The sequence below is a fragment of the Rutidosis leptorrhynchoides genome, chromosome 10, assembly GCF_046630445.1.
Source record: "Rutidosis leptorrhynchoides isolate AG116_Rl617_1_P2 chromosome 10, CSIRO_AGI_Rlap_v1, whole genome shotgun sequence".
NCBI classification, from domain to species: Eukaryota; Viridiplantae; Streptophyta; class Magnoliopsida; order Asterales; family Asteraceae; genus Rutidosis; species Rutidosis leptorrhynchoides.
In genome coordinates this window covers 347,622,381-347,766,559 of record NC_092342.1, presented here as the reverse complement: position 1 = coordinate 347,766,559, position 144,179 = coordinate 347,622,381, and the positions used below count along the sequence as shown (strand labels likewise).

Genomic DNA, 144,179 nt, shown 5'->3' with positions numbered 1-144,179 from the left:
TGCTTTGTACAAAGTTTATTGCATTCAAAATAAAACTGCGTTGTGTAATAAATAATTGGACTGTGATGTCAACCTGTAAATTAAAGACTTATGTATTTCGGGGTTTTGCTTATACCTAAGCACTCGCCCACATGTTTATAACTTTCTATGTTTAGAAAGTCACTTATTTTAATGAATGCAATATTTTATCAAAACGTATCATATAGAGGTCAAAACCTCACTGTGGAATCAATGATTAACGTGCCGCGTCAATAGCGATTTTGACGGGTCGTTACAGTTGGTATCCGAGCTTGAGGTCATAGGGAACCAGAAATTACATTAGTGTGTTTAACTGGTAATTGTTAGGATGCATTAGTGAGTCTGGACTATGACCATATTTGTTTTTACTGATTTTTGCTTATCATTTGGTCAAAAACATTATATGTAATATATTTATATGCTAACGTAATTGTTGTTTCAATTATGTGATAGATGACTTCTTCTAATCCTATCATTTTGTACGACTCGGAATCGGACACTGAATCTATTCTATCCACAACTGAAAAGGGCGTTCAAATACCTATTAAAGAAGAAATTGTGTTAGCAGGGGAATCTCAACTCCCGGTAAACCCAGAGGAGGTTCCAGCTCCACCCAGCTTTAGTTTTCCGGAGCCACAGTATCGTTGGCATGGACCCATGATCCCTGGAGTAAAAGAGGATCGTCCATTTTTAAACAAATATGGACATTGGTCCAGATATACCGCCGACGGGCGGGTTGTGCCGATTACGCCTGGCAGATTTCGGTTCATGACCACCGGTACATATTCTTGCAGTTCGTCGTCATATTCTCCTACACATGACTCAGACAGTTCGTCATCAGACGAGATCAGTAAGGAGGAGGATTTCGCTAATGAAATAAAAGAGATCACTAAGGAGAAATTCCAACTTGCAATAGATAATAAAAACAACCACAATAATAAAATGTCCTTAGTTATTAAAAAAGAACAGGACCATTCGATCCGTAACCACCCTTATTGTATAAAACCCACTGAGGTAACGGGTACCTCAAAACCCCAACTAAAAATAAAATACACTGCCAGAATGTCTGTCGGACCATGTGCACACAAACAATTGGCAGAGAGAACCAAATGGGAAGAAGTTTCTGATAGTTCTGAATGAACGACCTCGCAACCATAAATCTTCCATGCGCTATTTTATTGCTTATGTGTGCTACTCTATCTTGTTATGTAAAATAAGCATATGTAAAATATCAGTATTGTATGGTATTGTATTATTTTGGTTTATTAATAATAAATGCATGGAATGATTATTTGTATTATTACTACTTCTTATTATTATTATTACATAATAATGTAGTAACTCGCTATAATTTTTCATAGTGGAATATTATTAGGATTTTAGTAGTTAATTCCTTGTACTAGCTATTATGTATAAACTTAACGGGTAGGTAATACCCTAGAAATAATTATAAAATGCTAATAAGAAGAAAAAGCTTTTATAATAATCGGTTCATATTATTAATATGCTACGATTAACTATTGACAACTCATTTTACCTATAATATTCTATATGATTAAATTATATCTGTTGTGTTTATTGAAGAAACATGTCTCAAATGTCGGATGCTGAGTTTGAGCAACTAGTCGAGAAACGTGTGAATGAAAGAATTGCTGCAGCCGAGGCAGTAAAAGCAACAGCCGAAGCAGCAGCCAAAGCAGCAGCCGTAAACACAAACTCACGAAACGGATGCTCATACAAAACTTTTCAAGGATGCAAACCACAGACGTTTAGTGGAATCGAGGGACCAGTAGGTCTAACCCGATGGTTTGAAAAGATGGAGTCCGTTTTCAAAATCAGTAATTGTGCGAACGGAGACAAGTCAAAGTATGCTTCGTGCACGTTGCAAGATAGTGCACTTACTTGGTGGAACAATTATGCTAAAGCAGAAGGAATAGATACGGCATATGATATCTCTTGGGAAGAACTGAAAAAGATGCTAATCGAGGAGTACTGTCCTCGAAACGAGATCAGAAAAATGGAATCTGAGTTACGTAATCTGAAGGTTATCGGCGCGAATCTCAATAACTATGAAAAGCGTTTCATGGAACTAGCCTTGTTGTGTCCCGAATTAGTGCCAAACGAGAAGCGAAAGATAGAAATGTATATTGACGGTTTATCGATCAATATCAAAGGAAATGTTACATCGTCCAAACCAAATACGATGCAGGAAGCCATGACAATGGCACACCAACTCATGGACCAGATCACAGAGAGTTCGATTAAGGCACCAATTACCGAAGTCAAGACAACTGAAGGAAAGAGGAAATGGGAAGACTATAAGGGCAAAAGTACTCACCTGAAGAAACAAGAAACTTTTAAAGGTAAACAAGATGGGGCAACTGCAAGTCCAAACTATAAGGGACCTCATCCGTTCTACAAAAGGTGTTACACACATCATGCAGGCTATTGCCAAGTGGTCTGTGATAAGTGCAACAAGAAAGGACATGTGGCGAAAGATTGTTATGCCACCGTTTCTGAAGTAAAGACAAAATCGACCGATGTCAAGAAATGTTATGGATGCGGGAAGTCTGGTCACTTTATAAATCAATGCCCTGATAAGGAGAAGAACAAAGAACCCGCACGTGGGAGGGCATTTAATGTTAGTGCCAGTAAAGCACGTGAGGATCCTAATCTTGTCACGGGTACGTTTACCGTTAATAATCAACTAGCTTCTATTATATTTGATACGGGTGCTGATAGAAGTTATATGTGTAAAGACTTTAGTTTTAAACTAAAATGTGCATCATTACCTCTAGACGATAAATATACTATTGAATTAGCTAATGGTAAACTGATAAAAGCCGATAAAATTTGCCATGGTTGCGAAATGAATCTCGCTGGTGAAACCTTCAAAATTGATTTGATACCCGTAGAATTAGGAAGTTTTGATGTAATCGTTGGCATGGACTGGATGTCCAAAACAAGAGCGGAAGTTGTTTGCGCTGAGAAAGCAATCCGCATCCCTCGTAAGGATGAAACGTCATTAATGATTTATGGGGAGAAGAACAACTCAAAACTGAACTTTATCAGCTGCATGAAGGCCCAGAAACTTATAAGAAAAGGTTGTTATGCTATTCTGGCACACGTAAAGAAGATCGATACTGAAGAAAGAAGCATTGATGACATGCCAGTTGTAAGAGAATATCCCGGAGTATTTCCAAAAGAATTACCGGGGCTACCTCCACTCAGATGTGTAGAATTTCAGATTGATCTCATACCAGGAGCTGCACCTGTAGCCCGATCTCCATATAGACTTGCACCTTCAGAAATGCAAGAATTACAAGACCAGTTGCAAGAATTATCGGACCGTGGATTTATTCGTCCTAGTTTTTCACCTTGGGGTGCTCCTATTCTGTTCGTCAAGAAGAAGGATGGATCTATGAGAATGTGCATAGATTACAGAGAATTAAACAAATTAACGATCAAGAATCGGTACCCATTACCGAGGATTGATGATTTGTTTGATCAATTGCAAGGATCAAGTGTTTATTCTAAGATTGATCTACGCTCCGGATATCATCAACTGAGAGTGAAGGAAGAAGATGTTCCTAAAACCGCGTTCAGAACCCGTTACGGTCACTATGAGTTTCTAGTCATGCCTTTTGGATTAACTAATGCTCCAGCAGTATTCATGGATCTAATGAATCGCATCTGTAGACCGTATTTAGACAAATTTGTCATTGTTTTTATCGACGACATATTGATTTACTCGAAGAACAAGGAAGAACATGAGCAACACTTAAGACTGGTACTAGAGATACTCAAGAAAGAAGAATTGTACGCAAAATTTTCGAAGTGTGATTTCTGGTTACAAGAAGTACAATTTTTGGGCCATGTTGTCAGTAAACATGGAATTAAAGTTGACCCCGCCAAGATCGAAGCCATTAGTAAATGGGAAACCCCGAAGACTCCAACACAAATTCGCCAATTCTTAGGTCTTGCTGGTTACTACCGAAGATTCATTCAAGATTTCTCTAGAATCGCCAAACCCTTAACTGCATTGACTCAAAAGGGAAAGAAGTATGATTGGTCCACAGAACAGGAATCCTCATTCCAGTTATTAAAGAAGAAGTTAACGTCTGCACCCATTTTGTCATTACCGGAAGGAAATGATGATTTCGTGATCTATTGTGATGCTTCACGCCAAGGTTTAGGATGTGTATTAATGCAACGCACAAAAGTCATCTCATATGCCTCACGACAACTAAAAATTCATGAAAAGAACTATACGACGCACGATTTAGAACTTGGAGCAGTAGTTTTTGCACTCAAAATATGGAGACACTATCTATATGGCACCAAGTGTACAGTGTACACCGACCATAAGAGTCTTCAGCATATTTTTGATCAAAAACAACTCAATATGAGGCAACGTCGCTGGGTAGAGTTGTTAAACGATTACGATTGTGAAATCCGTTACCACCCCGGAAAGGCTAATGTTGTAGCTGATGCCCTAAGTCGAAAAGAAAGAGTAAAACCTCTTAGGGTCCGAGCTTTGAATATTACAATTCGTACTGATCTCACAAAGCAAATTCAAGCAGCACAGTTAGAGGCTTTAAAAGAAGAAAACGGAAAAGGCGAAATAAGCAAAGGGTTAGAAAAACAACTTGAAGAAAAAGCCGATGGAACCCTGTATTTTGCTGGTAGGATATGGGTACCAAAACATGGTAACCTAAGGCAACTAGTACTGGATGAAGCACACAAAACGAGGTACTCAATTCACCCAGGAAACGGAAAAATGTACCACGATCTCAAGAAGTTTTATTGGTGGCCTAATATGAAAACAGAAATTGCTACTTATGTAAGCAAATGTTTAACGTGTGCAAAGGTCAAAGCTGAGCACCAAAAGCCGTCAGGATTACTGCAACAACCAGAAATTCCGCAGTGGAAATGGGAAAGAATAACCATGGATTTCATTACGAAATTGCCAAGGACTGCAAGTAGTCATGATACTATTTGGGTGATAGTTGATCGTCTAACTAAATCAGCTCACTTTCTACCAATAAAGGAGACAGACAGTATGGAGAAATTAGCACGCCTATATTTGAAGGAAGTAGTTTCCAGGCATGGTGTACCCATCTCTATCATATCTGATCGCGACACCCGATTCACATCACGTTTCTGGCAGTCATTACAAAAAGCATTGGGAACTCGATTAGATATGAGCACCGCTTATCACCCACAGACAGATGGTCAAAGTGAAAGAACAATACAAACATTGGAAGACATGTTACGGGCATGCGTGATTGACTTTGGAACCAGTTGGGATCGACACTTACCGTTGGCAGAATTTTCATACAATAACAGCTATCATACGAGCATCAACGCAGCGCCATTTGAAGCACTTTACGGTAGAAAGTGCAGATCTCCTATATGTTGGAGTGAAGTAGGAGAAAGACAACTTACTGGACCAGAAATTATTCATGAAACCACCGAAAAGATCATTCAAATACAACAGCGATTGAAAACGGCCATGAGTCGCCAAAAGAGTTATGCTGATGTAAGAAGAAAACCGCTAGAATTTCAAGTGGGCGACAAAGTCATGTTGAAAGTGTCACCCTGGAAAGGCGTTGTACGATTCGGTAAACGAGGAAAGCTAAGTCCTAGGTACGTAGGACCCTTTGAAATCACCGAAAGAATTGGAACAGTTGCTTATCGATTAAAGCTACCGCAAGAACTTAGTAGTGTTCACAACACATTTCACGTGTCAAATTTGAAGAAATGTTTAGCTGAAGAGGATGTCGTAATTCCTCTTGATGAAATACGAATCAATGATAAACTCCATTTTATCGAAGAACCTGTTGAAATCATGGACCGTGAGGTCAAACAATTAAAACAAAGCAAAATACCGATAGTTAGGGTTCGTTGGAACGCAAGACGAGGACCCGAGTTTACTTGGGAACGTGAAGATCAAATGAAGCAAAAGTATCCACATTTGTTCACTGATATCGCTCATGAAACAGGTACTACTCAAAATTTCGGGACGAAATTTTCTTTAACGGGGAGGTACTGTGATGACCCGAAAATTTTTGACTTATTTAAACCAATTCTCTATACGATTTATTATTTTAACACGTTAAACAAAGTCTGTTAGATTGAGTCTCAAAATTTTAGAACTGTTACATATATACAATTACCTTTGACTACTTTCGACGATTCATGAACAATTATATGTATGTATATATATATGTACAAGTAAAAACGACTTTCCTACAGTAAAAATTACTTTGCTACAGTAAAACACAATTTGCTACAGTAAAACACTATTTGCTACAGTGAAACCGTATTTTGCTACAGTGCTACAGTGAAAACGAGTTTGCTACAGTGATTTGCTACAGTAAAACACTATTTGCTACAGTAAACACTATTTGCTACAGTAAAACACTATTTGCTACAGTAAACACTATTTGATGTCGACGAACTAGCAAACAGAAACAGAAAAGGCGGCCATGCGATCGCATGGCAAAAACACTGAAAACTCATGCGATCGCATGAGCTACAGTAAATCGAAAAGTACTATAAAAGGTCAGTTTTGCTCGACGAAATATTTCATAAAAATTTATGTACGTAAATTTTATAATTATAATTATAATTATAATTTTAATTTTAAGTTTAATAATAATAAATTATATTCGAGGGTATTTTTAATTCGGGTTTCAAACCGTTTTAAAATAAGGAAATATTGGGTATTGTTCGGGGTATTGTTCTTGAATCCAAGACCAACCATACAGTCGTCTACCATCACTACGTCTACGCAATTTGCCTACAATATTGAATCGCAATATTGAACTGTGAGTTATAGATCCCTTTTTAAATACTTTAAATATTTTTGGGCTAAGAATACATGCAATTTATTTTAAACGCAATAAGACACAAGTACATACAAAATTCTACACTGAGTTAAACCGAAAATCCCTTAGCTTTGGTAACTAGTAGCTGCCAGTACATAGGATATGGACTGGTGGGCGCGAATAATTGTATATGGATCCATAGGGCTTGACATCCCCGTCCGAGCTAGAGCGCTAGCCTTTTAACGGACGTATGTTATTTGAGTTTAAGACACGTTGGTTTGCGTGTATTAAAACGAATGGGGTAATTATCACTATAGCGTTAAGTTTAGTTACCAGGGTGCTCTGTTACGTAGAATCTATTGATAAACTTTTGATGAAACCTTGTGGTCTATCTTTATATATGTTTATGACTCGAGCAATTAAACCTATAACTCACCAACATTCGTGTTGACTTTTTAGCATGTTTTATTCTCAGGTCCTTAGAATGCTTCCGCTGTGATGTGCTTGTTGCCTGCATGGAGTCTCTCATGCTTTGTACAAAGTTTATTGCATTCAAAATAAAACTGCGTTGTGTAATAAATAATTGGACTGTGATGTCAACCTGTAAATTAAAGACTTATGTATTTCGGGGTTTTGCTTATACCTAAGCACTCGCCCACATGTTTATAACTTTCTATGTTTAGAAAGTCACTTATTTTAATGAATGCAATATTTTATCAAAACGTATCATATAGAGGTCAAAACCTCACTGTGGAATCAATGATTAACGTGCCGCGTCAATAGCGATTTTGACGGGTCGTTACACGCAAGTGTATGTAAAAGTAGTTGAGCACTTGGTAACCATACTTAACATTTAAATCATCGCAGCATATGTAGTGACCCGAACTTTTCCATGTTTATATATATTAATTGAGATTGATATTTACATGATTAAATGTTTCCAACATGTTAAGCAATCAAACTTGTTAAGACTTGATTAATTGAAATAGGTTTCATATAGACAATTGACCACCCAAGTTGACCGGTGATTCACGAACGTTAAAACTTGTAAAAAAACTATATGATGACATATATATGGTTATATATATAGTTAACATGATATTATGATAAGTAAACATATCATTAATTATATTAACAATGAACTACATATGTAAAAACAAGACTACTAACTTAATGATTTTGAAACGAGACATATATGTAACGTTTATCGTTGTAACGACATTTAATGTATATATATCATATTAAGAGATATTCGTACATCATAATATCATGATAATATAATAATTTAAAATCTCTTTTGATATTATAAACATTGGGTTAACAACATTTAACAAGATCGTTAACCTAAAGGTTTCAAAACAACACTTACATGTAACGACTAACGATGACTTAACGACTCAGTTAAAATGTATATACATGTAGTGTTTTAATATGTATTTATACACTTTTGAAAGACTTCAATACACTTATCAAAATACTTCTACTTAACAAAAATGCTTACAATTACATTCTCGTTCAGTTTCATCAACAATTCTACTCGTATGCACCCGTATTCGTACTCGTACAATACACAGCTTTTAGATGTATGTACTATTGGTATATACACTCCAATGATCAGCTCTTAGCAGCCCATGTGAGTCACCTAACACATGTGGGAACCATCATTTGGCAACTAGCATGAAATATCTCATAAGATTACAAAAATATGAGTAATCATTCATGACTTATTTACATGAAAACAAAATTACATATCCTTTATATCTAATCCATACACCAACGACCAAAAACACCTACAAACACTTTCATTCTTCAATTTTCTTCATCTAATTGAACTCTCTCAAGTTCTATCTTCAAGTTCTAAGTGTTCTTCATAAATTCCAAAAGTTCTAGTTTCATAAAATCAAGAATACTTTCAAGTTTGCTAGCTCACTTCCAATCTTGTAAGGTGATCATCCAACCTCAAGAAATCTTTGTTTCTTACAGTAGGTTATCATTCTAATACAAGGTAATAATCATATTCAAACTTTGGTTCAATTTCTATAACTATAACAATCTTATTTCAAGTGATGATCTTACTTGAACTTGTTTTCGTGTCATGATCTTGCTTCAAGAACTTTGAGCCATCCAAGGATCCATTGAAGCTAGATCCATTTTTATCTTTTCCAGTAGGTTCATCCAAGGAACTTAAGGTAGTAATGATGTTCATAACATCATTCGATTCATACATATAAAGCTATCTTATTCGAAGGTTTAAACTTGTAATCACTAGAACATAGTTTAGTTAATTCTAAACTTGTTCGCAAACAAAAGTTAATCCTTCTAACTTGACTTTTAAAATCAACTAAACACATGTTCTATATCTATATGATATGCTAACTTAATGATTTAAAACCTGGAAACACGAAAAACACCGTAAAACCGGATTTACGCCGTCGTAGTAACACCGCGGGCTGTTTTGGGTTAGTTAATTAAAAACTATGATAAACTTTGATTTAAAAGTTGTTATTCTGAGAAAATGATTTTTATTATGAACATGAAACTATATCCAAAAATTATGGTTAAACTCAAAGTGGAAGTATGTTTTCTAAAATGGTCATCTAGACGTCGTTCTTTCGACTGAAATGACTACCTTTACAAAAACGACTTGTAACTTATTTTTCCGACTAGAAACCTATACTTTTTTTGTTTAGATTCATAAAATAGAGTTCAATATGAAACCATAGCAATTTGATTCACTCAAAACGGATTTAAAATGAAGAAGTTATGGGTAAAACAAGATTGGATAATTTTTCTCATTTTAGCTACGTGAAAATTGGTAACAAATCTATTCCAACCATAACTTAATCAACTTGTATTATATATTATGTAATCTTGAGATACCATAGACACGTATACAATGTTTCGACCTATCATGTCGACACATCTATATATATTTCGGAACAACCATAGACACTCTATATGTGAATGTTGGAGTTAGCTATACAGGGTTGAGGTTGATTCCAAAATATATATAGTTTGAGTTGTGATCAATACTGAGATACGTATACACTGGGTCGTGGATTGATTCAAGATAATATTTATCGATTTATTTCTGTACATCTAACTGTGGACAACTAGTTGTAGGTTACTAACGAGGACAGCTGACTTAATAAACTTAAAACATCAAAATATATTAAAAGTGTTGTAAATATATTTTGAACATACTTTGATATATATGTATATATTGTTATAGGTTCGTGAATCAACCAGTGGCCAAGTCTTACTTCCCGACGAAGTAAAAATCTGTGAAGGTGAGTTATAGTCCCACTTTTAAAATCTAATATTTTTGGGATGAGAATACATGCAGGTTTTATAAATGATTTACAAAATAGACACAAGTACGTGAAACTACATTCTATGGTTGAATTATCGAAATCGAATATGCCCCTTTTTATTAAGTCTGGTAATCTAAGAATTAGGGAACAGACACCCTAATTGACGCGAATCCTAAAGATAGATCTATTGGGCCTAACAAACCCCATCCAAAGTACCGGATGCTTTAGTACTTCGAAATTTATATCATATCCGAAGGGTGTCCCGGAATGATGGGGATATTCTTATATATGCATCTTGTTATTGTCGGTTACCAGGTGTTCACCATATGAATGATTTTTATCTCTATGTATGGGATGTGTATTGAAATATGAAATCTTGTGGTCTATTGTTACGATTTGATATATATAGGTTAAACCTATAACTCACCAACATTTTTGTTGACGTTTTAAGCATGTTTATTCTCAGGTGATTATTAAGAGCTTCCGCTGTCGCATACTTAAATAAGGACAAGATTTGGAGTCCATGCTTGTATGATATTGTGTAAAAACTGCATTCAAGAAACTTATTTTGTTGTAACATATTTGTATTGTAAACCATTATGTAATGGTCGTGTGTAAACAGGATATTTTAGATTATCATTATTTGATAATCTACGTAAAGCTTTTTAAACCTTTATTGATGAAATAAAGGTTATGGTTTGTTTAAAAATGAATGCAGTCTTTGAAAAACGTCTCATATAGAGGTCAAAACCTCGCAACGAAATCAATTAATATGGAACGTTTTTAATCAATAAGAACGGGACATTTCAGTTGGTATCCGAGCGTTGGTCTTAGAGAACCAGAAAATTTGCATTAGTGTGTCTTATCGAGTTTGTTAGGATGCATTAGTGAGTCTGGACTTCGACCGTGTTTTCTTTAAAAATGATTGCTTAACATTTTTGTTGGAAACTATATATTTTTAACATATGAATATTATGTGATATATTAATCTCTTAACGTGTTTGATATTATGTGATAGATGTCTACCTCTAGAACAAGTCCCATTGACTCACCTAATAATAATGAAGAGTCAAATGTAAATTGGAATGATTTGTGGACTGATTCACAAGTTCCCGAAGAGGAACCGGAAGAAGAGTCGGAACCGGAAGAAGAATCGGAACCGGAAGAAGAATCGGAACCGGATGAAGAAATAGAACCGGTGGGGGAAATAATAAAACGGTTAAGTAAAAGAAAATCCTCAACCAACCGACCAAAGTTAATTATGGTCAATGGTGTTTCCGCCAAGGAAGCAAAATATTGGGAGGATTACCAATTCTCCGATGAATCGGATTCCGACGAGAATTCCGATGATGTTATAGAAATTACCCCAACTGAATTTAAAAAGGCAAAAGAAAATAATAAGGGAAAGGGCATAAAAATAGAGAAATCTAATTCCAACCCCGATGAACTTTATATGTATCGTCAACCCCCGAAGTCCTTAAGTTGTAACAATGACCCGGGAACCTCTAAACCACCAGGTTTTTCTAAACCAATGTGGACAACGACGGCTCGTATTAGGGGAACATCATATATCCCTAGAAACTTGGCAAAACGAACCAAAACCGAAGAAGAAGAAACGAGCGAGTCGGAATAAGATAGTTGTATTCGTGTGGTGTAATATATGGAATATAGTGTTCTTATGCTTTATGATATATGTAAAAATTGCTTGTATTAATAAGTATTTTTTTTATGAATCTAACTCTTGTCTATTTTACAGTTTAAAAACACAAAATGGATAGACAACCCAATATTTTAAGAGATCTACCCGGAGACATGATTGATGAAATCTTGTCTAGAGTCGGCCAGAATTCTTCGGCACAACTATTTAAGGCGAGATCAGTTTGTAAGACATTCGAAGAACGTTCCAAGAATGTCTTGGTTTATAAGAGACTTTCGTTTGAAAGATGGGGGATATCACATTGGGAAACCCATAAGTTACGATGTGTTTACTTTGACGCATATATTGCGGGGAACCCAAATGCTATTTTACGCAACGGGTTAAGAAATTATTTTGACTCAATATATCCGAATATTGGACTTCGTGATTTAGAAAAAGCGGCTAACATGCAACATAAAGAAGCATGTTATGCTTACGGATTAGTAATGTTCGCTTCTCACCAAAGTGAGAACAAGAACATCGGGCTACAACTATTAAACAAAACGTTTCCACAAGTGACGGAGTCGGTAATTGGGGTAAGAAATGAGGTGTTTAGATTATTACGGGACTGTTGGACATTACGTAACCCTCGTCCCTTTGATGACGTTACAACACGCTGTCTTATCAACGGCCATAACGGTTATGTTGCACAAGACCAAGGATGGGAAGTAGTCCTAGTAAAACCAGAATGCATGACTTGTTTCTGGACGTATGAATTACGTGTCTTTATTGCCTTTGCTGAACGACTTGTGTACTAGCTAGAATTGTCTTCACAACTATCTTGTATCAAAGTTATTGTGTGCTATATTTCATGCTTTATGTAAAATAAGCTGTATTGTAAGTTTGTAAATTATTGTATAAAAGTTTGAACGCGAAATATTATTATAATCAGTTTTTCATATAGAATTGTAGTAGTTGAATTGTATATTAGCTACTAAGTATGAACTTAACGGGTAGGTACTACCCGAATTTAAACTTATAAAACGCTAATATGAAGAAAAAGCTTTTATAAATGAGTTCATATTATGCTACGAAATACTATTAACTACTCTTAATATTCTGTATGATTAACTTGTTCCATTTAACTATTTTGAAGGAAATGGCACCGACTACTCGACACACCGTGAATATGAATGAAGAGGAATTCCGTACTTTTCTAGCTTCAAACATAGCCGCAGTACAGGCTGCGCTACATACCAACAATAACCTTGGATCTAGCAGTACAGGAAATCGTGTAGGATGCACCTACAAAGAATTCACTGCCTGCAAACCTTTGGAATTTGATGGAACCGAAGGACCGATCGGATTGAAACGGTGGACCGAGAAGGTTGAATCGGTGTTTGCCATAAGTAAGTGTACTGAAGAGGACAAAGTGAAGTACGCTACGCATACCTTCACAGGTTCTGCGTTAACATGGTGGAATACCTATCTAGAGCAAGTGGGACAAGATGATGCGTACGCACTACCGTGGTCAGCATTCAAGCACTTGATGAACGAGAAGTACCGTCCCAGAACCGAGGTCAATAAGCTCAAGACAGAACTTAGAGGGTTACGAACCCAAGGATTTGATATTACCACGTACGAAAGACGATTCACAGAATTGTGCCTATTGTGTCCGGGAGCATTCGAAGATGAGGAAGAGAAGATCGACGCGTTTGTGAAAGGATTACCGGAAAGAATCCAAGAAGATATAAGTTCACACGAGCCCGCCTCCATACAACAGGCATGTAGAATGGCTCACAAACTAGTGAACCAGATTGAAGAAAGAATTAAAGAACAGACTGCTGAAGAGGCCAATGTGAAGCAAGTCAAAAGAAAGTGGGAGGAAAACGGTGATAAGAATCACCAATACAACAACAACAGCAATTACAACAACAATCGCAATAATTATCCCAACAATCGCAACATCAATCGCAACTACAACAAACGGCCCAACAACAACAACAACAACAACAACAACAGCAACTACAACAATCATCCCAACAACAATAATAACCGCAACAACAACAACAATCAGAAGCAACTATGTCAAAGGTGTGAAAAGAATCACTCGGGGTTCTGCACCAAATTTTGCAACAAGTGTAAAAGAAATGGTCATAGCGCGGCGAAGTGTGAGGTCTACGGACCAGGGGTTAATAGAACGAAAGGAACAAATGGTGTCGGAACGAGTAATGGCGGAGCAAGTAGTGTCGGAGCAAGTTATGCCAATGTAGTTTGTTATAAATGTGGAAAACCAGGCCACATTATTAGAAATTGCCCGAACCAGGAGAACACGAATGGACAAGGCCGTGGAAGAGTTTTCAATATTAATGCGGTAGAGGCACAGGAAGACCCGGAGCTTGTTACGGGTACGTTTCTTATTGACAATAAATCTGCTTACGTTTTATTTGATTCGGGTGCGGATAGAAGCTATATGAGTAGAGATTTTTGTGCTAAATTAAGTTGTCCATTGACGCCTTTGGATAGTAAATTTTTACTCGAATTAGCAAATGGTAAATTAATTTCAGCAGATAATATATGTCGGAATCGAGAAATTAAACTGGTTAGTGAAACATTTAAGATTGATTTGATACCAGTAGAGTTAGGGAGTTTTGATGTGATAATCGGTATGGACTGGTTGAAAGAAGTGAAAGCGGAGATCGTTTGTTACAAAAATGCAATTCGCATTATACGAGAAAAAGGAAAACCCTTAATGGTGTACGGAGAAAAGGGCAACACGAAGCTACATCTTATTAGTAATTTGAAGGCACAAAAACTAATAAGAAAAGGTTGCTATGCTGTTCTAGCACACGTCGAGAAAGTACAAACTGAAGAAAAGAGCATCAATGATGTTCCCATTGCAAAAGAATTTCCCGATGTATTTCCGAAAGAATTACCGGGATTACCCCCACATCGATCCGTTGAATTTCAAATAGATCTTGTACCAGGAGCTGCACCAATAGCTCGTGCTCCTTACAGACTCGCACCCAGCGAGATGAAAGAACTCCAAAGCCAATTACAAGAACTTTTAGAGCGTGGTTTCATTCGACCAAGCACATCACCGTGGGGAGCTCCTGTTTTGTTTGTCAAGAAGAAAGATGGTACATTCAGGTTGTGTATCGACTACCGAGAGTTGAACAAACTTACCATCAAGAACCGCTACCCACTACCGAGAATCGACGACTTATTTGATCAACTACAAGGCTCGTCTGTTTATTCAAAGATTGACTTACGTTCCGGGTATCATCAAATGCGGGTGAAAGAAGATGATATTCCAAAGACTGCTTTCAGAACACGTTACGGTCATTACGAGTTTATGGTCATGCCGTTTGGTTTAACTAATGCACCAGCTGTGTTCATGGACCTTATGAACCGAGTGTGTGGACCATACCTTGACAAGTTTGTCATTGTTTTCATTGATGACATACTTATTTACTCAAAGAATGACCAAGAACACGGTGAACATTTGAGAAAGGTGTTAGAAGTATTGAGGAAGGAAGAATTGTACGCTAAGTTTTCAAAGTGTGCATTTTGGTTGGAAGAAGTTCAATTCCTCGGTCACATAGTGAACAAAGAAGGTATTAAGGTGGATCCGGCAAAGATAGAAACTGTTGAAAAGTGGGAAACCCCGAAAACTCCGAAACATATACGCCAGTTTTTAGGACTAGCTGGTTACTACAGAAGGTTCATCCAAGACTTTTCCAGAATAGCAAAACCCTTGACTGCATTAACGCATAAAGGGAAGAAATTTGAATGGAATGATGAACAAGAGAAAGCGTTTCAGTTATTGAAGAAAAAGCTAACTACGGCACCTATATTGTCATTGCCTGAAGGGAATGATGATTTTGTGATTTATTGTGACGCATCAAAGCAAGGTCTCGGTTGTGTATTAATGCAACGAACGAAGGTGATTGCTTATGCGTCTAGACAATTGAAGATTCACGAACAAAATTATACGACGCATGATTTGGAATTAGGCGCGGTTGTTTTTGCATTAAAGACTTGGAGGCACTACTTATATGGGGTCAAAAGTATTATATATACCGACCACAAAAGTCTTCAACACATATTTAATCAGAAACAACTGAATATGAGGCAGCGTAGGTGGATTGAATTATTGAATGATTACGATTTTGAGATTCGTTACCACCCGGGGAAGGCAAATGTGGTAGCCGATGCCTTGAGCAGGAAGGATAGAGAACCCATTCGAGTAAAATCTATGAATATAATGATTCATAATAACATTACTACTCAAATAAAGGAGGCGCAACAAAGAGTTTTAAAAGAGGGAAATTTAAAGGATGAAATACCCAAAGGATCGGAGAAGCATCTTAATATTCGGGAAGACGGAACCCGGTATAGGGCTGAAAGGATTTGGGTACCAAAATTTGGAGATATGAGAGAAATGGTACTTAGAGAAGCTCATAAAACCAGATACTCAATACATCCTGGAACGGGGAAGATGTACAAGGATCTCAAGAAACATTTTTGGTGGCCGGGTATGAAAGCCGATGTTGCTAAATACGTAGGAGAATGTTTGACGTGTTCTAAGGTCAAAGCTGAGCATCAGAAACCATCAGGTCTACTTCAACAACCCGAAATCCCGAAATGGAAATGGGAAAACATTACCATGGATTTCATCACTAAATTGCCAAGGACTGCAAGTGGTTTTGATACTATTTGGGTAATAGTTGATCGTCTCACCAAATCAGCACACTTCCTACCAATAAGAGAAGATGACAAGATGGAGAAGTTAGCACGACTGTATTTGAAGGAAGTCGTCTCCAGACATGGAATACCAATCTCTATTATCTCTGATAGGGATGGCAGATTTATTTCAAGATTCTGGCAGACATTACAGCAAGCATTAGGAACTCGTCTAGACATGAGTACTGCCTATCATCCACAAACTGATGGGCAGAGCAAAAGGACGATACAAACGCTTGAAGACATGCTACGAGCATGTGTTATTGATTTCGGAAACAGTTGGGATCGACATCTACCGTTAGCAGAATTTTCCTACAACAACAGCTACCATTCAAGCATTGAGATGGCGCCGTTTGAAGCACTTTATGGTAGAAAGTGCAGGTCTCCGATTTGTTGGAGTGAGGTGGGGGATAGACAGATTACGGGTCCGGAGATTATACAAGAAACTACCGAGAAGATCATCCAAATTCAACAACGGTTGAAAACCGCCCAAAGTCGACAAAAGAGCTACGCTGACATTAAAAGAAAAGATATAGAATTTGAAATTGGAGAGATGGCCATGCTTAAAGTTTCACCTTGGAAAGGCGTTGTTCGATTTGGTAAACGAGGGAAATTAAATCCAAGGTATATTGGACCATTCAAGATTATTGATCGTGTCGGACCAGTAGCTTACCAACTTGAGTTACCTCAACAACTCGCGGCTGTACATAACACTTTCCACGTCTCGAATTTGAAGAAATGTTTTGCTAAAGAAGATCTCACTATTCCGTTAGATGAAATCCAAATCAACGAAAAACTCCAATTCATCGAAGAACCCGTCGAAATAATGGATCGTGAGGTTAAAAGACTTAAGCAAAACAAGATACCAATTGTTAAGGTTTGATGGAATGCTCGTAGAGGACCCGAGTTCACCTGGGAGCGTGAAGATCAGATGAAGAAGAAATACCCGCATCTATTTCCAGAAGATTCGTCAACACCTTCAACAGCTTAAAATTTCGGGACGAAATTTATTTAACGGGTAGGTACTGTAGTGACCCGAACTTTTCCATGTTTATATATATTAATTGAGATTGATATTTACATGATTAAATGTTTCCAACATGTTAAGCAATCAAACTTGTTAAGACTTGATTAATTGAAATAGGTTTCATATAGACAATTGACCACCCAAGTTGACCGGTGATTCACGAACGTTAAAACTTGTAAAAAAACTATATGATGACATATATATGGTTATATATATAGTTAACATGATATTATGATAAGTAAACATATCATTAATTATATTAACAATGAACTACATATGTAAAAACAAGACTACTAACTTAATGATTTTGAAACGAGACATATATGTAACGTTTATCGTTGTAACGACATTTAATGTATATATATCATATTAAGAGATATTCGTACATCATAATATCATGATAATATAATAATTTAAAATCTCTTTTGATATTATAAACATTGGGTTAACAACATTTAACAAGATCGTTAACCTAAAGGTTTCAAAACAACACTTACATGTAACGACTAACGATGACTTAACGACTCAGTTAAAATGTATATACATGTAGTGTTTTAATATGTATTTATACACTTTTGAAAGACTTCAATACACTTATCAAAATACTTCTACTTAACAAAAATGCTTACAATTACATTCTCGTTCAGTTTCATCAACAATTCTACTCGTATGCACCCGTATTCGTACTCGTACAATACACAGCTTTTAGATGTATGTACTATTGGTATATACACTCCAATGATCAGCTCTTAGCAGCCCATGTGAGTCACCTAACACATGTGGGAACCATCATTTGGCAACTAGCATGAAATATCTCATAAGATTACAAAAATATGAGTAATCATTCATGACTTATTTACATGAAAACAAAATTACATATCCTTTATATCTAATCCATACACCAACGACCAAAAACACCTACAAACACTTTCATTCTTCAATTTTCTTCATCTAATTGAACTCTCTCAAGTTCTATCTTCAAGTTCTAAGTGTTCTTCATAAATTCCAAAAGTTCTAGTTTCATAAAATCAAGAATACTTTCAAGTTTGCTAGCTCACTTCCAATCTTGTAAGGTGATCATCCAACCTCAAGAAATCTTTGTTTCTTACAGTAGGTTATCATTCTAATACAAGGTAATAATCATATTCAAACTTTGGTTCAATTTCTATAACTATAACAATCTTATTTCAAGTGATGATCTTACTTGAACTTGTTTTCGTGTCATGATCTTGCTTCAAGAACTTTGAGCCATCCAAGGATCCATTGAAGCTAGATCCATTTTTCTCTTTTCCAGTAGGTTCATCCAAGGAACTTAAGGTAGTAATGATGTTCATAACATCATTCGATTCATACATATAAAGCTATCTTATTCGAAGGTTTAAACTTGTAATCACTAGAACATAGTTTAGTTAATTCTAAACTTGTTCGCAAACAAAAGTTAATCCTTCTAACTTGACTTTTAAAATCAACTAAACACATGTTCTATATCTATATGATATGCTAACTTAATGATTTAAAACCTGGAAACACGAAAAACACCGTAAAACCGGATTTACGCCGTCGTAGTAACACCGCGGGCTGTTTTGGGTTAGTTAATTAAAAACTATGATAAACTTTGATTTAAAAGTTGTTATTCTGAGAAAATGATTTTTATTATGAACATGAAACTATATCCAAAAATTATGGTTAAACTCAAAGTGGAAGTATGTTTTCTAAAATGGTCATCTAGACGTCGTTCTTTCGACTGAAATGACTACCTTTACAAAAACGACTTGTAACTTATTTTTCCGACTAGAAACCTATACTTTTTTTGTTTAGATTCATAAAATAGAGTTCAATATGAAACCATAGCAATTTGATTCACTCAAAACGGATTTAAAATGAAGAAGTTATGGGTAAAACAAGATTGGATAATTTTTCTCATTTTAGCTACGTGAAAATTGGTAACAAATCTATTCCAACCATAACTTAATCAACTTGTATTATATATTATGTAATCTTGAGATACCATAGACACGTATACAATGTTTCGACCTATCATGTCGACACATCTATATATATTTCGGAACAACCATAGACACTCTATATGTGAATGTTGGAGTTAGCTATACAGGGTTGAGGTTGATTCCAAAATATATATAGTTTGAGTTGTGATCAATACTGAGATACGTATACACTGGGTCGTGGATTGATTCAAGATAATATTTATCGATTTATTTCTGTACATCTAACTGTGGACAACTAGTTGTAGGTTACTAACGAGGACAGCTGACTTAATAAACTTAAAACATCAAAATATATTAAAAGTGTTGTAAATATATTTTGAACATACTTTGATATATATGTATATATTGTTATAGGTTCGTGAATCAACCAGTGGCCAAGTCTTACTTCCCGACGAAGTAAAAATCTGTGAAGGTGAGTTATAGTCCCACTTTTAAAATCTAATATTTTTGGGATGAGAATACATGCAGGTTTTATAAATGATTTACAAAATAGACACAAGTACGTGAAACTACATTCTATGGTTGAATTATCGAAATCGAATATGCCCCTTTTTATTAAGTCTGGTAATCTAAGAATTAGGGAACAGACACCCTAATTGACGCGAATCCTAAAGATAGATCTATTGGGCCTAACAAACCCCATCCAAAGTACCGGATGCTTTAGTACTTCGAAATTTATATCATATCCGAAGGGTGTCCCGGAATGATGGGGATATTCTTATATATGCATCTTGTTATTGTCGGTTACCAGGTGTTCACCATATGAATGATTTTTATCTCTATGTATGGGATGTGTATTGAAATATGAAATCTTGTGGTCTATTGTTACGATTTGATATATATAGGTTAAACCTATAACTCACCAACATTTTTGTTGACGTTTTAAGCATGTTTATTCTCAGGTGATTATTAAGAGCTTCCGCTGTCGCATACTTAAATAAGGACAAGATTTGGAGTCCATGCTTGTATGATATTGTGTAAAAACTGCATTCAAGAAACTTATTTTGTTGTAACATATTTGTATTGTAAACCATTATGTAATGGTCGTGTGTAAACAGGATATTTTAGATTATCATTATTTGATAATCTACGTAAAGCTTTTTAAACCTTTATTGATGAAATAAAGGTTATGGTTTGTTTAAAAATGAATGCAGTCTTTGAAAAACGTCTCATATAGAGGTCAAAACCTCGCAACGAAATCAATTAATATGGAACGTTTTTAATCAATAAGAACGGGACATTTCAGCATATCCTTAAATAATCGCTACACCGTACCAAATGTAGTATACAGAAACGAAGTACTGTGCAACCGTTGAAAACTGGTCGTCCAGCCCGGTTGGGGTTGTCAGGCCTGATAGATCTATCAACAGGATTCGCGTTTACATTTCTCATGTAAATAATAGCCACCAAGTATGAAGAAATATGCCATGGTACAACTCAACATAGAATTTATTTTGATCACTTGTGTCCATAACGTAAATCATAAAATGCATGTATTCTCATCCCAAAATATTTAGAGTTTAAAAAGGGACTATATACTCACCATACTGTATTTTGTAGTAAAAATACATATAACATCATTGAACACGTTTAAGGTTGGCCTCGGATTCACGAACCTATATCCAGTATGTATGTTAACACATGTAATAATATTCAAACAAGTTTATTTATTAATATTAATATAATTGTTATCTTAATAATTCATATGCTTTTAATAAATAGATTAATTATAACTATTTTATATATTTCAAATAAATAGTTAATATTTTCATATTGGATTCTTATTAGAGTATTTTTATTAAAATATATATAATGTATTAAAATTTTTATAAATAATTATATAATATGTAACTTAAATAATAACATTTTATTTTTTAAAATGACACAATAGTATGTAATATAATAAATATATTTTTATATAAATATAATTCATTTGTTAAAATAATAGTTATACTAATAATAAATTAGTGATAGTAATAATGATAATTAGATTTAATTATGTTAATAATACTAATAATAATAATCATTCTAATACTTCAAAATTCAAAATAAATAATAATAATAATAACAATAATGCTAATTGTAATAATATTAATAATAATAATAATAAAACTTTTGGTGTTAATAACTACCTCTTAAAGCCTTTAAAAATAACGCGCCCGAGTCGGGACTCGAACCCATGACCACTCGCATACCCGCTAACACTCTTAACCATGGCTCTGTCGCCTGTTTATCTGTTTTATATCCTCTCCATTTACTTTTAACCCAAATATAAACTCACCTCAACATCATAATATTATCATCATCTATATCGTCATTAATCATAAACCATAATCATCATCGTCTAATCATGCATCATTATCCTAAACATAATCACTTACATCGTGATTCAAGCACCATTACCACCTTAAATTATCATGAACAAACCATCATGAAGTTCACGTATTTCTCACTATCATTCTCGCTAGCATTAGTCTAACATCAAAACATCAACCAGACCTTGGCCCATTAACCTAAACCCATTGGTCCACTAATAGTTTTACCAGCCCAATCAAATATGATGGATCTCGGCTCACACTAAAAATCAGTTTAAGAAGCCTATTTAATCCTTTACAAGGTTTATGGTTTTAAGGGAATTACATTCGATGGTGTGCAAGGAATTTAGAATCCAAGGATAACAGTTCCAGTCGGTCCCTCCACTCCCTTTTCTTCGAGTATAATGCCCTACCATCAATCAATCTAATTATCTTTAATCATGCCTCCTTACCTCATTTATATTAACAATTCGTACAGCACAAATCAGCTGTAGCAATTCCCTTCATTCTTCATTCTTTATTTTCTCAAGAACCGTAAAGGTCTTGCAGCTGTAGCACAGTAACGTGTTATGGGTTTTATCGAGGCTTGGTTTGCGGTTCAAAATAGAAAGGACGTACAGTAAGAAGGAACTGCAACAATGGTGGGTGTTCGAACAAGAAACAGGAAACGAGCATGAAGAAGAAAGAAAAGAAAGAAAGAAAAAAAAGAATAATGATAGTGTGGTGGTCTTGGGGTGGTTTGTGATGATGGTGTACAATTTTAAACAACAACAGAAACAACCTAAGCTCTAGTGAATTGAAGAGAGTGGTGTGTGGTTTTAATGGTGTTTGTACTCGCCCAAAAGGAGAAAGAAACTGAAACTCGATGATGATGGTTCATGACCTTGAGAGAGAGGTGAGAAGATGAGAGAGAGAGGTGGTTTGGTTGTGGTTTACGGCTGTAGGAAACAGAAACGTGAATCAGCAACAAACTATTAACATCACAAGTTATTTGGCTTTGGTTTTGTATAAGGTTGTTTGTTTTGGTCATTGAAACAATAAGGTAGATATAGGGAGTAGGTTTTGTGTTGTGGTGTACTCGAATGTTTTAAGGAATAACACAAAAATGGTACTAGAAACGGAGGTGTGATCATTGGTTTGCAGGATAATTGTATAAGTCTTGTTTTTCATTCAAAGTACAATACGAGCAAAGAGGGTAGTAACATCGAAACAAGCATCAGTAGGTGATTGGAATTGGTGATGGGTTCATAGAGAGGAAGGATAATCGATTGATAGTTATTTATATTGATAATTGATTCAGACAAATGTTCACGGGTATACAGGAAAGGAATAGAGATATAGATATCAATTTTGTATGTATATCTAAGTTATATTATTTAATTTAATATTAGTAATTAATAATTGATTAATATAAAATAATAATACTAATAATATTAATACTAATAATATTGTTAACAATGATAATATTTATAGCAATATCAAATAATAACCATAATTTTTATTGACGTTACAAATAATAAAATACTAATACTGATAATAATAAATGTAAGATTAATTTTAATACTGAATTACAATTAATTATAATACTAATAACTTATTTGTTTGTTATTATTTTTTTTTTAATTCTAAATGATTAAAGTATACCTCATTAATTCAAAATATTATAAATACATTTATATTCATATTTATATTCATATTTATATTTATATACATATATATAATTATCTGTTCGTGAATCGTTGGGAATGGTCAAATGGTAATTGATTAACTAAATTTCAAATTTTCTAGACTCAACATTACAGATTTTGCTTATCGTGTCGGAAACATATAAAGATTAACGTTTAAATTTGGTCGGAAATTTTCGGGTCATTACATCCTCCCCCTCTAAAAAGGAACTTGACCTCAAGTTCTCGAGGTTGTCATCTTCCAAGTAGGGCATTAAATCACCAACATTAAATGTGCTAGATACAGCAGTATCACCAGGTAGCTCGACCTTGTAAGCATTATCACTAACTTTTCCCAACACCTTAAATGGACCCTCAGCTCTTGGCATCAGCTTGTTCTTTCTTTTTGCTGGGAATCTTTCCTTCCTTAGATGAATCCAAACAAGATCACCAGGAATAAAAGTGGGCTGCTTTCTATGTTGGTTAGCTTTAGCCTTGTATTGCTGGTTGGTCTTCTCAATTTTGGCCTTCACCTGCTCGTACAGCCTTTTCATTTCTTTTGCCTTTGCTACTGCCTCAACACTTGCCTTAGGCTCAATTGCAAAGGGGACCAGATCAATGGATGTGAGTGGATTTACACCATAGCAGATTTCAAAGGGTGATTTTCCAGTGGAGTAATTAGGTGCTCTATTGAAAGCAAATTCAGCTTGAGCAAGCTTCAAATCCCACTCCTTCAAACTTTTCTTCACAAGTGCTCTCAGCAGCATTCCCACAGTTCTATTGGTAACTTCAGTTTGACCATCAGTTTGGGGATGGTGAGAAGTGCTGAATAAAAGCTTTGTTCCAAGCAGCTTCCATAATGTCTTCCAAAAATAGCTTAAGAACTTTGTATCTCGATCAGACACAATGGTTTTGGGAACTCCATGAAGACGAACAATTTTTTTGAAGAATAAAGTAGCAACAATAGTAGCATCATTGGTTTTGTTGCAGGCTATGAAATGAGCCATCTTTGAAAACCTGTCAACAACAACCATAATAGAATCTTTGCCTCGCTGGGTCCTTGGCAATGCAACAATGAAATCCATGCTCAAATCTTCCCATGGCTGGTTGGGAACAGGAAGAGGAGTATACAAACCCTTGTGAAATGCTGACTTAGCTTGAAAGCATGTAGCACAGCGATTAATCACAGCTCTGACATCTTTATCCATACATGGCCAGTAGAAGTGTTCACTTGAGATATCCAATGTCTTGTTAATCCCAAAATGACCAGCTAAACCACCTCCATGTGCTTCTCTAATCAGCAACTCCCTGATTGAATTTTTTGGGATGCACAATCTGCTGCCCTTGAATAGAAAACCATCTTGCTCAACATAATATCTTTTGGACTCAGCAGGAGAACAGTTCAAAATAGGAGCAAAGTCTGTATCAGCTTCAAATAACTCATTAACAAATGAAAATCCAAGAACTCTAGCTTCCAGAATTGACAACAAAGAATATCTTCTTGAAAGAGCATCAGCAACGATATTAGAAGTACCAGTCTTGTGTTTAGACACAAAGGAGTACATCTGTAAGAATTCAACCCATTTTGCATGCCTTGGATTTAGTTTGTGCTGACCATTAATGTACTTCAAAGCTTCATGATCAGAAAAGAGAACAAACTGCCTTGGCTTCAAATAATGAGACCAGTGATCAACGGCTCGAATGATGGCATAAAATTCTTTATCATAGGTGCTATAATTTTGCTTGGACCCACTTAGCTTTTCACTGAAATAAGCTACTGGCCGTTTTCCTTGCACCAGCACCGCTCCAATGCCAACACCACTTGCATCACATTCAAGTTCAAACAGCATATCAAAATTAGGTAAAGCAAGTATAGGTGCTGAACTTAGCTTCTCTTTCAATGATTCAAATACTGATTGTGCAAAGCTGGACCATTCAAATACCCCTTTCTTCAAACAATCAGTAATTGGAGCAACAATTGTGGAGAAGTCTTTGATAAATCTTCTATAAAATGAAGCTAAACCATGAAAACTTCTGACTTCAGTGATGGAAGAAGGACTAGGCCACGATCTGATTGCTTCCACTTTAGATGGATCCATTGAAATGCCTTCTTCAGAAACCGCATATCCAAGAAACACTACTTTGCTGACAAAAAAATCACACTTCTCCAGCTTTGCATATAATTGATACTGCCTTAACAGCTCAAATACTTTCCTCAAATGATCCAAGTGTTCTTCTTTAGTTTTTGAGTACACTAGAATGTCATCAAAGTAAACAACCACAAACTGACCAATAAGTGGCCTGAGCACTTCATTCATAAGTCTCATGAAGGTGCTGGGTGCATTAGACAATCCAAAAGGCATAATCAACCACTCGAATAAACCACCTTTGATCTTGAAAGCTGTCTTCCATTCATCTCCTTCTTTCATTCGAATCTGATGATACCCACTTCTTAGATCAACTTTGGAGAACACACAAGAACCATGCAGCTCATCTAGCATATCATCTAATCTAGGTATAAGATACCGATATTTTATGGTGATGTTGTTAATAGCTCTGCTATCTACACACATTCTCATGGAACCATATTTCTTTGGAACCAGCAAAGTTGGTACTGAACAAGGACTCATGCTGGTTCTAACATACCCCTTGGCAACCAGCTCATTAACTTGCTTTTCTAATTCTTTTGCTTCATGAGGGGAACATCGATAAGCTGCTTTATTAGGAAGAACATATCCAGGTACAAGATCAATTTGATGTTCAATACCCCTGATTGGTGGTAAACCAGTAGGTAACTCAGTAGGAAACACATCAGCAAATTCGGATAACAATGGCTTTACCCTAGCTGGTATTTCATCATGCTGGTTCAACTCATCACTTTCAACAATCAACAATAAATAAGCACCAGTACCACCCTTTAACTCAGTATCAACTTCAGCTTGAGTCATAAATAGAGTTTTATCATTCTTAACAGTAGGGTCAGCTTTAGGTATTTCACTAGGCTTTAAAGAAGTGAGGGTGATCTTCTTTCCATTCACATACAGCGAGTAAGTATTTTGATGTCCATTATGATAGACATACTTATCAAATAACCAAGGTCTACCAAGCAGCAAATGACAAGCCTCCATAGGAATAACATCACAAGTGATCTCATCTTGATAAACAGTACCAACAGAAAATGGAACAGTAACTTGGCGAGTAACCTTTACCTCACTGCCTTGGTTAAGCCATTGAAGTTTGTATGGATGAGGATGCTTCTTTGTAACCAGCTCAAGCTTTTCCACCATGTGAGCAGATGCCGCGTTTGCACAGCTGCCTCCATCAACAATAAGGCTGTACACTTTGCCCTTGACTGTGCACCTTGAATGAAAGAGGTTTTCTCGCTGGCTCTTATCTTCAATAGTCTCAGCTGAGTGCATTACTCTTCGAACCACTAAAAACTCTCCAATATCAGCAGCAAAAAATTCTTCACTATCAGACCCATCATATGCTGGTTCAGTTTCAAAACCCCCTTCCAAATCTTCAATCTCCTTTAGTGTAAGAGCACGCTGGTTAGGACATTGAGCTTGAAAATGCCCAAATCCATGGCACTTGAAGCATTTCCTTCTATCATATTTAGGACCAGCTACAACCTGTTCTTTGCCTTTAGATACTTTGGATGCTGCTTCGTTATGCCTAGGCGGCATAGATGATTGACCCTTCATAGGCAGCACAGCTGGCTTGGAATAAGACTTAAAATTAATTTTCTTCTTTGCTTGTTTCTCTACTTGAATAGCCAGCTTGCAAGCACTCTCAAAAGTCCATAGAGGCTGCATTTCAACTTGATCAGCAATAGAAGCATTTAAGCCTCCAACGAATCTTGCTATAGTGTGTTCTTCAGCTTCTTTAACATTTGTACGAATCTTGAGCTGCTCAAACTCTCTGATGTAATCAACAACATTCATGTTGCCTTGCTTGAGTGTATTCATCTGGATATACAGCTCTTGCTTGTAAGCTTGAGGAACAAACCTCTTTTGCATACACTCTTTTAACTTGGACCAGGTTTTGATTGTTTTCTTCCCTTCATATTGCCTTTCTTTTTTTAGATTATCATACCACGTTGAAGCATACTTCTTCAATCTGATTACAGCAACTTTAAAGGCCTTTTTATCATCATAGCCTTTAACCTCCATAATTCTATCCATGGCCTGAACCCATTCAAAGTAATCTTCAGGATTAAAGGACCCTTCAAAATCAGCTGGATCTATCTTGAAATCTTTCAAATCATCAGCTTTTTTCCTATGCCTTCTTCTTCTTTGTGAAGAAGCATGAGATCCATCAGTAGATCCATGACTACCATCCTCAGATTCAGTACTAGAAGACACAAAAGTTGTATCTCCATTTTCAGATCTAATTCTATTTCTTCTTGGAACACCATCTTTCAACAAGTTAACCATTCTTTCCATCTGATGTTGTAGAGCTTCAATAGCTCTATCTCTTCTAAGATTATGAGCTTCTTCAAGAGTCATATTCCTTGGAATATCAGCCATTTCAAATATCAGATCTGAAATAAACCTTCAGCAACAAATAGAAACCCAGATCTGAAATAAAGCTCAACAGCTCTAAAACAGAGTATGAACTGAAACATTACTAAAAAAAATGATAAGAAAGCTTCGATTGAACAACCTAAGCTCTGATACCACTTTGATGCGTGATTATGACTTTAAAAACGTAATTTAGAACAAGCTTTCTTCACCCAACAGATCTGAACACGAAACCCCCAATTTGTAACAGTAACAGCCCCAAAAACAGAGTATAAAACTCTAAAATAAGAACACAAGGATAGAAGAATCTAAACCCCAAATTGATAAAGATACCACCACAATTAGAGATCTAGAAACACTCCAAATCTTCAACTACAGCTGATAAAGATTCCACCACAACTATAATATCAGATATGAAGATTTGGATTTCACCACAATGTTTGATAAAGTAACACCACAAACACTGATAAAGAAACCACTCTTAGCCACCGGAATCAAAGATTCGTAAAGACACAGAGATTTTGTAAATAGATAAGCTCTATCAAACTTTTCATTCAATCATCAACCAAATTTTACAATTACAAGAGCTCTCTATTTATAGTAGAAGCTTAACAGCTATTTTCTAAATAAAACAAAAACATAAAAAGGAAATGGAGACAAAAAAGGACAAACAAATACAAATTAGCCAATAAGAATAAAGGACACAATCTGCAAAAAGCCTGCCATTTGTTAGTGCTCCTTCCCATGATAAAAGCATCCAATGATAAATGGGAATCTTCCTTGGACAGCTAACATTCTTCTAGAATAGCCACACACGTGTTAAGCACATGACCTGACCGGTTTATTGAAAAACATAAGTAAACTTTGAATTGTATCAGCAAGTTGGCCCTTTAGAAAGAAAATAGCGTCGCCTGCTAGTTGAACTAAGTTTCGTGTGCTGGTTGAACTTAAAATTCGTCAGCTGGTTGAACTAGCTGGCTCGTCTGAGTATAACTTTGCTGGTTCGATTTGCTGGTTACCCGGCTGAGTGAATTAAAGCTTTACTGGCTGAACTAAGCTCATTTGCTGGTCCAGCTAGCTGGTTCTTATTAATTGCTGGCTTGCCTTCAACTATCAAAAACTTTATTCATCAAAACATAACTACTTCAGTTTAAGGACTTAAGTAGGGTCACCCCCGAGCTTCTTGAACCAGCTCCAAAAACACTTAGATGATACGAAATAGATGGCAACACGACCATTGCTTGGCCTGATTCGGGTGTAACATCTTTTGAGCTCGTGCTGGCTGTGTTGCTGGTTACATTGCCCAGCTCACCCGCATCATCATGTGAGCTGAAACGATAAACAAGCAACTGCCGACCATGCCAAATGGTGCCAATACATACATTGCCTTTCAAAATAAGCCATACCACCATTTCCGTTGCCATGATTCTTCCGATTCCATCAATAAAAAAATATTATGAAAACCCTTTTTTTGACTTTGCCAAAAGTATATATAAAATTCTTGTTGTTGTTTTGGTTATTATTAATTCATCATCATGTATGGTCACAAAGTTTTTATAAGATAATATGAATCAATTTAATCCATTTCAACTTGTGTTAATGACTTCTTACATATTCATTGGTTACCTAAATGTATTTGATCCAAAATTGACAGGGTTATTAAACCTCACACTCAAATACCATATATGGATATATTATCTTTTTTTCCCGGCAAAGATGAAACCATAATATTACAATTCCTTCATCAAAACAATGAAGGCAACAATTACAAAGATGGTCAAATGGCTTGTACATAAAGATATTGAAAATTAAGCCGAGAGACATAAAAAATCGGGAATATTATCCTAAACATAATATTGATGAGAAAGACATAATTTGAAAAACGAAGCCCACAAAAACACTTTGAGCTTAATTGTTGAACTATAGATGATGGAAGCTTCGTACCGGGTCTCAAATATCGTTTAGAACGATCATGGGATTGGCAGCTTCTCTATCCGATACCGTTTCCTCTGTTATTCAATTTATGTTCAGCCCAAATGGCTACTATTGATTTCTTCAGGTGGCATGTCCAATTATCCGAAGATCAGAGGGGTTGGAATTTGAAATTATTTGGGCCTTTAACTGCTACTAACCATTCTAATGTTATCGAACTGCTTAGGGTCCTTGATCCTTGGCAACTTTATGTTGGAGGCGACGATATTACGTGATTGCCCTCTAATACTGGCTCTTTTAAAGTAACCGAGGCAATGAAGAATCGATATTAGTGAGCGTCACTTGCCACTTTTCAGGTGTGGAAGAATCTTGCAAGTTATGTTCCATAATCGGATGCTGCTTTTGAAAAATTTCCTTGGCGTATTTGTAGAGTTCGACGTCAAGACTGAAAAATTCCTTGGAAGAATCAAGACTGCTTTCAACTCTCCGAGAGAACAAATCTTCCCTCATCCAAGGGACGAGATATTTCCAAGGCCAAATCTCGAGTGTACTTACACAGCCAGTTTTTGACCGAACCCGATTCGACATTATTATAACTGAATTCATATTGGGATGCACTAAAAACCGGTTGATAGAATATCTGCAATACTCAAAATCAAATGTGCTAGAAGATGGACAAACTAAGGTAAGAAGAATCAGCAACAGAGCAAGTCTCATAGCATGGCCCATCCTTAACAAAGTAGCGAACCAATAACGATTTGACCAATGATCTAAAAGCGTGAAACACTCCTCCCGGCAAATAGATAAAAGACCACCGGACCTCCCGTGTGAACTAACTTGAACGTGGTTGAACACTTACTTTTTCCAAATGGAATTCAAAATAGGTTATGTTACTTTTTTAACCATAGTTTCTTGAATGGCCAAAAATAGAACTTGAAAATGATTGACAAGTGCACCCGCCATATGACCTTTATTTATGTTCCCTAGGCCGCGGGTGTTCCATGAGGCTAATCTCATGCCTTTGATAGTGATTTTGGCACCTCTTCCTCTACCAATTTGCTCATAACACAACTAAAATTAATAATTTCTTGCTTAAAGGATTCATTGAACTCGTCTACATCATTCTTTAATGACCTTTTTTTTGGTATGTATTTCACTTATGGTATCAAACATAGGGGATTTGTCATTTTTTTCGTTATCAGAGGGTTTGTTTTTGGAATTGTTGTCAACTGATAAGGTAGCACTCTTAATTAATTCTCCCCTCTTACGAATATCACTACATGCCTTGATACATTTTTCATCACAACATGACTTAGTATTGTGAAGTTTGTCAGTTGACTGCTTTTTCACATGTTGGCCAGAAGACAAAGTGTTTTTATTGGAAGCAGACAAAGGAGGGAAATTGGCTTCTCCTAAGTCAACTATGTTATTTTGGGCACAAGTTTGAAATTCCAATTCAACAGCATCATTAACAAGGTCTATTGTATCCAAATTAGGCAAAGATTCTAATTTATTTTTGGAAGCAACAAACATGTTTTTAGAGTCTGCCATACCTGACTGTTTCTCCATTGATGCAATTTCAGAGGTACTTTTTGTATCTTTTCCGGAAATGGATGAGGGAGAATTGAGACCCAAATTTTTTACACCCAATGAACCATTAATAGGATCTGTAACAGTGATTTCACCCTCTTCAATACTGGCGTCGGAACTACACCGGTTAACCGGAATGGATGATTCCGGCTGTGGTTCCGAACACTGTACATCAACGTTTAACTCGTCCTCATTGTTTACAGATGACTGGAACCTGGATTTTGCAATACCTTGTATGACCAAATTATGTTCTTCGATATCCAAGTCGGAGATACATTCTAACTCCTTTGATTCTGTTAGTTCTTGAACCCACACTTTGCGAGCTTCTATGGGAGAAACATTGACAAAGACATATCGATTAATAGGAGCTGGGTCGTTGATTTCAGCCAACACCACTAACGATTCTGCATTTTTTAGTCGTAATGAATTCGAATCAACATGAATAACCTGACCGTCACACTCGCCAACGATTAAGTTCGCTGAATCAATTGAAGAACACTCATATGGACAACCTTTAATATCTAATCGAATGAATCTTGAGAATTTAAGGTAACGTCTCACCATCGGTTCCACTAAAAGGAATTCTAGATTACTCAAGGTTGGTCCCATTGTCATCTTCTTCAGGCCGTCTTCGTCATAGCATTCAACAATATAAGCATAAGGGCCGCAAGTAGAAACAGGTCTTACAGCTATTTCTCGACTTCTTAACCAATTAAACAACTTTTCAGCATGAATAGGTTGTTTATCAACGACGAGGGCGGCGTATTTCATACGTGCTTTGATATCTTGTTCCACTGTTAGCATGATCTTTGAATCTGCATACCCAGGGTTTGTTTCTTCCTTATTATTCTTGAATTCACCAATAATCAATTCAGACTTTGCGTAACCGACTGTCAAGATCTTGCCAAAAAATCTTGCATTGTTCATCTCTGTTATTGCTTTGCACGCTGAGTCCGAATCGAAATATTTAAGAAACAGGTAAAGTCTGCCCTGTTTCCAACCAAACCCTTTAATTGGACCAAAACCCTTAAAAGCATGATTGATTGAAGCTAAACTTGTGTTTTTTGAAACGCCTCCTATAAATATAGTGGATTTTTTCGCAATCAATGGGGATTTGTTTCTTTTTTGTGTTTCTGAGGGGTTTATGTTTTTTGAGAGTTTGTTTTGTGGATTTTTGATTGATTGGAATTGAATTAGGGTAAGAGGGTTTGAATGGTTGATTGGGAAACGAAGCCATATGGTTGATATGGATATATTATCTAGTGTGTTGTAATGTCAATACTCACTTGTAGAGTTATAGAGTTATTGATCTAAAACACTCAAAAGCTATCATGTTCTTTTAGTAATGTTTTTGTTTCTTATTTTTGAATTTACATTTAAAGAATTAACAAGAAGTCAATAAAACTTGCCTAACCAGTGTTTATTCTTTAAAAGAATCAATTAGCATTTCAAAATGCTCTTATAATTCGTAGAAACTTACACGTACATATGTACATATATTTATCAAAAAGTATTTAAATTGACCTTTTAAAAGATAAACATAAAAGTCAGTGAAACCGAGTAAACCGATATGAAATTATGAATCAGCCATCCGAAAGTTTCATCAAGATAATTACGACATTACTACAAATATATAAAATCAAAGCCATTAATTTAGTATTAAGTATTAATTAATATAAGATAAATATAATATGTAATGTTTAAATTATTAATTTTAATTGTTATTAAAATTAATAATTATAGTACATTAATTTAATGTTAATATAATTTTAATAACTATATTATATATTATATATTATATATATAAAATTTGTTTTTCAAAAAATAAAATTATTTATTACTTATAAATAAATATAGATATGAATATGAATATAAATATAATTATAAAATATAAATAAACTGTTTATAATATTAATTTAATCAAAAAGCAAAAACCACATGTGGGCCATTCCATCTTTCTTTGTACAACCTGGTTTGCATTCAAACCACTCCCCCATGTGGAAAAAACCACCAAATCCACTTTTTTCATTAAGATTCTTTCATTTTATTCTTGCACATTATCTTGTATCCAATCATTTCCCACTGTCATCATTCCATTCCGCCGGAAAACCTCACTTTCCGGTCACTTTTTTACTCACATTAACGCGTGTAAGTATCCACAGATTACAATTACAATCAAGAAACTTGAGTAAATCTATAAATCCCGAATCTTGTTTTGATAAATCTTGATTATGTCTTCTCCACCGCCGGTGACATCTCCGGCACCCACAACACCAGTTACCCCACCACCAGCTGGCACCACTTCACCACCACCCGCCGCCGCGGCAGCCCCACCACCCACCACCCCTTCTTCTCCCCCTCCGGCAGCTTCTTCACCACCAGCCCCTATTTCACCTACAGCTTCTCCGCCACCGCCTGACACTCCATCTCCGGCAATCTCACCGCCTGCGCCACCTACATCCGCCGCCCCACCTCCGTCCACCACATCTCCACCGTCTCCACCGGCGCCACCCACTTCAAGAAATAGTCCACCGTCTCCTCAGGGAAGATCTCCGCCATCTCCGCCGGCGCCTAGGGGCGGTTCCACCAGCCCTCCGACGACATCGTCGTCGGATAATAATAGTTCTTCCTGGATTTCAACTGGTGTTGTAGTTGGGATTGCAATTGGTGGGGTTTTGATACTTGTTGTATTTACCATATTGTTTCTTTGTTGTAAAAAGAAGAGAAAGAGAAGTGCAGCCCCTGCTGGTTACTATGTTCCACCACCACCTAAAGGTCGGAACTTTATTCATAAATTTATGTTCTTGAATATATAAATTATATTCTAATATTGTATATACATTTTTTTTTAATTTCTTGAAATATTGCTCATACCCATATCGTTAATTTTATTGTAGTTGTCTAATTTTAATATATGAAGTGTCATCAGTATACAGTATTTTATGTATCCATGTTTTCATATCAGGGTCATCTTTTTCCAAGATCTTGTTTATACATAGATCAAAATTTCAGATAAAGTTGTGTAATTTCATTCTTATAACAAGTTTAATATACCGAAATTTGAAGAATTTGGTATTGGGTGTATGCAGTTGATTCTTATGGAGGTCCACCTCAACAATGGCAACAAAATGCACCACCACCTACTGATCATCTTGTAACAATACCCCCAATGACAGCTAGACCACCACATTCACCTGTCCATGTTCCAGCTCAGCCTCCACAACCACCGGCATTTATAAGCAGCAGTGGTGGTTCTGGGTCGAATTATTCGGGCGGGTCGACTCCACTTCCTCCACCGTCTCCTGGTATGTCACTAGGGTTTTCGAAGAGCACGTTCACTTACGAGGAATTATCAATGGCCACAGATGGATTTTCAGAAGCTAATCTTCTGGGGCAAGGCGGGTTTGGGTATGTGCATAGAGGTGTGCTTCCGAATGGTAAAGAAGTGGCGGTTAAGCAGTTGAAAATAGGTAGTGGACAGGGTGAACGTGAATTTCAGGCTGAAGTTGAAATAATTAGTCGCGTTCATCATAAACATCTTGTGTCTTTGGTTGGATATTGCATGACCGGAGCTCAAAGATTGCTTGTTTATGAGTTTGTTCCAAATAACACAATGGAGTTCCACTTACATGGTAAGTTTCTCATAGTTGAAATAATGGATTATAAATTAGTATTAAATACTAAGGTTGGAGTATATTTGGTGTTTTGTCGATTTTCGATGATTATCTTTTGTGATTGATCAAGGATTTTCGACCAGAGTAGTAGAGCACGCACTAATGCTTTTATAGTTTTTACACTACCAATCGTTACCAAACTCATTTCATCATAATCTATTGGGTGTAACCAAAGATGGCAATTTCTATCCATTTATGACTGTTTATACGGGTTGTGGTGCTTGTCAAAATTGTCAAATGATTTTTTATAGCTAAAAGGGGAACGTGGCAAATGGGGTGTACGAGTTAAACGGGTCGACGGCATAAGTGTCTATTTTATGTGAATACAATACAACCTCCTAATTGTTTTATATGTTTGTAAAAGATAGATTAGTATTGTAAAATATTGTTTTGTACTCATAGTTAATTCCTTGTTTATTATCTAAAAGTGGAAAATGGTGTTGGGTGCAAATTCAAGATGTGTTAAAAAAACCTGTTTCAACTCGATCATGTTTTGACCCGTTACTCGATACACCCAACCCAACCCACCCACCCATCTTGCAAATTGCATTCTTAGTCGTAACCATGATGAATTGACAGTTTGACACCCAAGATTCGGGTACATTATACTTACATTTTTTTTATCTGAATCACAACTGTAATTTGGTTGGATATTTAACAGTCAAATTATATGATAATTTCAGGAAAGAATCGCCCTGTAATGGAATTCCCTTCAAGATTGCGAATTGCACTTGGAGCTGCGAAAGGACTAGCTTATCTCCATGAGGACTGTAAGTTTATTCATATTCAAATGTAAAAGACAATTTTATGGCCATATATTAGTCCTTAAACGTACTTTTTGTTGGCAGGCCATCCTAAGATTATTCATCGTGACATTAAAGCTGCTAATATTCTTCTTGATTTCAATTTTGAAGCAAAGGTAACCTATTATTATTATTGTTATCATCCTTATAGTTTTATTCACACAATTTTAAAATGTGGTTGCCTCTTTAAAATTGCATTTACGTCTCATTCTTGCAGGTTGCCGATTTTGGGCTTGCCAAAATTACTTCTGATGTTGCTACCCACGTTTCAACCCGAGTGATGGGAACTTTTGGGTAAACATAAATTTCTGAGTTCCATATTGTAGTTGCAGTTTTGACCCATTTACTTATGAATGGGTCGTTTCGGGTTACCTTTTATCTCTCAAAATGTTTTTGTTAATTTGTTAAATGCTTAAAACCTTCTAAATCACTTTCAAATAAGTCATTGTTTGATAACGTTTTTGACTTTAATTTGACGTGTATAGGTACCTAGCTCCAGAGTATGCTGCCTCTGGAAAACTGACAGATAAATCTGATGTTTTCTCCTTCGGGGTCATGCTTTTGGAACTGATCACCGGACGCAGACCCGTTGATTCAGCTCAGACGTTTATGGACGATAGTTTAGTAGATTGGGTAAGTTCACTTTCCTACAAACCTTTTTTCATTCAAAAACTTTCAACTTCTTCCCCGGGATTTTGTGGATTCTGTCCTAGCCTATGGAGAAAGTTAGACAACAATCCATCAAATTACAATTGCAAAACGTGTATAAAAATCACAAAATATCTTTTCGGGTTGTATGCAAAGCACAAGCTACACTGATTTATTTGACTGGTATTTTCAGCTATAACGCGTTTGATTGTTTGTTTGAAATTTGTGGATATTGCTAAGAATGGTATTTATCCACAACTCGAACCAGATTCATTGGTTGGTTATATGCGAACATAAGTATACAGACCTATCAAGATATTCAGACATTGTAGACTTAGTGAGCATGATCTGGAAGAAAAGCTTTTAACTTTTTTGGGGAACACATGGTTTTGTGTATGCTTTCAATGCTATATGTAGTTGGCAAAATGGGTCGAAACATATTCCGATCAAAACATGCAATTCTTGTGGCATATTGGATTAAAAATGCTAACTTTTTGTTGGGAACATATGATTTGTATTGCTGTTGTTGGCAAAAAGGGTTGAAAAGTCAAAACATGTAATTTTAGTGCATATTTTTAGTTTAAAAAGACTAACTTTTTATTGGGGAACATGTGATTTTGTATTGCTGTAGTTGGCAAAAAGGGTTTAAACGAGTTCAGGTATGGGTAACTTTTGTGGGCTTTATGTCTTAACATCATACAAATCTACAGGCAAGGCCTTTGCTGACCCGTGCAATCGATGATGGAAACTTCGACGCTATAGCCGATTCACGTCTACACAAAGAATACAACCACAACGAAATGGCCCGTATGGTTTCTTGTGCCGCGGCCTGTGTTCGTCACTCAGCCCGTCGCAGGCCCAGGATGAGCCAGGTGGTTCGAGCATTGGAAGGAGACGTCTCACTCTCTGACCTAAATGAAGGGATCCGACCTGGACACAGCTCAGCATTCGGGTCCCACGGAAGCTCAGACTATGACACAATGCAGTACAATGATGACATGGTTAAGTTCAGGAAAATGGCTTTAGGAGGTACACAAGAGTATGCGGGTAGTGAATATAGCCGACCCACGAGTGAATACGGGTTGTATCCATCCGGATCCAGTGATGCAGGGGGAGATACTCGTGAAATGGAAATGGGTAAGTATAAAAGAGACGGGCCGAGTTATAGTGAAGGATTTTGATGGTTAAAGCAGATGGTGTATAAATATATTCTTGCTAATTCTTGACTATATTATTATTATATTCTTTGTATATTACAGTGAAGTTTTGTGACATGGGGCATCTTTTGCTGAACTTTTTTTAACTAGTTGATTTGTTGCGAGTTTGATTGTATTTAATTATACTGTGATATTTATTGTTTTATTTTCTATTTATATTTATACAACAGAAATTATGGTATTTGAAGATTTGTAGGAGGGTTTTTACAACGAAAAGTGTATAATTATAATAATGAGTTTCTTGACACTTATAATTATAATGAGTTTCCTGATTTCCTCTTTCTCGACCTAGAACGACTTTTCGTCCTCTCGTTCCATTAAGGCTATTCGGGTTTCTAAAGTGCAAGACAAACTCCTTAAGCCGATTACTAAGGACAAGAAGGCTTGTCAAGGTGGAGCGCTTCCGTAACTACATGGATAACTTGTTTGGAGGGGGCGTATGTAGGTGCAAGCTCGTAGAGTTACGAGACACCACGAGTCTGAAATTTTTTATTAGAAATCACTTTTCAAATTGTATGAGATATCGTTAAATATAATTATATGATCTTATATATTCTTAATCACTATACTCTTCAAATTGTATATGATAATACTATTTGTATCTATCAAACCTCATATATTTTTAGATTTTTTTCGGGTAACAAATAACAACCACTAGGGAGCATTCAAATATAACTTGTAGTAAAAAAAAAATTCGATGCCGCTTTAAGTTTTGTTTTTAAAATTGCCACTGGTCAGGTTTATAGACGGGTTTGTTTGTTTCGTTCTTTCTCCTTTCAGTATATATTTATTTATGGTGTGTTTTTTTGTGTTTGTTTAGATTCTCTCGTGCTTTTTCTTTATGTTTTGTTAGTTGGTATTTGGTTTGCGCTTTTATTGTTTCGGTTTAGACTATGTTTTTTGCAACAATTTTAGCGTGATAACTCAAATCTTTGATAAATTACATGATGCATCGGTGTACGATCAAGCCTTAAAATTAGTACTCCGTATCATACATACCGAATCTTATAATAGAAGTAGTAAATTTTTTTGATAAAATAAATAATCCGTCGGGGTATGAATAAAACGAGATCAAGAATCATCGTTCCGTCAAAATCTTTCCTTTTTACTGATTATCAGTTTGCGTGCGGCCTACGACGTAGCCCCGAACCACAGTAAACTTAAATAAATTACTGAGTACACCCTTTTGCAAGAAACCATTTGCGCCCACCGTCATTATAAATAAACAAGATCTTCATATACAAAACCCCCAAAACAAGATCAAGTCAATTAAACTCCATACAACCTTTTACAAGAAAAAAATGTCTTCTGTTTTTTCACAAATTGCCCGTGCTCCTGAAGATCCTATCTTAGGGGTATCTATCATCTTTTTTTTTTTTTTTTTTTTTTTTTTTGGTGATCAAAGGGTTTTACAGTCTAATGATTAATTACACAAACCCAATTTTTCTTGTTAATAATTTATGTTTTTGGGATTTAATCCATTAATCTGAGTGATCAAGTTAGCATTTGTGATTTAGTGTTCTTTTAGTGATCAAAGTTGAAATGTTTACCTATTAATTTTAGTGCTCATCTATTACGGAGTATATTAAGATTTTATGTTTATTTATTAATCAAGATGGAATTTTTACACAAGCCCAGTCTTTGGTTTTTCAATCTTTGTGAATATTATAATAGTAATTTCATCACTTAACATGAGATTTAGTACACTGATCAATTGTTTAATCTATATTGAGATTTAGTGTATCTGTCATGATCAAGTAATAATTTTGTCACTAATTGAAACTAAGCCAGATTTAGTGGATAATGTTTTCATACCCAATTTTTTCTTATAGTGATCATGTTGATATTTTGACACAAACCCCTATTTTGGGTTTTGATATTTGTCTATATGATGATATCATGATAGTAATATGCTAATAAAATTATATATTTTTAATGTTTAAGATTTAAAGTTAGGTATTTAGGGGTTTATTAAGGTCTATGCAAGATCATGAATGAAACTGACTTGATGATAAGTGCCTCTGGTTTTTGTTTTCTTGTGTGAAATACTCAAGTTTTTGTCTTGTTATGATGAAACAAAAAACAGGTTACTGTTGCTTATAACAAAGATTCGGACCCATCAAAGTTAAATTTGGGTGTAGGTGCTTATCGAACTGAGGTAAATTTTATGGCTATTTTGTTAACCATTATAACTAAGGGCTGTCATTATTATTATTTAATATTTGAATAATTCGTTAAAAATGCTTGTTGCCATTGATAGGAAGGAAAACCTCTGGTTCTCAATGTTGTTAGACAAGCAGAACAAAAGCTCGTTAATGACCCGTTAAGTATCTTGTGCTTATAACCCAAGTTTAGTACATATTTATTTATTGATCTTCAATGTTCAATCTTTATTTATTACTTTTACGTGTATTAGGTCTCGTGTTAAGGAGTATCTTCCCATTGTTGGACTTGCAGATTTTAATAAGTGTAGTGCCAAGCTCATTTTTGGTGCTGATAGGTAACTATCTTCAAAACATAGTACTTCATGTTACTAAAACTATTTTTTAAGTTTAAATACACCATTTAAGCTAATAATCTTTTATCTGTTTATTTATTTATTTTATTTTTGCGTCGACAAATAGCCCTGCGATTCAAGAGAATCGAGTCGTTACAGTGCAGTGCTTGTCTGGTACTGGCTCACTGAGGGTTGGTGGAGAGTTTCTTGCAAAGCATTATTTTGAAGTAAGAAAATGAAATCTTTAATCACATTTTTCCTCAATAATAACGTAGATCTTAATATATAATTTGTTGGTTGATCTGATTAATCGCTTTTTTAAATTGATCAGAAAACAGTATACATTCCGTCCCCGACATGGGGAAACCATACAAAAATCTTTACTTTAGCAGGATTGACAGTGAAGACATACCGTTACTATGACCCTGCAACACGTGGGCTTGACTTCCAAGGTAATGGGTCAAAAAGAAAAAAGGTATATGGGTTGGGTTACAGGTCAAAACATATTAATTATACATGGGTCGGGGTGACTTAAACGCTTCTTTTCCGTTTAATTTTGTAATGTTTCGTAATGAATCAATATGTTGATTATAATTTGAACGGTTAGGAGGTATTATACATATAAATTTTTACTTTGGTTGACTTTTAACCTGTTCAACCATCATGACTGGCTTCTATTTAGCTTCATACGTTTCTTTCTTTTTTTCTTCTTAATTTACTCGTATCTCATGTTGTATGGATTATACTATAAATAAATAGTTTGACAGTTCCACTTATAAGTTACAATAGTGACTTGTGAGTTCATGTTTTTAATATAGATTAGAATTAGATTAGATATTAGAAATCTTGTTTAAGCATTGTACATCAAAGTATATTCAACTCCTAAACGAATAATTTAGGGTTTTTCAAGATATAACATCTAATTCTAATGCTAAAACGTAAATATTTATACAATCAGGCCTTTTGGAAGATTTGGGTAATGCACCATCAGGAGCGATAGTTCTTCTTCACGCATGTGCTCACAACCCGACAGGTGTTGATCCAACCATTGAGCAATGGGAGGAGATCAGAAAGTTAATGAGATCAAAAGGGTTGTTACCCTTTTTTGACAGTGCGTATCAGGTAAAAATCTGAATCTTTTGATTTTTTACCCTAAATAATCAGGACTCCGTATGTTGTGAAGCAGTAAAAGGTTAATAATTTTGTTTGTTGGTTTTAGGGTTTTGCCAGTGGGAGCCTAGATGCAGATGCACAGTCTGTTCGTATGTTTGTTGCTGATGGTGGTGAATGCTTTGCAGCTCAGAGTTATGCTAAAAATATGGGACTTTATGCTGAACGTGTTGGAGCCCTTAGCATTGTGAGTCTCAATTAATTTTTCGTTAAACCAATCATTGCAATTCGACTTATTAAATATGATTAATATTACTATCTATATTACAAAATTATAATCATAATCAATTTAAACAATACACTTAAATGATGTTCGATTCAACAGGTTTGCAAAGAAGCTGATGTTGCAAGCAGGGTAGAGAGCCAACTTAAACTCGTAATTAGGCCAATGTATTCGAATCCACCTCTTCATGGTGCATCCATCGTGGCAACTATACTTAAGGACAGGTGTTTTATCTCTTTAAATTTGTAAAAAAAATTGCTAAATATTTTATTATAATTTTTTTGTAACTCGTTAAAACTCTGTGTATTTCTATATAGTAACTTATACAATGAGTGGACTCTTGAGCTGAAAGCAATGGCTGATCGCATTATCAGTATGCGCAAACAGTTATTGGAGGCCCTACAAGCAAAAGGTGAGTTTCGTATCTTTTGTTAATTATATTATATTTATATTTATATCATTTTAGTTTAGTACTCTGTCCTGTTATGTTGCTAAATTTGGTGCGGTTTAAATGGATGCAGGAACACCTGGTGATTGGACCCACATTATTAAGCAGATCGGAATGTTCACGTTTACAGGACTGAATGCTGAACAAGTTGCTTTTATGACTAAAGAATATCATATCTACATGACTTCTGATGGGTAAGCATACATACATGACATAATAAATGAATAAGCTTGCATCATTCTTAAGGGTGGCAAAACAGGCTGTTCGGGCAGGCTGAGTCAAAACGAGGAATGGGTCAGTTGAGGTTGGTTGACCCTGAACACTGTTTATCCAAAACTTGTACATTTTTTACAAACGAGTGTTTAGCCTGTTGCATGTCATTTGTTTCACTCCAGTTCCTTGGGTTGGGTTTTTGTGAGTTCAGTCCTTTGACCCAGATTTGCATTTGACTCCCAGTCTTTCATCCATTATGACATGACCAAAGTAGTGACTGGGACCAAATAAATTGATGTACTTAGTGCATTGAAAATTTGTGCCTAGGGCTAAGATGATTTTTAGAGGTTTAGATAAGGCATATATGAAATTTATCTTCCTTTTTATACCCTTCTGCCTTATTAGAGAAAATTATGAACAAACTGACCCTTTTAATTAGTAAATGAGTCAAATATTGACCCTTCTAATCCTTCATTTTGTTTACTTAAAAAGTTCTGTTTCATCATTTATGCAGGAGAATCAGCATGGCTGGTCTCAGTTCGAAGACCATTCCTCATCTTGCGAATGCTATGCATGCTGCTGTTACCCGCATGGCGTAAACCAACTACTTCATATTTCTTGTTCGGCACCGTATTTTGCTTTCTTTAAAACGGCATGTTTAACGCCTATTGTGGAGCTTAGTTCACACTTCACATTACATAAATGAGCTCACTTGGTTTGCTTAAAACTTTATATGATTCACTATTGTTGTTTTTACAATGATCCATTAGTAAGAATGGGTGCATATTTACACTGCTAACTCTAGTTTAAATCTAGACTAATGACGCGTTGTTGGGCTTCTTAGTTTATAAGCCTCTAACTTTTCCATATATGAATTCTTTGTTCTTGCCAATATCTTTGCTGATTTGCTCTGATACTTTTCGGTTTCGGTGTCATCTGATTTAGGCGTAGCGTTGCTGTTTGTGGTTGAACCTTCTTGTTCGACACTCCACCCCATAAAATCTGATAATGTCATCGATGTAGGTGATTCTGAAGGAGGTTGACCTTGATTTTGACCCAATGTTTGACCATTAGATTCATTCGAGGGTCCTCGGGATGCTTTTAATGATGGATCTTGTGCCACATTATCTGCGTAGAGTACATCCTCAATGCGGTTCATCACCGCACTTGCTAAACTCTCCAACACTCGTGAATAGCTCTCCAAGATTGCGTGACCAACATCCTGCAAGTTTAGCCTTTTTAGTTTAGGTGGCAAATTGGGTGGGTCTGATAAGTTGGATAATGGTCAAGGAAGTCTTGTTGGAACACTTGATTCTTTTTTTTCTTTACATGTTGGAATTTTATAACTAAGGGTTGTCGTTAAGGTGCAAAAAAGACTTGTACTTTCTAATAATCGTCATGTGAGTCAACACTAACCATTTTATACCACACAATTATGCACCTTAACGACAGTCCTAAGGTTGTCGTTAGAAAGATCAATTTATAAGTTTTTAGGTAAAAAGATTCACTTTAGGAACATTTGACCCATTGACCTGCTTGGACCATTTTTCCTCTTATGCCTTCGATAGCTTATTTTCCATTTTACCAAATTTTTGACCCGTTTGAGAAGAATGCAACCATTTATAAGTAAATGGGTCGAAAAGGCCACAGTGACTTTTACTAGCTGAACATACTTTATTGTACTCTATTTTGCTGATTTCGAGTGATGATTGAGGAAGTCCCGGGAATCGCTGTTTCAACAGGAGTAATATTGTTTCGGCTCTCTCTTCAAACAGCTCTCGTTTCTCTAAACTTATCGATGTACTCCAAGAAGATTTCGAGTCCTTTTGATGCATCTTCCTTTTCCATATAACTATAGAAGCTTCAATCTTGTTTTTAAGATCAAGAACATTCAACTCCGATGAAAGATCCATGGTTGATAGAAACTGCCCTGGGTCAAAAAACTCGACTGTAATATTCTTGTAGATCGCATCTCCAAGACTTTCTCTACCGTTCTGTCAATTTTAACAAATTTTAACATTGACCCGTTTACAAAAATGGGTTGAAATTGCTACCTAACAACGTTACCTTAGGAAGAGTATCAATATAGTTCTCGGGTATCTCCATTTCTGCAAGTATCTCTGCGTTGATGGCCATGGAAGCTTTTAAAACTTGGTTAACGCAATCTTTTTGATATTGCATCCATTTTCTTGATTCTTCAGAAAGACCTTCGGGTGGAACTTTGACTGTTGGTAGCCACCATTTATCCATTCTTTGAACTCCTTTTTCGGATTCATCTGCATCTTTAGATACATACCAGAACTGATTTTGATTTCTGAAATTGTCTAGGCAACCCTGCATCATCATTATATTTATATTGTTATCCTCTTAATCTCAACTATATAATAAAGATGTAATCTTTTTCATAAAAAAAAAAAAAAAAAAAAAATGATATGGGAATTGAAGCGTTACAATGAGCATCGCATCTAACTTCTTTAGAGCAGGGATGTTCATCCTGAGATCACCTCTTTGTTTCGTCATCATAACCTGTGTGCAGTTTTAAGGTTATCGTGTGTGGTAATCATGCTATAAATCTTAATAAAACTTTCATTATAGTATGAAGTTAGGTTATGCTTATGTTGCTTCAAGTTCTCATATCTATATATTCATATCACAAGTTGTAATTGTTAAAAAAAAAAATGACTTCTTTAAATATAAATAAGTTAAGTATGTAGTATTTTGCTTAATTCAGAAAATCATCCAAACATTATAAATAGATTATTGCTAGTTCGAACGACAGTATGACAATAATCTAGATAATCAGTTTCAGAGTGTAAACAAGATAGATAAAACTTTAAAAAACTCGTACCTCCATATTTGCTCCGTCTTTAGATGTTTGTTGAGAAGGGACAAATTCGACGATATAATCAGTCACGGATAGAAGCCAACCAACTTCTCTTCTCCATCTCTTTTTTCTATCTTCCGCCATTGGAGCAAGTTTATGTTGTTCTCCAAATGCAGAAGCTGCAAATATAAAAGAAAAACCATAATAGACGAACACAAATCGATATGTATGCAAACTTTTTAAGACAAAAGGAAGATTATAATTATAATTAGGATTAGGATTAAAATTTACCTGCAAGATTTGTAATGGCATTGGATAAAGCCAAAGCTGATGAAACCCCTTTTCCACCACCTGACATATCTTCTCCCAAAAGAAGTTTAGCAAACCTTTCTTTCATTTGTTCCATTTCTATACACACAAACAAATATTTGTTTAAAATTAGGAGCATTGAAACATGAATATGATGAAAAACATACCGGCACGTTTTCTTTTTGCCTTTGAAACCGGATCGTTGCCATCTATTATAGCTTCTTGTTCATCTGTTGATGTCATCTTTATAAATGTTGAATGATTCTTATGGTTTCTGCATTTGCAACATAAAAATGTAGGAAACTATTATATGAGGAAAAAAAGTTTAGAATCAATGAAAGAGGAAAATAAATAAGATAAGAAAAGAGTCAACTTTCTTACACCCAATTGAGAGGTTAAAAGAATTTGGTTGACAATTAATAATAATTTTATGAGAAATTTGGTTGAAAACTTTCTCTTGTTTCTGTTTCCATTGTTGTTGGTGCCTATGACCCTTAGAACGTGGGGTGCATGTTTTTTTTCTTCTATATATTGAGCAGAATCTTAAACTAGCGGGGCGAAAAAAGTTCCATATATAAATCTAAAGGGGTTTAAAATGTACACCAAAAATTCTTGAACCGTTGATTGAAGAAGTTTTCGTTACTTTTTTTTTTTTCCGTAAGAAAGGATTACATTTTTAATTGAAAGTGATAACTACTGGAAGAAGTTATTTAAGGGTGTGTTTGGGTGACGAGCTTGTTGGAGCTTATGAGAGCTTATAGGAGCTTGAGCTTATGATTTTAATAAGCTCCAAGTCATAAGCTTCGTTTGGTAGAGAAAAAAAGTAGAACTTATGAAAATCATAAGCTCTGAAAAAATAAGCTACTTTTAGTAGCTTATGAAAAAAAGTAGAGCTTATGAACAGGAAAATAAGCTCCAGCTAATTTACCAAACACTTATAAAAAATAATAAACTCCAGCTACCAGCTTAAAAAATAAGCTCCAGCTCCAGCTCTATATCATAAGCTCCAGCTCCAACTACAAGCTTCAGCTCCAGCTACTTTTATCCAAACACACCCTAAATAAATATGTACTCCGTAATATAAACTTACATACCCGATGCCTCGAGTATATGTAAGTATTGTGTTTAAAACTAGTGAAATGACTCGTAGAACCACATGTTAGTTTAAACGAAACAGTTTAATGATATGTTTTAACTATTAAAAGTCATTTAGTTTAATGAACCGTGAAACCAAGTATTCCGACTAAGAAACTTGTCCTTTTTTTTACAAACATATTGATATACTTAATTTGGTCAGAATAAATAAACTACATTTATTCTCACATCAATTTCTTTCAATTTTCATCACAATAACTATTTCCCTTGTTATAAAAGCCTATATTACAACCTTTTAGTGAGACATATATTTCGCATACATATGTAACTTAATTAATTTCGTAAAGAGAACTCATATTTGAATAATAATAATAATATAATAATTATAATTATAATTATAACTATAGGTATAATTATAATAACAAAGCTTTCTTTAAAATGAGTATTTATATTTTAATAATAATTATTAGTAATAATAATAAATGATTTTGAATTTTTTTTAAAAATTAAAATACAATTATTATATGAAAGTTGTACAATATGCTTCAAAGTTTGTAAATGTGTTCATGGGGTGTTTTGTAAAACATTGTACAATTTGTTTTAAAGTTTGTACATATGATTATGTGGATGTTTTATTATAAGATTGTACATAATACTTCAAATATTGTACATATGATTATGAGGGTGTTTTATCATAAGGTTATACATAATGTTTCATATATTATACAATTAACATGTTAATATTTTTATTACATACAATTAATTATTTTAATGACATTATAATGGGAGCTTAGTTTTTTTTAATTATTTATAAAAAAAAAAATTAAGCTTAAATAATTCTTATTTATGAAATTATCATTTTAGATATTTATATGATACTATAGATAGCTATCTTCATTATATTTGTTTCATCTAACAAAATAAGTATATGCTTGTATTCTAATCAATCATCAATCATCAATCATATACTTCGTATAAAATTACACTATTTGTCTTTAGAATTGAATAAGTTTAGCTTGTGTCGGATAAAGGCTAAACGGATCTATAATCTTAGTTGGGGATTTTAAATGCAATAAAAATTAAAAATTAAAATACTTGTGGGTGTAAAAGGTACAACCATTATTCGAATATAGACATATACTCGTATTCCGGTATTTGTTAAAATGGTTTGGTAAACCAAATGCATGTGGGGCCCGTAACGAGTCAAAACATAGATTTGGAACCAAATGGTCTTCAGCCTGGTGGTAGTGAGGTGTTCTTATGACCATGAGGAAGTCGTCCAAAAATACGGAGAATACATACATAGACTTGGAAAGGAAGTCGTCGGTGATATGGGGCCTTTTATTTACTACTAGGATGACAAAAAGACTCGTACCCGATGGGGAAACCCGAAACCCGACATTTTTAGGCCTGGTTCGCGCCGGGTATGTGGGTCCGCAGGCCGGGTATGGGGATGGTTTTAAAAATTTATCCGGGTTTGAGTTCGGGTATGGTTTTAGATACAAACCCGGTTACCCGGCCCGTATACCCGATATATGACCGAAATCCGTATACCCGACCCTTTTATACATCTCTAACTACATATAAATCTATAAACATATGTCCTATGTGTGATCCAACTCATGATTTAGTGGCCACTTAGGAGAGAGGTATGTCTCACATAAAACCTATACATATACAAGATTTGTTCCTATTTTTTTTTACCTCACAAATTACCTATACATATAGATAGATACACCAAGTCCCCATCACATGTGGCCCAAGTTTTTGAAATCAGATTTAAATTTGAATTTTTAATCCCCTTCCCAAGACTAACTTTTTATGACACTCATGTGATCAATAAGCATCTTTTAGACCTAAAATTTGGAATTTGAAATGAACTGATTCGTAAATAATTCTTTCTCCGTAAATGATTCATAATTCTCTTTACAAAAATTATAGGCGGTAACCGTAACATCACCACCATCACCGCTAACCATCGTCTCTCAATCTTTTGCAGAATCTAGATAGCAGGTACCTTTTAATATTTCATTCATCAAATTTTTATTTTTATTTTTGTTGTTTGGTACATGAGGTATGTATTTCTTCAATTACATGATTATCTGTGTATATCACGCAGCTATCCTCAACATCCAAAAATCTCTCTCCAAGAACCAGTGAAATCGTCAATATCATCTGATTCAACATAAATGTAAGTTTCAATTTAGTTATAATTTTCGATTTTAAATCGAATCGTCATAGATACATAGATTTTTACTTTCATTAATCACGCTATTTAGGTTATGGTTTTTTTATTTCCGGTTTAAACACATTTAATTTGATTTTCCACTTTATTTGGATCCTTGGTTTCCTAATGTACAGAATAATTACTATTTCGCGTTCGTATCAATTGGTGGCATTCTAGGGTTTCTGAAAACCTCTTATGCAATCCAGGAAGAACCAAACAAAAATTAGGGTTTCATATCTGCTGTTGCTGTGGTGATTTTGGTGACCTCTGGCGGTTTTGTTCCCTGATTTCAAAGTAACAGAAGTTAGGGTTTCGCTAGCAGTGTTTTGCGATGTCGAATCTGACATAACGATCAGGTATTGCTTATAAACCTTCACAAAAAATAGGGTTTTCAACGATTGTCGCAATTATGTCACTGATTTCTCTCTTTTTGGGTTTGAATATATAATCTGCTGCGATTACAAGCTTACTCTTAGGATGTTGCAAGTTTAATCATACATGGTAGGTTTAAGCTCTTAGGTTTGAACAAGATAATATGACATGTGAATTGAAATTTGTACCTTAATTGTTGTTGGAGTGTCGTGTTTTCATTTTATTGAACAACATGGGCTCGGCTATATCTGTAATGTTTTTATTGTAGTGATGGAAAGAAGTGGGAGACTTGGATTGCATTTACATGATCTGGAATTTGGTTAATGATTTAATGATCTGTTGTATTTCTAGGTATCATGCAAACATGATGCTAAGTTTCTATGCTCCAGGTGAGTTTGGTTATGTATGAAGGATTTTGTGACGACCCGGAAATTTCTGACCAAATTTAAACCTAACCTTTATATGTTTCCGACACGATAAGCAGAATTTGTAATGTTGAATCTCAAAAAGTTTGGAACTACATTCATGTAATCAATTACCCTTTGACCGTGTTCGACGATTCACGAACAATTATGTGTATATAGATATGTATATATAATATATAATATTAACTGAAAACATTAACAAAGTATTAGATATATGATACTTTACATGAACGTATTTGTTTCGATATATTTATCGACAGAATTAAGAGATAATATCAAATGATTGAATTATCAGATACATTATGATATGATTACGGGCCAATGTTATGAGGTCCACTGTGATTTAAGAAATCTATTCTTTTTGACAATATTCGGAAAATGGTAAAGTGATCTATAAGTAAGAACGTGGAGTGTAAATAACTTAGATGTTGGATATCGACAAGTTAAGTAACTCGACATTTTTCATTAAGATGATTTCATACGTTTATTAAACCTTTAGACTTTATCTCATGCTTCACCAACAGACTGTAATTTAAAAACTTGAAACCTATTATGAATATATATAATTCTACTTTTCTAAAATATTTTATGATATAACGATTTAAATTAATATTAAATATATTTATACGCGTATTATACGTACATAGTTTTATACTTTTACTATACTTTAACTTTACCTTTACTTTACTTTTACTTTACTTTAACTTTAATAATTCACTTTAATAATTCACTTTAATAATTCATACTTTAATAATTCACTTTAATAATTCATACTTTAATAATTCAAAAATCTATTATAAATAGAATTCAATAGGTTTCATTATTTCATAGAAACTTGAAAATATATTTCTCTAAACTCTCTCAATCGAATTACATATATATATTTACTTAGTATTATTTCAAGATATTATTAGTATACATAGAATACTACGACGGAGTTATATTCAGACGATTTCAAAATAAGTTTTCAAACGGGATAGAGCTAAGGAAATTATGGGTTATAGCTATGGAGGTTATGGGTATTGTTCGAGGGTATTGCTCGTGAGGTCAACCTAACGTTTATCATTTTCATTGTGTCTACGTACTTTCCTGCAATATTGAATCACAATATTGATACGTGAGCATTCATATCTTATCTTTTATATATTAATAGTGTATCCCTAACTAGTGCTCGAGTATATATGATTATGCATGTTTGTATGCTTAGTTTCGTCGTTAAATAGTTTATGATAAATCACGAATTTGATATATATGCTACTGAGATAAGGTATATGATATGCATGTCGTTGAAAAGCTAAAGAAAAATTAATAACTTTTCATTTAGAAATCATGTGGGTTCGATGAACGGATTAAAAGATATGGTCAACTGAATTATTATTAATTTTAATATTATTATTAAAACGATTATTATAATTGTTATCAGTTGATGTTATTACTAAAATTATCTTTATTACTAAAAATTAATATTTTTATTGAAACTATCATTTTATTATTTTTATCATTATTATTATTATCAATATTATTTTATCAAATAAATATGCGTACAAAGATATTTTTACCACACGTAATATAATTACATTAATAATACATACCACTATATTTTTATGATATTAAGTGAATTTTATAAATTTTATTACTTGAGATATATAAAAGTATATTTTTATCATATATGAATTTAAATATAAATTTTTATTTATTAATAAATGACTTGTATTATTTAGTATAATAAGATCTGATAAATATATTTAAATATATAAAACGACTATATATAAGTTATATAATAAACATGTATAGATTTTGGAAGTCATTTTGGGTCAAGTTGACTTTTGCATGTCGGTCTCGAGCATTAGGATTGTGATACACTACGACTTGACCTAAATTGTTAGACTGATATTGACCAACATATAAATATATATACTTAATATAGGTTCGTGAATCCGAGACAAACCCTGCACTTGTTCAGTGCCGTCATATACATAATTGCTACGAAATACAGTATTATGAGTTTCATTACTCCCTTTATATATATATTTTTGGGCTGAGAATACATGCACTGTTTTATAACTGTTTTACGAAATGGACACAAGTACTAAAAACATATTCTACGTTGAGTTGTACCATTTTGCATATTTTTCCCTAATAGCTTGGTAACTACCATTTACATGCGGTATTGTAAACGCGAATCCTGTTGATAGATCTATCGGGCCTGACAACCCCAACCGGACTGGACGACCAGTATTCAACGGTTGCACAGTACTTCGTTTCAGTGACTACACTTGGTACAGTGTAGTGAGATTTCATAATAAAGGGAATATGCGACGTTGATTAAATGTTAAGTATGGTTACCAAGTGCTCAACCACTTAGAATATTTTTATTAAAACGTTTATGTATATGAAATCTTGTGGTCTATTACTATTACGGAAATGATTGATTATGATAAACTAATGAACTCACCAACCTTTTGGTTGACACTTTAAAGCATGTTTATTCTCAGGTATTAAAGAAATCTTCCGCTGTGCATTAGCTCATTTTAAGGATATTACTTGGAGTCATTCATGACATATTTTGAAAGACGTTGCATTCGAGTCGTTGAGTTCATCAAGATTAATATTAAGTCAATTATAGTTGGATGTAATATGAAATGGTATGCATGCCGTCAATTTTAGATGTAAAGAGAGTTTATCTTTTAAAAACGAATGCAATGTTTGTAAAACGTATCATATAGAGGTCAAATACCTCGCGATATAATCAACTATTGTGAATCGTTTATAATGTATATGAACGGGTCCTTTCAGTTGGTATTAGAGCGGTGGTCTTAGCGAACCAGGTCTTGCATTAGTGTGTCTAACTGATAGTTGTTAAGATGCATTAGTGAGTCTGGACTTCGACCGTGTCTGTATGTCAAAAAGTTTGCTTATCAATTCTAGTCGGAAATCATCTACTTATCATCCTTAGGAAATTACCTGCTTATCATCTTAAGTCTAGACGCGTTTTCCTGCATTTATTGCATAATAGTGTATAGATAGATTCTTATCTTAGCACATCTATTACTGTGAACTTTGACTGACATCTTTTCAAAGATTCTCCGTAATTTACGGAATTTTGGTATTATATATACATATGCAAATTATGTAATTGAAGAATACCAAATCTAAATTCTACAATCTATTTCATACCAAAAATTCTTTCCCTGATCCTACGAGATGGATCCCTCAACCAGTTCGAATTCCTCAGATTCCGACAGCTATTCCGATATGGATATCTACCTGAGCTCCGAAAGTAGCATCACCGGAATGGATCAACCAATTTCCCATCATCTATTTTGGATGAATTGGGGATGAGTCCGTAGTCAACTCAACCATTGGAGACAAAAAGAAGGTGATCCCTTCCATCCACCACATTGCCCTCTTGGCGATGAACCTGAAGCACTTACCGGCGAACCTGTTCGAGACACCATTTTCTCACTCATTGCTAGAGTATCTCGTCATGATTATATACTATCCCATATTGCGAATCTTATTCATCTGCTCATTCCAATCGCCAATCATCCCGGTGTACTAGCAGAAATTAACGAAATTCGCGCCCGAGTAGTGGCTTTGGAACACATGGTGCAAGGATTACAAACACCATCAGTAGCACCAGCAGCATAACCAATACCGCCAGTAACATCCACATCGCAAGCCTCAATACCACAAGCTTCAGCAGCATCACCAGCAGTTACCGGCAGTATCATCAGCATCAACAATATCGTCAGCACCACCATCACCTTCAGTACTGTCAGCATCATCAGCACTAGCAGCACCTATAACATCACAAGTTCCGTCAGTTCAAGAATCGCCGTGAACGTCATCATTGATCAACAACGAGTATTTTGTATCAACGAGTTATGAATTATTAACTCATTCTTCTGAAGAAATTATATATATATATATATATATATATATATATATATATATATATATATATATATATATATATATATATATATATATATATATATATATATATATATATATATATATATATATATTGATGTCGTAGCGTGGGGGTACGAAATGCGAGATGTATATGAAATAGTATTAATTTAAATACGAAATACGACAAAATATTACACAAAATATGACAAGTTTTAATTATTTATTTACAAATGAGATATACCTAAACCTTTCTACAACACTATAGGCAGTGTACCTAATCGTAGAGTAGTATACTTTTTAGTAAGTCCGGTTCGTTCCACAGGGAGACGGTTACACTATATTTTTATATAATTACATTTGTACAAAAATATATAAATATATAAATATATATATATATATAATAATATATAAAAGGGGGGTTTACCGTTTAATGACCGGTTTGTCAATTTTATATTTTAAGCGAAGCGTAAAGTAAATTTAATTAACAAAATAAAATAAATAACAAAAAATATAAATGACGAATAATTAAAGGTGCGATGAAATATAAAATAAAATAATTATGCTTATTTAAACTTCCGTAATCATGATGTTTGATGTGTTGATTTTAGTTTTATGCACATGGGTTAATTGTCATTTGTCCTGGATTATTTAATATGTCCGTCAGGTTTTTGTCCATAACAGTCCATCAGTCATAAATATAAAGTGCGAGTGTCCTCGTCAAATTATCCTTATACCCGAAGTCAAATATTCCAACTAATTGGGGACTTAAACTGTAACAAGGTTTTAATACTTTGTTTAATAATTACACCAGGTTATCGACTGCGTGTAACCCAAGGTTTTAATACTTTGTTATCAATTATGCCAAGTGTCCTTGTACATAATTTCACCCCTGTTTTAATAATTCTAGTGACTATTAATCCATTCCCGTGTCCGGTTAAATGAACTATTATTCGTACATATAAATTCCCCGCCCATCGTGTCCGATCGAGTGTATATGGTTATTTATAGGGACGTCCAATTGTAAATCTTTATATTAAAATTAACAAACTATCATTTAGTTAAACAAATATAAAGCCCATTAATAGCCGATAGTCTAATTTCCACAAGTGTCGTTCTTTTGTCCAAACCCCAATTATGGTACAAAGCCCAATTACCCCGTCTTTAATATTTAGTCCAACATCATGATTACTTTGGCTCAAATAAGCATAATAATAACTTAAGTACGAGACATTAATTTAAAAAGGAGAACATAACTTACATTGAGTATTTATCGCGTAGTGTTACACGGACAGAATTTCGACTTCAAAAACCCGTAAAATAACCTTTACATAACCCGTACTAACTAATATAAAACTACCCTATACTATATATATATATATATATATATATATATATATTATATATATATTTATTTATTATTTATTACAGAGTATTATTATTATTATTTTATATTTTTAAACTCGGCAGAATGCATTTCTGATTTTTGCAGCTTCGCGAGTCGTGGAGTTTTAAGCCTGCAAACTCCGCGAGTCGTGGAGTTTGAAAATCCAGCTCACATAATTTTGGAACCTTGCTTGTCGACATATTTTATATATAAATATAAAATATAAATAATTAATATAATTATTTATATATTATATTATATTCTTGTGCATAGTAGACTTGTAATTTTTGGTCCATTGCGTCGGGCGTTGATAGTTGGCTCGGGTACCGGTTCCGGATTTTCGAACGTCCTTGCGTACAATTTAATATCTTGTACTTTGCGTTTTGTAACTTGTACTTTTGTCATTTTTAGACATTTTTCATCAATAAATTGAACCTTTTGAATTGTATCTTGTACATTTGAGCTTTTTGGACGTTTGTGTCTTCAAATCTTCGTTTTCGCCTTTTGTCTTCGCACTTATTTATTTAAACAATTACAATGAAAATATAATACAATTACATATGAAAACCTATTATTTAGGAGGGATATTGCTATGAAATATATGTTCCTTTTTAGCCTTATCAAATATCCCCACACTTAAACGTTGCTTGTCCTCAAGCAATACATAACTCGAAATAAAATCACACTTCACTCGAATCATTTTTTATTCTTACACTTTGTACATCAGTGATTTTGATATAGCGATATAAACAATGATAGTAACGATGGTTAAAGGTGGGTGTGTCATCCACAGTTGCCTCGGGTTTAGGTCAACGACACTTGTAATCAAATAGCCGATTTACTTTCGGTTTCCAAAGCAAAGTGCACATTTGAAAGGCGGTTTACAGTCCCACATGACTATGAAAATGTAGATCCTTAAGGAAATTGGATCTTTATGAAAACATTTGATCTTTTTGAAAATTTAATCTAGCTTTTACCCTAGATAAGTTTTCCGGAATAACCCTTCACCGGTGTTGCAAAATATTTTTGTGGGTTTTGTGGGTTTCAGATTTGAAAATTTTAGCTCAAAACTTATGGTTTTGTGTCACCCACTTGCTATCCTTGTATTAGGAAAGCAACACATCCAGTTTACTTGCTCCGTATATTACCTTTCGGTAAACTACCGTCCGGTTGTAAAGGAAAGCGATGAACAAGCAACTGTTAAGGCAATGTCCCGTGACTTGCTTTTGATTATGGTCTATAAACGTGTCGAATACTAGTACTATCCTTTGTAGGAGCAATAGTAAGATCATCCTATAATTTTTTTGGTCTGGCACAAGGTCCTGTCTCCGACCATGCTATGCAACCACCGTTCTTACGGTTGACACCCGATTTGGTTCAGGTGACCTAATGAATTCCAGGTGAATTCCTAGGATTTTACATTCAATGGTAATGAACGCACTGAAAATAGGTTTTCAGAAAACAAATCGGTTTTAATTTTGATCAAAATATTTTCTCGTTCAAGCTCGAGTTTAGATATCATTGAATTCCATGAGTTTGTAATTCTCAATCTTTAAGGTCAATCTCAAGGATTGAGTAATATCAGGCTTAAAAGATGATTTTTAATCTTTAAGGAGATTATCCTTTCTGGGGGTCTGATTCATTAGTCTTATCAAGCTAATTTGCACGGTGTCCTCCCCATTTTACGCGACAGATCCTCTCATGGTTAGGATAAGTCTGACCACATGGCGACCCTGTTTGATGCTGAGGTTCGTGGATTTCCTGCTGATTTTAGAGATGACTTTTCTAGATTTTTTGTCAACCTACAGCTGGTCTGGACGACAACTTCTTGACCTAAATCAAGAAGCGCGTGTCTTTTTCGGAAGACTTTACTTCCTTTTAATGATGGAATTGATTCATCATGTAGATCCATCTTTTCTTTTCTTTCATCAGGTAAAATAGTTAATTTAGTCCAAAACAAAAGCACCTGCAATAAACTTTACAGAAACATGTGCTAGATAGTTTTTAATTGAATAACTAGGTACATTCTCCCCACACTTAGTTTCTTTCTTTGCCTTTTTATTCTCCTTTATTTCATTTTAAATGAATTCAAGCGTTTTAGGGTGTTTCTCCATTTACGTCCTTTCCGAGGTAACGATAATTTTGGTATTAACACCTAATTTTCATCGTTCATAAATATGTATAAACATGATTTTGAATTCATTTAGTTTAAAATTTTTCAAATTTTCACAAAATTTGGCAAATAAAACCAAGTGTAAACCCGAGAGAATTTATAATCTTTCCCCACACTTAAGATCATGCAATGCCCTCATTTGCATGAAATCAAACTCTAATTATAAATTCATGAGGGTGATTAGTGTAGAAAAGTGATTGAAAATACCCAGTTTGTAATTATAAAGCTCGTCGAATGATAGATGGTTCGCCTCATCGTTCATTCCTTCTTGTTTTATCACACATGTTTTTCTTCAAAAACGGTTGCTTTTCTGAACTGTTATCTAAGTTTTGAAAATACGTCTTTTACCCTAACTCATCATGCATTTTTATTAACGAGTTATGCACTAACCCGAACCCCTAATTTAACGTTAAGTGGGGTTAGACTTCCCCACACTTAGCTGACGACATGTGAAGTCGGTAGAATAAGTTCCACGAATTAAAATAGTGAGCCAGTTATTTACATCTCGGGTGGTATAAAATATATCAATGGGTTTAAAGTTTAGACCCACCCGAATATCACTACTTAATTCTTTTTTAAGTGTAGCTTTTAGTAAATAGATATGTCTCTTTTCTGGTTCTTGGTCAAATGGATCGATATACACCGACATACATATTTCTATAGGGTGGACAATTCCTAACACTTCCTTTCGTTCATTCTCAGAATCAAAGTTTTCACCTCTATTACCCAATTGGGTGAAATTCGAGGTGTCAATATCTATTACAGCTTGTAGTTCATCTTTGGTAGATGACTCGTCTATTGAGAATATTGGGTTGGAAGGTTGTGGCTGGATTGAAGCAAATTCTTCTTCATTAACGGTACTTATCGGTCCCACCATTTTGGTCTCGGGGCTAAAATTTTCAATGTTATCGTTTTCCCAAGAGTATCAATTTGTCATCCTTACTTCTTCTTCATCCATAGATGGATCGATGATTTCGTCGGTTGAGGCTAATGTGTCGATATGTTGTGAAATTGCTAAAGCTGAATAAAAAATATCATCGGGATAATTGGTGATTTTGGAGCTCTCGAATTCATCAAATTTCGATGATATGAGATTTTCTTGCACACGACTCCTCAGATCAACAGGTGTGGAATCTGATAGAGTTTCAGCTTGCCGATTTACAAACTCTCTCATTTGTTCATTTTGAGCATCAAGTTCTTCGAGTTTGATTTACATATAATTTAAAGAATTTTCAGGCACATAATTTTCCTCGTCTTCTGGTTGTTGAGTTTGGATATATTCTTGGAAATAATCCCAATTAGAATTGTATTCCTCGTAATCGTTCCATTCAGGTTCCATGGGTGCATAATTTTCCATAGGAACGTAATAATAACATTCCCATGTTGAGTGATAATCTCCACAGATTTCACAACCAGTTATTGTTTCGTCATTCATGATCCAAGATTGACCGAACGAATTGTCATCAACACCCGTTTGAGAGTATTGATTAAATTGATTTCGGATGTCATAAAGAGTTTCCAAGGCCTTGTTTTCAAAATTTTTCCATTTTATTGCGATGGCCAAATTTTAGCTACAATGTGGTGCATTCACTAATTATCCTATTAGTTATAAAAAGATAAAAATTATTTAAAGTTATCAAATTAATAGACTTTTCTGCTTTTGCCCACGTTTCGAATATCCAAAAGATGTAGCAGGGAGCCAGAACCCTTTAAATCGGAAGCTCACAACTCAGCCACTAACAAATCCAACTATTACTACGAAGCAGAAAATTTGGATGTCTATCAATTTAACCGCTTAAAATAATTTTTCGTTTTGAATTATTAGAGAAGAAGTAGAGAAAATTTCTAAGTCCTAAAACTAGCGTGGCGAGAAATAAGAAAGAAAAAGAGTGCGCGTCGAAAAACGTCGAAAAATAAAAATAAGAGAGAAAAACGTCGAAACTTAAAAGTCTAAAAATTAAATCTAAAAGTTACGCCTAAAGGTATTAAAGCTTACAGGAATTCTATATCCAAAACGGCAATAACTTAAAAGGCACTAAAATTTAAAACGGCGTCGTAAAATTCTAAAGCGCCTAAATCTTAATCTAAAGAAAAATCACTTAAGGGATTTTACGGTAAAGCCTAAAAATCTAGAAATAAAAATAAGCTACGGCAAAATACTAAATTTAAAACTAGCTACGAACAATAAAAATACAAATATTATGCTAAAAACAAATAAAAATAAACAAAAAAAATAAAAATAAAAATAAACTTAAAGTTGTAAAAAGTACAATTTTTATATATAATAAAACTAATTAAAAGTAATTATTACAAATTTAATTAAAACTAAAAATTAAATATTAAATTAATTAAACCTAATTAGGGTTTTAAAATAATAATAATTAATAATATTCCGTAATAAATGCGAAGTAGGGTTCCTGGGTGCGCCTGTCAGGGTGGCTCCGCGAGTCGCGGTGCCACGTAGCAGAAAATCTCCGCAAGTCGCGGAGTTTGCAAGACGTTTTTTTTTTTAAATTTTATATTGTTTTTCTAAAATGATATATAAATATATTTATACAAAAATAAATTAAAAATATAGCGTTTCGCCGATGTCCCCGGAAGTGGCGCCAAAAACTTGATGTCGTAGCGTGGGGGTACGAAATGCGAGGTGTATATGAAATAGTATTAATTTAAATACGAAATACGACGAAATATTACATAAAATATGACAAGTTTTAATTATTTATTTACAAATGTCATATACCTAAACCTTGCTACAACACTATAGGCAGTGTACCTAATCGTAGAGTACTATAGTTTTTAGTAAGTCCGGTTCGTTCCACAGGGAGACGGTTACACTATATTTTTATATAATTACATTTGTACAAAAATATATAAATATATATATATATATAATAATATATAAAAGGGGGGTTTACCGTTTAATGACCGGTTTGTCGATTTTATATTTTAAGCGAAGCGTAAAGTAAATTTAATTAACAAAATAAAATAAATAACAAAAAATATAAATGACGAATAATTAAAGGTGCGATGAAATATAAAATAAAATAATTATACTTATTTAAACTTCCGTAATCATGATGTTTGATGTGTTGATTTTAGTTTTATGCCCATGGGTTAATTGTCCTTTGTCCTGGATTATTTAATATGTCCGTCAGGTTTTTGTCCATAACAGTCCATCAGTCATAAATATAAAGTGCGAGTGTCCTCGTCAAATTATCCTTATACCCGAAGTCAAATATTCCAACTAATTAGGGACTTAAACTGTAACAAGGTTTTAATACTTTGTTTAATAATTACACCAGGTTATCGACTGCGTGTAACCCAAGGTTTTAATACTTTGTTATCAATTATGCCAAGTGTCCTTGTACATAATTTCATCCCTGTTTTAATAATTCTAGTGACTATTAATCCATTCCCGTGTCCGGTTAAATGAACTATTATTCGTACATATAAATTCCCCGCCCATCGTGTCCGATCGAGTGTATTTGATTATTTATAGGGACGTCCAATTGTAAATCTTTATATTAAAATTAACAAACTATCATTTAGTTAAACAAATATAAAGCCCATTAATAGCCCATAGTCTAATTTCCACAAGTGTTGTTCTTTTGTCCAAACCCCAATTATGGTACAAAGCCCAATTACCCCGTCTTTAATATTTAGTCCAACATCATGATTACTTTGGCTCAAATAAGCATAATAATAACTTAAGTACGAGACATTAATTTAAAAAGGAGAACATAACTTACATTGAGTATTTATCGCGTAGTGTTACACGGACAGAATTTCGACTTCAAAAACCCGTAAAATAACCTTTACATAACCCGAACTAACTAATATAAAACTACCCTATACTATATATATATATTATATATATATATATTTATTATTTATTACAGAGTATTATTATTATTATTTTATATTTTTAAACTCGGCAGAATGCATGGCCTTTTATAGGCATTTCTGATTTTTGCAGCTCCGCGAGTCGTGGAGTTTTAAGCCTGCAAACTCCGCGAGTCGTGGAGTTTGAAAATCCAACTCACATAATTTTGGAACCTTGCTTGTCGACATATTTTATATATAAATATTAAATATAAATAATTAATATAATTATTTATATATTATATTATATTCTTGTGCATAGTAGACTTGTAATTTTTGGTCCATTGCGTCGGGCGTTGATAGTTGGCTCGGGTACCGGTTCCGGATTTTCGAACGTCCTTGCGTACAATTTAATATCTTGTACTTTGAGTTTTGTAACTTGTACTCTTGTCATTTTTAGACGTTTTTCATAAATAAATTGAACCTTTTGAATTGTATCTTGTACATTTGAGCTTTTTGGACATTTGTGTCTTCAAATCTTCGTTTTCGCCTTTTGTCTTCGCACTTATTTATTTAAAAAATTACAATGAAAATATAATACAATTACATATGAAAACCTATTATTTAGGAGGGATATTGCTATGAAATATATGTTCCTTTTTAGCCTTATCATATATATATATATATATATATATATATATATATATATATATATATATATATATATATATATATATATATATATATATATATATATATATATATATATATATATATATATATGAATGCTGAAACTATAAAAATCTTTCGTATTAAGCTATTGAATATGAATTGAAAAAGGATAGATACTACTAAGTTAAATTCATATTACTAATATGCAATGATGTACATCCTTCGTTAACAACCTAACCATCGTAAGTACAATCTTTGATTCAATTAAATGAATTCTGTTTCATAATAAACCAAGTGTATCATTCAATAACATGTTTGATTTTACACTTTCATCTTCAATGTACTCGAAACTTACTGGAAAACAACATTCGTATCTTGTGAAGTTAGCAAGAGTTCTATGAGCATCAACATAATTCACTAAGGAAATATCTATAAGAATAAATATTGAAGTATTGATTACATTAGCGAAATACTCCGCGAAGATTATGTAATCTCTAATGTTTTAGAGATTATTCTTTACTAATCCAAGCCGAAAATCAAATGAGCTTAATATGATATTAACTCATTAAATCTGTATTACATCTGAAGAAAATATACATACATATATTTTCATAAAGACTGTAATGAAAAATTCTTGTTCAAAATATTATTTGTGACATTTTTTTAACGGGTAGATAATACCCGAGAGATATATAAATGCACAATTAATATATTACATTCTTCGATTCTAATTCAGTAAATCATCAACTATACTCCCTATTTTCACAACAGTATACCTTCTTTTATAAGAAATCAAAACAACCATACTCATTCAAATTCAATCACCTATTCTGATTTTTGAAATCTCAGAATGCAACTCGAGATATAAGCAAAACCATCACTCTTAGATCCTTACATTTTTTTCAAAGCTATACTTTGACTTCAAAACTGTGATAGAACATCACTTTTAATTGTAACACTCAAAAGGATACGAGAATCAATCGAGATTTATGACGAATTTATCCTTTGGATATTGACAATGACAAGCTGCATTTAAAACGCTTCGAAATTTCAGAAGACACTTCAAATAAGGAACAATCGAGATGATGATCCAATCACACATTACCCGAAGTCTTGTACCTAAAAAACTCTCGAACTCAAAGTCATAGTTTAACACGTACCCGCGTTGAATTCTTTAGCATTTATTAGCAAAAACAACCTTACGATTCTTTTCAAAGTAGCCAGTTTTGTCACAGCTCCAACAAGTCAACTTCGACTTTTCAGTAAAACTAATTTTATTATAACTTCGATAGATACGCTGCCCTTTCACCATCGTTACTGGGGAACCTTTCATATCTCACCACATTAGCAGTAAACTTATCAACAACTTCATTTACCTTCGACTTAAACCTCTCCAAAAAGTCACTATACTTATTCATTGAAACTCCATCTCTTACTCATTCGCATCTTGCAACAAGAATTGTCATACCAATTACTGAAAATCAGCAATCAGTATTTTGAAATCTCGCAGTGTTTCTACTTCAATAGTTATATATACATATAGCGTCTATCTCCTAAACTTACACACTTCGAATGTGAAGTTTCTGAAAAACATCTCAAACTGTGAATTAGTTCTCGAAATGCTAATGAAGCAGCAGAAACTGTAAACGACTTTAACAGTCAAAAGTTTGATGACAAAGAATAATGTGTTGGTAAAGCCCAGAAAAAGAGAAGAGTTGGTACTGAACAATGGATTGAGTAGACCGTGAAGGAGACCAAGGACAAATACAAGGACCAAAGTCTGTATTTAAAGAATCTTGATGATTCTGTTTCTAACGAAGTCATTAACGAATACCTTGCTCCTGACTCTAAACCTTTGCGGACCTTATTCTTCATCATCATCTTATCTTAAATATTATAAGATATCTTCGTATCTCTCATTATACATATTCTCCATATTTCTGGAGATATTTTCACAACTATTCTTATCTGAGATCATTTATCTCTCCATAATATCTGCAACATAAAAGAAACTGTGTTGGTTTCTAAATTTTGAAAAAAAAAATTCAAATATGAATGTTTTGAAGTACTGTTGGGAACTGAAACATGAGTTAGTATAATATAATGACACTTGATCAACGTGATTATATTACAGTAATTCATGCTGAGTTTCTAATGGAACGTGATGATTCACAGAACATACCGTCATCATGTGCCATTTACACGACTCTTACATTCTACCAAATCTCCAAACATATTAAGAACATATCTTCTTGATAGTTCTATCTTTCCGGATATTCTGGTAATTTGCCAAATCAAGATCGTACCATTACGATTTCCTTCTTAGAACATTAACTATGTTCATCCAAAACTTCATACCTACTAATTCTGGACCATTATTCGCTTGACTTAAAGCCAGGAAGAGACAACAAAAGTATGAAACTCCGAAATGTAAGGGAGAATATAAAGTCCAATAACAACACATAAATTACAAACCATGTATATCAATGTTTATCGCAACATAAAGACACGGGAGAATTAAAAACACTATAACCCCAAGGGCAAAGTAGAAGAAAACAGATTCCTCCGGTGGAAGTTGGAAAAGGAGAATGATTGTTGCGATAGTAAGGATAAGGACAAGGATTAGAACTGGATTAAGCATTTTCGCAATCTTTTGAAATTGGAATTGAGTATAGAAGTGGTAAAAACTAATGGAATGGAAAAGGTAAATATATAAGGGAAATATCAGACGTAGTAATCGGGATAGATCATCGCATTTAATTAAAGAGATCCTAATTTCCTTAAATCTCGAAGAAACAGATCTTATAGATTTCCAAGATTTTTTTTTTTGAATCTCTTGAATTCCGGAATTCAACCATGACTACGTCAAAAATTATGACGAAACTTATTTTCCTCATTCCACTATTTTGTGATAGCTTCACTCATACGCTTCGAGTAATCGGATCATTTTATCCATATTACTCTATGGTAATAAAATCCTATCTATCAACACATATCTGTCATGAAAACATTTTTATGGTTAGCCATGACGACCTCGATCAAATTTTGGGACGAAATTTCTTTAACGGGTAGGTACTGTGACGACCCGGAAATTTCCGACCAAATTTAAACCTAACCTTTATATGTTTCCGACACGATAAGCAGAATTTGTAATGTTGAATCTCAAAAAGTTTGGAACTACATTCATGTAATCAATTACCCTTTGACCGTGTTCGACGATTCACGAACAATTATGTGTATATAGATATGTATATATAATATATAATATTAACTGAAAACATTAACAAAGTATTAGATATATGATACTTTACATGAACGTATTTGTTTCGATATATTTATCGACAGAATTAAGAGATAATATCAAATGATTGAATTATCAGATACATTATGATATGATTACGGGCCAATGTTATGAGGTCCACTGTGATTTAAGAAATCTATTCTTTTTGACAATATTCGGAAAATGGTAAAGTGATCTATAAGTAAGAACGTGGAGTGTAAATAACTTAGATGTTGGATATCGACAAGTAAAGTAACTCGACATTTTTCATTAAGATGATTTCATACGTTTATTAAACCTTTGGACTTTATCCCATGCTTCACCAACAGACTGTAATTTAAAAACTTGAAACCTATTATGAATATATATAATTCTACTTTTCTAAAATGTTTTATGATATAACGATTTAAATTAATATTAAATATATTTATACGCGTATTATACGTACATAGTTTTATACTTTTACTATACTTTAACTTTACCTTTACTTTACTTTTACTTTACTTTTACTTTACTTTAACTTTAATAATTCACTTTAATAATTCACTTTAATAATTCACTTTAATAATTCATACTTTAATAATTCACTTTAATAATTCAAAAATCTATTATAAATAGAATTCAATATGTTTCATTATTTCATAGAAACATGAAAATATATTTCTCTAAACTCTCTCAATCGAATTACATATATATATTTACTTAGTATTATTTCAAGATATTATTAGTATACATAAAATACTACGACGGAGTTATATTCAGACGATTTCAAAATAAGTTTTCAAACGGGATAGAGCTAAGGAAATTATGGGTTATAGCTATGGAGGTTATGGGCATTGTTCGAGGGTATTGCTCGTGAGGTCAACCTAACGTTTATCATTTTCGTTGTGTCTACGTACTTTACTGCAATATTGAATCACAATATTGATACGTGAGCATTCATATCTTATCTTTTATATATTAATAGTGTACCCCTAACTAGTGCTCGAGTATATATGATTATGCATGTTTGTATGCTTAGTTTCGTCGTTAAATAGTTTATGATAAATCACGAATTTGATACATATGCTACTGAGATAAGGTATATGATATGCATGTCGTTGAAAAGCTAAAGAAAAATTAATAACTTTTCATTTAGAAATCATGTGGGTTCGATGAACGGATTAAAAGATATGGTCAACTGAATTATTATTAATTTTAATATTATTATTAAAACGATTATTATAATTGTTATCAGTTGATGTTATTACTAAAATTATCTTTATTACTAAAAATTAATATTTTTATTGAAACTATCATTTTATTATTTTTATCATTATTATTATTATCAATATTATTTTATCAAATAAATATGCGTACAAAGATATTTTTACCACACGTAATATAATTACATTAATAATACATACCACTATATTTTTATGATATTAAGTGAATTTTATAAATTTTATTACTTGAGATATATAAAAGTATATTTTTATCATATATGAATTTAAATATAAATTTTTATTTATTAATAAATGACTTGTATTATTTAGTATAATAAGATCTGATAAATATATTTAAATATATAAAACGACTATATATAAGTTATATAATAAACATGTATAGATTTTGGAAGTCATTTTGGGTCAAGTTGACTTTTGCATGTCGGTCTCGAGCATTAGGATTGTGATACACTACGACTTGACCTAAATTGTTAGACAGATATTGACCAACATATAAATATATATACTTAATATAGGTTCGTGAATCCGAGACAACCCTGCACTTGTTCAGTGCCGTCATATACATAATTGCTACGAAATACAGTATTGTGAGTTTCATTACTCCCTTTTTATATATATTTTTGGGCTGAGAATACATGCACTGTTTTATAACTGTTTTACGAAATGGACACAAGTACTAAAAACATATTCTACGTTGAGTTGTACCACTTTGCATATTTTTCCCTAATAGCTTGGTAACTACCATTTACATGCGGTATTGTAAACGCGAATCCTGTTGATAGATCTATCGGGCCTGACAACCCCAACCGGACTGGACGACCAGTATTCAACGGTTGCACAGTACTTCGTTTCAGTGACTACACTTGGTACAGTGTAGTGAGATTTCATAATAAAGGGAATATGCGACGTTGATTAAATGTTAAGTATGGTTACCAAGTGCTCAACTGTAACATCCCATTTTTTCCCGTACGTATCGAAAGGTACATACTTAATCGTTTGTACGTTTGTAACTCGTCATTTAGGCGTAATTGTGTATATATATATATATATATATATATATATATATATATATATATATATATATATATATATATATATATATATATATACTTGATAATGTGTGCGCATACAAGTTTATGCATGGGCCTTGATAGCGTTAAGTCTTATGAGACTATTATTGAAGGTTAGGCGAATGTAGGAGGCGGGATTTAAGTGTATGAATTAAATAAAATCAAATTTTGTTTAAGATTGTCGAAGTGTCCAGGTGACGGCCAATGCCGCGCCGCGATAAACTGGGCCGCGCCACGGCATATAAAGCAAATCCGGATCAGAATGTGGGTTAAGAGAGGTTATTTTTCCTTCGTAATGTCGCGCCGCGACATATAGCGCCGCGCCGCGGCATCTCTGCTTTTCTGACTCCGATGTTTACTCTATTTAAAAGGGTTTTAGGGGTAATTTGGTCCTTTCGCATGTAGATCAGATTTGAGCATTTAATCACAACCACTTGTTCATTTAATGTAATTTCTTTTCTCTTTTCTTCCCAATTTCTCTCCCAAAACTTAAAACCCATTTGGATTAAAAGTGAGATTTGGAGTTGGAGAATTGTGAATCAAACCTTAGAGCAAGATTTAAAGTTGTTCCTTGTATCTCTAGCTACGCGTTGATAGTCTCGGTAAGTTCTAACTCTAAGTTTTGAGTTTTAATTGATTAATGACTAGGGTTTGGTTACTAGAGACTTGTATGACCCATTTGGGGGTAAAATGGGTGAAATTGGGTTATGTTGTTGTTATGGAACCCTAATAACCATAATCTAGGGTTTGGTTTAATGAAATGGAGTTTGTAGGTGTTAATGGTATTGTTAAGCATTAAACACTTCTTAAAATGTTGTTGAAATGGTAAATAGATCATGTTTGACAAGTTTGGTAGTGAAAGTGTTAAATGGATCCAAAATGGGCTAGTTGACCTAGTTTGGGCGAAATGGGTATAAATTACCCTAAGTTTGTGTTAATTGAGGTTAGTAGACTTTAATGCACTAGCTTTAGTGGTTAAAGTCGGGTCTTGGCCATTTAAGGGCAGTATTGGTGTGATTAAGTCATTTAATGCGAATTGGGTCATTAAATGCTCAAGTAAGTGTAATGTGGTTAATTCCACTAGTTGGTGTATTGAATGTGCACCTAATGATTTAGGTACATTGCATTAAAGCTCGGACGTGCATAATCATCATCCTTGTGACAAGGTGAGTGGAATAAGTATACATGTACGTATATGATGTGTTTACTTGTAGAAATGGATATGTGTTGTCCAAGTTAGTGATATATGCGTTGTACGCTAACGGTTTTAAGAACTGATATATGTTGTCCAATTTAGTGATTATATGTGTTGTACACTAATGATTTATGAATGGATATGTGTTGTCCGATTTAGTGTTATATGCGTTGTACACTAACGATTTTATAAACGGATATGTGTTGTCCAAGGGTTAGTGATATATGTGTTGTGCACTAACGGTTGTTATGAACACCAATGGGAAATTAGAGTACTATTCCTTTTATGGTTGGTTAACCATGGTTGTATGAATTGTGCATTAGCATACTTAAATATGAACTATATGCTTTTGTTATTGCTAGCTCAATGTGGATTGCGGTTATTGGTATATGCATAATATTTTGCATGGTTGTCGAATTGCTAGCTTGTGTACGGTATTGTGTAAGTGTTTGCAAGTAGATATATTATATATATGTATGTATAATTATTGCATTCACTAAGCTTTAGCTTACCCCTCTCGTTGTTTATCTTTTAAGATGCAGGTGTGGACAAGGGCAAGGGGGTTATTGGGCACTAGGTGTCCTTGTTGATGTTATGACGAAGCTTTTGGAAGTTGACTTACATTTTGGGTAGTTTAGTCTTAAACCATGCTCAAGGGGTCGTTTGGATTATAAACTATCATCTGTAGTCGGTCAAACTTGTATAATATTCGTTAATGGCCTTTGTGCCTTTTTGTAAACATTAAACTCGTAGTATGTTTTTAATGAAGCGTGTGGAATGGTTTACATATTTAATTGGCGCATAAATGTGTATCATTTTAAAAAAAAAAAATTATCGTACGGAGTACGGGTTGGGTTGTTTCATCAACCACTTAGAATATTTTTATTAAAACGTTTATGTATATGAAATCTTGTGGTCTATTACTATTACGGAAATGATTGATTATGATAAACTAATGAACTCACCAACCTTTTGGTTGACACTTTAAAGCATGTTTATTCTCAGGTATTAAAGAAATATTCCGCTGTGCATTAGCTCATTTTAAGGATATTACTTGGAGTCATTCATGATATACTTTGAAAGACGTTGCATTCGAGTCGTTGAGTTCATCAAGATTAATATTAAGTCAATTATAGTTGGATGTAATATGAAATGGTATGCATGCCGTCAATTTTAGATGTAAAGAGAGTTTGTCTTTTAAAAACGAAGGCAATGTTTGTAAAACGTATCATATAGAGGTCAAATACCTCGCCATGTAATCAACTATTGTGAATCGTTTATAATGTATATGAACGGGTCCTTTCAGATTTTGCTACATTGATGTTTGTAACTGATGCCTAATAGTTGATTTAACTGGAAAATAAGATAATCATGAGGCGTTTATTTCTATGGTTATGCACCTAATAATGTGTTTATAAAATTATTCATACGAATGAATTTGGTATGTATTTTCTAACATCCTGTTGATTTATTAACAACCTAATCAAAGATTCTATCTGCATTTTAGGAATGTTAGTGAAATAGCCAACCCTTGGCTTTTGCAATGTATCTTAGTTTGTTTGCAACTTATAGCTATTCAATTTCATATTTTAAGATCAATAATAAGTCTTATATTACGTCTATCATCTATATTTATTTCAGGTTGGTATGGAGAAATACGCGATGTAATATTGAGAAACAAATGTAGAATTGTCGCCTATTCTTGGTCGATTTCTCAACAGGTGATAATTTACAATTTTTCAGTTTCTTAAATCATTATGAACTTACCTTTTGTTACATTTATTATTTATGTATTTTTTTAGGCTTTTTTGATTTTGGGATTTGTTTATTTTGGGGCTTTTTTATTTTTGGGGTATTTTGTTAGAATATATTCTAGACTTTGAACGAAGATGAAGACATGACATGGAATCGTAAGTCACATGTATATCTTTTGTGTATATGATAGTTTCCATAATGTAATGTATAATTTCCATAATGTAAATATATCTTTTGTGTTAATTGGATATACATGTTTACACAATGTGCAGGTGTTTGCCTAATTGATTTTGTCTCTTCTATGTTTGGATAAAACAATTATTTGATTTAAAGGTACATGTAACAACACAAACCAAATACCAACCAATTAAGCGAAACAAATTTTTTTTTTTTTTACAGAGGAGTGCGCCACGCGCACCATCATAGGGTGCGAGGCGCACACAGGCCCCAATTCAGTTCTGTCCAAATTTGCAAATTTTCAAATAAAGATCTCTCATTTCCCGACATACTTAGACGAAACGCTTTTCACAACATGTTCTAATATGAAAAACTCATACGTTTCAAACATAAAATGAGTTTTATAAAACGGGACCCACATCGGCCGTTTTACGAGTTTTGTTCAAAAGAATACAAGTTCGACCATAAGAGTTTAATTTCCAAACGACACTATGAGCATGGTGTTTGGGGGTTAAACTACCCAAATCTCGGTCAAACTCCAAAAGCTATAACATCCCAAAAGCGTCCCCTAAGCAACAAGCGGGATCTCTAATCCACTCGAATGCCCTTACCCTTGTCTCCACCGGAGCCTATAAAAAGATAAACAACGAGAGGGTAAGCAAAGCTTAGTGAATGCAATAATTACATACACACATATATAATATACCTACTTGCAATCACTTACACACATACCGCATACGTACTGGCAACACAATTAGCTTATCATCTTGAGTACAAGGCTAATAGACTTCCATACCCTAAGCTAGCACAACGATAGCATATATATAACTCGAACAATATAATATGCTTACGCTACAACACATTGACCATGGTTAACCATAACACACACAGGGGAACGGTACTCGCACAATGACCGTTGGTACTCGAACAATGACCGTTAGTATGAACTAACCCCAAGGTGGACGTCCGCACTTACCGAACCACCCTTCACGCACACGTGGTCCCCATAGCACAAAAGAGTAGTGAATCCACACGCCCGGATAACACTATAGTGAATCCACACGCCCGGATAACACTAACCACAAGCCCGCAAGCAAATACATTATATACGCACATATATAATTATTCCACTCACCTTAACGATTCGGTGACGGTTTTATACTTCCGGAAGCTTCAAAGCAAAGTACCTAATATAATAAATACTTCAATCAACACATAAACTAGTTGGACTAAATACCAACAATTCACTTATGTGCATTTAATGACTTAATGCATTAAATGCCCCATTTTCACCAAAACCGCCCTTAAGGGTCAAGACCACCATAAATCACGTAAAAGCTAGTGATTAAGGTCCAACAACACTAACTATAACATAATTAGGGTAATTCATACCCATAATCCCCAACTAGGTCAATCATTAACCCCTTTGGCTCATTTAAAGTCAACACACCCATTTCGGGTCATCCACTAACCCAACTAACACCCATTTACCAATTAGCTAGGTGTGCAAGTAATAACTAACCAATTAGGACTCATAAACATCAATTACCACTTTGAAACCCTAGGTTAGTTACCATTGAGTCTTCATAACTCAATCTTACCCAAAAACACCCAAAATCAACAAATGTGGGTTTTATGTTCTTCATTTACCCAAACCCTAACCCTACACAAAATCAAAGTAAGGAAATCAAGATTAAAGCTTACCACTACAACCACAACGTAGCTAGTGAGTAGATGAACGACTTTAATACCCGCACTTTGGCCCGCGAACAACTTCTTCCTATTGGATTTAAGCTTTCTCACTCAAGAAATCACACTCTCTCTCTCTAAAATTAAAGTGAAGAAGATAAGGTTGTTGAAAATGGAGTGAATGTTACTCCAAAAACTGACCTACTGGCCTTTAACTCGTCCACAGGTGAAATTATCAAAATACCCATCAAAATATCTGAATAAAAGAGCTGAATCTGGCTACAGTAGAGAGTGCGCCACGCGCACTCTTAGGTGTGCGCTGAGCGCACTAAGCCCAGCTCAGCTTCTGACTTCTGTTCAACTGCACAATCATTCCCACACTTTATGTACTCTATTTATACTGCTGTACAATGAAGATTAGGGTCTTACAACTCTCCCTCACTTGAATCGGAGTGCGTCCTCGCGATCCAAGCTGCATGACAAGAGGGAAGATAAACCAACACAAACTCTTCGGGCTCCCAAGTAAACTCGGAACCTTTACTACGAGGCCATTGAACTTTATAAGTTCTCACTTCTTTATTTCTCAACCTTTTGACCTTCTCATCAAGTATGGCAATCGGCTCCTCAATATATTCTAACTTATTGTTTAGCTCAATCTCGTCTAACGGCACCCAAGATGACTCATCCGCAAGACACTTGCGGAGATGGGAAACATGAAATGTATTATGGATCCCCACAAGCTCTTCGGGTAATTCCAAACTATACGCAACTTCACCAACACGAGCTAAAACCTTAAATGGCCCAATAAACCGAGGAGCTAACTTTTCCCATTTTCGAAACCGAATAACACCTTTCCATGGCGAAACCTTAAGCATCACCATGTCACCTTCTTGAAATTCGATCATTCGTCTACGCTTGTCGGCATACGACTTTTGTCTATCTTGCGCCTTTTTCAAATGATCCCGAATCATGTCAATCTTACTATTCATTTCTAAGACCAAATCGGTACTCCCGATTTCTTTTTGACCAACTTCACCCCAACAAATCGGAGTTCGGCACCTCCGCCCATAAAGCATCTCGTAAGGTGGCATCCCGATACTAGTATGATAACTATTATTATACGAGAATTTCACCAAAGGTAAGTGCTCATCCCAACTACCACCGAAATCAATAATACACGCCCTCAACATATCCTCCAATGTTTGATTCGTACATTCGGTTTGATCGTCCATTTGAGAATGATACACCTTGCTCAATTTCAATTGTGTACCCATATCTTCATGAAACTTTTCCCAAAACCGAGATGTAAAACGAGTATCTCGATCCGAAATAATAGATATAGGAACCCCATGTCGAGCGACTACCTCCTTGATAAACCATTTAGCCAAGGTCTCCGATGATATCACTTCCTGAATGGGAAGAAACAAGGCACTCTTTGTCAATTGATCAACTATCACCCAAACCGAATCGAATTGGGTTCTCGCCGTTTTAGGTAACTTTGTGATGAAATCCATGGTAATGTGCTCCCATTTCCACTTTGGGATTTCTAACGGTTGTAACTTACCATACGACTTTTGGTGTTCGGCTTTAACTTGCAAACACGTGACACATCGCTCAACATACTTAACAACATCACGTTTCATGCCCGGCCACCAATAATCCTTTCTCAAATCGAGGTACATTTTCGTCGCACCCGGATGAACGGAATACTTTGACTTATGTGCTTCATCAAGTAGCACTTGAAATGTCCCGTTCTTATTGATTAAAAACGTTCCATATTAATTGATTTCGTTGCGAGGTTTTGACCTCTATATGAGCCGTTTTTTTTTCAAAGACTGCATTCATTTTTAAAACAAACCATAACCTTTATTTCATAAATAAAGGTTTAAAAAGCTTTACGTAGATTATTAAATAATGATAATCTAAAATATCCTGTTTACACACGACCATTACATAATGGTTTACAATACAAATATGTTACATCGAAATCAGTTTCTTGAATGCAGTTTTTACACAATATCATACAAACATGGACTCTAAATCTTGTCCTTATTTTAGTATGCAACAGTGGAAGCTCTTAGTATTCACCTGAGAATAAACATCCTTTAAACGTCAACAAAAATGTTGGTGAGTTATAGGTTTAACCTATATATTATCAAATCATAATAATAGACCACAAGATTTCATATTTCAATACACATCCCATACATAGAGATAAAAATCATTCATATGGTGAACAAATAAAAAAACAAAAGTATGTGAGATGTAAAAGAAGGCCATGCGATCGCATGGCCAAGAAGACCAAAAACCATGCGATCGCATGGTGCACTGTATCAGCTCAGGTCCTATAAATTTTGAAATGTCCCGTTCTTATTGATTAAAAAACGTTCCATATTAATTGATTTCGTTGCGAGGTTTTGACCTCTATATGAGACGTTTTTCAAAGACTGCATTCATTTTTAAAACAAACCATAACCTTTATTTCATAGATAAAGGTTTTAAAAAGCTTTACGTAGATTATCAAATAATAATAATCTAAAACATCCATCTTACACATGACCATTACATAATGGTTTACAATACAAATATGTTACAACAAAATAAGTTTCTTGAATGCAGTTTTTACACAATATCATACAAGCATGGACTCCAAATCTCGTCCTTATTTAAGTATGCGACAGCGGAAGCTCTTAATAATCACCTGAGAATAAACATGCTTAAAACGTCAACAAAAATGTTGGTGAGTTATAGGTTTAACCTATATATATCAAATCATAATAATAGACCACAAGATTTCATATTTCAATACACATCCCATACATAGAGATAAAAATCATTCATATGGTGAACACCTGGTAACCGACATTAACAAGATGCATATATAAGAATATCCCCATCATTCCGGGACACCCTTCGGATATGATATAAATTTCGAAGTACTAAAGCATCCGGTACTTTGGATGGGGTTTGTTAGGCCCAATAGATCTATCTTTAGGATTCGCGTCAATTAGGGTGTCTGTTCCCTAATTCTTAGATTACCAGACTTAATAAAAAGGGGCATATTCGATTTCGATAATTCAACCATAGAATGTAGTTTCACGTACTTGTGTCTATTTTGTAAATCATTTATAAAACCTGCATGTATTCTCATCCCAAAAATATTAGATTTTAAAAGTGGGACTATAACTCACTTTCACATATTTTTACTTCGTCGGGAAGTAAGACTTGGCCACTGGTTGATTCACGAACCTATAACAATATATACATATATATCAAAGTATGTTTAAAATATATTTACAATACTTTTAATATATTTTGATGTTTTAAGTTTATTAAGTCAGCTGTCCTCGTTAGTAACCTACAACTAGTTGTCCACAGTTAGATGTACAGAAATAAATCGATAAATATTATCTTGAATCAATCCACGACCCAGTGTATACGTATCTCAGTATTGATCACAACTCAAACTATATATATTTTGGAATCAACCTCAACCCTGTATAGCTAACTCTAACATTCACATATAGAGTGTCTATGGTTGTTCCGAAATATATATAGATGTGTCGACATGATAGGTCGAAACATTGTATACGTGTCTATGGTATCTCAAGATTACATAATATACAATACAAGTTGATTAAGTTATGGTTGGAATAGATTTGTTACCAATTTTCACGTAGCTAAAATGAGAAAAATTATCCAATCTTGTTTTACCCATAACTTCTTCATTTTAAATCCGTTTTGAGTGAATCAAATTGCTATGGTTTCATATTGAACTCTATTTTATGAATCTAAACAGAAAAAGTATAGGTCTATAGTCATAAAATTAAGTTACAAGTCGTTTTTGTAAAGGTAGTCATTTCAGTCGAAAGAACGACGTCTAGATGACCATTTTAGAAAACATACTTCCACTTTGAGTTTAACCATAATTTTTGGATATAGTTTCATGTTCATAATAAAAATCATTTTCTCAGAATAACAACTTTTAAATCAAATTTTATCATAGTTTTTAATTAACTAACCCAAAACAGCCCGCGGTGTTACTACGACGGCGTAAATCCGGTTTTACGGTGTTTTTCGTGTTTCCAGGTTTTAAATCATTAAGTTAGCATATAATATAGATATAGAACATGTGTTTAGTTGATTTTAAAAGTCAATTTAGAAGGATTAACTTTTGTTTGCGAACAAGTTTAGAATTAACTAAACTATGTTCTAGTGATTACAAGTTTAAACCTTCGAATAAGATAGTTTTATATGTATGAATCGAATGATGTTATGAACATCATTACTACCTTAAGTTTCTTGGATAAACCTACTGGAAAATAGAAAAATGGATCTAGCTTCAACGGATCCTTGGTTGGCTCGAAGTTCTTGAAGCAGAATCATGACACGAAAACAAGTTCAAGTAAGATCATCACTTGAAATAAGATTGTTATAGTTATAGAAATTGAACCAAAGTTTGAATATGATTATTACCTTGTATTAGAATGATAACCTACTGTAAGAAACAAAGATTTCTTGAGGTTGGATGATCACCTTACAAGATTGGAAGTGAGCTAGCAAACTTGAAAGTATTCTTGATTTTATGTAACTAGAACTTGTAGAATTTATGAAGAACACTTAGAACTTGAAGATAGAACTTGAGAGAGATCAATTAGATGAATAAAATTGAAGAATGAAAGTGTTTGTAGGTGTTTTTGGTCGTTGGTGTATGGATTAGATATAAAGGATATGTAATTTTGTTTTCATGTAAATAAGTCATGAATGATTACTCATATTTTTGTAATTTTATGAGATATTTCATGCTAGTTTCCAAATGATGGTTCCCACATGTGTTAGGTGACTCACATGGGCTGCTAAGAGCTGATCATTGGAGTGTATATACCAATAGTACATACATCTAAAAGCTGTGTATTGTACGAGTACGAATACGGGTGCATACGAGTAGAATTGTTGATGAAACTGAACGAGGATGTAATTGTAAGCATTTTTGTTAAGTAGAAGTATTTTGATAAGTGTATTGAAGTCTTTCAAAAGTGTATAAATACATATTAAAACACTACATGTATATACATTTTAACTGAGTCGTTAAGTCATCGTTAGTCGTGACATATAAGTGTTGTTTTGAAACCTTTAGGTTAACGATCTTGTTAAATGTTGTTAACCCAATGTTTATAATATCAAATGAGATTTTAAATTATTATATTATCATGATATTATAATGTATGAATATCTCTTAATATGATATATATACATTAAATGTCTTTACAACGATAATCGTTACATATATGTCTCGTTTAAAAATCATTAAGTTAGTAGTCTTGTTTTTACATATGTAGTTCATTGTTAATATACTTAATGATATGTTTACATATCATAGTATCATGTTAACTATATATATATATATATATATATATATATATATATATATATATATATATATATATATATATATATATATATATATATATATCCATATATATGTCATCATATAGTTTTTACAAGTTTTAATGTTCGTGAATCACCGGTCAACTTGGGTGGTCAATTGTCTATATGAAACATATTTCAATTAATCAAGTCTTAACAAGTTTGATTGCCTAACATGTTGGAAACATTTAATCATGTAAATATCAATCTCAATTAATATATATAAACATGGAAAAGTTCAGGTCACTACAGTACCTACCCGTTAAATAAATTTCGTCCCGAAATTTTAAGCTGTTGAAGGTGTTGACGAATCTTCTGGAAATAGATGCGGGTATTTCTTCTTCATCTGATCTTCATGCTCCCAGGTGAACTCGGGTCCTCTACAAGCATTCCATCGAACCTTAACAATTGGTATCTTGTTTTGCTTAAGTCTTTTAACCTCACGATCCATTATTTCGACGGGTTCTTTGATGAATTGAAGTTTTTCGTTGATTTGGATTTCATCTAACGGAATAGTGAGATCTTCTTTAGCAAAATATTTCTTCAAATTTGATACGTGGAAAGTGTTATGTACAGCCGCGAGTTGCTGAGGTAACTCAAGTCGGTAAGCTACTGGTCCGACACGATCAATAATCTTGAATGGTCCAATATACCTTGGATTTAATTTCCCTCGTTTACCAAATCGAACAACGCCTTTCCAAGGTGCAACTTTAAGCATGACCATCTCTCCAATTTCAAATTCTATATCTTTTCTTTTAATGTCAGCGTAGCTCTTTTGTCGACTTTGGGCGGTTTTCAACCGTTGTTGAATTTGGATGATCTTCTCGGTAGTTTCTTGTATAATCTCCGGACCCGTAATCTGTCTATCCCCCACTTCACTCCAACAAATTGGAGACCTACACTTTCTACCATACAGTGCTTCAAACGGCGCCATCTCAATGCTTGAATGGTAGCTGTTGTTGTAGGAAAATTCTGCTAACGGTAGATGTCGATCCCAACTGTTTCCGAAATCAATAACACATGCTCGTAGCATGTCTTTAAGCGTTTGTATCGTCCTTTCGCTCTGTCCATCAGTTTGTGGATGATAGGCAGTACTCATGTCTAGACGAGTTCCTAATGCTTGCTGTAATGTCTGCCAGAATCTTGAAATAAATCTGCCATCCCTATCAGAGATAATAGAGATTGGTATTCCATGTCTGGAGATGACTTCCTTCAAATACAGTCGTGCTAACTTATCCATCTTGTCATCTTCTCTTATTGACAGGAAGTGTGCTGATTTGGTGAGACGATCAACTATTACCCAAATAGTATCAAAACCACTTGCAGTCCTTGGCAATTTAGTGATGAAATCCATGGTAATGTTTTCCCATTTCCATTCCGGGATTTTGGGTTGTTGAAGTAGACCTGATGGTTTCTAATGCTCAGCTTTGACCTTAGAACACGTCAAACATTCTCCTATGTATTTAGCAACATCGGTTTTCATACCCGGCCACCAAAAATGTTTCTTGATATCCTTGTACATCTTTCCCGTTCCAGGATGTATTGAGTATCTGGTTTTATGAGCTTCTCTAAGTACCATTTCTCTCATATCTCCAAATTTTGGTACCCAAATCCTTTCAGCCCTATACCGGGTTCCGTCTTCCCGAATATTAAGATGCTTCTCCAATCCTTTAGGTATTTCATCCTTTAAATTTCCCTCTTTTAAAACTCCTTGTTGCGCCTCCTTTATTTGAGTAGTAAGGTTATTATGAATCATTATATTCATAGATTTTACTCGAATGGGTTCTCTGTCCTTTCTGCTCAAGGCATCGGCTACCACATTTGCCTTCCCCGGGTGGTAACGAATCTCAAAGTCGTAATCATTCAATAATTCAATCCACCTACGCTACCTCATATTCAGTTGTTTCTGATTAAATATGTGTTGAAGACTTTTGTGGTCGGTATATATAATACTTTTGACCCTATATAAGTAGTGCCTCCAAGTCTTTAATGCAAAAACAACCGCGCCTAATTCCAAATCATGCGTCGTATAATTTTGTTCGTGAATCTTCAATTGTCTAGACGCATAAGCAATCACCTTCGTTCGTTGCATTAATACACAACCGAGACCTTGCTTTGATGCGTCACAATAAATCACAAAATCATCATTCCCTTCAGGCAATGACAATATAGGTGCCGTAGTTAGCTTTTTCTTCAATAACTGAAACGCTTTCTCTTGTTCATAATTCCATTCAAATTTCTTCCCTTTATGCGTTAATGCAGTCAAGGGTTTTGCTATTCTGGAAAAGTCTTGGATGAACCTTCTGTAGTAACCAGCTAGTCCTAAAAACTGGCGTATGTGTTTTGGAGTTTTCGGGGTTTCCCACTTTTCAACAGTTTCTATCTTTGCCGGATCCACCTTAATACCTTCTTTGTTCACTATGTGACCGAGGAATTGAACTTCTTCCAACCAAAATGCACACTTTGAAAACTTAGCGTACAATTCTTCCTTCTTCAATACTTCTAACACCTTTCTCAAATGTTCACCGTGTTCTAGGTCATTCTTTGAGTAAATAAGTATGTCATCAATGAAAACAATGACAAACTTGTCAAGGTATGGTCCACACACTCGGTTCATAAGGTCCATGAACACAGCTGGTGCATTAGTTAAACCAAACGGCATAACCATAAACTCGTAATGACCGTAACGTGTCCTGAAAGTAGTCTTTGGAATATCATCTTCTTTCACCCGCATTTGATGATACCCGGAACGTAAGTCAATCTTTGAATAAACAGACGAGCCTTGTAGTTGATCAAATAAGTCGTCGATTCTCGGTAGGGGGGTAGCGGTTCTTGATGGTAAGTTTGTTCAACTCTCGGTAGTCGATACACAACCTGAATGTACCATCTTTCTTCTTGACAAACAAAACAGGAGCTCCCCACGGTGATGTGCTTGGTCGAATGAAACCACGCTCTAAAAGTTCTTGTAATTGGCTTTGCAGTTCTTTCATCTCGCTGGGTGCGAGTCTGTAAGGAGCACGAGATATTGGTGCAGCTCCTGGTACAAGATCTATTTGAAATTCAACAGATCGATGTGGGGGTAATCCCGGTAATTCTTTCGAAAATACATCGGGAAATTCTTTTGCAATGGGAACATCATTGATGCTCTTTTCTTCAGTTTGTACTTTCTCGACGTGTGCTAGAACAGCATAGCAACCTTTTCTTATTAGTTTTTGTGCCTTCAAATTACTAATAAGATGTAGCTTCGTGTTGCCCTTTTCTCCGTACACCATTAAGGGTTTTCCTTTTTCTCGTATAATGCGAATTGCATTTTTGTAACAAACGATATCTGCTTTCACTTCTTTCAACCAGTCCATACCGATTATCACATCAAAAATCCCTAACTCTACTGGTATCAAATCAATCTTAAATGTTTCGCTAACCAGTTTAATTTCTCGATTCCGACATATATTATCTGCTGAAATTAATTTACCATTTGCTAATTCGAGTAAAAATTTACTATCCAAAGGCGTCAATGGACAACTTAATTTAGCACAAAAATCTCTACTCATATAGCTTCTATCCGCACCCGAATCAAATAAAACGTAAGCAGATTTATTGTCAATAAGAAACGTACCCGTAATAAGCTCCGGATCTTCCTGTGCCTCTGCCGCATTAATATTGAAAACTCTTCCGCGGCCTTGTCCATTTGTGTTCTCCTGGTTCGGGCAATTTCTAATAATGTGGCCCGATTTTCCACATTTATAACAAACTACATTGGCATAACTTGCTCCGACACTACTTGCTCCTCCATTACTCGTTCCGACACCATTTGTTCCTTTCGTTCTATTAACCCCTGGTCCGTAGACCTCACACTTCACCGCGCTATGACCATTTCTTTTACACTTGTTGCAAAATTTGGTGCAGAACCCTGAGTGATACTTTTCACACCTTTGGCATAGCTGCTTCTGATTGTTGTTGTTGTTGCGGTTATTATTGTTGTTGGGATGATTGTTGTAGTTGCTGTTGTTGTTGTTGTTGTTGTTGGGCCGTTTGTTGTAGTTGCGATTGATGTTGCGATTGTTGGGATAATTGTTGCGATTATTGTTGTAATTGCTGTTGTGGTTGTATTGGTGATTCTTATCACCGTTTTCCTCCCACTTTCTTTTGACTTGCTTCACATTGGCCTCTTCAGCAGTCTGTTCTTTAATTCTTTCTTCAATCTGGTTCACTAGTTTGTGAGCCATTCTACATGCCTGTTGTATGGAGGCGGGCTCGTGTGAACTTATATCTTCTTGGATTCTTTTCGGTAATCCTTTCACAAATGCGTCGATCTTCTCTTCCTCATCTTCGAATGCTCCCGAACACAATAGGCACAATTCTGTGAATCGTCTTTCGTACGTGGTAATATCAAATCCTTGGGTTCGTAACCCTCTAAGTTCTGTCTTGAGCTTATTGACCTCGGTTCTGGGACGGTACTTCTCGTTCATCAAGTGCTTGAATGCTGACCACGGTAGTGCGTACGCATCGTCTTGTCCCACTTGCTCTAGATAGGTATTCCACCATGTTAATGCAGAACCTGTGAAGGTATGCGTAGCGTACTTCACTTTGTCCTCTTCAGTACACTTACTTATGGCAAACACCGATTCGACCTTCTCGGTCCACCGTTTCAATATCGGTCCTTCGGTTCCATCAAATTCCAAAGGTTTGCAGGCAGTGAATTCTTTGTAGGTGCATCCTACAAGATTTCCTGTACTGCTAGATCCAAGGTTATTGTTGGTATGTAGCGCAGCCTGTACTGCGGCTATGTTTGAAGCTAGAAAAGTACGGAATTCCTCTTCATTCATATTCACGGTGTGTCGAGTAGTCGGTGCAATTTCCTTCAAAATAGTCAAATGGAACAAGTTAATCATACAGAATATTAAGAGTAGTTAATAGTATTTCGTAGCATAATATGAACTCATTTATAAAAGCTTTTTCTTCATATTAGTGTTTTATAAGTTTAAATTCGGGTAGTACCTACCCGTTAAGTTCATACTTAGTAGCTAATATACAATTCAACTACTACAATTCTATATGAAAAACTGATTATAATAATATTTCGCGTTCAAACTTTTATACAATATTTTACAAACTTACAATACCGCTTATTTTACATAAAGCATGAAATATATCACACAATAACTTTGATACAAGATAGTTGTAAAGATAATTCTTGCTAGTACACAAGTTGTTCAGCAAAGGCAATAAAGAAACGTAATTCATACGTCCAGAAACAAGTCATGCATTCTGGTTTTACTAGGATTACTTCCCATCCTTGGTCTTGTGGAACATAACCGTTATGGCCGTTGATAAGACAGCGTGTTGTAACGTCGTCAAAGGGACGAGGGTTACGTAATGTCCAACAGTCCCGTAACAATCTAAAAACCTCATTTCTTACCCCAATTACCGACTCCGTTACTTGTGGGAACATTTTGTTTAATAGTTGTAGCCCGATGTTCTTGTTCTCACTTTGGTGAGAAGCGAACATTACTAATCCGTAAGCATAACATGCTTCTTTATGTTGCATGTTAGCCGCTTTTTCTAAATCACGAAGTCCAATATTCGGATATATTGAGTCAAAATAATTTCTTAACCCATTGCGTAAAATAGCATTTGGGTTCCCCGCAATATATGCGTCAAAGTAAACACATCGTAACTTATGGATTTCCCAATGTGATATCCCCCATCTTTCGAACGAAAGCCTTTTATAAACCAAGGCATTCTTGGAACGTTCTTCGAATGTCTTACAAACTGATCTCGCCTTAAATAGTTGTGCCGAAGAATTCTGACCGACTCTAGACAAGATTTCATCAATCATGTCTCCGGGTAGGTCTCTTAAAATATTGGGTTGTCTATCCATTTTGTGTTTTTATACTGTAAAATAGACAAGAGTTAGATTCATAAAAAAAAATACTTATTAATACAAGCAATTTTTACATATATCATAAAGCATAAGCACACTATATTACATATATTACACCACACGAATGCAACTATCTTATTCCGACTCGCTTGTTTCTTCTTCTTCGGTTTTGGTTCGTTTTGCCAAGTTTCTAGGGATATATGATGTTCCCCTAATACGAGCCGTCGTTTTCCACATTGGTTTAGAAAAACCTGGTGGTTTAGAGGTTCCCGGGTCATTGTTACAACTTAAGGACTTCGGGGGTTGACGATACATATAAAGTTCATCGAGGTTGGAATTAGATTTCTCTATTTTTATGCCCTTTCCCTTATTATTTTCTTTTGCCTTTTTAAATTCAGTTGGGGTAATTTCTATAACATCATCGGAATTCTCGTCGGAATTCGATTCATCGGAGAATTGGTAATCCTCCCAATATTTTGCTTCCTTGGCGGAAACACCATTGACCATAATTAACCTTGGTCGGTTGGTTGAGGATTTTCTTTTACTTAACCATTTTATTATTTCCCCCACCGGTTCTATTTCTTCATCCGGTTCCGATTCTTCTTCCGGTTCCGATTCTTCTTCCGGTTCCGACTCTTCTTCCGGTTCCTCTTCGGGAACTTGTGAATCAGTCCACGAATCATTCCAATTTACATTTGACTCTTCATTATTATTAGGTGAGTCAATGGGACTTGTTCTAGAGGTAGACATCTATCACATAATATCAAACGCGTTAAGAGATTAATATATCACATAATATTCACATGTTAAAAATATATAGTTTCCAACAAAATTTGTTAAGCAATCATTTTTCAAGTAAACACGGTCGAAGTCCAGACTCACTAATGCATCCTAACAAACTCGATAAGACACACTAATGCAAAATTCTGGTTCTCTAAGACCAACGCTCGGATGCCAACTAAAATGTCCCGTTCTTATTGATTAAAAACGTTCCATATTAATTGATTTCGTTGCGAGGTTTTGACCTCTATATGAGACGTTTTTTTTCAAAGACTGCATTCATTTTTAAAACAAACCATAACCTTTATTTCATAAATAAAGGTTTAAAAAGCTTTACGTAGATTATCAAATAATGATAATCTAAAATATCCTGTTTACACACGACCATTACATAATGGTTTACAATACAAATATGTTACATCGAAATCAGTTTCTTGAATGCAGTTTTTACACAATATCATACAAACATGGACTCCAAATCTTGTCCTTATTTTAGTATGCAACAGCGGAAGCTCTTAGTATTCACCTGAGAATAAACATGCTTTAAACGTCAACAAAAATGTTGGTGAGTTATAGGTTTAACCTATATATTATCAAATCATAATAATAGACCACAAGATTTCATATTTCAATACACATCCCATACATAGAGATAAAAATCATTCATATGGTGAACACCTGGTAACCGACATTAACAAGATGCATATATAAGAATATCCCCATCATTCCGGGACACCCTTCGGATATGATATAAACTTCGAAGTACTAAAGCATCTGGTACTTTGGATGTGGTTTGTTAGGCCCAATAGATCTATCTTTAGGATTCGCGTCAATTAGGGTGTCTGTTTCCTAATTCTTAGATTACCAGACTTAATAAAAAGGGGCATATTCGATTTCGATAATTCAACCATAGAATGTAGTTTCACGTACTTGTGTCTATTTTGTAAATCATTTATAAAACCTGCATGTATTCTCATCCCAAAAATATTAGATTTTAAAAGTGGGACTATAACTCACTTTCACAGATTTTTACTTCGTCGGGAAGTAAGACTTGGCCACTGGTTGATTCACGAACCTATAACAATATATACATATATATCAAAGTATGTTCAAAATATATTTACAACACTTTTAATATATTTTGATGTTTTAAGTTTATTAAGTCAGCTGTCCTCGTTAGTAACCTACAACTAGTTGTCCACAGTTAGATGTACAGAAATAAATCGATAAATATTATCTTGAATCAATTCGCGACCCAGTGTATACGTATCTCAGTATTGATCACAACTCAAACTATATATATTTTAGAATCAACCTCAACCCTGTATAGCTAACTCCAACATTCACATATAGAGTGTCTATGGTTGTTCCGAAATATATACAGATGTGTCAACATGATAGGTCGAAACATTGTATACGTGTCTATGGTATCAGGATTACATAATATACAATACAAGTTGATTAAGTTATGGTTGGAATAGATTTGTTACCAATTTTCACGTAGCTAAAATGAGAAAAATTATCCAATCTTGTTTTACCCATAACTTCTTCATTTTAAATCCATTTTGAGTGAATCAAATTGCTATGGTTTCATATTGAACTCTATTTTATGAATCTAAACAGAAAAAGTATAAGTTTATAGTCAGAAAAATAAGTTACAAGTCTTTTTTGTAAAGGTAGTCATTTCAGTCGAAAGAACGACGTCTAGATGACCATTTTAGAAAACATACTTCCACTTTGAGTTTAACCATAATTTTTGGATATAGTTTCATGTTCATAATAAAAATCATTTTCTCAGAATAACAACTTTTAAATCAAAGTTTATCATAGTTTTTAATTAACTAACCCAAAACAGCCCGCGGTGTTACTACGACGGCGTAAATCCGGTTTTACGGTGTTTTTCGTGTTTCCAGGTTTTAAATCATTAAGTTAGCATATCATATAGATATAGAACATGTGTTTAGTTGATTTTAAAAGTCAAGTTAGAAGGATTAACTTTTGTTTGCAAACAAGTTTAGAATTAACTAAACTATGTTCTAGTGATTACAAGTTTAAACCTTCGAATAAGATAGCTTTATATGTATGAATCGAATGATGTTATGAACATCATTACTACCTTAAGTTCCTTGGATAAACCTACTGAAAAAGAGAAAAATGGATCTAGCTTCAACGGATCCTTGGTTGGCTCGAAGTTCTTGAAGCAGAATCATGACAAGAAAACAAGTTCAAGTAAGATCATCACTTGAAATAAGATTGTTATAGTTATAGAAATTGAACCAAAGTTTGAATATGATTATTACCTTGTATTAGAATGATAACCTACTGTAAGAAAAAAGATTTCTTGAGGTTGGATGATCACCTTACAAGATTGGAAGTGAGCTAGCAAACTTGAAAGTATTCTTGATTTTATGTAACTAGAACTTGTAGAATTTATGAAGAACACTTAGAACTTGAAGATAGAACTTGATAGAGATCAATTAGATGAAGAAAATTGAAGAATGAAAGTGTTTGTAGGTGTTTTAGGTCGTTGGTGTATGGATTAGATATAAAGGATATGTAATTTTGTTTTCATGTAAATAAGTCATGAATGATTACTCATATTTTTGTAATTTTATGAGATATTTCATGCTAGTTGCCAAATGATGGTTCCCACATGTGTTAGGTGACTCAAATGGGCTGCTAAGAGCTGATCATTGGAGTATATATACCAATAGTACATACATCTAAAAGCTGTGTATTGTACGAGTACGAATACGGGTGCATACGAGTAGAATTGTTGATGAAACTGAACGAGGATGTAATTGTAAGCATTTTTGTTAAGTAGAAGTATTTTGATAAGTGTATTGAAGTCTTTCAAAAGTGTATAAATACATATTAAAACACTACATGTATATACATTTTAACTGAGTCGTTAAGTCATCGTTAGTCGTTACATGTAAGTGTTGTTTTGAAACCTTTAGGTTAACGATCTTGTTAAATGTTGTTAACCCAATGTTTATAATATCAAATGAGATTTTAAATTATTATATTATCATGATATTATCATGTATGAATATCTCTTAATATGATATATATACATTAAATGTCTTTACAACGATAATCGTTACATATATGTCTCGTTTAAAAATCATTAAGTTAGTAGTCTTGTTTTTACATATGTAGTTCATTGTTAATATACTTAATGATATGTTTACTTATCATAGTATCATGTTAACTATATATATATATATATCCATATATATGTCATCATATAGTTTTTACAAGTTTTAACGTTCGTGAATCACCGGTCAACTTGGGTGGTCAATTGTCTATATGAAACATATTTCAATTAATCAAGTCTTAACAAGTTTGATTGCTTAACATGTTGGAAACATTTAATTATGTAAATATCAATCTCAATTAATATATATAAACATGGAAAAGTTCAGGTCACTACAGCACTCGTCGATAATCCCCCATCTTAGGCACCCACACTCTTCCTTGAAAAGACAACAAACCACGCGAACCCATAGTAATGAATTCCGATTGCCCCACAATTCGTTCCGCATGCTTGTTGTGAACGTAAGCTTCAATTTGAATCATACCAAGTTTTTCAAGAAATCGTTAGTAATAATCATACGTAACAATCCTAATCGTAACGCCGGGTGGTGACTCTTTCTACTTAACGCATCCGCGACCACATTCGCCTTGCCCGGATGATAAAGTATTTCACAATCATAATCTTTTACCACATCCATCCACCTACGTTGGCGATAATTCAAATCTCTTTGATCAAAAAGATGTTTCAAACTCTTGTGATCCGAATAAATCGTACACTTGACACCATACAAGTAATGGCGCCAAATTTTCAATGTATGAACAACTGCCGCCAACTCAAGATCATGAGTCGGATATCTCGTTTCGTGTTCCTTTAATTGTCGAGAAGCATAAGCGATGACTTTACCCCTTTGCATTAGAACACACCCGAGCCCATTTAAAGAAGCATCACAATAAACCGTCAAGTCTTCTACCCCTTCCGGCAATACTAACACCGGAGCTTGACATAAGTTCTCTTTTAACAATTGAAAAGCAATTTCTTGCTCGTTCTCCCAATTAAACCTCGCGTTCTTTCTCGTCAATTTCGTCAATGGAGAAGCGATCTTAGAAAAGTCTTGGATAAACCGACGATAATAACCGGCCAATCCGAGAAAACTTAGGATTTCCGTAGGCATAGTCGGTCGTCCTCAACTCTTTACCGTCTCAATCTTCCCCGGGTCTACTTGAATAACATTTTCGTTCACGATATGGCCAAGGAATTGAACTTCCCTTAGCCAAAATTCACATTTGGAGAATTTAGCATACAACTTCTCCTTCCGCAACGTCTTTAACACACCCCTCAAATGATGTTCATGTTCCTTCGTACTTTTCGAATAGATAAGTATGTCGTCAATGAACACAATTACCGACTTGTCCAACATAGGTTGGCATACTCGGTTTATAAGATCCATGAATGCCGCCGGTGCATTCGTAAGACCAAAAGGCATAACTACGAATTCAAAATGCCCATAACGTGTTCGAAAAGCCGTTTGATAATGCTAAAAACGAACATATATTTCATAGCATTATTCCTCAAGAAAGACAAGCTTTTAGTTGCAATTGTTCTATTTACAAGTGATATTCGTTTAAATAATAAAAGGTGAAGACAAAAGACAGATTCGACGAATTGAAGACGCAAACGACCAAAAAGCTCAAAAATACAAAAGACAATCAAAGAGGTTCCAATTATTGATAAGAAACGTCTCGAAATTACAAGAGTACAAGATTCAAAACGCAAAGTACAAAATATAAAATTGTACGCAAGGACGTTCGAAAATCCGAAACCGGGACCAGAGTCAACTCTCAACGCTCGACGCAACGGACTAAAAATTACAAGTCAACTATGCACATAAATATAATATAATATTTAAATAATTCTTATAATTATTTATATATTATAATAAATAATAAAAACCGTCGGCAAGAAAGACTCCAAAGGTACTGAGCTGTAATTTCATTCTCCGCGACTCGCGGAGTTTGAAGGCAAAAATGCCGCGAGTCGCGGAGCCCCAAAAGTCGACTTTTCCTATAAAAGCAACCGAATTCTGATCGCAAATCATCATCTTTTTCTTCTTCTCCTCATACGTAAAATATATATATATATATATATTTATAATTTATATTTTAATTTTAATTATAATTCTAATAATAAGGGTATGTTAGCAAATGTTGTAAGGGTGTAAGTCGAAATTCTGTCCGTGTAACGCTACGCTATTTTTAATCATTGTAAGTTATGTTCAACCTTTTTATATTAATGTCTCGTAGCTAAGTTATTATTATGCTTATTTAAAACGAAGTAATCATGATGTTGGGCTAATTACTAAAATTGGGTAATTGGGCTTTGTACCATAATTGGGGTTTGGACAAAAGAACAACACTTGTGGAAATTAGACTATGAGCTATTAATGGGCTTTATATTTGTTTAACTAAATGATAGTTTGTTAATGTTAATATAAAGATTTACAATTGGGCGTCCCTATAAATTACCATATACACTCAATCGGACACGATGGGCGGGGTATTTATATGTACGAATAATCGTTCATTTAACCGGACATGGGAATGGATTAATAGCCACTAGAATAATTAAAACAGGGGTGAAATTATGTACAAAGAACACTTGGTATAATTGATAACAAAATATTAAAACCTTGGGTTACACTCAGTCGACATCCTGGTGTAATTATTAAACAAAGTATTAAAATCTTGTTACAGTTTAAGTCCCCAATTAGTTGGAATATTTAACTTCGGGTATAAGGATAATTTGACGAGGACACTCGCACTTTATATATATGACTGATGGACTGTTATGGACAAAAACCAGACGGACATATTAAATAATCCAGGACAAAGGACAATTAATCCATGGGCATAAAACTAAAATCAACACGTCAAACATCATGATTACGGAAGTTTAAATAAGCATAATTCTTTTATTTCATATTTAATTTCCTTTATTTTATATTTAATTGCACTTCTAATTATCGCATTTTTATTGTTATTGTATTTAATCGCACTTTTAATTATCGTACTTTTTAATTATCGCAAGTTTATTTTATCGCACTTTTATTATTCGCAATTTCATTTATCGTTATTTACTTCATGCTTTAATTTAAGTCTTGTATTTATTTTTAATATTTTACATTTGGTTTTAACTGCGACTAAAATTTTAAAATCGACAAACCGGTCATTAAACGGTAAAAACCCCCCTTTATAATAATAATATTACTTATATATATATTTGTATTTTTATAAAAGTAAACTAATATAGCGTTGAGCTTTGTTTAAAAAAGATTCCCTGTGGAACGAACCGGACTTACTAAAAACTACACTACTGTACGATTAGGTACACTGCCTATAAGTGTTGTAGCAAGGTTTAAGTATATCCATTCTATAAATAAATAAATATCTTGTGTAAAATTGTATCGTATTTAATAGTGTTTCGTTGTAAAATTTAATAGTATTATATACCACTCCGCTACCACATCAAGTATTTTTGGCGCCGCTGCCGGGGAACTTTCTAAACGCCGGAAGCGCAACGCTAATATATATAAAAAAAAAAAAGATTTTTAGTTTACTTTTATTAAAATTCGTTTTTGTAAAAAAAAACGTTTTAAATATTCGAAAATATAAAAAGAAAAACAAAAATATAAATATTTTTAGGAGTTTGATAAATATTTAAGTTTTATAATGTTTCTTTGTTTTTATTTTATAAAAACAAAAGTTTTATTTAAGTATTTTGTTTTTATTTAAAAACATAAAAAAATATAAAAAAATATATATATAAATCTAGTTTTAAGATTTTTATTTATAAAATTATAAAGTGATTCTATTTTTATTTAAGTTTTAAATATAAGTTTTATTAATACACATATTTAAAAACAGAAAATAAAATAAATAAATAAATAAAGAAAAACCCGTTGAAATTAAACCTGTCAGTTGAAATTCTGAACCCCGCGAGTCGCGGGGTTTGATGCATTAAATACCGCAACTCGCGGAGGTATTCTAACACGCGACAGAAGCCCTAATCAGGCATTAATTACGGAGTTATTATTATTATTATTATTTATTAATTAAAACCCTAATTATGTTTTTAGTTTTTAATTAGTTTTTAGTTTTTATTATTATTTTGTATATTTTGTTTAAATTAGTTTAATTAATTTGTAAAATTAGTAGTTTTATTAAATAAATAATATAAAAATAATATTTTTATAAAAATTGTAATTTTTACAACTTTTTGTATATTTTTATATTTCGTCCCTTTTTAATCGCTTTAGCGTAACTTTTGTATTTTTAGCTCATATTTAGTTTTAAACTTAGTTTTTGCCATAGTTATTTTTACTCCTAGATTTTTAGGCTTTGCCGTAGAATTCCTTAAGTGCTTTTTCTTTAGACTAAGATTTAGGTGCTTTAGAATTTTGCGACGCCTTTTTAAGTTTTAGTTTCTTTTTAAGATATTTCCATTTGGGATTTAGTTTTTCTTGTAAGCTTTAATATTTTAGACGACTTTTTACCTATGTATCAATTATCATTCCAATTAGTAATTTCAATTTGCGATTATAATTTTAAGTTAGTTGTAGTAATAAGGTTAGGTTAGTCAAGTATTTTTAAATTTTATAAGTTTCTTTTATTTTTCCGTCACCTTTTATTTTTCAACCATTTTTCTTTTTCGACCTTTTTCGACGAACTCTTTTTCTTTCTTATTTCTCGCTATTCTAGTTTTAGGACATAGATTTTTATTCTACTTCTTATCTAAATTTCTTAAAATTACAAAAATTTATTTTAAGTGGTTAAATTAATAGACATCAAAATTTTCTGGTTCGTAGTAATAGTTGGATTTGTACGTGGACCGGGTTATTGGAGCCAAACAGTCCTCAATTATATTGAGACCAAACGAATCCTGCCCCTCTGCTGCATCTTTTGGCTATTCAAAACGTGGGCAAAATCAGAAAAGACTATTAATTGGATAACTTATTATAATTTTTCTTTCCTTTTTAAAACTAATAGGATATTCAGTGAATGCACCGAGTAAGACGTTCACCACCTTTTGTACGTTCACCACCTGTAACTAGATCAAGACATTTAGCAAATATAACCGCCGTTGATTTTTCTTTAGAATCGTCATCCAGTCGACCAAGTACTTCAGTTCAAATTTCCGAAAATCCATTTTTTGAACCCGACCTCACAATTGAGAATCCGGAGAATATTCAGGAACGGTTCGTAGATCCTGAACCACTAAACTTTCCTCCGGAGCCACCAATCATTCAAACAGAGATTGTTGAGGAACGAACCATTAAATCAGAATCATCTAGTGATACCGATTCAACAAATTCAATTATGGAGAATCTGGAACCTTTAAGTATGGAAGACCGAATGAGAGCTAAACGCACTGGCCAAGGTCACGCAATTACTCATCCAGACATTAATGCGCCAGATTATGAAATCAAAGGACAAATTCTACACATGGTGACTAATCAATGTCAATTTAGTGGTGCGCCGAAGGAAGATCCAAATGAACATCTACGTACCTTTAATAGGATCTGCACACTATTTAAAATCCGAGAAGCGGAGGATGAACAGATATATCTCATGTTATTTCCCTGGACTTTAAAGGGAGAAGCCAAAGATTGGTTGGAATCGTTACCTGAAGGGGCGATTGATACATGGGATGTTTTAGTTGACAAATATCTTAAACAATTCTTTCCTGCATCTAAAGCCGTAAGACTTCAAGCAGAAATTGTTACGTTCACACAGAAACCGAATGAAACTCTATATGAGGCATGGACAAGATATGGAAAGTTGTTAAGAGGATGTCCGCAACATGGTTTAGACACCTGTCAAATAGTACAAATATTCTACCAAGGATGCGACATCACTACAAGAAAAGACATAGATATAGCAGCTGGTGGTTCTATTATGAAGAAAACCGAAACTGATGCTTACAAAATTATTGATAACACTGCTTCCCACTCACATGAGTGGCACCAAGAAAAAGATATCATTAGATCACCTAAAGCAGCTAGAGCCGATTCTAGCCATGACTTAGATTCCATTTCCGCAAAGATAGATGCTGTGGAGAGACGAATGGAAAAGATGACTAAAGATATTCACTCAATACGAATTAGTTGTGAGCAGTGTGGAGGATCACATTTGACAAAAGATTGTCTCAGTATTGAATTAACAATGGAACAAAGAGAGAATATTTCATACATAAACCAAAGGCCTGGAAATAATTATCAGAATAATTATCAACCGCCAAGACCGATTTACAATCAAAACCAGAATTATAACAGAAATATTCCATACAACAACCAACAAGGTCCTAGCAATCAACAAGTATCCAATAATACTTACAATCAGCAAAGACCGAATTTTCAAAACAAACCACCACAACAAACCGATGATAAAAAGCCGAATTTAGAAGATATGATGACAAAGCTAGTTGAAACTCAAACACAGTTTTTCACATCTCAGAAACAAACCAATGAACAAAATGCTCAAGCATTTAGAAATCAACAAGCTTCTATTCAAAATCTGGAACAAGAAGTAAGTAACCTAGCAAGGTTAATAGGTGAAAGAAAACCGGGAAGTCTACCTAGTGATACAAATGCTAACCCCCGGAATGAAACAGCTAAAGCCATTACCACAAGAAGTGGTACAACACTTAAACCACCTGAAATACCTGTAACTTCTGATGAAGCCATTCCTACTCCACAAGAACCACAACCTGATCAAGATAAGGAAAAAGAACCAGTAGTTGAAAAGATTAATGAAGATAACACAGCTAAGGCTAAACCTTATGTTAAACCATATCAACCACCACTTCCTTATCCGAGTAAAATGAAGAAAGAAAAACTTGAAGCCGAGCAATCCAAATTCTTGGATATGTTTAAACAGATAAATGTAAATCTTCCTTTCATTGATGTGATTTCAGGAATGCCTAGATATGCTAAATTCTTGAAAGATCTAATCTCAAATAGAAAGAAAATGGAAGAACTCTCGGCTGTTACTATGAATGCTAATTGTTCAGCAGTGCAGTTGAATAAGATACCAGAAAAACTATCTGATCCAGGAAGTTTCACAATTCCATGTTTTCTGGGTAGTCTTATTTCAATAGAAGCATTGGCAGACTTAGGTGCTAGTATAAATTTAATGCCGTATTCACTATACGCTAAACTAGACCTTGGAGAATTGAAACCAACCAGAATAAGCATACAACTAGCCAATAGATCAATAAAATATCCTAGAGGGATAATGGAGAACATGCTAGTTAAAGTTGGTACTTTAGTATTTCCAGTAGATTTTGTTGTTCTGGACATGGAAGAAGATTCTCAAGTTCCTCTCATATTAGGAAGACCATTCTTAAACACGGCTAAAGCAATGATAGACGTGTTCGGTAAGAAACTGACCCTAAGTATAGAGGATGAGAGTGTTACCTTTTCAGTTGATAGAGCAATGCAACAACCACAATCTGCAGATGATACATGTTATTATATTCAAACTATAGATGCACATGCAGAATTATTAGAAGAATTTCCAGAATTACAAGGAACAGGAGAATGTTCTTTAGGAGAAGGTAATGAACCAATTGATGAAGCTGAAATGTTAGCTACACTTATAGCTAATGGATATGAACCAACAACAGAAGAAATTCAAATGCTAAAAGAAGAAGACAGATACCGATAAAAATCATCGATAGAAGAACCTCCGAAATTAGAGTTAAAGCCACTTCCAAACCATTTGGAATACGCTTATTTACATGGTGAATCTGAATGGTGAATCTGAATTACCTGTAATAATATCGTCTTCTCTTACTGAAAATGAGAAATCACAACTCATTTCTGTGTTGAAAGCTCATAAATCAGCCATTGCATGGAAGATTCATGATATTAAAGGAATAAGTCCTTCGTATTGCACACATAAAATCCTTATGGAAGAAGGTCATAAAACGTATGTGCAACGCCAACGAAGACTAAATCCTAATATGCAAGATGTAGTTAAGAAAGAGATTATTAAACTGCTAGATGCAGGTTTAATTTATCCAATCTCTGATAGTCCATGGGTAAGCCCAGTTCAATGCGTGCCTAAGAAGGGTGGCATGACTGTCATTACAAATGAGAAAAATGAGCTTATTCCTATGTGACGATCGCTCCAAATCCATATGGACAATACGTCATTCATTGATTTCATTGCGAGGTATTTGACCTCTATATGATACGTTTTGTAAACATTGCATTCTTTTGAAAAGGCACACCATAAATGAATATTTAAATCAAAGGTTTTTAACATCTGATGATTTCTACATATAGACAATCACTGTAAATAATAGTTTACAATAGTACTTCCGTTGACAGTACAGTCAAAATAAGATACATGGTGATGATTTGGTGAATGCAACGTTTCCTTGAAAAATATGCCATGTATGACTCCATGCACATAGCTTGTCTAACATATAAGCAAACAGCGGAAGACTTCTAGAAACCTGAGAATAAACATGCTTCAAGTGTCAACACAAAGGTTGGTGAGTTCATAGTTTTAATATTACACATAATCCGTATATCAATGTGGATTTGCAAAAGTTCAGTTGTTTTATTCAAAACGTTTATCAATAGGTTTTACATAAAAGGTGGATCACAAGATTTCAGTTGTTTAATCCAGAAACGTTTATCAATATATTCTACGAAATTGAGCACCCTGGTAACTAAACTTTAACGTTTATATAATTTGTACCCTTTGTATAATCATCTTAATAATACACGCAAACCAACGTGTACGCTTCTCAAATAGCATACGTCCGTTAAAAGGCTAGTGCTCTAGCTCGGACGGGGATGTCAAGCCCTATGGATCCATATACTACTACTCGCGCCCACCAGTTCTTATAACTGGCAGTTACTAGTTACCAAAGCTAAGGGATTTTCGGTTCAAACTCGGTGTAGAATTTAGTATGTACTTGTATCCATTGAGTTTAAAATAAATTGCATGTATTCTCAGCCCAAAAATATAGATTGCAAAAGCAATTAAAAAGGGAGCAAATGAAACTCACGCATATAAATATTGTATATCGGTTAATAAAGCATTTGCATGTTTTCTCAGCCCAAAAATGTAGGGAGTAAAAGGGATCTTATGAAACTCACACAAAATCAGTTTTAGTATTTGTATCCATTTAGTAAAACAGCGCATGTATTCTCAGTCCCAAAAATATATATAAAAAGGGAGTAATGAAACTCACACAAAATCAGTTTTAGTATTTGTATCCATTTAGTAAAACAGTTTATAAAACTGCGCATGTATTCTCAGTCCCAAAAATATATATAAAAAGGGAGTAATGAAACTCACACAAAATCAGTTTTAGTATTTGTATCCATTTAGTAAAACAGTTTATAAAACTGCGCATGTATTCTCAGTCCCAAAAATATAAAGAGTAAAAGGGAATCAAATGAACTCACTGTTTAATATTGATATACAATATTGCAGGAAAGCACGTAGACGCATCGGAGATGATAAACACGAGGTTTGATTCACAAAAAAAATACCCCCGAACATTACCCATAACCTCCTTGGCAATAACCCATAATTTCCTTAGCTCTAGCTTGCTCGAAAACTCATTTTGAAAATTACTTGGACAGCACTCCGTCGTAATATTTTATGTACATTATTATTTTTGTATCGCAAAAATAATAACACTAATAATAAAAATAATAAGATTAATAATAATCTTATTATTATTAATAATAATAATAATAATAATAATAAAATAAATAAATACGGAGTAAAAATAATATGTGTGTGATTTATCTGGCCAAAACTCGAGAATTTATAGCACTTGGCCTGAAATCTGGAGTCATGCGACTCGCATGGAAATGGCCTTCTGGCCATGCGACTCGCATGAGGACCAGGGACAGCTCACATTGTTTTGTAATTTAGCTCGTCGACATAATTAATTATTAATATAATATATATAATTTAAATAATTAATTATATATTATATTAAATTCACGTGCATAGTTGACTTGTAATTTTTGTTCCGATAAGTCGTACGTCATCACTCGACTTATGTCCCGGTTCTGGTTTTTCGAATGTCCTTTCGTACGCTGAGAAAACTTGCATTTTACGTTTCGTGACACGTACCTTTGTCAAAATATAGCCTTAAGTTATCCATAAAATATACCACTGTAGCAAAGTCACTGTAGCAAAGTCAATTTTTACTGTAGCAATTCACTGTAGCAAAGTCAATTTCACTGTAGCAAATAGTGATTTTCGAAAACACTGTAGCATTTTGAGTAATGTGGCAAATTGGAAAACACTGTAGCAAATTAGTGTTTTACTGGTTCATCTTAAACGCTTTATTTAACTTATCTAAATATCAATCGAATCAATAAACGAATGTTACTATCGTTTATTATATATATGTATATATCTTTTTAATATACATAAATCAATTTTTAAATACACATTGGAAGTTATTTATAAATAAATTTTAATAATAAATATCTCAACTTATCATATATATTCAAATAGATATTTAAACCAATAAGTTTAATGTACGGTATCAAACAATTAATACATTGTTACCTTTTCATGTTATAGTATATATGTATCTGTTTACATATAATTGTTCGCGAATCGTCGAAAACAACCGAAGGTATTTCAAAAATTTTGAGATTCAGTTTTACAGACTTTGCTTATCGTGTCAGAAATGTTAATCATACAAAGATTAAGTTTAAATTTAGTCAAAATTTCCGGGTCATCACATCCTACTAGGACTGTAACAGGATGGCGTGTATGTATTGATTATAGAAAATTAAATGACGCCACCAGAAAAGATCACTTTCCCTTACCTTTCATAGATCAAATGTTGGAAAGATTAGCCGAAAATAGTTACTATTGTTTTCTAGATGGATTTTTCGGATATTTTCAAATTCCAATAGCACCCGAGGACCAAGAGAAAACCACATTCACGTGCCCTTATGGTACTTTTGCTTACAAACGCATGCCATTTGGACTTTGCAACGCCCCTGCAACCTTTCAAAGGTGTATGATGGCGATTTTTCATGACATGATAGAAGAATGCATGGAAGTTTTCATGGATGACTTTTCAGTCTTCGGTGATACATTTGAATCATGTCTAATTAATCTGGAACGAATGCTTCTTAGATGCGAACAATCAAATCTAGTACTTAATTGGGAGAAATGCCATTTCATGGTTAAAGAAGGCATCGTTCTTGGACATAAAATTTTAAAAGAAGGAATTGAAGTGGATAGAGCTAAAGTAGATGTAATTGCTAAACTTCCACATCCCACAAATCTTAGAGGAGTTAGGAGTTTTCTAGGGCATGCCGGTTTTTACCGACGTTTCATAAAAGATTTTTCTAAAATTGCCACTCCTATGAATAAACTCCTAGAAAAGGATGCTCCATTCATCTTTTCAGATGAGTGTATCAAATCTTTTAATATTCTTAAAGAGAAACTCACTAATGCACCGATCATGATAACACTAAATTGGAATCTACCATTTGAACTAATGTGCGATGCAAGTGATTTTGCAATGGGAGCCGTTTTAGGACAAAGGATTGAAAAATGATTTCAACCTATATATTATGCTAGTAAGACGTTACAAGGAGCACAAACGAACTATACAACTACTGAAAAAGAACTCCTTGCTATTGTCTTTGCTTTTGACAAATTTCGATCATATCTCGTTCTAGCAAAAACAGTGGTCTATACCGACCATTCTGCTCTTAGATACTTATTTTCAAAACAAGATGCTAAACCACGATTAATTCGTTGGATCTTACTCTTACAAGAGTTTGATATTGAAATCCGAGATAAAAGAGGAGCAGAAAATCTCGCCGCTGATCATCTTTCTCGTCTTGAAAATCCCGAATTAGAAGTTCTAAATGAATCAGCCATACAAGACAACTTTCCTGATGAATATCTATTAAAGATAGATTATAAAGAAATCCCATGGTTTGCAGACTATGCAAACTACTTAGTATGTGGATTCCTTGAAAAAGGATTATCGTACCAAAGATGAAAGAAATTCTTCAGTGATATAAAACACTATTTTTGGGAAGATCCACATCTGTTTAAAAGTTGTCCCGATGAAATAATACGCCGATGTGTATTTGGAGATGAAGCTAGTAAAATATTAAACCATTGTCACACAGGACCAACAGGAGGGCATTATGGGCCTCAACTAACAGCAAGAAAAGTTTATGAAGCTGGATTCTATTGGCCTACAATTTACAAAGACGCACACCTTCTTTGCAAATCCTGTGATGCATGTCAAAGGGCCGGAAAAATAAGTCAACGTGATGAAATGCCACAAAATGTCATCCAAGTATGTGAAGTATTTGACATTTGGGGTATTGACTTTATGGGTCCATTTCCAAAATCTCATAATAATCTATATATACTCGTAGCCATTGATTATGTATCTAAATGGGCGGAAGCACAAGCTCTCCCAACTAACGATGCACGAGTTGTAGTCAACTTTTTAAAACGTCTTTTTGCATGGTTTGGAATACCGAAAGCTTTAATAAGTGATCGGGGTACTCATTTCTGTAATAATCAACTTAAAAAAATTCTTAAAAGATATGGAGTAACTCATAAAATCTCCACCGCATATCATCCACAAACAAGTGGACAAGTTGAAAATACCAACCGAGCCTTAAAACGTATTCTAGAGAAAACCATAGGATCAAATCCGAAGGAATGGTCCATTAAATTGGAGGATGCACTCTGGGCTTTTAGAACAGCCTACAAAACTCCAATTGGAACCACACCTTTTAGACTTGTTTATGGAAAAGCATGTCATCTTCCAGTAGAAATTGAACACAAAGCATTTTGGGCTTTGAAGACATGTAATCTTGATTTACATGAAGCCGGACGTCTACGATTAAGTCAACTAAACGAATTAGAAGAATTAAGACATGAAGCATACGAAAATTCGTTAATCTATAAAGAAAGAACGAAGAAATGGCATGATAAAAGAATCAGAAGTTCAAAAGAATTTAAAGAAGGAGACAGAGTTCTTCTTTTTAATTCACGATTCAAGCTATTTCCTGGAAAATTGAAATCAAGATGGTCTGGACCATTCATAGTCAAAAGAGTTTTCCCATACGAAACGATAGAATTAATAAATTCAAATGGGATTGAATTTAAAGTTAATGGTCACAGAGTTAAACATTACATACATGGTCCGATGGAAGTCGACAACGAAGTTAATCACAATTTCGACACCACAGCTAACTAAGTGTGGGGAGAATCAAGTCTTTAAAGGATAATATGTATTTCTGTAAGAGTTAGATTGTCTGTTTTCGTGTAGTTCTCGAAAATGGAACCCGAATGGTCTTTCCCTAGCAGACCCTAAAGAACTAGTCTTCTCCCCCCATTCTGAATTTTTATTTTTTTTAGGTTTTTACGAAATGAAGACTGCCTGTGAACTAAACCATGGTCTAATGCTACACGCTTTGATCACTAAACGTAATAATGACATACTACCAAGTGAAATAGTATCAGTAATCGGAGAAAGAATGGACGGAGTTAGAAAAGAATCCAGATGCGAAGATAATAAGTTACAATTTGGTAAAGGAAAATCAAAATCCGCAGCGAAAAGAAGAGCACGACACCTAGAACGATGTCACAAATGCGGAAAATGGTCACATGGAGGTAAATGTTCAAATAATCAAACCTATTCAAATACCGAATTTGTTACTTTATGCAGAGACGGACCGTTCATATGTTTAGAAGAAAAGACACTGAATGCTCGAGGTTACGCCTATGTAGCTATGGAAAACCAATTAAACCGACTATCTTATGAATGAGATAGATCATATAACTAAGAAATCTATTTCACAGGTATGTCTGTACAGTTTTTATTTTTATTTTTAACCTTTAGATAATAAACGCTAATTTGTTCGCTAAAAAGTATTAAATTGGTATTGAATAAAATTAGGTTTGGCGACCGAAATTATTGATATCATTCAAAAATTTATTACATCACTGCGAAATTTAACGTTTATTCTTAAGGTATAAATATCTTTAATCAATCAACCCAAAATATTTCAAAAATTCGTCATGAGTTAAACTAGGTCTTGGAACCGAAATTACTTTACCAAAAAGAGGGGCGCATATTTTTGATAATATTTGATTGATTAAAGTGGGATAAAAAGACAAAAAGATTTTTAATTTTATTTTTACCATGTTTTTAAAATTAATATTTAAATCTTAAATTAATATTGTAAACTTTGTAAAAACAATATTTTTAAAATTGTAAATATTTGAAAAATTAATATAAGTTTGGTGTGAATTTATAATATGAATTTTTAAATTAAGTTTGGTGTGAATTTATAATATAAATTTTTAAATTAAGTTTGGTGTGAATTTTTAATTATTAAAATATGAATTTTTAATGTTATGCATTTTAAATTGTAAGTTCGGTGTGAATTTTTAATATTAATTTTGAATTTTATATTTAAATTGTGTGAATTTAAAAACAAAAATTTACTTTATCTCATTAAGTTAAAAATATGATTTTTAAAATTCGTCGTAAGTTGAAGACTAGGTCTTTGAACCGAAATTGCTTTACTCGAGGGAGGGACGAGAACTTTTATTATCATTGTTTTTAATCTTATTGAATTAAAGTATGCCAAAAAAAAAAAAACCCCAAAAATCTTAGCTTTTAAAACAATCGCTACAAAAAGACAAATTTTAAAATTTTGTCGAGGGACGGACTAGGACATCGATCCGAAACGACCTCGTTCTAAATAACAAGGGAAACAAAATTTTAAAATTAAGTACTTAATTGTTTTATAAGTTAATGATTATAAAAAAAAAAAAAAAAAAGCAAACTCCGCGAGTCGCGGAGTTTGAAGGCTTAAATGCCGCGACTCGCGGAGGGGTCGGATTACAGAAAAAAAATATAGCTGAAACAGATCAGTCCCAACCCACAAAACACACAAACACTGCGAAAACTGCTCGAAAATACCCGAAAAATACACCCCAAAATCACAATTCTTAACCGTTAATCACCAAATTTTTTACTAAAATCATGTTGAGAAGGATGCTATCTAGGAATTACTCAAGAAAAACGGTAAATTTCTACACCTAAACACCATTTAATCCGAAATTTGGTGTTCTTGAGCAATTTTTTCCCAAATTTGATTTTGATGCTTTTTAGTGTAATTATGCTTAAATTGTTTATGTATTATACTTGTATAACCTAGATTGATGCTATTTAACATGATTAGAAGCCTTAAACTTCAAATTTTGAGTAATCTAGGGTTTGTGTTCTTGAGCAATTTGGGGCTTTTTGATATAAACAGGTTATGGCCGATTTTTGTCATGAATTGTTGCTAAATTAAGTAGTGTAACATGTTTAGGTAGTTAAATGATCCAAACTTTGAGCCTAAACATGATTTTGAGAATTAAAGTGGACTTTTTCAAGTCTAAAATTCATGAACTTGATTTTTGAGAGATAATGCCATTTGAAACTTGTTTAATTGCTAGTAATGATTATTTTGACATGTTATTTGAATTGAATGCTTATGAACTTGGCGAACATTTTCGTATATGCTTATTTGAAAAAGTGTAGATTTGATGAAAATATGAAAATGAGCTTAAGTTTGATATAAATTGATCATGTCATTGTAATTATTTTGATTGATGATTTTGCTGACACTAATGCATATTTGGATGCACAAAAAATTGTGTTTGATGTGTTTTGCAGACTGAAAGGGGTGAATCTTCATCCCAAGCCCGCAATGCTCCTGCTGAGAATGTGGAACAACAAGAGGTGGATAACTACTACAAGCAGGATATACCTCATCCAGTCATGACCTTTTCTGATATGCACTTGGAAGAGTTGCACCCGAACCTGAGATTTGACAGACTTTGGATAGATTATCCAAAATACCAAAGGGGTTTGCATACTCTTCATTCTAAGGTTGTTGAGGTACCGAGGGTCATAGAATGGGGACCCTTAGAAGCTGTAGAATTGGCCGAGCCAATTAGGGAATTACTTGTACAGAGGTATGGTAATTCTACTTTTAATGACTGGGTACGTTTATTCACCATGCGTAGACCTGTATATAAAGTATGGTGTGAAGAATTGTTATGTAGTATAGAGTTGAATGATCGGGTAGCTAGTTTAACCGATCGTTCTTTTATTAGATTTTTGTTAGGCGGTTCGATGCGCCACATGTCTTTACTGGACATGGCTCAGGCTTTACGTATATATACGCCTGAGGAGTTAGCATCTGCCGATTGTAGAGGGTTGATACTAAACGGTAGAAAGATAGATGAAAATTTTGATACACACGGTGTGTGGAGTCAAATGACAAGCCATCACCGTTTCAAAGGGGGAAATTACTCTTATTTGGATATAGATAGAGCCGAATTAAGAGTGATTCATAGGTTTTTAGCTAATTCGATTACACAAAGGGGTAAGAACAAGGAAAAAGTAAATGAACAGGATTTGTTTTACCATATGTGTATTCGAGACCCACAAAGCGCTGTAAGTATACCATATTGTGTGGGTTATTATTTATCAGCTATGGTTCGGGGGATGCGACCGCATAGCATAATAGGAGGTGGTATTTTTATTACTTTGATTGGTGAATATCTCGGTGTGGATATAAGTCGGGGGGATTATTAGTAGAAGAACCGGAACCCCGCGATACTATAGGTTTAAATGTATACCATGGTGCGAAAGTTTTGAAGAGGCGAAATAACGCCGCAGTACAATACCATGGTAGACATCCACAGGTGGAGAGAAACCAACAGCAAGGTAATGTAGGAGGGGGGAATGAGATGCAAGAAATGCAAAGGTTTATAGCTTCTCAGGAATACGAAAATGCTAGACAGAGAGCATTTGAAGATTGGCAAGTTCATCAGAACCAAATCATAGCTCATTGCCAACATATAGGTAGATACTATATTCCTACACCGAAACCCATCTTCCCTCCTTGGTCTATAGAGATGCAGCCACCATATCCTACGTATAACCCTGCCGAAGCATTCTATAGCACCTATGGTTATGCCTGGAACCCCTATTGGTACCAGTATCATCCCTAGTATACTTAGTTTTATATTTTTTTGTAATTTGTAATTATTGATACGTTTAATGCTTTTGTTAATATTGTAATCATTTTTATAATTATCTAACTTTTATTCTTAGATTTTAATAATTTTTGAATGTGGGGTAATATACCAAACTTCAAAAATATGTATATATGTTTGCAGTTTATCTTATGTACACAACAGGGTAAAACAACGCATTTTCAAAGACTGGCATGAAGTTCAGCAAAAGCAACTAATTTTGACGACAAGATGCAAAATATATGTGAAATAACAACAAGACGGAATGAACAAATGATGTGCACCATTTATCATTCAGCAAACAAACGCCAATATATTTGGAAACTTTGGTAAAAATTTAATCATTTTCACACAAATCACCCTCAATAATTTAAATTGTTACTGATTTCTTGCAAATGAGGGCATTGCAAGATCTTAAGTGTGGGAAGGGGTTAAATTCTTTCGGATTTTAAAATTTTTATCTTAAACACTTGGTTACCATTAAAAATACTAGTAAAGCAGTAGTTGTATTAGAATCTAGTGCTCTCTGATAATAAAGAATAGCCCTAGTCTTATATACTGACTACCCAATTCTAGTAAAATTTTTCAAAATTTTCAATTAAATGAATTCAAAATCATGTTTATACATATTTATGAACGATAAAACTAGGTTTTAACACCGAAATTATTGTTACCTCGGAAAGGACATAAATTGAGAAACAAACTAAAATGTTAAAATTCATTTAAAATGGAATAGAGGACGATAAAAAGGAAAATAAAAGCCAAGTGTGGGAAAATTTACCAAGTTATCTTAAACATATGTCACATATATCTGTAACAAATAACTGAAAATACTTTTGCTTTGGACTAAACTAAACTGTTTTACCCAATGAAAGAAAAGAAAAGATGGATCTACATGATGAATCAATTCCATCATTAAAAGGAAGTAAAGTCTTCCGAAAAAGAAACGCGCTTCTTGATCTAGGTCATGAAGTTGTCGTCCAGGCCAGTTGTAGGTTGACGAAAAATTCAGAAAAGTCATCACTAAAATCAGCAGGAAATCCACGGACCTCAGCATCAAACAGGGTCGCCAAGTGGTCAGATTTATCCTAACCATGAGAAGGATTTATCTCGTACAATGGGGGGGGGCACCATGCAAATTAGCTGGATAAGACTAATGAATCAGATCCCCAGAAAGGATAATCTCCTTAAAGATTAAAAATCAGCTTTTAAGACTGATATTACTCAATCCTAGAGATTGACCTTAAAGATTGAGAATTCAAACTCATGGAATTCAATGATATCTAAACTCGAGCTTGAACGAGAAAATATTTTGATCAAAATTATAAACCGATTTGTTTTCTGAAAACCCATTTTCAATGCGTTCATTACCATTGAACGTAAAATCCTAGGAATTCACCTGGAATTCATTAGGTCACCTGAACTAAATCGGGTGTCAACCGTAAGAACGGTGGTTGCATAGTGGTCAAAGACAGGACCTTGTGCCATACCGAAAAATCATAAGGGTGAACTTTACTATTGCTCCTACCAAGGATAGTAATTGCGTCCGACACGTTATAGACCATAATTAAAAGCATGTCAGGGGACATTGCCTTAACAGTTGCTTGTTCAACGCTTTCCTTTACAACCGGACGGTAGTTTACCGAAAGGTAATATACGGGATAAGTAAACTGGACGTGTTGCTTTCCAAATACAAGGTTAGCAAGTAGGTGACACAAAACCGCAAGTTTTGAGCTAAAATTTTCAAATCTGAAACCCACCAAACCCACAAAAATATTTTGCAAACACCGGTAAAGGGTTATCCCGGAAAACTTATCTAGGGTAAAAACTAGATTTAATTTTCAAAAGATCAAATGTTTTCATAAAGATCCAATTTCCTTAATGGATCTAAATTTTTATAGTCATGTGGGACTGTAAACCATATCGTTACTACCATTGTTTATACCGCCATATAGAAATCACTGATGTACAAAGTGTGAAGAATAAAGAAGTGATTCTAGTATTTCAAGACGATATTGCTTAAGGACAAGCAACGCTCAAGTGTGGGAATATTTGATAATGCTAAAAACGAACATATATTTCATAGCATTATTCCTCAAGAAAGACAAACTTTTAGTTGCAATTGTTCTATTTACAAGTGATATTCGTTTAAATAATAAAAGGTGAAGACAAAAGACAGATTCGACGAATTGAAGACGCAAACGACCAAAAAGCTCAAAAATACAAAAGACAATCAAAGAGGTTCCAATTATTGATAAGAAACGTCTCGAAATTACAAGAGTACAAGATTCAAAACGCAAAGTACAAAATATAAAATTGTACGCAAGGACGTTCGAAAATCCGGAACCGGGACCAGAGTCAACTCTCAACGCTCGACGCAACGGACTAAAAATTACAAGTCAACTATGCACATAAATATAATATAATATTTAAATAATTCTTATAATTATTTATATATTATAATAAATAATAAAAACCGTCGGCAAGAAAGACTCCAAAGGGACTGAGCTGTAATTTCATTCTCCGCGACTCGCGGAGTTTGAAGGCAAAAATGCCGCGAGTCGCGGAGCCCCAAAAGTCGACTTTTCCTATAAAAGCAACCGAATTCTGATTGCAAATCATCATCTTTTTCTTCTTCTCCTCATACGTAAAATATATATATATATTTATAATTTATATTTTAATTTTAATTATAATTCTAATAATAAGGGTATGTTAGCAAATGTTGTAAGGGTGTAAGTCGAAATTCTGTCCGTGTAACGCTACGCTATTTTTAATCATTGTAAGTTATGTTCAACCTTTTTATATTAATGTCTCGTAGCTAAGTTATTATTATGCTTATTTAAAACGAAGTAATCATGATGTTGGGCTAATTACTAAAATTGGGTAATTGGGCTTTGTACCATAATTGGGGTTTGGACAAAAGAACGACACTTGTGGAAATTAGACTATGAGCTATTAATGGGCTTTATATTTGTTTAACTAAATGATAGTTTGTTAATGTTAATATAAAGATTTACAATTGGGCGTCCCTATAAATTACCATATACACTCAATCGGACACGATGGGCGGGGTATTTATATGTACGAATAATCGTTCATTTAACCGGACATGGGAATGGATTAATAGCCACTAGAATAATTAAAACAGGGGTGAAATTATGTACAAAGAACACTTGGTATAATTGATAACAAAATATTAAAACCTTGGGTTACACTCAGTCGACATCCTGGTGTAATTATTAAACAAAGTATTAAAATCTTGTTACAGTTTAAGTCCCCAATTAGTTGGAATATTTAACTTCGGGTATAAGGATAATTTGACGAGGACACTCGCACTTTATATTTATGACTGATGGACTGTTATGGACAAAAACCAGACGGACATATTAAATAATCCAGGACAAAGGACAATTAACCCATGGGCATAAAACTAAAATCAACACGTCAAACATCATGATTACGGAAGTTTAAATAAGCATAATTCTTTTATTTCATATTTAATTTCCTTTATTTTATATTTAATTGCACTTCTAATTATCGCATTTTTATTGTTATTGTATTTAATCGCACTTTTAATTATCGTACTTTTTAATTATCGCAAGTTTATTTTATCGCATTTTTATTATTCGCAATTTCATTTATCGTTATTTACTTCATGCTTTAATTTAAGTCTTGTATTTATTTTTAATATTTTACATTTGGTTTTAACTGCGACTAAAATTTTAAAATCGACAAACCGGTCATTAAACGGTAAAAACCCCCTTTATAATAATAATATTACTTATATATATATTTGTATTTTTATAAAAGTAAACTAATATAGCATTGAGCTTTGTTTAAAAAAGATTCCCTGTGGAACGAACCGGACTTACTAAAAACTACACTACTGTACGATTAGGTACACTGCCTATAAGTGTTGTAGCAAGGTTTAAGTATATCCATTCTATAAATAAATAAATATCTTGTGTAAAATTGTATCGTATTTAATAGTGTTTCGTTGTAAAATTTAATAGTATTATATACCACTCCGCTACCACATCACCGTTTTCTCGATGTCTTCCTCACGGACCCGCATTTGGTGATAGCCGGACCGTAGGTCGATTTTCGATAAATACGTTGCACCTTGGAGTTGGTCGAACAAATCGTCAATCCTAGACAATGGATAACGATTATTGATCGTCACTTTGTTCAACTCCCGATAATCGATGCACATCCGCATACTACCATCTTTCTTCTTCACGAATAAAACCGGAGCGCCCCATGGCGAAGCACTCGGTCTAATGAAACCCTTTTCAAGCAACTCTTGGGTTTGATTTAACAACTCTTGCATTTCCGTTGGTGCTAAACGATAAGGAGTTTTAGCAATGGGAGTAGCTCCCGGAACCAACTCAATGCGAAATTTAACTTGTCTTTCCGCCGGAACACCCGGTAACTCATCCGGAAAAACGTCTTCAAATTCACTTACCATCGAAATTTCACGAATGGGTGGTGGCTCATCACGAGTATCAACAACATGGGCAAGAAAAGCCATGCCACCACTAACAAGGAAACGACGTGCCCGTGCAAAAGTGCATATCGGCATAAGTCTTCTTCGTTTATCACCATGAATAATTAACTCTCCCCCACTTGGGGTCTTCACACGAACAAATTTTTCATGACATACAATATTTGCTCTATTATGATCGAGCCAATCCATACCAACAACGATATCGAAATCACCCAAGGTCATCGGGATAAGATCAATCTTAAAGTTTTCGGCACCAAAAACGACATCACAATTTTTACACACATCAACCACTAGCACCGTCTTGCCGTCCGCTATTTTGACTTCTACCGGATGACTTAACTTAGCTAATGGTCTATTAAGTCTAGGCACAAATTTTGGAGACACAAACGACAAATTTGCACCGCTATCAAATAGAATCCTTGCAGGATTTAAGTTAACCATAAAAGTACATGAGACAACTTCGTTGGATTGCTTGGCCTCATCATTTGTCATCAAGTAATTGCGACCCCTAGCCGTACTCGCCGCTTTCTCCACCTTCTTCACATGATCACCCCGCAACTCGGGACACTCCGACTTCCTATGTCCTTCTTTGTTACAATTAAAACAAGTGAACTTTGTCGTTGCCGGGTTCGTGCAATCACGGGATAGATGACCGTATTGCCCACAATTATAACACCGAGGGTTGAACTCTTTAGAACCACCCTTCTTTACACCACCAAGACTCTCGGAGCCTTTCTTGTTCCTCCTGTTTGAAAAGTTCGATCGGCTCGAACCTTCGAATTTTCTCTTAGAAAAGGAAAAATCACTTTGTCTTGGAACTTCCGGCTCAAAACCCCGAGACAATTCAAATAACTCTTCAAAAGACTTAGCCGCTCCTCAACTAATCTTACCCTTATACTCGGTAGAAACCTTTCATTAGCTTGTGGTGGTCACCAACATATTTCGGACAAAAACGAGTCTTTGCCAAGAAGGTAGACTTGAGAGTAACCAAGTCCATTGAACCTTGTTGCAAATTGTGCAACTCGTCCCGGATTCTATCAAGATCGGAAGAAGTTCGGTATTCTTTGAAAAATTCCTTCTTAAACTCTTCCCACGTCAAACTCATACATTGCTCCTCACCATATAAGTTGATTTTATCATCCCACCACAACTTAGCTTCTTCCCGCAACATACTAGAACCATACCTCGCCTTCTTCTCGGGAGGACACTCCGCGGTACGGAAAGCCCCCTCGATGTCAGAGATCCAACACGTGCTTTTCAACGGATCTCGTACCCCATTAAACATCGGGGGTTGAGCATCCTTGAATTTTTTGTAATGGAAGTCCCGCCTTCCATTCCCACCGTTACCATCACTTCCTTCACCACGAGGATGAATGTTTCTAGCTTCTAATGCCTCCTCGATCGCGGCATTCATTCGCTCATTTATCATTTCGGTTACTTGCCCATCAACCGACTCTTGGAAAACCTTTCGAACATCGTCAAGAAAATCCTTTTTTAGCCTTTTAAAGATGGCCTCAACCTTGGCCGTGAGTTCAACATCCTCACTCGTACTTCCGTCATTGGTGTCGTGTCCATTTCTCATCTTCATTCTATAAAACGAAGTAAATTAAACAATGAAACGAAAAGGATTTAGCACATACGTATATACATATACACCACACTACCCCATCTTGCTCAACAATCGTCGTACATCGCTTGTTTGACACGATTTGAACCCGTAACAATGGTAGATAATCATTGTTACGCGATCACGTCGCATTAATTCGCTAGTACAACATCTATCTCGCTCGATGATTTGCTAATACAACATAAAACAGTTAGTGCATGGTTAATTCAAATAAACCTAAGCACTAATCAACTCCCGGTCCGACCCCTCTCCTACAAGTCCCGCATAAAGCGCATACACAAATAAGTCTAAGTCTAGGCACCTATCTCAAGTCACCTAAATCCCTTAGACCATGCTCTGATACCACTTGTAACAACCCAAACCAAATACCAACCAATTACGTGAAACAAATTTTTTTTTTTTTTTTTTTTTTTGTACAGAGGAGTGCGCCACGCGCACCATCATAGGGTGCGCGGCGCGCACAGGCCCCAATTCAGTTCTGTCCAAATTTGCAAATTTTCAAATAAAGATCTCCCATTTCCCGATATACTTAGACGAAACGCTTTTCACAACATGTTCTAATATGAAAAACTCATACGATTCAAACATAAAATGAATTTTACAAAACGGGGCCCACATCGGCCGTTTTACGAGTTTTGTTCAAAAGAATACAAGTTCGACCATAAGAGTTTAATTTCCAAACGACACTATGAGCATGGTGTTTGGGGGTTAAACTACCCAAATCTCGGTCAAACTCCAAAAGTTATAACATCCCAAAAGCGTCCCCTAAGCAACAAGCGGGATCTCTAATCCACTCGAATGCCCTTACCCTTGTCTCCACCGGAGCCTATAAAAAGATAAACAACGAGAGGGTAAGCAAAGCTTACTGAATGCAATAATTACATACACACATATATAATATACCTACTTGCAATCACTTACACACATACCGCATACATACTAGCAACACAATTAGCTTATCATCTTGAGTACAAGGCTAATAGACTTCCATACCCCAAGCTAGCACAACGATAGCATATATATAACTCAAACAATATAATATGCTTACGCTACAACACATTGACCATGGTTAACCATAACACACACAAGGGAACGGTACTCGCACAATGACCGTTGGTACTCGCACAATGACCGTTAGTATGAACTAACGCCAAGGTGGACGTCTACACTTACCGAACCACCCTTCACGCACACGTGGTCCCCATCGCACAAAAGAGTAGTGAATCCACACGCCCGGATAACACTATAGTGAATCCACACGCCCGGATAACACTAACTATAAGCCCGCAAGCAAATACACTATATACGCACATATATAATTATTCCACTCACCTTAACGATTCGGTGACAGTTTTATACTTCCGCAAGCTTCAAAGCAAAGTACCTAATATAATAAGTACTTCAATCAACACATAAACTAGTTGGAGTAAATACTAACAATTCACTTATGTGCATTTAATGACTTAATGCATTAAATGCCCCATTTTCACCAAAACCGCCCTTAAGGGTCAAGACCACCATAAATCACTTAAAAGCTAGTGATTAAGGTCCAACAACACTAACTATAACATAATTAAGGTAATTCATACCCATAATCCCCATCTAGGTCAATCATTAACCCCTTTGGCTCATTTAAAGTCAAAACACCCATTTCGGGTCATCCACTAACCCAACTAACACCCATTTACCAATTAGCTAGGTGTGCTAGTAATTAACTAACCAATTAGGACTCATAAACATCAATTACCACTTTGAAACCCTAGGTTAGTTACCATTGAGTCTTCATACTCAATCTTACCTAAAAACACCCAAAATCAACAAATGTGGGTTTTATGTTCTTCATTTACCCAAACCCTAACCCTACACAAAATCAAAGTAAGGAAATCAAGATTAAAGCTTACCACTACAACCACGACGTTGCTAGTGAGTAGATGAACGACTTTAATACCCGCACTTTGGCCCGCGAACAACTTCTTCCTATTGGATTTAAGCTTTCTCACTCAAGAAATCACACTCTCTCTCTCAAATTAAAGTGAAGAAGATAAGGTTGTTGAAAATGGAGTGAATGATACTCCACAAACTGACCTACTGGCCTTTAACTCGTCCACAGGTGAAATTACCAAAATACCCATCAAAATATCTGAATAAAAGAGCTGAATTCGGCTACAGTAGAGAGTGCGCCACGCGCACTCTTAGGTGTGCGCTGAGCGCACTAAGCCCAGCTCAGCTTCTGACTTCTGTTCAACTGTACAATCATTCCCACACTTTATGTACTCTATTTATACTGCTGTACAATGAAGATTAGGGTTATACAGTACATTTGGTAAATTATAGGTTCATTTGCTGTAGTTTGATAGTTGTAAATACGTCATTTGGTCTACAAGTTTCACTTGCGCGGATTATTCACCAGCATATTGTTTTGACACTGCCTCAATGACATGTAAAGAATCAACAAGTATCCTGACTTCAAGTTCATCGGTTACGAAGATGCACATCAGGTAACATATTTTGTGGTGCTCAATATCTCAATATCACGTAAATATATTATATTATATCCATGTTAATGCGAGGGTAAATAAATCTTTCCTGGGAGTACATGAGTGAAATAAAAAATAAAATGATCTTTGTATATTTCTCAAATAGTATGCTTAAAAACCAAGGTGGCTTTGTAAGTGAAAATTATTCATGTGAGTTCAGTTTTGAATTTGTTGGTGCGCATATCTACATCATAACTTTGTATGGAAATCATGAACTAATTATTTTTGTTTGAATGTTGTGTATGTAGGTAGCTTTGTATATTGAACATCTATTTTGAGGTGTGCGTTGCTTAGATATTGGAATGTAAGTTACCCACTACTGTCTTAGATTAGATGTAGCATTCACAATCTATTTAGCTTGCATTTAATCTTTATTCTAATTCTAATTGTGTTCCATCTAAAATTGTTATTATCTTTGTTTTAGTTTCTTTTGTGTTCAATATATTATATTATTATTCATCTTTGTTTGCCTTTCAATAACTTTATAGGTTATGATTTCTGCACTGATCACCTTTCAAAAACCTTTTGTAGAATGAATGGTTCCTTCGAATGGGATGACTATTGGAGTGTTTGGTATTGGACTCATATGATATACGGTGAGATATATGAACTATGTTTTAATGTTATGTTGTTAATATTATACATTCTCAATCTTATTAGTTTGGGATTGAATTTTTGGTTATGAATGTCATATGATCGTCTTTGATCATTTTAAACTAATTTTTCATCTATTGTCAAATCTAACTTATGATAACTGGGTCATATGACCTGTCACAGAGGTCATAATAGTTAGAAGTTAAAGCTAACTCTAATTTTAGTTTAACAATTTAATCATGTAAAGTTGGATGCACTGGCCACGTCGTTTTCACATGATAAAAAACGTGTGTCGCTTATAATTACTTAGTTGTATTCTTTAATTTTTAAGGTAATATGAATTAATATTAGAGTTTTTCCGATGCAGTTCTTGGCAAGAAAAACCAAGTTTTACATGATTCTTGAATACGTCAAACTTAGGTGAATTTCTCGAGACTATTGTAAGAATTAATCAACATACTATCGTTGTTACCTAAATAAGATTTACGTGATCAACAAAAGATTATTTTTGATTGTTAATTCTTCTTTGCAAGTGTCAAATGACAAATTACTTGAATTTTTTTGAGGGTAGAATGTTATTCTAGCTATGTGGAGTTAAGTATTGTCACGATAAAGTCGTTTATAACCCTAATATAATCGTACTTTGATCTACTTTTTATATATACATTAATATGCAATTCAAAAATAGATAAACTATATTTTCTTCTAATTGTATTGTTCTCATTTGTTGATACTAATTTAATAAAAAATTATTTATAATCAGTTATATTATATCCGCCGTGCATCGCAGGGGCTAAAAAAATCTAGCTATTTCATGTTAAATAATTCTTATACTTTTCTAAAGAATTATTCTAGTTTTCCTGTTATAATGTGGCCTGACCACGGGCTTTTAAACTCAAATGAATTTTTAAATTTTATCAACACCACGAGTTCTTAAATAATTCTTTTACTTTTCTTATTTTTTAGTATCGCTATTTACATACCAATATAAACTGCAAATCCCTTTTATGGCATAGTTTTTTACACATCTGTGCAACGCACGAGCTCAAAGAAATATTGTATACAAAGAAATCTTGCAACATTTATAGACTTAAGTTTAGAATATGTTTTAAATAATTTTTATTTGTATGATATCTATCAACTATATTGTATGTTTAATGTTATTTTTTTTAATATTTAAAGTATGTTTCATTATTGTGAGATCCATCAAGTATAATCTATTTTTTAAATATGTTTGATTCGTATCAGATATATGAAACATAATATATGTTTTAATGTTATGTTATTAATATTATACGTACGCAATCTTTGAAATAATATTAAATCCAACGTGCAACGCATGGACAACTATACGTTGCACTTTCTCGAGTAACCAATCGGCAAAGAATAAAGATATTAATTCTAGACAAGGATAATCAAATATCCAACACAATCAAAAATGTTGTATTCAAAGAAGTGTTGCAACACTTATAGATTTAAGTTTAGAACTATGTTTAATGTTATATTTGTTAAAAAATTAGAACTATGTTTCATTTTTATGACATCTATTAACTATAATGTATGTTTAATGTTATTTTTGTTAAAAACTAGAACTATATTTCATTTTTATGAGATCCATCAACTACTAATTACATATCATAACTTCTAAATGTTTGCATCAACATTTTTAAAAACAACTACCAACTGTTGCTCCAATTAATGAAGTTAGCTATAATCATTAATCATAGAATAATCGAACAATTTACAAAATATATTTGTTCGACAATTTTAATAAATTTATTTGGTGATTAAAAAAAATTATATCATTTGTTGATACTAATTTAATAAAAATTCATTTATAATCAATTATATTATATCCACCGTGCATCGCACGGGCTCAAAAAAAGTGCGCGCGCGCACACACACACACACACACACACACACACACACACACATATATATATATATATATATATATATATATATATATATATATATATATATCATTTTGTAATATATCTATATTTATTATTATAAATGGTAACAGTGTCGAATGTTTATGTAGCAAATTTTGCTGTAGCAATGAAACATGCATGTTCTATGGGTTTTGTTGAAGCCTCCATGTTAGGTTTTATTGGTTCACCCTTTACGTGCTACATGTAAATTGTACATTTATTTGTACAATATATAATTTATATTGAATAAATAATGATTATTTCTATTCGAAAGCATATACATATAGACTCGGATACTCGTGGAGAAACCGATTTATCCGATAGCTATTAAATAAATGGGGACCGGAATACCCGCGGGGAAACTCGAAACCCGATAGTTAGTAAGTAAATGAGAACCCGCCGGATTTGGGACCGGGTTTGGGACATAGTTTCTTAATCGGATTTGGGACTGGAACTACATATACCCGGTCCAAACCCGACCCGATGTCATCCCTATTTACTAGAGAGTATTAAAAAAGTGAAGTATCCAAATACGTACTACTATTTTTTTAGAAGACTAATGAGCCCACAATACTATTTACTCTAGCTTAACCAAACCACATTATCACCGGCTTATGCCCCATAATAAAATCTAAATGATTTATTTTTCGCTGGTAAATATATATTTTATAGAATAGATTTTTTTTCTTCTGAACAACGATTTTTTAGCATCAGTAGATTATTTATTTCAACTACTCTCATATTTTTGCTCGTAACAAACATGTTCGGGCGAAAATCCGAACCTGATCGACGGTACCCGGGAACAGATCCATTCAGGCAGTGTTCCGGGTAGAGGTCCATGAACGAATCCAGTAAAACCTCCTTATAGGGTCAATATATACCACAATTTTTGGTGTTCAATTGATTTAAAGAAACTCATGTCATCCCTAAGAATCGAATTCATGACATCTCCATATCCCATGACTCAAAGGACATGGGAAAAACAGTTGGACTATGCTCGCAAAGTTCTTTATAGAATAGATTATATATATGTTATTTTTATTTTAATGATTTTTTAATTCATATTGATGCTTACAAACATTACAAAAGGATATACTGAAATTATTAGAGTATATAGCTAATAGATTAGAATAAGATTATATGGATAATTATAAACATTTTTAGTCTTTAATTGATATTATTATTATTATTATTATAAGTATTATATTACAAGTTACAAACTAGTCAACGAAAGCTTTTTAACTTTATAATATGTATGTCTGTAGAACAACAACAACAACAACAAAACCTAATACCACATAAGTGGTGTATGAAGGAGGTGAGATGCAAACAATCTTTTCCCTATCCGAAAATAAAGACAACTTATTTCTCCACTCGGAGTGAAAACACTCTCAAAAGTAGAGAAAATTATCCATCTCTCTATTCGACGGATAGAGAGATTGTTTTCGAGTGAACCTCCGGCCAATAAGTAGGAATTTTAAAAAATAAAAAATAAAACTGAGACGCCATGAAAATGGTAAATCAAATTTTCACGTGTTTTAAATCCTGTCTGAATTTTAATTTAGGCTCTAAGAATCAGTCAAGTCGCCAATAAATCGACGCTTGTGTCCGTGTGTGTGTGTGTGTATATATATATATATATATATATATATATATATATATATATATATATATATATATATATATATATATATATATATATATATATATATATATATGGTCATAATGAAGAGAGAAATACTTTTTTTGGGAAGAAATAGGAAGTAAAATTTTGTTTTTTTGTTTTGTTTTTTTTTAGATTTTTTTCCCCAACATTAAGAGCACACGAAAATATGAACATTTAAAAAGGATACTTTGTGATAAATGTTATTATTTTAGCGGGAAAACGCTCGAAGAAAAAACTGATAACATGCATCATGCGTAATGTTATTCTTCGAGTGTTTTTTTCCATCGTATGTGAAGTCTTTTTCAAGATTTAGCCCAATTTAGAGTTTAGGGTTTATGAGTTAGGACTTAGGATTTAGGGTTTAGTCCCTAAAAATCAAACTATAAACGTGTTTCTGATACTATAAAGACTGGTGAGTTAATAGAAGTACCATCAAACTATAAGGAGTGGTGTGTTAATAAGAATGATTGTACTTCTATTAACACACCATTGTAAAGAGTGATGAATTAACACGTTCTAAAAATCAAACTATAAACGTGTTTTTAATACTAAAAATACTCAAATTCTGTTGCTTTAAAAATATATAAATATTAATTCATCGGTAAATGACTGTAATATTTAATGTAGATTTATTCGTTAAAATCGTCAATTTACAGGTCATTAACCGGAGCAGGTATAGAGTATAAATGGGATTTAAGGGTGCCTCTAGCAACAAGTCCCTCAAGGACGATAGTCTCCCTCTCAAGGTTAGTCAAAGGGTAGTATTTCTAACGGTCGACATGTAACACTTCTTCAACCAAAAGAGAGCAAAAAGCGTATCGCTTGTGTGGAAAATGAGCTTAAAGTCTTCAACTTCTTCCCAACTCTTCCCACTAGTGTAAGTTAAAATAAATTTCAGTAGGGCAAACAAAACAAAAGATTGGTGAGGAAATTAATTACATTAAAGCTCCACCCCAAAAAAGATACTAGTTTTAGCCCAACAAGACTCTTGTGATTCTTTTAAATTATAATTATTTTTTCCCATTTAGTTTTGCTCTCAATATGTGAATTTAAATTAAAGTTTCCCAGATTACTGATAACCTGGTTGGAGTAAAAAAGCTATAATTTAATGTCAATATATTAATGAAACTAAACATGAACGCCAAAACAATACCTCATCTGTCCATTTTCGCTACTTAATTTAATTGACAAACAAGTTTGATTATATATATATATATATATACATTATGCACATGTTTTTCGGTCTGTGCCTACAGACTAAAAAAAATATCTTCAGTCTGTCCACAGACTTAAATCCATATGTGCACGATTGAAGTCCGTCTGTACACATACTGTGTGAGTAGACTGAATAAAATTTTTTCCAGCATTTGAGCACAAACTAAAAAATATGTGCATATGTTAGGTGCAAGTGCATTCAGCCTGTGAGGTTTTATGTGTTCTTACTGTGCTTAAAAACTTGATCCTTTCAATATATATATATATATATATATATATATATATATATATATATATATATATATATATATATATATATATATATATATATATAGATATATATATTGAATTAACTGTGAATTGTATCCCTTTGTTCTATTTTTTATGTTACTCCGAGTAATATATACTTGCACCATTTATGGAATTTACTTAACATGTTATAAGAGCTTTCTATCATATATCCACTTGATAAGCTTTAATTATCAGAATTTACATTTAAATGTGCATGAACATAATAATTATTAGATTGAATTAATTAGTTTCAAATGTGAATTCTAATTTTTAAGAAAATTTCAAACGTATGCTATAAAGGCATACATTAGCAAAACTCATTGATGATATTAAATTACTCCCCCCGTCCTACATTTACTGCTCACTATTCATTTTTGGATTGTTCAAATTTAATTTTTCTTTCATAAATAGATAAGAATAATAAATAAAAGTTCTTTTATGTCTTTGCTTTATGTAAGTAAAATAAATATATTGAATAAAAAGTAAGTGATAAACTGAAAAGTTAATATAAAAAACATTTGATAGTCAATTTTTCTTAAACTGTGTAATTTTTGTCGAGGTAAAATAAATATATGAGATTGAAGGGGTAAATTTTAGCACATATTTTAACCAGATTCAAATAGAAATAGCAGTTAGCAACCTATTTTATAAATAAGAAGTTTTATAATGAGAGCCTTTAAGGCTGTCTTTAAATAGTAATTGACGCATAAAGGAATAGTACAATTTGTTAGTTTGGGGTGGTTATTTCCAAGAATTTTGCAGTTATCTTTTATGTACAAGCAAAATAAGCATGTCTAAATCTCTTAAAGACAGCCCTTAGGGCTGTCATTAGAAAACTTCAATAAATAAAGTATAACATCAAATCTTCAACGGTTAATTTTGGGAAAATACTCATCTTGTGTGTGTGTCTATGTGTGTGTGTGTCTGTGTGTGTGTGTGTGTCGTGAAAACTTATATCCCTCCATCTCAATTTAGTAGTCTAGTGTTGATTTTTCATAACTTTAACTGTAAATAACTTTTTTGTATTATATAATACTTGATAAAAATTATACCAAATGAAAACACATATAAAACTTATTTTAGTCATATAAATTCCATCCGTCCCAAAAAAACTATTTACCTTTCTATTTTTGTTTGTCTCAAAATTATTATATTTTTCTCAAAATAATCATTAAATATCATTAAAGTTTTAATTATGTTCCTTTTAATTTTAAAAATTTAACTTTAAATATATCATTCATTTATTAGTTACTCTTTATAACCACATTAAATGAAGAGCAAATTACACAATTCATCACTATATTTTTAAATCTAACAAACAGTCAAACATGACTTTTTTTTAAGACAAAGAGAGTATTTAAAGTCAATAGTTATGAAAAAAGTCAACACAAGATTATTAAATTGAGACGGACAGTAGATATTATGGCCACCATTATGTTATTATTATATTAATATTAAATTAAGATTGATATCAATATTATTATTATTGTTCCTCCCATGTCCTTCGAGTCATGGGATAAGGAGAAGTCATGTGTTCGATCCTTAGGGATGACATAATTTTCTTTAAAATAATTGAATATCAATAATGGTGGTATATATTGACCACATAGGGAGGTTTTACCGGATTCGTTCACGGAACTCTACCCGAAACACTACCCGAATGGATGTGTTCCCGGGTACCCTAGATCGGGTTCGGGTTTCCGCCCGAACGTGTGTGTTACGTGAATGATGAGGGTCGTTGAAATAAATGATCTACTGATATTAAAAAATCGTCGTTCAAAAAATATTAATATTATTGTTCAATTATAAATACAAAATTACTATTACTATTACTATAAGTAACAATGTAGGATTAGTGAATAGTAACCTTCACAATTAATATACTGATAACTATAATAACTTTAACTAGTCTTATATCATGATTTGTTGTTTAGTAAATATTTTATTATAATATCAGTAACCTTCACTATTAGTATATTAAAATAACTTTTAACTAGTCTTATAACATAACTTTTTTTTAGTTCCCAGAGAAAACTTATTTAGCGACAATCACATTGGATCTCTACTAGCGAGTAAAACCTTCGGTGACGAGCCCTCCGAGCGACTACACCCGTAATAAGATGAAATGCGTACATTGTCGCCCCCTCTAATCAAGAGCCCAATTAATTCAATCTTGGATGTTACCAAGAATTGAACTTGTGTCTCCTGCTTCATTGGAAATTCGGTGACCACTTGAGTTATGCCTTATTATTTACGGAGTACTATATATTTTATTCTAATTTATTATTATTATTATTACTATTATTAATTATTATTATTATTATTATTATTATTATTATTATTATGGTACTCGGTCGTTGAAATGTTATATATAAATCATTAATTTGTATATTATTGTTATTAAATATTGAAATTATATTTAAAGTATGGAGTGAAATTTTTTCTCTTAATAACGCTGAGACACAATCCGGCTAGTTATATAAAATAATGGTTGTTGATCAAATAGTACACGTCTTAATCCTCCAGATTTCAAACAGTTACGTTAAACAAATTTGACAAAGTCCTTAATCACATGCTAGGAGCCAAACGGTAATGATTTTATCACATGAAAACATGATTTACTAATAATTAAATTATTGTTTATTTTCAAGGAAGTACAATTTCTTGGAAACACATTAAAAGGCTCTGAATTCATGATGATCCCCACGAGAACATAAATCATAGATTTCCTTGGATTGCAATTAGACCAATTAAATTTACAATTAACATATTTTCCCTTTTGCTTCCAATAAAAGGAAACTTGCTCTTACTACTGTATGTCTGTATCATTACTCCAATCTAACCCAAAAATGAAAATAAAAACTTTTCATATTACTTCACACTTTTCCCATTTGTTTCAAATCACCTTTAATTTTCTCATCAAACATGTTGCTTCACCTGCAAACTTGCTCTTACTATCCTCTTGATTCATGGGTACCTGAAAAGTTATAATCTTTACCTGTTTAACCTAACTGATAACACTTACATTAGCTTCTTACTTCATTCTAGTGTTCAGTCTTGAAATCTTGATTTCAACATTTCATACAACTTTGATTACCTTGTTTTTGTTTTTAGTTTTGTTTTCATGGTGGAAACTAGACTTGATTAAAGTAGGTTCACAAACATAAAGTCAAGATTCACCTGCCTTTTTGTTCTTGTTGTGTGGATCTAGTCTGCTCACTTTTCATATTCACACCACCAAACTAACATAAACCACGTGAAAATTTTTAACTTTGTTCATTAATGGCGGTTCTCTGACTTCAATGTTACTTTTTTATCATATGAGTGTATCTAATTATCTATCTTTTAAAATAATTGTGAAGAATTTGGGTTCGGCCAATGTTGATTATTGATCTGCGGACTGGTTGCAATTAGCGACTTAAAAAGGTACTTTGCATCAGACCTTTAATTTCACTTAATTTTTTTTTTTAAAATGTTTTTGGCGTATTGTTTAGATCTATCACTGTATGTAGAAAGATATATTTTGAGCATTTACGTTCTTGTTTCCTTAATAGCGGCAATTGATGATTTGATGATTCTTTAATTTTGCCTTTGTCTTGTTTGGCATGAAGCCGGACTAATTCTTTGAAATTTGTCTTCTTTTGTAATGAAAATACATGATAGAATAAGCAACAAATGTACCCATATGGGAATTTTCATAATTTTTAATAAAGTTTTTGACTTTATCAATCTATTTATATTGTTAATAGAATATGCCTCAAGAAAGCTTAAGATCAGTTGTGTATAGATCATTTGTCACCTGTAAAGATCCAAGAGGTGTGGTTGAAGGAAAAACAATAAAAATATCCAAAACTGATTCTACGGAAATGAGTTCTCGAAGAATCGAAAGCAAGCTACAACCACAAAGCTCAAAAGAAAAAGAAAAAATGTCGCTCGTTGAGGTGAATAATGGAGCTCAAAAGCTTAATGAAACTATTGATTCTTGGTCAAAAGGGGCTAATTATAGAGGTCAAACGAAGGATATTGCAAAAGACTTGCTAAAAGGGGCTCTTGATCTTCAAGAATCTTTAATGATGCTTGGGAAACTGCAAGAAACTTCATATATTACAAATTTGAAGAAAAAACAAGAAAAGACAAGCGGTAAACTTTCTAGCCGGATTGGTTCTGATCGTTTTGAAAGTTTTCAACTTTATGATGCGGGTTATGAAAAAGAACGAAAATTAGCAAATGGGTCATCAAGAGATTGTTATGCAGAGCTTAGAGATGTAATTAGAGAAGGGCTTTCAAAACAAAATCTTTTGCCAAACAAATCTTCGTATCAAGAAAGTGCTTTCATAGGCAGAGACACACAGGGGTTAGCAGGTGTGGCTTAAGCTAAAAGTTTTTAGTATAAATAAAAATTATAATGTATAAAATATAAATATTTTTTCCAACTCATAAATTTTCTTGCTTTGCAGATAAAAGAAAATTACACTTGTCTCCTGATTTAGCTTCAACTAGCTCAACCAGATCTTCTTCAATGGTGTATTCGACTCACGAATTTACTTCTTCAGACTCGTTTTCATCTCAGGCTACAGAGGAAAAGTCAAAAGGGTCAAACTTGATTGCAAAACTTATGGGTTTGGATGAGTTTCCTTCAAAATCGATTCCTTCTAGTCCCCGAAAACAGTTGGATATCACTAGCAAGATAAGGCCTGCATTTGACGTTGACTTGCCAAACGCAAAGAAACCACATTTTTCCGTTCAAAAGGTGAACCGAGAACATATGTCATTAGATGAAATCATTGAAATGATGCAATATAAAGGACTTTTTAGAAGCAACAAGCGTGAAAGTAAACAAACTAGCAAAAGTTATAGAGATGATTCACCGCCAATTGTTTTAATCAAACCTCATCGTTTAGGTTCTGATAATCAAAAATTTAAAGTGTATGACAATCCAATTCGAAAGCTTCATCAAGAAAAGGCAAAATCCGGAGATGTACCTGTCAAGATTAGAGGAAAAATGAAATCGCCTTCTAATAACCAAAAAGTTTCAGTTCCTGTTGTTGCAAAGCCACAAAGAAAGCATGAAATGGAGAAAAAAGTAGATAAGGTTCAAAAGATTGCGCCACGTGTTAAGAAGAAACCAGTAGAGAATGCAAAATCGGCAACTTTAGTTTCACAAAATGATTCTTTGAAGCAAAAAAGAAATGTTCTTTCGGATTCAATTACAAAACGAACATCTTCTACAGTTTCGTCTACCAACAAGTCAAGTAACTACAAGAAGAATCCAAAGATTGAAAAACCTACCGAAGTGAGTTTTTTGAAATTAGATGTTACAGTTGAGATGTCGAAAATACGTTTGGTTCTAACATTTATATATTTCATTGCAGCTTCATGAAGCTTTGCAGATCAGTTCACCTAATCAGAACAAAACTCAGGATTTTGAAGTTACATTTAAAGGTAAATCAGATACATAAGATAAGCATAAAACATCATATTTTATTTATTTTGTAGTAACAAAAAGGTGTTAAATTTAAAGTGGTAGACTTTTGGGTCACCCAAATCAGATACATACGATAAGCATTAAACATCACATATTCATTTATTTTGTAGTAACAAAAACAACAACAACAACAACAACAAAACCCAATACCTGGTGTATGGGGAAGGTGAGATGTAGACAATCCTTCCCCTATCCGAGAATAAAGACAAGTCATTTCTCCACTCAGAGTGAAAACACTCTCAAAAGTAGAGAAAGTCATCCCTCTCTCTATTCGACGGATAGAGAGATTGCTTCAGAGTGGACCTCCGGCCAATAAGTAGGAAAAAGTTATTAAAAAAATAAAATAAAATTGAGACGCCATGAAAATGGTTAAATCAAATTTCCATGGGTTTTAAATCCTGCATGAAATTTACTTTAGGCTCTAAGAATCAGTCAAGTCGCCAATAAATCGACGCTTGTAGTAACAAAAATGTGTTGAATTTTAAGGTGGTTGACTTTTGGGTCAACCATAAAGTACTCAAATTTTTATATTTTTTAGTTAAGGTAGTAAATTCATGTTACCATGTCATAATGATGATGTGGTATATTAGTCAGTAAGTTTGAACATACTGTATGTTACAATGTGGCACATTGGTGAAATTTTAGAAGTTAGTTGCCATTTTATGGAATACCCTGCAACTTAAGTGTTCATAGGTTATGTGTAAAACCATATGTATGATGCTTTCTCTCCTAAACAAAAAAAAAAAAAAAAAAAAAAAAAAATTAGTTATTTAATTGGTTTGGTTTGATCTCCGTTCTATACAGAAGTTGACAACGTGAGTCAACCCTCTCTCTGCAAAGCTTTTGAAGAAGATTCGGATTGTGCTATTGATGCTGTTTCGAGCACGAGTGTCTCTGAAACCATTAATAATGGAGTAAAAACTGATGTTTTTGCCATCAATGAACAAAAAGCTAGAATCTTGCAAAGTGTAACCAATTTTCAAGATTCTGAACAACTGCTTTATCAGGATTGTGTAGATGAGTTTTTGGATCTTGAAAACCAAAGGCAAAATCCATTAGGATCCATGCTACAATCAAGAATTTGCAATTTTGAGGATCAAACATTGGGGGAAATTGTTAAAGGAATTGAAAGTTTAAAAAGTTACAGTATGTATTCAAAGGAGAGTTCTAATGCAGATACATTATTTAAAATTATGGAAAGAGATATATATTCGAGTACAATTAATGGTGGTTGGAAAGACGGTTGTACTATAAATGAAGTTGAGGAAGTTGTGCTTGATTTGGAGAAGATGGTTTTGAGTAAATTAATTGATGATATGCTTATGGAACTTGTAAGCAGTGCCGATTTGTGTAAAAAAAAGGATATGCACCTGCACGTTTGAATGATAGCTATTTAATAGTGTTTTGTAGCATGATACGATACGAAATCGTGAATCTGCTACTAAATTCTAGTAGATATATAAAGAGTTTAGTTGATAATTAATAGTATAAACATTGTACATTGTAATACTTTGCCATTTGCCATCATAAATAATGTCAAACTCTTGTAATTTCATCAAAATCCCACATGTTATTTACAAAGTTAAGTACAAATAAATAAATTAATAAATGTAACTTTATTAAGCAAAAAAGATACCTTCTTGATATGTTGCAGCAATGGAAGTGGAGTCAACAACATGATTATAAAGATCAAGAGCATGAGATGCAGAATCCATTGCATGAAGTTGCATCTTTCTTGATTAAACTAGGTAGAAGGTTTTCCCTGTTTGGGCTAGCTGGGAGGGCGAGTAATCCGACCTCATACTCTAATGTACGCAGTCTAGCAGGATTACTCCCTGGCCGTTTTCAACCCTTCCTTGGTCACCACTAAATATTCGTCCCAAACGGGATTCGAACCTGAGACCTCTTGCAAAAATCTTTTATAGTAGTAAGTCAACTTTCTTGATTAAACTGTCTTACAAAAATCTTTTCTTGATTATTATATTTATTATACCTATAAAAAAAATTAAGGTTCTTTGTATTTGTAGTAGTAAGTCAATGAAAGATGACTTTTCAAATTTGGCAAGGACTATAAACTTCGTTTTCGTTTAACAAAGATGAAGTGAAGCTTGTAGTCAGTTGTTAAAAAAGAAAAACTAAAAAGATTGAGAAAGACAATTCAGGACAATCGCAACAGTAATCTCACAGGTAGCAGTAGTAACTTTGTAAAATAGTAATAGGGATAATTATCTACTTTTTTGTAAAAAAAATATTATGAGAGAAACCAATACGTAAAGCATGAACTACACATGATCAAGTATCTATGTTGGTTATGTTTATGGGGTCACTTGCAAAATGCAACTATTTTATAAAGAGTAGTAAATCGTAAATGTTATTATTGACAGTGATACTGAGGTTACAGAGGGAAAAGTGAGTGAGGATTTTGTACAGTGACAATTGTTAATGGGCTATATTCTTCTAGTAGTGTTCGAAAGGCCCAATAATGCTAGTATAATGCCATTTGACAGTCTAGTCCAAATTATTGGATTAATTAACTACAAACTCAATTTTTTTTTAACAGTTTAACTTTATTAAAAAACACCCCCTAGCAAGGAGCTAGGAAAGGCCAACAATTACAATGGCTTAATTAGCCACGAGTTCCATGAAACATTACATTTGCATCTACTATTATACCATAAAAACGAAGTAACACAAATAGAGTCAAAAAGCGAATCTTTCCTCATCGGGGGTTGAAAAATAACGTTGTTCCTGTATCTCCAAATAAAGCACACGACCGCCGCTACTCATCACTCTTTAACGCTATTGATTCAATTATTTGTGATTTCTTCATTGGTGTGCGAGGTATTTGGGTATGCAATGGGAAGCCTTGCACTATCATTAATGTATACGGGCCTCATAATGACCCGGATAAGGCTCGAATGTGGGATTCACTGTCGTCCTATCTGCAAAAATATGAGGATGAAGCATGTGTAGTCTGTGGTGATTTTAATGAAGTCCGGAATCAAGACGAGAGGTTAAACTGTGAATTCATAGCAAGCAGAGCTCGAAAGTTTAATGAGTTCATTGTAGGTAACAGCTTGATTGACCTTCCAATGGGAGGCAGGAAATTCACTCGTGTCAGTGAGGATGGGTTAAAGTTCAGCAAACTCGATAGATTTCTGGTCAACGATAATTTCAACCTGATGTGGAGCAACCTATCCGTCACAGCCTTGGAGCGAAGTTTATCCGATCACTGTCCTATTGTTTTGAAGGACTTAGAGAAAAATTTCGGGCCTAAGCCTACACGAGTCTTCGATGAATGGTTAAAAATTGATGGTATTGAAGACCTTTTTAAGGCCTCGTGGGACGAAGAGATTTCTGTAGGCTCCAGAAGTGACTGTGTTTTTAGGAATAAATTAAAGAGGTTGAAGTTGCTGCTAAAAGACAAATGTAATAACATGTTCGGGGAATATTGATGGTGATATTGAAACTTTTAAGTCGATTGCTACTAACCTTGAACATATGGCTGAGTATGCTCCTCTCTCGGACAGTGATAGAGAAAAGTGGGTGGATGCGAGAAAAAAATGGTTTGAAAAAGAAAAGGCAAAAACGAATATGTTAAGACAAAAATATCGTGTTAAATGGATTCAAGAAGGCGGTGATAACACCAAATTCTTCCACTCTTTGCTTCGTCATAGGTATGTGAAAAATAATATTCGGGGCATTTCGGTAAATGGGATTTGGGTGGAGGATCCTCAAGTGATAAAAGAAGCTGTTTTTAAGCATTTTTCGAGTATTTTTGAAAACAACACGTTTGAGAGGCCTAGCTTGGAGGAGCTACACTATCCATCTTTAGATCAGGAGAAATCTGCAGGCCTTGAAGCACCCTTCAATGAGAAAGAAATTTTCGATGCTATACACGATTACGGCAGCTCAAAAGCACCGGGCCCGGATGGTTTTAACATGCTTTTCTTCAAAAAATTCTGGTAGATTATTAAGCCCTGTTTAATGGCGGCTATTCAATGGTTTTGGGAGAAGGGGGAATTTTCAAGGGGCTGCAATGCATCCTTCATAACTTTCATTCCAAAAAAGACCGATCCGATGAGTCTTGGTGATTATCGTCCTATCAGCTTGTAATGACCCGAAAAATTTCGACTTATTTAAACCAATTCTCTATACGATTTATTAGTTTGACACATTAAACAAAGTCTGTTAGATTGAGTCTCAAAATTTTAGTATTGTTTCATATATTCAATTACCTTTGACTACTCTCGATGATTCACGAACAATTATATGTATGTATATATATATTATAAGATGTACAAGTAAAACACTATTTGCTACAGTAAAACACTATTTGCTACAGTGAAAAACGACTTTGCTTCAGTAAAACACTATTTGCTACAGTGAAAACGACTTTGCTACAGTAAAACACTATTTGCTACAGTAAAACACTATTTGCTAAAGTAACACTATTGCTACAGTATTTTTATGTCGACGAACTAGCAAACAAAAGCGGATCGGGCTGCCATGCGATCGCATGACAAAAGCACTGAAAACCCATGCGATCGCATGGGCTACAATTTTTGGAAATATGCCTATAAAAAGGCAGTTTGCTCGACGAATTTTTATACACCATCTTTCTTTTCTCTTTTTCCGTGTTCTAAGTTTATATTTATAATTATAATTAAAATTTTAATTTAAGTTTAATAATAATAAGGTATATTTGAGGGTATTTTAATTCGGGTTTCAAACCTTTTTAAGCTAAGGAAATATTGAGTATTGTTCGGGGTATTGTTCTTGAATCCAAGGTCAACCATACAGTCGTCTACCATCATTACGTCTACGCAATTTGCCTACAATATTGAATCTCAATATTGAACCGTGAGTTTATAGATCCCTTTTTAAATACTTTAAATATTTTTAGGCTGAGAATACATACAATTTATTTTAAACGCAATAAGACACAAGTACATACTAAATTCTACACTGAGTTAAACCGAAAATCCCTTAGCTTTGGTAACTAGTAGCTGCCAGTACATAGGATATGGACTGGCGGGCTCAAATAATTGTATATGGATCCTTAGGGCTTGACATCCCCGTCCGAGCTAGAGCGCTAGCCTTTTAACGGACGTATGTTATTTGAGTTTATGACACGTTGGTTTGCGTGTATTAAAACGAATGGGGTAATTATCATTATAACGTTAAAGTTTAGTTACCAAGGTGCTCTGTTACGTAGAATCTATTGATAAACTTTTGATGAAATCTTGTGGTCTATCTTTATATACTTATGACTCGAGCAATTAAACCTATAACTCACCAACATTCGTGTTGACTTTTTAGCATGTTTTATTCTCAGGTCCTTAGACTGCTTCCGCTGTGATGTGCTTGTTGTGTGCATGGAGTCTCTCATGCTTTGTATAAAGTTTATTGCATTCTAAATAAAACTACGTTGTGTAATAAATAATTGGACTGTGATGTCAACCTGTAAATTAAAGACTTATGTATTTTGGGGTTTTGTTTATACCTAAGCACTCGCCCACATGATTATGACTTTCTATGTTTAGAAAGTCACGTATTTTAATGAATGCAATATTTTATCAAAACGTATCATATAGAGGTCAAAACCTCACTGTGGAATCAATGATTAACGTGCCGCGTCAATAGCGATTTTGACGGGTCGTTACTGTTGGTATCCGAGCTTGAGGTTATAGGGAACCAGAATTTGCATTAATGTGTTTAACTGGTAATTGTTAGGATGAATTATTGAGTCTGAACTATGACCATATCTGTTTTTACCGATTTTTGTTTATCATCTTGTCAAAAACACTATACATGATATATTTATATGCTAACGTAATTGTTGTTTCAATTATGTGATAGATGACTTCTTCTAATCCTATCATTTTGTACGACTCAGAATCGGACACTGAATCTATTCTCTCCACAACTAAAAAGGACGTTCCAATACCTATTAAAGAAGAAATTGTGTTAGCTGGGGAATCTCAACTGCAGGTTAACCCAGAGGAGGTCCCAGCTCCACCCAGCTCTAGTTTTCCGGAGCTACAGTATCGTTGGCATGGACCCATGATCCCTGGAATAAACGAGGATCATCCATTTCTAAATGAACATGGACATTGGGCCAGATACACCGTCGACGGGCGGGTTGTGCCGATTACGCCTGGCAGATATCTGTTGATGACCACCGGTACATATTCTCCAATACATGACTCAGACAGTTCATTAGGTGAGATCAGTGAGGAGGAGGAGGATGAAGTAAAGGAGATTACTAAAAAAGAAATCACAAGGAAGGAATTCAAACTTGCTATAAAGAACCACAAAAATAAAAAGTCCTTAATTATTAAAAAGGAACAGGATCACTCGATCCGTAACCACCCTTATTTTATTAAACCCACTGAGGCAACAGGTACCTTAAAACCCCAACCAAAAATTAAATACACTGCTAGAATATCTGTCGGACCATGCACACACAAACAATTGGCAGAGAGAACCAAATGGGAAGAAGTTTCTGATAGTTCTGAATAAACGACCTCGCAACCATAAATCTTCCATGCGCTATTCTATTGCTTATGTGTGCTACTCTATCTTGTTATGTAGAATAAGCATATGTAAAATATCGGTATTGTATGGTATTGTATTATTTTGGTTTATTAATAATAAATGCATGGCATGATTATTTGTATTATTACTACTTCTTATTATTATTATTACATAATAACGTAGTAACTCGCTATAATTTTTCATAGTGGAATATTATTAGGATTTTAATAGTTAATTCCTTGTACTAGCTATTATGTATGAACTTAACGGGTAGATAATACCCTAGAAATAATTATAAAATGCTAATAAGAAGAAAATGCTTTTATAATAATTGGTTCATATTATTAATATGCTACGATTAACTATTGACAACTCATTTTACCTATAATATTCTTTATGATTAAATTATCTCTGTTGTGTTTATTGAAGAAACATGTCTCAAATGTCGGATGCTGAGTTTAAGGAACTAGTTGAGAAACGTGTGAATGAAAGAATTACTACAGCCGAGGCAGCAAAAGCAGCAGCCGAAGCAGCAGCCAAAGCAGCAGTCGTAAACACAAATTCACGAAACGGATGCTCATACAAAACTTTTCAAGGATGCAAACACAGACATTTAGTGGGACCGAGGGACCAGTCGGTCTAACCTAATGGTTTGAAAAGATGGAGTCTGTTTTCAAAATCAGTAATTGTGCGGACGGAGATAAGTCAAAGTATGCTTCGTGCACGTTGCAAGACGGTGTACTTACTTGGTGGAACAATTATGCTAAAGCAGAAGGAGTAGATACGGCATATGATATCTCTTGGGAAGAACTGAAAAAGATGCTAATCGAGGAGTACTGTCCTCGAAACGAGATCAGAAAAATAGAATCTGAGTTACGTAATCTGAAGGTTTTCGGCGCGAATCTCAATAACTATGAAAAGCGTTTCATGGAACTAGCCTTGTTGTGTCTCGAATTGGTGCCAAACGAGAAATGAAAGATAGAAATGTATATTGACGGTTTATCGATCAATATCAAAGGAAATGTTACATCGTCCAAACCGAATACGATGCAGGAAGCCATGACAATGGCACACCAACTCATGGACCAGATCACAGAGAGTTCGATTAAGGCACCAATTACTGAAGTCAAGACAATTGAAGGAAAGAGGAAATGGGAAGACTATAAGGGCAAAAGTACTCACTTGAAGAAACAAGAAACTTTTAAAGGTAAACAAGATGGGGCAGCTGCAAGTCCAAACTATAAGGGACCCCATCCGTTCCACAAAAGATGTTACACACATCATGCAGGTTATTGCCAAGTGGTCTGTGATAAGTGCAACAAGAAAGGACATGTGGCGAAAGATTGTTATGCCACCGTTTCTGAAGTAAAGACAAAACCGACTGATGTCAAGAAATGTTTTGGATGCGGGAAGTCTGGTCACTTTATAAATCAATGCCCTGATAAGGAGAAGAACAAAGAACCCGCACGTGGGAGGGCATTTAATGTTAGTGCCAGTGAAGCACGTGAGGATCCTAATCTTGTCACGGGTACGTTTACCGTTAATAATCAACTAGCTTCTATTATGTTTGATACGGGTACTGATAGAAGTTATATGTGTAAAGACTTTAGTTCTAAAACTAAAATGTGCATCGTTGCCTCTAGACGATAAATATACTAGTGAATTAGCTAATGGTAAACTGATAAAAGCCGATAAAATTTGCCATGGTTGCGAAATAAATCTCGCTGGTGAAACCTTCAAAATCGATTTAATACCCGTAGAATTAGGAAGTTTTAACGTAATCGTTGGCATGGACTGGATGTCCAAAACAAGAGCGGAAGTTGTTTGCGCTGAGAAAGCAATCTGCATCCCTCGTAAGGATGAAACGTCATTAATAATTTATGGGGAGAAAAGCAACTCGAAGCTGAACCTTATCAGCTGTATGAAGGCCCATAAACTTATAAGTAAAGGTTGTGATACTATTCTGGCACACGTAAAGAAGATCGATACTGAAAAAGAAGCATTGATGACATGCCGGTTGTAAGAGAATATCCCGGAGTATTTCCAGAAGAATTACCGGGGCTACCTCCATATAGATGTGTAGAATTCCAGATTGATCTCGTACCAGGAGCCGCACCTGTAGCCCGATCCCCATATAGACTTGCACCTTCAGAAATGCAAGAATTACAAAATCAGTTGCAAGAATTATCGGACCGTGGATTTATTCCTCCCAGCTTTTCACCTTGGGGTGCTCCCATCCTGTTCGTCAAGAAGAAGGATGGATCTATGAGAATGTGCATAGATTACCGAGAATTAAACAAATTAACGATCAAGAATCGGTACCCATTACCGAGGATTGATGATTTGTTTGATCAATTGCAAGGATCAAGTGTTTATTCTAAGATTGATCTACGCTCCGGATATCATCAGCTGAGAGTGAAGGAAGAAGATGTTCCTAAAACCACGTTCAGAACCCGTTACGGTCACTATGAATTTTTAGTCATGCCTTTTGGATTGACTAATGCTCCAGCAGTATTCATGGATCTAATGAATCGCATCTGTAGACCGTATTTAGATAAATTTGTCATTATTTTTATCGACGACATATTGATTTACTCGAAGAACAAGGAAGAACATGAGCAACACTTAAGACTGGTACTGGAGGTACTCAAGAAAGAAGAACTGTACGCAAAATTTTCGAAGTGTGATTTCAAGTTACAAGAAGTACAATTTTTGGGCCATGTTGTCAGTAAACATGGAATTAAAGTTGACCCTGCCAAGATCAAAGCCATTAGTAAATGGGAAACACCGAAGACTCCAACACAAATCCGCCAATTCTTAGGTCTTGCTGGTTACTACCGAAGATTCATTTAAGATTTCTCTAAAATTGCCAAACCCTTAACTGCATTGACACAAAAGGGAAAGAAGTATGATTGGTCCATGAAACAGGAATCCTCATTCCAGTTATTAAAGAAGAAGTTAACGTCTGCACCCATTTTGTCATTACCGGAAGGAAATGATGATTTCGTGATCTATTGTGACGCTTCGCGCCAAGGTTTAGGATGTGTATTAATGCAACGCACAAAAGTTATCGCATATGCCTCACGACAACTAAAAATTCATGAAAAGAACTATACGACGCACGATTTGGAACTTGGAGCAGTAGTTTTTGCACTCAAAATATGGAGACACTATCTATATGGCACCAAGTGTACAGTGTACACTGACCATAAGAGTCTTCAGCATATTTTTGATCAAAAACAACTCAATATGAGGAAACGTCACTGGGTAGAGTTGTTAAACGATTACGATTGTGAAATCCGTTACCACCCCGGAAAGGCTAATGTTGTAGCTGATGCCCTAAGTCGGAAAGAAAGAGTAAAACCTCTTAGGGTCCGAGCTTTGAACATTACAATTCGTACTGATCTCACAAAGCAAATTCAAGCAGCACAGTTAGAAGCTTTAAAAGAAGAAAACGAAAAAGGTGAAATGAGCAAAGGATTAGAAAAACAGCTTGAAGTAAAAGCCGATGGAACCCTGTATTTTGCTGATAGGATTTGGGTACCAAAACATGGTAATCTAAGGCAACTAGTACTAGATGAAGCACACAAAACGAGGTACTCAATTCACCCAGGAAATGGAAAAATGTACCACGATCTCAAGAAGTTTTATTGGTGGCCTAATATGAAGACAGAAATTGTTACTTATGTAAGCAAATGTTTGACGTGTGCAAAAGTCAAAGCTGAGCACCAAAAGTCGTCAGGATTACTGCAACAACCAGAAATTTCGCAGTGAAAATGGGAAAGAATAACCATGGATTTCATTACGAAATTGCCAAGGACTGCAAGTAGTCATGATACTATTTGGGTGATAGTTGATCGCCTCACTAAATCAGCCCACTTTCTACCAATAAAGGAGACAGACGGTATGGAGAAATTAGCACGCCTATATTTGAAGGAAGTAGTTTTCAGGCATGGTGTACCTATCTCCATCATATCTGATCGCGACACCCAATTCACATCACGTTTTTGGCAGTCATTACAAAAAGCATTGGGAACTCGATTAGATATGAGCACCGCTTATCACCCACAGATAGATGGTCAAAGTGAAAGAATGTAACGACCCGTCAAAATCGCTATTGACGCGGCACGTTAATCATTGATTCCACAGTGAGGTTTTGACCTCTATATGATACGTTTTGATAAAATATTGCATTCATTAAAATAAGTGACTTTCTAAACATAGAAAGTTATAAACATGTGGGCAAGTGCTTAGGTATAAGCAAAACCCCGAAATACATAAGTCTTTAATTTACAGGTTGACATCATAGTCCAATTATTTATTACACAACGCAGTTTTATTTTGAATGCAATAAACTTTGTACAAAGCATGAGAGACTCCATGCAGGCAACAAGCACATCACAGCGGAAGCATTCTAAGGACCTGAGAATAAAACATGCTAAAAAGTCAACACAAATGTTGGTGAGTTATAGGTTTAATTGCTCGAGTCATAAACATGTATAAAGATAGACCACAAGATTTCATCAAAAGTTTATCAATAGATTCTACGTAACAGAGCACCCTGGTAACTAAACTTAACGCTATAGTGATAATTACCCCATTCGTTTTAATACACGCAAACCAACGTGTCTTAAACTCAAATAACATACGTCCGTTAAAAGGCTAGCGCTCTAGCTCGGACGGTGATGTCAAGCCCTATGGATCCATATACAATTATTCGCGCCCACCAGTCCATATTCTATGTACTGGCAGCTACTAGTTACCAAAGCTAAGGGATTTTCGGTTTAACTCAGTGTAGAATTTAGTATGTACTTGTGTCTTATTGGGTTTAAAATAAATTGCATGTATTCTCAGCCCAAAAATATTTAAAGTATTTAAAAAGGGAGACTACAAACTCACAGTTCAATATTGAGACTCAATATTGTAGGCAAATTTCGTAGACGTAATGATGGTAGACGATCGTATGATTGGCCTTGGATTCAAGAACAATACCCCGAACAATACCCAATATTTCCTTAGCTTAAAGCGGTTTGAAACCCGAATTAAAAACACCCTCGTATATATCTTATTATTATTAAACTTAAATTTAAAATTATAATTATAATATAAATATTAATATTGAGAGATTTATGTGTGAAAAATCATCGTCGAACAAACTGCGTATTTATAGTACTTTACGATTTATTGTAGCTCATGCGATCGCATGAGTTTTCAGTGTTTTTGCCATGCGATCGCATGGCCGCCTTTCCCGTTTTGTTTGCTAGTTCGTCGACAGCAAATAGTGTACTGTAGCAAATCACTGTAGCACTGTAGCAAAATACGGTTTCACTGTAGCAAATAGTATTTTACTGTAGCAAATAGTGTTTTACTGTAGGAAAGTCGTTTTTACTTGTACATATATATATACATACATATAATTGTTCATGAATCGTCGAGAGTAGTCAACGGTAATTGTATATATGAAACAGTTCTAAAATTTTTGAGACTCAATCTAACAGACTTTGTTTAACGTGTCAAAATAATAAATCGTATAGAGAATTGGTTTAAATAAGTCGAAATTTTCCGGTCATCACAGTACCTCCCCCTTAAAGAAAATTTCGTCCCGAAATTTTGAGTAGTACCTGTTTCATGAGCGATATCAGTGAACAAATGTGGATACTTTTGCTTCATTTGATCCTCACATTCCCAAGTAAACTCGGGTCCTCGTCTAGCGTTCCAACAAACTCTAACTATCGGTATTTTGCTTTGTTTTAATTGTTTGACCTCACGGTCCATGATTTCAACAGGTTCTTCGACAAAATGGAGTTTATCATTGATTCGTATTTCGTCAAGAGGAATTATGACATCCTCTTCAGCTAAACATTTCTTCAAATTTGACACGTGAAATGTGTCGTGAACACTACTAAGTTCTTGTGGTAGCCTTAATCGATAAGCAACTGCTCCAATTCTTTCGGTGATTTCAAAGGGTCCTACGTACCTAGGACTTAGCTTTCCTCGTTTACCGAATCGTACAACGCCTTTCCAGGGTGACACCTTCAACATGACTTTGTCGCCCACTTGAAATTCTAGCGGTTTTCTTCTTACATCAGCATAACTCTTTTGGCGACTCATGGCCGTTTTCAATCGCTGTTGTATTTGAATGATCTTTTCGGTGGTTTCATGAATAATTTCTGGTCCAGTAAGTTGTCTTTCTCCTACTTCACTCCAACAGATAGGAGATCTGCACTTTCTACCGTAAAGTGCTTCAAATGGCGCTGCGTTGATGCTCGTATGATACCTGTTATTGTATGAAAATTCTGCCAACGGTAAGTGTCGATCCCAACTGGTTCCGAAGTCAATCACGCATGCCCGTAACATGTCTTCCAATGTTTGTATTGTTCTTTCACTTTGACCATCTGTCTGTGGGTGATAAGCGGTGCTCATATCTAATCGAGTTCCCAATGCTTTTTGTAATGATTGCCAAAAACGTGATGTGAATCGGGTGTCGCGATCAGATATGATGGAGATGGGTACACCATGCCTGGAAACTACTTCCTTCAAATATAGGCGTGCTAATTTCTCCATACTGTCTGTCTCCTTTATTGGTAAGAAGTGAGCTGATTTAGTTAGACGATCAACTATCACCCAAATAGTATCATGACTACTTGCAGTCCTTGGCAATTTCGTAATGAAATCCATGGTTATTCTTTCCCATTTCCACTGCGGAATTTCTGGTTGTTGCAGTAATCCTGACGGCTTTTGGTGCTCAGCTTTGACCTTTGCACACGTCAAACATTTGCTTACATAAGTAGCAATTTCTGTCTTCATATTAGGCCACCAATAAAACTTCTTGAGATCGTGGTACATTTTCCCGTTTCCTGGGTGAATTGAGTACCTCGTTTTGTGTGCTTCATCCAGTACTAGTTGCCTTAGGTTACCATGTTTTGGTACCCATATCCTACCAGCAAAATACAGGGTTCCATCGGCTTTTACTTCAAGTTGTTTTTCTAACCCTTTGCTCATTTCGCCTTTTTCGTTTTCTTCTTTTAAAGCTTCTAACTGTGCTGCTTGAATTTGCTTTGTGAGATCAGTACGAATTGTAATATTCAAAGCTCGAACCCTAAGAGGTTTTACTCTTTCTTTTCGACTTAAGGCATCAGCTACAACATTAGCCTTTCCGGGGTGGTAACGGATTTCACAATCGTAATCGTTTAACAACTCTACCCAGCGACGTTGCCTCATATTGAGTTGTTTTTGATCAAAAATATGCTGAAGACTCTTATGGTCAGTGTACACTGTACACTTGGTGCCATATAGATAGTGTCTCCATATTTTGAGTGCAAAAACTACTGCTCCAAGTTCTAAATCATGCGTCGTATAGTTCTTTTCATGAATTTTTAGTTGTCGTGAGGCATATGCGATGACTTTTGTGCGTTGCATTAATACACATCCTAAACCTTGGCGTGAAGCATCACAATAGATCACGAAATCATCATTTCCTTCCGGTAATGACAAAATGGGTGCAGACGTTAACTTCTTCTTTAATAACTAGAATGAGGATTCCTGTTCTGTGGACCAATCATACTTCTTTCCCTTTTGAGTCAATGCAGTTAAGGGTTTGGCGATTCTAGAGAAATCTTGAATGAATCTTCGGTAGTAACCAGCAAGACCTAAGAATTGGCGAATTTGTGTTGGAGTCTTCGGGATTTCCCATTTACTAATGGCTTCGATCTTGGCGGGGTCAACTTTAATTCCATGTTTACTGACAACATGGCCCAAAAATTGTACTTCTTGTAACCAGAAATCACACTTCGAAAATTTTGCATACAATTCTTCTTTCTTGAGTATCTCTAGTACCAGTCTTAAGTGTTGTTCATGTTCTTCCTTGTTCTTCGAGTAAATCAATATGTCGTCGATAAAAACAATAACAAATTTGTCTAAATACGGTCTACAGATGCGATTCATTAGATCCATGAATACTGCTGGAGCATTAGTTAATCCAAAAGGCATGACTAGGAACTCATAGTGACCGTAACGGGTTCTGAACGCGGTTTTAGGAACATCTTCTTCCTTCACTCTCAGTTGATGATATCCGGAGCGTAGATCAATCTTAGAATAAACACTTGATCCTTGCAATTGATCAAACAAATCATCAATCCTCGGTAATGGGTACCGATTCTTGATCGTTAATTTGTTTAATTCTCTGTAATCTATGCACATTCTCATAGATCCATCCTTCTTCTTGACGAACAGAATAGGAGCACCCCAAGGTGAAAAACTAGGACGAATAAATCCACGGTCCGATAATTCTTGCAACTGGTCTTGTAATTCTTGCATTTCTGAAGGTGCAAGTCTATATGGAGATCGGGCTACAGGTGCAGCTCCTGGTATGAGATCAATCTGGAATTCTACACATCTGTGTGGAGGTAGCCCCGGTAATTCTTCTGGAAATACTTCGGGATATTCTCTTACAACCGGCATGTCATTAATGCTTCTTTCTTCAGTATCAATCTTCTTTACATGTGCCAGAATAGCATAACAACCTTTTCTTATAAGTTTCTGGGCCTTCATACAGCTGATAAAGTTCAGCTTTGAGTTGCTCTTCTCCCCATAAATCATTAATGACGTTTCATCCTTACGAGGGATGCGGATTGCTTTCTCAGCGCAAACAACTTCCGCTCTTGTTTTGGACATCCAGTCCATGCCAACGATTACGTTAAAACTTCCTAATTCTACGGGTATTAAATCGATTTTGAAGGTTTCACCAGCGAGATTCATTTCGCAACCATGGCAAATTTTATCGGCTTTTATCAGTTTACCATTAGCTAATTCACTAGTATATTTATCGTCTAGAGGCAACGATGCACATTTTAGTTTTAGAACTAAAGTCTTTACACATATAACTTCTATCAGTACCCGTATCAAACATAATAGAAGCTAGTTGATTATTAACGGTAAACGTACCCGTGAAAAGATTAGGATCCTCACGTGCTTCACTGGCACTAACATTAAATGCCCTCCCACGTGCGGGTTCTTTGTTCTTCTCCTTATCAGGGCATTGATTTATAAAGTGACCAGACTTCCCGCATCCAAAACATTTCTTGACATCAGTCGGTTTTGTCTTTACTTCAGAAACGGTGGCATAACAATCTTTCGCCACATGTCCTTTCTTGTTGCACTTATCACAAACCACTTGGCAATAACCTGCATGATGTGTGTAACATCTTTTGCAGAATGGATGGGGTCCCTTATAGTTTGGACTTGCAGTTACCCCATCTTGTTTACCTTTAAAAGTTTCTTGTTTCTTCAGGTGAGTACTTTTGCCCTTATAGTCTTCCCATTTCCTCTTTCCTTCAGTTGTCTTGACTTCGATAATTGGTGCCTTAATCGAACTCTCTGTGATTTGGTCCATGAGTTGGTGTGCCATTGTCATGGCTTCCTGCATCGTATTCGGTTTGGACGATGTAACATTTCCTTTGATATTGATCGATAAACCGTCAATATACATTTCTATCTTTCATTTCTCGTTTGGCACCAATTCGGGACACAACAAGGCTAGTTCCATGAAACGCTTTTCATAGTTATTGAGATTCGCGCCGATTACCTTCAGATTACGTAACTCAGATTCCATTTTTCTGATCTCGTTTCGAGGACAGTACTCCTCGATTAGCATCTTTTTCAGTTCTTCCCAAGAGATATCATATGCCGTATCTATTCCTTCTGCTTTAGCATAATTGTTCCACCAAGTAAGTGCACCATCTTGCAACGTGCACGAAGCATACTTTGACTTGTATCCGTTCGCACAATTACTGATTTTGAAAACGGACTCCATCTTTTCAAACCATCGGGTTAGACCGACTGGTCCCTCAGTTCCACTAAACGTCTGTGGTTTGCATCCTTGAAAAGTTTTGTATGAGCATCCGTTTCGTGAGTTTGTGTTTACGGCTGCTGCTTTGGCTGCTGCTTCGGCTGTTGCTTTTGCTGCTTCGGTTGCAGCAATTCTTTCATTCACACGTTTCTCGACTAGTTGCTCAAACTCAGCATCCGACATTTGAGACATGTTTCTTCAATAAACACAACAGATATAATTTAATCATATAGAATATTATAGGTAAAATGAGTTGTCAATAGTTAATCGTAGCATATTAATAATATGAACCGATTATTATAAAAGCCTTTTCTTCTTATTAGCATTTTATAATTATTTCTAGGGTATTACCTACCCGTTAAGTTCATACATAATAGCTAGTACCAGGAATTAACTACTAAAATCCTAATAATATTCCACTATGAAAAATTATAGCGAGTTACTACATTATTATGTAATAATAATAATAAGAAGTAATAATAATACAAATAATCATTCCATGCATTTATTATTAATAAACCAAAATAATACAATACCATACAATACTGATATTTTACATATGCTTATTTTACATAACAAGATAGAGTAGCACACATAAGCAATAAAATAGCGCATGGAAGATTTATGGTTACGAGGTCGTTCATTCAGAACTATCAGAAACTTCTTCCCATTTGGTTCTCTCTGCCAATTATTTGTGTGCACATGGTCCGACAGACATTCTGGCAGTGTATTTTATTTTTAGTTGGGGTTTTGAGGTACTCGTTGCCTCAGTGGGTTTAATACAATAAGGGTGGTTACGGATAGAATGGTCCTGTTCTTTTTTAATAACTAAGGACATTTTATTATTGTGGTTGTTTTTATTATCTATAGCAAGTTGGAATTTCTCCTTAGTGATCTCTTTTATTTCATTAGCGAAATCCTCCTCCTTACTGATCTCGTTTGATGACGAACTGTCTGAGTCATGTGTAGGAGAATATGATGACGAACTGCAAGAATATGTACCGGTGGTCATGAACCGAAATCTGCCAGGCGTAATCGGCACAACCCGCCCGTCGGCGGTATATCTGGACCAATGTCCATATTTGTTTAGAAATGGACGATCCTCGTTTACTCCAGGGATCATGGGTCCATGCCAACGATACTGTGGCTCCGGAAAACTAAAGCTGGGTGGAGCTGGAACCTCCTCTGGGTTTACCGGGAGTTGAGATTCCCCGGCTAACACAATTTCTTCTTTAATAGGTATTGGAACGCCCTTTTCAGTTGTGGATAGAATAGATTCAGTGTCCGATTCCGAGTCGTACAAAATGATAGGATTAGAGGAAGTCATCTATCACATAATTGAAACAACAATTACGTTAGCATATAAATATATCACATATAATGTTTTTGACCAAATAATAAGCAAAAATCAGTAAAAACAGATATGGTCATAGTCCAGACTCGCTAATGCATCCTAACAATTACCAGTTAAATACACTAATGTAATTTCTGGTTCCCTATGACCTCAAGCTCGGATACCAACTGTAACGACCCGTCAAAATCGCTATTGATGCGGCACGTTAATCATTGATTCCACAGTGAGGTTTTGACCTCTATATGATACGTTTTGATAAAATATTGCATTCATTAAAATAAGTGACTTTCTAAACATAGAAAGTTATAAACATGTGGGCAAGTGCTTAGGTATAAGCAAAACCCCGAAATACATAAGTCTTTAATTTACAGGTTGACATCACAGTCCAATTATTTATTACACAACGCAGTTTTATTTTGAATGCAATAAACTTTGTACAAAGCATGAGAGACTCCATGCAGGCAACAAGCACATCACAGCGGAAGCATTCTAAGGACCTGAGAATAAAACATGCTAAAAAGTCAACACGAATGTTGGTGAGTTATAGGTTTAATTGCTCGAGTCATAAACATGTATAAAGATAGACCACAAGATTTCATCAAAAGTTTATCAATAGATTCTACGTAACAGAGCACCCTGGTAACTAAACTTAACGCTATAGTGATAATTACCCCATTCATTTTAATACACGCAAACCAACGTGTCTTAAACTCAAATAACATACGTCCGTTAAAAGGCTAGCGCTCTAGCTCGGACGGGGATGTCAAGCCCTATGAATCCATATACAATTATTCGCGCCCACCAGTCCATATTCTATGTACTGGCAGCTACTAGTTACCAAAGCTAAGGGATTTTCGGTTTAACTCAGTGTAGAATTTAGTATGTACTTGTGTCTTATTGCGTTTAAAATAAATTGCATGTATTCTCAGCCCAAAAATATTAAAAGTATTTAAAAAGGGAGGCTATAAACTCACAGTTCAATATTGAGACTCAATATTGTAGGCAAATTTTGTAGACGTAATGATGGTAGACGATCGTATGATTGGCCTTGGATTCAAGAACAATACCCCGAACAATACCCAATATTTCCTTAGCTTAAAGCGGTTTGAAACCCGAATTAAAAACACCCTCGTATATATCTTATTATTATTAAACTTAAATTTAAAATTATAATTATAATATAAATATTAATATTGAGAGATTTATGTGTGAAAAATCATCGTCGAACAAACTGCGTATTTATAGTACTTTACGATTTATTGTAGCTCATGCGATCGCATGAGTTTTCAGTGTTTTTGCCATGCGATCGCATGGCCGCCTTTCCCGTTTTGTTTGCTAGTTCGTCGACAGCAAATAGTGTACTGTAGCAAATAGTGTTCACTGTAGCAAATAGTGTTTTACTGTAGCAAATAGTGTTTTTACTGTAGCAAATCACTGTAGCACTGTAGCAAAATACGGTTTCACTGTAGCAAATAGTATTTTACTGTAGCAAATAGTATTTTACTGTAGGAAAGTCGTTTTTACTTGTACATATATATATACATACATATAATTGTTCATGAATCGTCGAGAGTAGTCAACGGTAATTGTATATATGAAACAGTTCTAAAATTTTTGAGACTCAATCTAACAGACTTTGTTTAACGTGTCAAAATAATAAATCGTATAGAGAATTGGTTTAAATAAGTCGAAATTTTCCGGTCATCGCAAAGAACAATATAAAAATTGGAAGACATGTTACGGGCATGCGTGATTGACTTTGGAACCAGTTGGGATCGACACTTACCGTTGGCAGAATTTTCATACAATAACAGCTATCATACGAGCATCAACGCAGCGCTATTTGAAGCATTTTACGGTAGAAAGTGCAGATCTCCTATTTGTTGGAGTGAAGTAGGAGAAAGATAACTTACCGGACCAGAAATTATTCACGAAACCACCGAAAAGATCATTCAAATACAACAGTGATTGAAAACGGCCATGAGTCACCAAAAGAGTTATGCTGATGTAAGAAGAAAACCGCTAGAATTTCAAGTAGGCGACAAAGTCATGTTGAAAGTGTCACCCTGTAAAGGCATTGTACGATTCGGTAAACGAGGAAAGCTAAGTCCTAGGTACGTAGGACCCTTTGAAATCACCGAAAGAATTGGAGCAATTGCTTATGGATTAAAGCTACCGCAAAAACTTAGTAGTGTTCATG

The 144,179-nt window shown here is 34.4% G+C and overlaps 4 protein-coding genes and 3 long non-coding RNA genes across 7 annotated transcripts; 6 read left to right on the top strand and 1 right to left on the bottom strand.

Moving 5' to 3' along the window:
* Nucleotides 1–33,626: 33,626 nt before the first annotated feature.
* LOC139871615 (proline-rich receptor-like protein kinase PERK15) lies at nucleotides 33,627–38,050 on the top strand. Its single transcript, XM_071859333.1, has 7 exons — nucleotides 33,627–34,379; nucleotides 34,694–35,236; nucleotides 35,962–36,048; nucleotides 36,127–36,197; nucleotides 36,299–36,375; nucleotides 36,567–36,714; nucleotides 37,440–38,050. The coding sequence occupies exons 1-7, from the start codon at nucleotides 33,836–33,838 to the stop codon at nucleotides 37,908–37,910; spliced, it is 1,941 nt and encodes a 646-aa protein (XP_071715434.1). The 5' UTR covers nucleotides 33,627–33,835; the 3' UTR covers nucleotides 37,911–38,050.
* Nucleotides 38,051–39,147: 1,097 nt separating this feature from the next.
* LOC139871617 (aspartate aminotransferase, cytoplasmic) lies at nucleotides 39,148–43,355 on the top strand. The gene is made up of 12 exons (XM_071859335.1): nucleotides 39,148–39,301; nucleotides 40,033–40,104; nucleotides 40,207–40,268; nucleotides 40,363–40,446; nucleotides 40,571–40,670; nucleotides 40,775–40,895; nucleotides 41,402–41,565; nucleotides 41,663–41,800; nucleotides 41,939–42,060; nucleotides 42,154–42,248; nucleotides 42,358–42,478; nucleotides 43,012–43,355. The coding sequence occupies exons 1-12, from the start codon at nucleotides 39,248–39,250 to the stop codon at nucleotides 43,094–43,096; spliced, it is 1,218 nt and encodes a 405-aa protein (XP_071715436.1). The 5' UTR covers nucleotides 39,148–39,247; the 3' UTR covers nucleotides 43,097–43,355.
* On the bottom strand, nucleotides 43,250–45,888 carry LOC139871616 (rho guanine nucleotide exchange factor 8-like). Its single transcript, XM_071859334.1, has 7 exons — nucleotides 45,798–45,888; nucleotides 45,613–45,729; nucleotides 45,346–45,500; nucleotides 44,949–45,023; nucleotides 44,565–44,831; nucleotides 44,171–44,491; nucleotides 43,250–43,719 (listed from the first exon to the last, which is right to left on the bottom strand). Exons 1-7 carry the CDS (start codon nucleotides 45,871–45,873, stop codon nucleotides 43,315–43,317), a joined length of 1,416 nt encoding a protein of 471 aa, XP_071715435.1. The 5' UTR covers nucleotides 45,874–45,888; the 3' UTR covers nucleotides 43,250–43,314.
* Nucleotides 45,889–48,679: 2,791 nt separating this feature from the next.
* On the top strand, nucleotides 48,680–49,447 carry LOC139871762 (uncharacterized). Its single transcript, XR_011766753.1, has 3 exons — nucleotides 48,680–48,738; nucleotides 48,845–48,916; nucleotides 49,159–49,447. It is a non-coding gene; the product is annotated as an uncharacterized lncRNA (long non-coding RNA).
* Nucleotides 49,448–67,806: 18,359 nt separating this feature from the next.
* On the top strand, nucleotides 67,807–69,110 carry LOC139872710 (uncharacterized). The gene is made up of 3 exons (XR_011767140.1): nucleotides 67,807–67,899; nucleotides 68,414–68,463; nucleotides 69,029–69,110. It is a non-coding gene; the product is annotated as an uncharacterized lncRNA (long non-coding RNA).
* Nucleotides 69,111–70,146: 1,036 nt separating this feature from the next.
* On the top strand, nucleotides 70,147–113,693 carry LOC139869973 (uncharacterized). The gene is made up of 5 exons (XR_011766508.1): nucleotides 70,147–70,413; nucleotides 70,520–70,580; nucleotides 112,927–113,014; nucleotides 113,302–113,357; nucleotides 113,585–113,693. It is a non-coding gene; the product is annotated as an uncharacterized lncRNA (long non-coding RNA).
* Nucleotides 113,694–121,720: 8,027 nt separating this feature from the next.
* On the top strand, nucleotides 121,721–127,693 carry LOC139871461 (uncharacterized). Its single transcript, XM_071859172.1, has 7 exons — nucleotides 121,721–122,179; nucleotides 122,503–123,115; nucleotides 123,211–124,097; nucleotides 124,144–124,195; nucleotides 125,043–125,569; nucleotides 125,893–126,025; nucleotides 127,080–127,693. The coding sequence occupies exons 2-7, from the start codon at nucleotides 122,506–122,508 to the stop codon at nucleotides 127,691–127,693; spliced, it is 2,823 nt and encodes a 940-aa protein (XP_071715273.1). The 5' UTR covers nucleotides 121,721–122,179; nucleotides 122,503–122,505.
* Nucleotides 127,694–144,179: the final 16,486 nt, after the last annotated feature.

Bases quoted from the DNA above. Each gene is read 5' to 3' on its own strand.
- LOC139871615 (XM_071859333.1), top strand. From the start codon at position 33,836: ATGTCTTCTCCACCGCCGGTGACATCTCCGGCACCCACAACACCAGTT. The intron at 36,198-36,298 runs GTAACCTATTAT...TCATTCTTGCAG, and splicing joins ATTTCAATTTTGAAGCAAAG to GTTGCCGATTTTGGGCTTGC. The intron at 36,715-37,439 runs GTAAGTTCACTT...ACAAATCTACAG, and splicing joins ACGATAGTTTAGTAGATTGG to GCAAGGCCTTTGCTGACCCG.
- LOC139871617 (XM_071859335.1), top strand. From the start codon at position 39,248: ATGTCTTCTGTTTTTTCACAAATTGCCCGTGCTCCTGAAGATCCTATC. The intron at 39,302-40,032 runs GTATCTATCATC...AACAAAAAACAG, and splicing joins CTGAAGATCCTATCTTAGGG to GTTACTGTTGCTTATAACAA. The intron at 42,479-43,011 runs GTAAGCATACAT...TCATTTATGCAG, and splicing joins ATCTACATGACTTCTGATGG to GAGAATCAGCATGGCTGGTC.
- LOC139871616 (XM_071859334.1), bottom strand. From the start codon at position 45,873: ATGACATCAACAGATGAACAAGAAGCTATAATAGATGGCAACGATCCG. The intron at 45,024-45,345 runs GTACGAGTTTTT...AACTGCACACAG, and splicing joins AAGACGGAGCAAATATGGAG to GTTATGATGACGAAACAAAG. The intron at 44,492-44,564 runs GTAACGTTGTTA...TAAAATTGACAG, and splicing joins ATATTGATACTCTTCCTAAG to AACGGTAGAGAAAGTCTTGG.
- LOC139871461 (XM_071859172.1), top strand. From the start codon at position 122,506: ATGCCTCAAGAAAGCTTAAGATCAGTTGTGTATAGATCATTTGTCACC. The intron at 124,098-124,143 runs GTTCTAACATTT...GAAGCTTTGCAG, and splicing joins AGATGTCGAAAATACGTTTG to ATCAGTTCACCTAATCAGAA. The intron at 124,196-125,042 runs GTAAATCAGATA...CGTTCTATACAG, and splicing joins TTTTGAAGTTACATTTAAAG to AAGTTGACAACGTGAGTCAA.